The sequence below is a fragment of the Oncorhynchus clarkii genome, chromosome 4, assembly GCF_045791955.1.
Source record: "Oncorhynchus clarkii lewisi isolate Uvic-CL-2024 chromosome 4, UVic_Ocla_1.0, whole genome shotgun sequence".
Classification (NCBI taxonomy): Eukaryota; Metazoa; Chordata; class Actinopteri; order Salmoniformes; family Salmonidae; genus Oncorhynchus; species Oncorhynchus clarkii.
In genome coordinates, this window is record NC_092150.1 from 45,676,262 (window position 1) to 45,803,478 (window position 127,217).

At 43.3% G+C, this 127,217-nt stretch overlaps 4 protein-coding genes and 1 pseudogene across 4 annotated transcripts; 1 reads left to right on the top strand and 4 right to left on the bottom strand.

Moving 5' to 3' along the window:
- The first annotated feature begins 8,593 nt into the window (after positions 1 to 8,593).
- LOC139407993 (chaperone Ric-8A-like) lies at positions 8,594 to 13,187 on the top strand (annotated as a pseudogene).
- A 5,142-nt stretch (positions 13,188 to 18,329) lies between these two features.
- LOC139406874 (proline-rich protein 12-like) lies at positions 18,330 to 69,986 on the bottom strand. Its single transcript, XM_071149997.1, has 16 exons — positions 69,749 to 69,986; positions 61,819 to 61,973; positions 61,396 to 61,557; positions 56,904 to 61,255; positions 55,452 to 55,652; positions 48,511 to 48,585; positions 39,915 to 40,713; positions 39,258 to 39,802; positions 33,489 to 33,605; positions 33,137 to 33,270; positions 32,165 to 32,979; positions 31,803 to 31,922; positions 28,161 to 28,258; positions 27,819 to 27,953; positions 23,607 to 23,702; positions 18,330 to 18,980 (listed from the first exon to the last, which is right to left on the bottom strand). Exons 1-16 carry the CDS (start codon positions 69,829 to 69,831, stop codon positions 18,846 to 18,848), a joined length of 8,022 nt encoding a protein of 2,673 aa, XP_071006098.1. The 5' UTR covers positions 69,832 to 69,986; the 3' UTR covers positions 18,330 to 18,845.
- A 6,244-nt stretch (positions 69,987 to 76,230) lies between these two features.
- LOC139406878 (transmembrane gamma-carboxyglutamic acid protein 2-like) lies at positions 76,231 to 84,908 on the bottom strand. Its single transcript, XM_071150002.1, has 7 exons — positions 84,726 to 84,908; positions 84,156 to 84,260; positions 80,305 to 80,468; positions 80,113 to 80,146; positions 79,804 to 79,930; positions 79,263 to 79,406; positions 76,231 to 77,171 (listed from the first exon to the last, which is right to left on the bottom strand). The coding sequence occupies exons 2-7, from the start codon at positions 84,238 to 84,240 to the stop codon at positions 77,099 to 77,101; spliced, it is 627 nt and encodes a 208-aa protein (XP_071006103.1). The 5' UTR covers positions 84,241 to 84,260; positions 84,726 to 84,908; the 3' UTR covers positions 76,231 to 77,098.
- Positions 84,909 to 92,024: 7,116 nt separating this feature from the next.
- On the bottom strand, positions 92,025 to 113,578 carry LOC139406880 (ras-related protein R-Ras-like). Its single transcript, XM_071150004.1, has 6 exons — positions 112,645 to 113,578; positions 112,380 to 112,467; positions 96,048 to 96,150; positions 93,723 to 93,831; positions 93,344 to 93,462; positions 92,025 to 93,075 (listed from the first exon to the last, which is right to left on the bottom strand). The coding sequence occupies exons 1-6, from the start codon at positions 112,729 to 112,731 to the stop codon at positions 92,988 to 92,990; spliced, it is 594 nt and encodes a 197-aa protein (XP_071006105.1). The 5' UTR covers positions 112,732 to 113,578; the 3' UTR covers positions 92,025 to 92,987.
- Positions 113,579 to 115,067: 1,489 nt separating this feature from the next.
- LOC139406879 (tyrosine-protein phosphatase vhp-1-like) lies at positions 115,068 to 118,129 on the bottom strand. Its single transcript, XM_071150003.1, has 5 exons — positions 117,953 to 118,129; positions 117,521 to 117,637; positions 117,181 to 117,340; positions 116,539 to 116,662; positions 115,068 to 116,403 (listed from the first exon to the last, which is right to left on the bottom strand). The coding sequence occupies exons 2-5, from the start codon at positions 117,620 to 117,622 to the stop codon at positions 115,164 to 115,166; spliced, it is 1,626 nt and encodes a 541-aa protein (XP_071006104.1). The 5' UTR covers positions 117,623 to 117,637; positions 117,953 to 118,129; the 3' UTR covers positions 115,068 to 115,163.
- Between the last annotated feature and the right edge of the window lie 9,088 nt (positions 118,130 to 127,217).

Here is a 127,217-nt window from a genome sequence, read left to right on the forward strand (position 1 = left end):
AACGTTTTCGGTGATAGCCCGACCCAGCACCCCTTGTCCCAGGCTTCCACTCAGAGCTGTACAGCTGGTTACGGCCAACAACAGCCAAGGTGGAGCAACGACATTGCCATCGGTGACCAGGGACCCCTGCGGCACCCTCAGCACGGAGACCTGCCATGGCAACCTGTGCTCTGTCTCCACGGAAACCTGCAATGCCAATCACCACTGCTCTGTGGGGCATGGAGCGCTGGTGCACAGAAAGAGGGATGTCCGGGAAGAGAGGGATGAAGAGGAGGACAAAGAAGAGAAAGAGGAAGATGACCAGGTGGGGAGGAGGGAGGCCCTGAAAGCCCTTTGTAATATAATCTACAACAGTCAGAGGGCGCAAGAGAGGGTCAGCACTCTGAGGTGAGAGAGAGCAACTGTTGGAGTACAGCAAAAACTATTTATAGTATGGCATCACTTCCCTCATCTCTCTCTCTCTCTATCTCTCTCTCTCTCTCTCTCAGGAAGGCTGAAGCAGGGGATCAGTGCCAAAGCTCTTCCAAGTGGGCAGTTTTATGAACTATGGCTGCTCTTCCTGCTGACGGCCCTGAGGCCAAAGCTCAGGGTGCAACTGCAGCAGGTAACAGCCTCGAGGAGGATGGAGTTGTGGTTTCCCTGATAATGGCATATGATTTGGGATGGGTAGGCCTACTGTATGCCCCTCTCTCCTGCCATTTCTCTTTCTTTTCTCTCCATATCCCCCTGTCTCCCTCTGTCAGGAGCGAGGGGTGTCAATGCTGTGTCTGTCTGTGCAGTGGGGGGAAGAGTACAAGATGCTGAGCGAACACAGTGCGCCAACTGTATCTAAGGAGGTGTCACAGAGGGCTGTGGAGATCCTCAAGACCCTGTTCAACATCGCATACAGCTTCCACAGACAGGAGCCAGATGAGGTGGGTGGAGGAGAGTTCCATTGAATTATTGAATCTGTACCTTGTCCGTCTTCTATGGGGCATCGCTGGCTTTTAGTTTGTGAGTAGGCAGGAGTAGGTAGCTAGGAGCTGTCGCCAGTATTTTTAAAGTTAAGAATGGGGGTTAGTTTAAACTGATCCTAGATCTGTGGTCAGGAGGCCTTTTTAACATTTCCTCTTCTCTTTATGTCCCTCTCAGGAGGATCCAGCTCTCTATCGCCGCCTGGCTGCAGTGCTACGACACTTCCTGCTGCTGACCAGTGATGGAGAAGAACTCACTGAGGAGTTACAGGGGTATGTACAAGGGCTTCTGCTGTCTTCTATTCTGTTGTCTATCCATGTATTTGTATTTGCATCTTTCTTTTGAAAGTAATGGTGGCTAGGTGTTGTCTAAATGTTTCCTTTTTCGTGGCAAAGTGGAAAAGATATGTTCTGAACCATTTCGAAATGGGTGCCATTTCACCCTTAACCCTTGACCTTTAACCTGTAACCCCCCATGGTGTGCAGTGGAGGGTTGCGTCTCAATAGAGAATAGCTATGGAAGCATACTGGGTGTGTATAAAGGGTCATAAGCTGACAAAATCCCCAATGAATTTATTATGAAGGGTCAGAAGTTGAAGGAGAAAAGGACTCCAATCCTGAATCTGTGCCAAAAGCACCGCGAGACACGCCACTACCTTAGACAACAGGTACTGTTCTCTCCCGTTGGGCTGAAACTCCAAATGATTATTGTGGCTTTAATACAGAATTAATGTTAGTCTGATGTTCAGTTTACATTGTTGGAGAAGCCTGCTTCGACTTGTGATATTGGGGCCTCTGTCTGTCCCCTCCCTACATGAGTTCTGGATAGCAGCTAACTGGTTGAGCAGGTCTTTGTTCCCACCCAGCACTAACATTTGCCTCTGACTGTCCACCACTACAGATCCTTCCCCCTCTGAGGGACATGGCACTGAGGCCGGAGCAGGGGGCCACAGTGAGGGGACGTGGACACGGACATCAAGCACTGTGCTGCCGAGCTCCTCTTTGTGCTCTGCAAAGAGAACGGTGCCCACATCATATCACACTCCTGTCACTCTTACTAGCTCATTTCAAAGTAACTATTAGTTAGAAGAACCCACTTATTAACCCCTCATAGCACATGTAGTAACTCATCTCTCTCTCTCTCTCTCTCTTTCATCCCCCCTTCATATCTGTTTCAGTTAGTGACTATCCAAGTGTGTGAAATAGATGGATAGATCGAAATAGAGGAATGTTGCCATTTTCTCTTTTCTCTCTCTATCTCTCAGTGAGTTGTTTTGTGAAGTACTCAGGCTATGGTAATCGCAGGGTTCGCTGAGTGGAGGTCAGGTGACCCACGCCTAGTACTCTAGCGACTCAGACTCTGACACAGAGGAATACAGGTGTGTAAAACAACCATTGATAATGTCACAAACACAACACTTTGTAATACTGTATAGGGACACAATGAATCGTTAGGCTTGTGATACATGACTAGGCTTGTGATACATGACTGATAGCATAAATCGGAGCATGCAAAATAAACTATTTTTGATGGTTAGGAGTGGACAGTATTTACAAGGGAGGTGTTTGTAACTGTGTTCCACAGGCAAGCTAAGGGGCGCATCAACCCAGTGACGGAGAGGGTGGAGGAGGAGCAGACAGACCACATGGAGGGAATGACGGAGCACGAGAAAGAGCAGGAGGCACAAAGACTCATCAGCCTGTTTAACAGGCTCTCACGGTGTGTGTGTATTTGTGAGCGTGTATGTGCATGTTGTGTGTGTGTGTGAGTACATACAGTGCCTTGCGAAAGTATTCGGCCCCCTTGAACTTTGCGACCTTTTGCCACATTTCAGGCTTCAAACATAAAGATATAAAACTGTATTTTTTTGTGAAGAATCAACAACAAGTGGGACACAATCATGGTGTGGAACGACATTTATTGGATATTTCAAACTTTTTTAACAAATCAAAAACTGAAAAATTGGGCGTGCAAAATTATTCAGCCCCCTTAAGTTAATACTTTGTAGCGCCACCTTTTGCTGCGATTACAGCTGTAAGTCGCTTGGGGTATGTCTCTATCAGTTTTGCACATCGAGAGACTGAAATTTTTTCCCATTCCTCCTTGCAAAACAGCTCGAGCTCAGTGAGGTTGGATGGAGAGCATTTGTGAACAGCAGTTTTCAGTTCTTTCCACAGATTCTCGATTGGATTCAGGTCTGGACTTTGACTTGGCCATTCTAACACCTGGATATGTTTATTTTTGAACCATTCCATTGTAGATTTTGCTTTATGTTTTGGATCATTGTCTTGTTGGAAGACAAATCTCCGTCCCAGTCTCAGGTCTTTTGCAGACTCCATCAGGTTTTCTTCCAGAATGGTCCTGTATTTGGCTCCATCCATCTTCCCATCAATTTGAACCATCTTCCCTGTCCCTGCTGAAGAAAAGCAGGCCCAACCATGATGCTGCCACCACCATGTTTGACAGTGGGGATGGTGTGTTCAGCTTTGTTGCTTTTACGCCAAACATAACGTTTTGCATTGTTGCCAAAAAGTTCAATTTTGGTTTCATCTGACCAGAGCACCTTCTTCCACATGTTTGGTGTGTCTCCCAGGTGGCTTGTGGCAAACTTTAAACAACACTTTTTATGGATATCTTTAAGAAATGGCTTTCTTCTTGCCACTCTTCCATAAAGGCCAGATTTGTGCAATATACGACTGATTGTTGTCCTATGGAAAGAGTCTCCCACCTCAGCTGTAGATCTCTGCAGTTCATCCAGAGTGATCATGGGCCTCTTGGCTGCATCTCTGATCAGTCTTCTCCTTGTATGAGCTGAAAGTTTAGAGGGACGGCCAGGTCTTGGTAGATTTGCAGTGGTCTGATACTCCTTCCATTTCAATATTATCGCTTGCACAGTGCTCCTTTGGATGTTTAAAGCTTGGGAAATCTTTTTGTATCCAAATCCGGCTTTAAACTTCTTCACAACAGTATGCTCTCTGCGCTTTTAACGGACCTCTGAGACTATCACAGTGCAGGTGCATTTATACGGAGACTTGATTACACACAGGTGGATTGTATTTATCATCATTAGTCATTTAGGTCAACATTGGATCATTCAGAGATCCTCACTGAACTTCTGGAGAGAGTTTGCTGCACTGAAAGTAAAGGGGCTGAATAATTTTGCACGCCCAATTTTTCAGTTTTTGATTTGTTAAAAAAGTTTGAAATATCCAAGAAATGTCGTTCCACTTCATGATTGTATCCCACTTGTTGTTGATTCTTCACAAAAAAATACAGTTTTATATCTTTATGTTTGAAGCCTGAAATGTGGCAAAAGGTCGCAAAGTTCAAGGGGGCCGAATACTTTCGCAAGGCACTGTATAGGTAGAGCTCAGAAAGACTCATTTTGGAAATGGAACAAGGAAGATGGGTTTGTGGAGGGAGAAGGGTGGCAGGGAGAGGGCGGATGCGTGGAGGAAGACAAAGAAGACAAAGAGCTGTTATTTCAGATGAAATAAGGGCTACACTTATAGACCATGTCGTGAACCATGGTCTCTCATTGAGAGAGGCAGGGTTGACGGTGCAACCCAATCTGCAAAGATCCACAGTGGCATCTGTAATGCACATTTTCCATCATGCAAACAGGTGAGAGTTACATCCTTACAGTAAATGACAACATTACAGGAATCTATTTTGTATTGCAATTATGGAATATTTACACAGATATATATTACAGTAAGTTTGACTGTAAAATATATTTTTACAACAGGACCCAAAGGCTGCACCCAACAGGGGGAAGAGGAAAAATATTTTCAGATGCGCAGGAAAATGCTATTGTTGACATGGTTGTTGTCAACAATGCAATAAAACTGCGGGAGATTCAAGATAGAGTGCTGGCTGATAATGATATATTTGAAAATGTTAATTCTGTCAGCAGAACAACTATTGCTTGAGTCCTAAAGAAACACCAAGTTACAATGAAACAGTTATACACTGTACCGTTCGAGAGAAACAGTGAATGGGTAAAAGAGCAAAGATACCAATATGTCCAGGTAAGACATCTGAGGTTACGTACACAGCTATACAAAATATTTACAGTAAAAAAAAACACTAGCATTTCTACAGTAAAACTGTGCACTTACTGTTTTTCAGAGAGTAATGGAGGTGGAAGCACTGGAAAGAACACATTCATTTGTATTTATCAATGAAGCTGGATTTAACCTTGCCAAAACACGGCGCAGAGGAAGGAATGTTATAGGTCAAAGGGCCACTGTGGAGGTTCCAGGCCAAAAGGGGGGAAATATCACCATGTGTGCTGCAATGGCCAATGATGGTTTGCTTCTCAACACACCACTCATTGGCCCATACAACACAGAAAGGCTTTCCTAGAACAGCTCTATGCTCAGCTAGTGCCAGCAGAACAGGGGGAGCCAGTATGAAACCCCCAAGTTTTTGTCATAGTTTGCGATAACGTTGCTTTTCACCACTCTGCAGCTGTCACAGATTGGTTTGCAGCACATCACAGATTTATGGTTTTGTACCTGCCTGCATATTCACCCTTCCTCAACCCAATAGAGGAGTTTTTCTCTGCCTGGAGGTGGAAAGTGTTTGGTCACCACCCACATGACCAAATGTCTCTTTTGGAAGCCATGCGTGCCGGATGTGAGGACACGAGTTCAGAGGACTGCCAGGGATGGATAAGGCACTCCCGAAGGTTCTTCCCGAGGTGCATGGCAAGAGAAAACATTAGATGTGATGTTGAAGAAAACCTGTGACCTGATGCTAGAGAGAGGCAGGATTAGCCCCTCAATTATTTGTTTGAATTACAGTATGTACTTTTAGTTTCTACCTTTTTTTCTCATTACTGTAATTCCGTAAATTACTATAGACTATTGAAGCAAACTGCTAATTTTCATTTACCTTAAAGAATTGTTATGTTCTAAAAAAATATATAAATCATGTGAAAGAATGTCACTCTTTTCTTTGAAGAAAATATTACTTTGTATGAAGTCACTGAAATTGTTCAAACTGTAAAGATGAAAAGTTTGTATTTTCTGTATTGGTGTTTGATGCTAGTGTTTTTACTCTCAGTGTGTTCTGAGTGACAGTGTGTGTTATCTCAGTGAGGGTTGTGCATAGTGTTTGGCTGCACTGAGCATGTTTTGAGCCATGTGTTAAGAGTTGTGTTGCTTGGAATGAGTTTTGCAGGTGATGTGAACTGTTTAGCTCAGGTGACTGTTGGTAGTGCAGACTGTAGTTAGAGTTTTGCACATGTGACTCCAGTTGTGCCCACTGTCGTTTAGCAATCGAAAAAAAACTGTAACTCTCTTAACTTTTTCTTCTCCTCCAATCTTACTCCTCCTCTTTTTTTCACTCTCCTTGCTTCACTCTTTTTACTCCCTTAATTGTTCCTTTTCCTTTCTCTCCAATCTGTATTAATAAATAGCATACTATTAGATCAAATACTTTGGTTAACAGATTCCCATTGCTTGCCTCATTTTTGTATTTTATCTCAAAAACATTGTTTGGAATAATAAATTGGCAGGCTCTGTAACCATATCGTTACCTTTCCTCCTGTCTCCTTCCTATCCAGTCTCCCTCCTCTCCTTCCTCTCCACTGATAATGTTATCCATGAACATTTCTAAATATATTTTCACACTACTTATTATAATGCCAAACCATTAAAATTGTAATCTACAAAAATATTCTCTGAATGAATTGTGCACTCATCTAATATAATAATATTTTCGAAATGTAGACTAACGTTTACTAGCATAACCTATTTTAAATCTAATTGAGCAGATCATCTATCTATATAATAAATTGTGACATTATAACATCACTAGCTAGTATCTCAAACGACCTGGCTTGAAAAGACATTTGTGGTGATGTTGTGGATTCACTTGACCCTTGATAGCTTCTGGCTGAGTTTTCCACAGCAGTTTTCTCTAAAACTAGTGTGAGCAAGTAGTTAGTAGAAGAAGAGTGAATGAAGCTGCTATAGCAAGCAGCCCCCTCTGCTGGCCAAAACAAGCACAACGTGATTTAGACTGCTGCCTGGTCTTTCTTGCCAAGTAAAATATTTCACTTTGCGGTCTAAAAAAAACGGGACATTTCCGGGGACAGCTACAGCCGGGGACAGGCCACCAAAAACGGGGACGTCTGGTCACCCTATTGTAGATGTAGGTAGAATGTGTGCTTCTATTGCATGACTTAAGGTGATAGTATTGAATCTTGTACACTAGGATAAAAAGAAAGTAATGCTTGATCACACTGCTCTGGTTTAGCATTGTAATGGGGTGTGTGTGTGTGTGTGTGTGTGTGTGTGTGTGTGTGTGTGTGTGTGTGTGTGTGTGAAATCATGCATATGGATTTGGAGAGGATCATTCAGTGCATCAAACAAGGAGACCAGGACAGTGTCCAGACACACCTGGACCACTACAACACTCAAGTACTACACTGCCTGTGTTACTATGACAACCACACTACTGTAAACAACTGTCTGTAACAATGACTACCATACCATGGGGCTGTCTGTTTCCATAACTACAATACTCCATGACTGCACCATGTATCCTTGACTGTATTGTTATACTCTCTTCTTCTCTTTACAATTATCTTTATCCCTCCCTCCCACATATCCCCCCATCTTCTCCACAGTATGCTGCTTCTTCAACATTGAGGAGAGGGAAAGAAGAAAGGTGAGGACGAAGAAAAGACTTGAACTATTCTTTATTTCTGTCATTCCTTTGCATCGTTTCGCCGTTGCCTCTCTCTTTCATTCTTCTGTCATCCCTTAATCATTTCTACTTCTTCCTCCCTCAAATAACGTGAATTGAATGTGACATCAACAGAAAAGGTCACCGTGTCATTGAATTTAGCTTCAAAGTTGGGTAAAAGAAAAGACAAAATTCCCTTATGTTGATGACTTCTTGCAGAACCCAATCAGTTTTTCAAGTTGATTCAACGTTATCGCATAGACTTTTTTGTTGTTGAAATGACGTAGGAACAATGTCCAGTGGGATGGTTCTTTTCCACCTCCCTCCCCTACATTCCACCTCCCTCTCATCCCCTCTTCTCCCTCTCGTCTGTCATCCCCTTCACTTCCTCTCTTCTCTCTTTGTCGTATCTCTTCATAATGTTAATGACGTCATTATTCATCATTTCTGTCTTCTTTCTTCCACCTATAATGGCTGTGCAAATGACTGCAGCAAAAAGAGCTGGATGAGGTAAAATGATGAACACCATCAGAAAGAGAAGGAGAAAGAGAGAGAGATACAGAGAGAGAGAGAGAGATTGGAATACAGGAGAGAGAGATACAGAGAGAAAGGAATAGAGAGAAAAAGGAAGAGAGAGAGAGAGACAGAGAGGGAAGGAGAGGAAGGGGGAGGGTGAGAGTTGAGCTGACAGGTCCTTGCACTACATTACACCAATCTCCCTTCAGAGCAGTGTTTCATTAGTGGGTGTGTGCGTGTGTGTGTAAGTGCGTGCCCATGTGTGTGCGCGTGTGTGTGGCCTACGTACGTGTGTGTGTGTGTACTCCAAAGCTAATTGTGTCCTCGATGATGTCAGTTCTATAACCCTGTAAACAGAGCGACACGGAGGTCAGTGGGTGCAGTACGGGCGCTAATGCTAGCTCGTTAGTGGTTAGCAACGTGAATGCTAACGTTTTCGGTGATAGCCCGACCCAGCACCCCTTGTCCCAGGCTTCCACTCAGAGCTGTACAGCTGGTTACGGCCAACAACAGCCAAGGTGGAGCAACGACATTGCCATCGGTGACCAGGGACCCCTGCGGCACCCTCAGCACGGAGACCTGCCATGGCAACCTGTGCTCTGTCTCCACGGAAACCTGCAATGCCAATCACCACTGCTCTGTGGGGCATGGAGCGCTGGTGCACAGAAAGAGGGATGTCCGGGAAGAGAGGGATGAAGAGGAGGACAAAGAAGAGAAAGAGGAAGATGACCAGGTGGGGAGGAGGGAGGCCCTGAAAGCCCTTTGTAATATAATCTACAACAGTCAGAGGGCGCAAGAGAGGGTCAGCACTCTGAGGTGAGAGAGAGCAACTGTTGGAGTACAGCAAAAACTATTTATAGTATGGCATCACTTCCCTCATCTCTCTCTCTCTCTATCTCTCTCTCTCTCTCTCTCAGGAAGGCTGAAGCAGGGGATCAGTGCCAAAGCTCTTCCAAGTGGGCAGTTTTATGAACTATGGCTGCTCTTCCTGCTGACGGCCCTGAGGCCAAAGCTCAGGGTGCAACTGCAGCAGGTAACAGCCTCGAGGAGGATGGAGTTGTGGTTTCCCTGATAATGGCATATGATTTGGGATGGGTAGGCCTACTGTATGCCCCTCTCTCCTGCCATTTCTCTTTCTTTTCTCTCCATATCCCCCTGTCTCCCTCTGTCAGGAGCGAGGGGTGTCAATGCTGTGTCTGTCTGTGCAGTGGGGGGAAGAGTACAAGATGCTGAGCGAACACAGTGCGCCAACTGTATCTAAGGAGGTGTCACAGAGGGCTGTGGAGATCCTCAAGACCCTGTTCAACATCGCATACAGCTTCCACAGACAGGAGCCAGATGAGGTGGGTGGAGGAGAGTTCCATTGAATTATTGAATCTGTACCTTGTCCGTCTTCTATGGGGCATCGCTGGCTTTTAGTTTGTGAGTAGGCAGGAGTAGGTAGCTAGGAGCTGTCGCCAGTATTTTTAAAGTTAAGAATGGGGGTTAGTTTAAACTGATCCTAGATCTGTGGTCAGGAGGCCTTTTTAACATTTCCTCTTCTCTTTATGTCCCTCTCAGGAGGATCCAGCTCTCTATCGCCGCCTGGCTGCAGTGCTACGACACTTCCTGCTGCTGACCAGTGATGGAGAAGAACTCACTGAGGAGTTACAGGGGTATGTACAAGGGCTTCTGCTGTCTTCTATTCTGTTGTCTATCCATGTATTTGTATTTGCATCTTTCTTTTGAAAGTAATGGTGGCTAGGTGTTGTCTAAATGTTTCCTTTTTCGTGGCAAAGTGGAAAAGATATGTTCTGAACCATTTCGAAATGGGTGCCATTTCACCCTTAACCCTTGACCTTTAACCTGTAACCCCCCATGGTGTGCAGTGGAGGGTTGCGTCTCAATAGAGAATAGCTATGGAAGCATACTGGGTGTGTATAAAGGGTCATAAGCTGACAAAATCCCCAATGAATTTATTATGAAGGGTCAGAAGTTGAAGGAGAAAAGGACTCCAATCCTGAATCTGTGCCAAAAGCACCGCGAGACACGCCACTACCTTAGACAACAGGTACTGTTCTCTCCCGTTGGGCTGAAACTCCAAATGATTATTGTGGCTTTAATACAGAATGAATGTTAGTCTGATGTTCAGTTTACATTGTTGGAGAAGCCTGCTTCGACTTGTGATATTGGGGCCTCTGTCTGTCCCCTCCCTACATGAGTTCTGGATAGCAGCTAACTGGTTGAGCAGGTCTTTGTTCCCACCCAGCACTAACATTTGCCTCTGACTGTCCACCACTACAGATCCTTCCCCCTCTGAGGGACATGGCACTGAGGCCGGAGCAGGGGGCCACAGTGAGGGGACGTGGACACGGACATCAAGCACTGTGCTGCCGAGCTCCTCTTTGTGCTCTGCAAAGAGAACGGTGCCCACATCATATCACACTCCTGTCACTCTTACTAGCTCATTTCAAAGTAACTATTAGTTAGAAGAACCCACTTATTAACCCCTCATAGCACATGTAGTAACTCATCTCTCTCTCTCTCTCTCTCTTTCATCCCCCCTTCATATCTGTTTCAGTTAGTGACTATCCAAGTGTGTGAAATAGATGGATAGATCGAAATAGAGGAATGTTGCCATTTTCTCTTTTCTCTCTCTATCTCTCAGTGAGTTGTTTTGTGAAGTACTCAGGCTATGGTAATCGCAGGGTTCGCTGAGTGGAGGTCAGGTGACCCACGCCTAGTACTCTAGCGACTCAGACTCTGACACAGAGGAATACAGGTGTGTAAAACAACCATTGATAATGTCACAAACACAACACTTTGTAATACTGTATAGGGACACAATGAATCGTTAGGCTTGTGATACATGACTAGGCTTGTGATACATGACTGATAGCATAAATCGGAGCATGCAAAATAAACTATTTTTGATGGTTAGGAGTGGACAGTATTTACAAGGGAGGTGTTTGTAACTGTGTTCCACAGGCAAGCTAAGGGGCGCATCAACCCAGTGACGGAGAGGGTGGAGGAGGAGCAGACAGACCACATGGAGGGAATGACGGAGCACGAGAAAGAGCAGGAGGCACAAAGACTCATCAGCCTGTTTAACAGGCTCTCACGGTGTGTGTGTATTTGTGAGCGTGTATGTGCATGTTGTGTGTGTGTGTGAGTACATACAGTGCCTTGCGAAAGTATTCGGCCCCCTTGAACTTTGCGACCTTTTGCCACATTTCAGGCTTCAAACATAAAGATATAAAACTGTATTTTTTTGTGAAGAATCAACAACAAGTGGGACACAATCATGGTGTGGAACGACATTTATTGGATATTTCAAACTTTTTTAACAAATCAAAAACTGAAAAATTGGGCGTGCAAAATTATTCAGCCCCCTTAAGTTAATACTTTGTAGCGCCACCTTTTGCTGCGATTACAGCTGTAAGTCGCTTGGGGTATGTCTCTATCAGTTTTGCACATCGAGAGACTGAAATTTTTTCCCATTCCTCCTTGCAAAACAGCTCGAGCTCAGTGAGGTTGGATGGAGAGCATTTGTGAACAGCAGTTTTCAGTTCTTTCCACAGATTCTCGATTGGATTCAGGTCTGGACTTTGACTTGGCCATTCTAACACCTGGATATGTTTATTTTTGAACCATTCCATTGTAGATTTTGCTTTATGTTTTGGATCATTGTCTTGTTGGAAGACAAATCTCCGTCCCAGTCTCAGGTCTTTTCCAGACTCCATCAGGTTTTCTTCCAGAATGGTCCTGTATTTGGCTCCATCCATCTTCCCATCAATTTTAACCATCTTCCCTGTCCCTGCTGAAGAAAAGCAGGCCCAAACCATGATGCTGCCACCACCATGTTTGACAGTGGGGATGGTGTGTTCAGCTGTGTTGCTTTTACGCCAAACATAATGTTTTGCATTGTTGCTAAAAAGTTCAATTTTGGTTTCATCTGACCAGAGCACCTTCTTCCACATGTTTGGTGTGTCTCCCAGGTGGCTTGTGGCAAACTTTAAATTACACTTTTTATGGATATCTTTAAGAAATGGCTTTCTTCTTGCCACTCTTCCATCAAGGCCAGATTTGTGCAATATACGACTGATTGTTGTCCTATGGACAGAGTCTCCCACCTCAGCTGTAGATCTCTGCAGTTCATCCAGAGTGATCATGGGCCTCTTGGCTACATCTCTGATCAGTCTTCTCCTTGTATGAGCTGAAAGTTTAGAGGGACGGCCAGGTCTTGGTAGATTTGCAGTGGTCTGATACTCCTTCCATTTCAATATTATCGCTTGCACAGTGCTCCTTGGGATGTTTAAAGCTTGGGAAATCTTTTTGTATCCAAATCCGGCTTTAAACTTCTTCACAACAGTATCTCGGACCTGCCTGGTGTGTTCCTTGTTCTTCATGATGCTCTCTGCGCTTTTAACGGACCTCTGAGACTATCACAGTGTAGGTGCATTTATACGGAGACTTGATTACACACAGGTGGATTGTATTTATCATCATTAGTCATTTAGGTCAACATTGGATCATTCAGAGATCCTCACTGAACTTCTGGAGAGAGTTTGCTGCACTGAAAGTAAAGGGGCTGAATAATTTTGCACGCCCAATTTTTCAGTTTTTGATTTGTTAAAAAAGTTTGAAATATCCAATAAATGTCGTTCCACTTCATGATTGTGTCCCACTTGTTGTTGATTCTTCACAAAAAAATACAGTTTTATATCTTTATGTTTGAAGCCTGAAATGTGGCAAAAGGTCGCAAAGTTCAAAGGGGCCGAATACTTTCGCAAGGCACTGTATATGTTTCAGTTAGTGACTATCCAAGTGTGTGAAATAGATGGATGTTGCCATTTTCTCTCTTTCTTCCTGCTTCTCTCAGGGACATGATCATCCAACCAGTGGGAGTGACAATAGGGGAGAGACTGGAGTCCCTGTGTGGTCAGATGAGGGGCAGTACTGTGGAAGAGGTGGAATCAGAGGGAGAGAGAGGAAGAGAAGGAAAAGTAGGGAGGAGAGAAAAGAAAAATGAGATATAGGAGGGTGGAGTAAGAAGATTACAAGAGTTACTGCATAGGATGAAGTTACAGCATATGATGGTGAAGAGAGAGAGAGAGAGAGAGAGAGAGAGAGAGAGAGAGAGAGAGAGAGAGAGAGAGAGAGAGAGTAAGAGAGATAAGAGGTTGGTTTGTATTTATATAGCACAGTGGTGGAAAAAGTATCAAATTGTCATACTTGAGTAAAAGTGACAATACCATAATAGAAAATGCTGCAAGTAAATGTGAAAGTAACCTAGTAAAACCTATTTGGTTTTAAATATACTTAAGTATTAAAAGTAAAAGACAATGCAAAAAATATACACTGCTCAAAAAAATAAAGGGAACACTTAAACAACACAATGTAACTCGAAGTCAATCACACTTCTGTGAAATCAAACTGTCCACTTAGGAAGCAACACTGATTGACAATAAATTTCACATGCTGTTGTGCAAATGGAATAGACAACAGGTGGAAATTATAGGCAATTAGCAAGACACCCACAATAAAGGAGTGGTTCTGCAGGTGGCAACCACAGACCACTTCTCAGTTCCTATGCTTCCTGGCTGATGTTTTGGTCACTTTTGAATGCTGGCGGCGCTTTCACTCTATTGGTAGCATGAGACGGAGTCTACAACCCACACAAGTGGCTCAGGTAGTGCAGCTCATCCAGGATGGCACATCAATGCGAGCTGTGGCAAGAAGGTTTGCTGTGTCTGTCAGCGTAGTGTCCAGATCATGGAGGCGCTACCAGGAGACAGGCCAGTACATCAGGAGATGTGGAGGAGGCCGTAGGAGGGCAACAACCCAGCAGCAGGACCGCTACCTCCGCTTTTGTGCAAGGAGGAGCAGGAGGAGCACTGCCAGAGCCCTGAAAACGGGCCTCCAGCAGGCCACAAATGTGCATGTGTCTGCTCAAACGGTCCGAAACAGACTCCATGAGGGTGGTATGAGGGCCCGACGTCCACAGGTGGGGGTTGTGCTTTACAGCCCAACACCGTGCAGGACGTTTGGCATTTGCCAGAGAACACCAAGATTGGCAAATTCGCACTGGCGCCCTGTGCTCTTCATAGATGAAAGCAGGTTCACACTGAGCACGTGACAGACGTGACAGAGTCGGGAGACGCCGTGGAGAACGTTCTGCTGCCTGCAACATCCTCCAGCATGACCGGTTTGGCGGTGGGTCAGTTATGGTGTGGGGTGGCATTTATTTGGGGGGCCGCACAGCCCTCCATGTGCTCGCCAGAGGTAGCCTGACTGCCATTAGGTACCGAGATGAGATCCTCAGACCCCTTGTGAGACCATATGCTGGTGCGGTTGGCCCTGGGTTCCTCCTAATGCAAGACAATGCTAGACCTCATGTGGCTGGAGTGTGTCAGCAGTTCCTGCAAGAGGAAGGCATTGATGCTATTAACTGGCCCGCCCGTTCCCCAGACCTGAATCTAATTGAGCACATCTGGGACATCATGTCTCGCTCCATCCACCAACGCCACGTTGCACCACAGACTGTCCAGGAGTTAGCGGATGCTTTAGTCCAGGTCTGGGAGGAGATCCCTCAGGAGACCATCCGCCACCTCATCAGGAGCATGCCCAGGCGTTGTAGGGAGGTCATACAGGCACGCGGAGGCCACACACACTACTGAGCCTCATTTTGACTTGTTTAAGGACATTACATCAAAGTTGGATCAGCCTGTAGTGTGGTTTTCCACTTTAATTTTGAGTGTGACTCCAAATCCAGACCTCCATGGGTTGATAAATTTGATTTCCATTGATAATTTTTGTGTGATTTTGTTGTCAGCACATTCAACTATGTAAAGAAAAAAGTATTTAATAAGAATATTTTATTCATCTAGGATGTGTTATTTTAGTGTTCCCTTTATTTTTTTTATTTTTTTTAGCAGTGTACTTAAGTATCAAACTTAAAAGTAAATGCTATAAATCCTTTCAAATTCCTTATTTTAAGCAAACCATTCAGAACAACTTATTAGATTTTTATTTATTTATGGATTGCCAGGGGCACACTCCAACATCATTCACAAACAAAGCATTTGTGTTTAGTGAGTCCGCCAGATCAGAAGCTGTAGGGATGACCACGTGTTTTCTTGATAAGTTTGTGAATTAAACACATTTCATGTCCTGTTAAGCATTCAACATGTAACAAGTACTTTTGGGTGTCAGAGAAAAAAAAACTACATATTTTATTTAGGAATGTAGCGGAGTAAAAGTAAAAGTTGTACAAAATATAAATAATAAAGTAAAGATCCCCCCCCCCCCAAATACTTTAGTACATCAAAGTATTTTTACTTTCATCCATTTACCTGAAAGAACTTTACTTTTCAGCGTGTGTCTGTACCCCACCTCATCTGTCACTATGTGTAGCACTAGTTTGAATGTACTGCATACGGTAGCATCACCCACCAAAACACCACTCTTAGAATCACTGTAGCCAGGTACATTAATCGAGAGAGAAAAACACCGCAAGAGAAAGGACCAGGAGCAGAGAATAGAGTCCTCAGATTTCTTGCCAATCGTAGTGTTGTTATGCTTCCATATCCTTTACTTTCCACTCTGGTTCCTCTCCTGGAGATACCCCCACTTATATTCAAGGGTGCAATGCCATTCGCTTGTAACAGGGGATAGATCTGGTTGAGTGTGTTCCTGTACTTGTACACTCCACCCAGCCAAGGAGCCAATCCACTCTGAGGACATTATCCCGATGTGGAACAGATATCACAATTGGACTGGAGAGGGAATAACAGGTCCATGATGATTGTAATCAATGATGTGGGAGCAGTTATTGTGCAGGTGTCTGTCCCTGTCATGTGGTGGTGAAAGGGAATCATTACATTTGAGTAACATGCTTTTTCCTCGTCCAACATGTTGTCATTCTTTCCTCTGCGTATATACTTCCTTTCCCCTCCAACATTTGCTGTAGTGTAAAGTGCATATGGTTTCTCAGGTGGAAATATAAATAAACAATTCCTGCTGTACTGTGCTGTCACAGTGTCTGACTTGGATAGGAAAATAATCAATAGGGGTAAAATCCTCTGAAACTCTTCTGGGGCTGTCAGAGAAACCATGTTTTGTCAGCATTTTCACACCCAAGAAATGATTAACTTGACTGGATCAGAAACTTCACAGACCCAGACTTTTAACTGATGTAACAGATGACCTAGCAAACCAGGAACATTCCCAGAACATTAGCTAAGATTCCAATTAAGTTCTAGTTAAGTTTTTATCTAACATTAGGATGATAACATCCCAAAAGCATTCAAATAATGTTTTTGATAAATTATTTTTGTCTTCCAGAAAATGTTTTAAATTAAATATCCTTGGAATGTTCTCATTCACTAAAATGTTGTGCACAACAATTCCAGTTAATGTAATAACACGATGTACCCGTTATATTTTTAGAACATACTGCCACAACTAAATGTGAAAGGGAACGTTCTTGAACATCAGGGGAATGTTTTCTACAAACATTGTATAATCATCCACACAACTTGACTGTTTCTGATGAGATTTGCCTCAATCTAACAAATGTTCTGGGAACTTTCAAGAACCAACTTTGGTTTGCTGGGGGCTCAGGGCTCTGTGCAGGCCAGTCAAGTTCTTCCATACCGATCTCAACAAACCATTTCTGTATGGACCTCACTTTGTGCACGTCTGCATTGTCATGCTGAAACAGGAAAGGGGCTTCCCCAAACTGTTGCCACAAAGTTGGAAGCACAGAATCATCTAGAATGTCGTTGTATGCTGTAGAGTTAAGATTTCCCTTCACTGGAACCAAGGGGCTTAGCCTGAACTATGAAAAACAGCCCGAGACCATTATTCCTCCTCCACCATGCACATTGGGCATGGTAATCTTAGGATTGTGTGCGGCTGCTTGGCCACGGAAACCCATTTCATGAAGCTCCCGACTAATAGTTATTGTGCTGACTTTGCTTCCAGAGGCAGTTTGGAGCTCGTTAGTGAGTGTTGCAAACGAGGACAGATCATTTTTAATGAGCTATGCGCTTCAGCACTCGGCGGTTCCGTTCTTTGAGGTTATGTGGCCTACCACTGTGTGGCTGAGCCGTTGTTGCTCCTAGACGTTTCCACTTCACAATAACAGCCTGTCAGCAACAAGTAGGGCTGAAATAGCCGAATCCACTCATTTGAAGGGGTGTTCACATACTTTTGTATACATAGTGTACTTTACTAACAATAGTACATGTGGTTCAGGGTTGGGAAAATCCTATTTCCAGCCAAATCAAAAGGACACCAAATTCCAATTCCAAACTGTTCCTCATTGGAATTGCAATTTTTGTGTACAATTTTAATTGACTGGAATTTAAATGGATTTGAACCCAACCCTGATATGTGGTCAACCACACACCTAATTCATTATCTTATAAAGTTTTAGGAGGAAAAACAAAATTACAGCTAAAGTTGTTTTTCCCTGTCATGTTCATCAATTTCAATTTTTTATTTGCTTTTGTCAAATACAGGAATAGCATGTACAGAAGAGGAACTGGGCTTTAGAGACTGAAGTAACTGTACAATATTTACAGATAAGAGAGCTTGAACAAATAGGTAAACCTCCAAAATAATAATTATCATAAACAACAAACAGATCAAATAAAAACAGTCAACACAGATTTTATACGCTTTTTAACAGTTACACCTCCCTAAAACCACAGAGCTTTCTTTTAGAAAGCGAACAGATATTTATTTTAATTTATTAACTTCAGGTGTAAACTCTGCTCCTCTCATTGTCTTTTGAAGAACAAACATAAAGAGCACAGTTTGATTAGTTTTTAAATGCATCTTTCCCCCTCACAATGTATTTAAGCAGACAGAAAAAAGGGAACATCACACACTCCTCCCTCCCTTCACCTCAGTTTTGCTCCCCTCCACTCCTTTTTCCCCTTCAGCAGTAAAAGGGGGGACTGAGCAAAGGATTTTGCGTAGGCCATTTCATGTTACCCTAATAAAACATGATTATTTAAAATAACAACAGCAAACAATCCCAGCTAGGGAGGGTAATTTCCTTGTATAAATAATACAAATCATAACTATTAATACATATACGTATATATATATATATATATACGTATATATATATATATATATATATATATATATATATATATAGTGTTTGTATGTTGGTGTGTGTGCCCGTGCATGTTTGGATGTAGATTCACCGTGGTCCCCTGCTTTTCCTGTTCAGGTCAAGTGGCAGAAGTCATACCCTTTCACACATTCACTATTTTCAACCCGCCTCCTCTGCTCTCCTCCGTCCTTCTTTTTTCTTCAGTCAAGAGATATTTTGTGATAGAAAAACTAAACAAAAGCGCTAAAAACAGTTCATTGTAGCATCCATTTTAAGTTAAAACTCAACCGTACTCACAGACCGAACATTGACTGTTCTTTCTTTCTCGCTGGGAAAGAACTAGAATGGTAGGGTCTGAAACCCCCCTCTCTCTCCATCTTGGTACGGTCCAGTGTTCTCCACTCCAACTCTCTTGCTTTGTCTCCCAAATACTGTATACCTCCCCCCTCCCCTCCCTTCTCCAACCCACATTCTGCTTTCCAAATGGCACCCTATTCTCCATATAGGCCCTATGGCCCTGTCCAATTGTAGTGCACTATTTCAGACTGTGTCCCCTCCTCCCGCATCAGGCTTTGGTGCTGAGGGTTAGAAGGTCGATGAAGGAGTTGAAGAGGGTCTCCAGCCAGCCCTGGTTAGCCATACACTGCTGCACCACCTCCTCCTGACCAGGGTCTTCCGCTGCCTGCTCTATACTGTCCGTCTGGGAGGGGGGGAAAGAGAATAGAATAGTTTATTTTCCTCCAAGGAAGACATTTGATTATTTTGCTATTGAAATTCACTTGCTTATTTACAGTAATATATACAAAAAGTATGTGGATCTTCAAGTTAGTGGATTTGGCTATTTCAGCCACACCCGTTGCTGATGGGTGTATAAAATCGTGCACACAGTCAGGCAATCTCCATAGACAAACATGGCTTTACTGAAGAGCTCAGTGACTTTCAATGTGGCACCGTCATAGGATGCCACCTTTCCAACAAATCAGTTTGTTAAATGTCTGCCCTGCTAGAGCTGCCCCGGTCAACTCTAAGTGCTGTTATTGTGAAGTGGAAAGGAGCAACAACTGCTCAGCGGTACAGTGGTTGCTCCACTAAAAGTTTTGCGATTAGGCTGCGGGACTTAGAGGTCATTTGTGGTTTAGTACGGTACCCTGCGCCACACTTCATTGCTCCAGACCAGTGTATGGGGTAGTTAACTAATTATGCTTTTGGGTTCTACTGTGTCACTAACAGACAATGAATGGGCGACATAAACCTAAATAGAAACTGATAATTGTCCACGACTTCAGTGGTACTTACTAAAACTGTTGATACACTAAGGTTTATGTATATATTTTTTGTTAGGATTATTTTGGTCTTACTGTAGTACTGTAGGCCACTCCCGATCGGTCACATTATACAGTGCCTAAGTGGCACAACAGTCTAAGACACTCCATAGCAGTGCAAGCTGTGTTGCTACAGATGCTGGTTAAATACCTGTGCCGCCCTCGACTGGGAGACCCATGAGATGATTGTAGGTTTTTGGTATCTCTCCTTCTAAAAACAGAATTAAATAAAATAACAAACTGGCTTTATTTACAAATTAGTAACAATGTCTCACCCCATGTTCAATAATGGCCTTTTTCCTCACTCATTTTACGTTATTTGAAAAAAAAATATTCTTATTTTTTTAAACAAAGAGATTATTATTATTAATTTAAAATGATATAAAAGCCTGTTGGATATTCTCTCGGATATATTATTAACCCTGTTATTAGCAGGACAATATATATTGGTCATATTGGTCATGGCTCCCGAGTGGTGCACAATGGGATTGCCTAGCAGTTCTCCAGCTGTATCCACTGAAAGCGCGTGAGGTTCAAGGCACGAGGGCAGGGGGCACGGGATGGGCCGCAGAGCCGCGCACAAAAGTCCGACCTAGACCATGGGGAAGGGAGGAGGAGGAGGAAGGACCACTACCCCGCCACACTGGCAACACTTTAAGGGGCATTGCACGAATAATGACGCTGACTAGCGAAACGTTCCCTCTGTTCTGTTCTTAGTGCCAGTCTGCATGTTCAAACTAATACAATGCAACTAATAACAGCAAGTCAGTTAAGAACAAAGACAGCCTACTCCTTCCTCCCAGTTGGGGAATTAAACCCTGGTCTCCAGCGTGCCATCACGACACAGGGATTATTTAGCTAAATAGCCCGGTACTGTACTCCCGACCATCACGTTTTACAGTGCCATATTTTCCGTTCCGTCCTAACGGAAACCCAGAGGGTTTTTCTTAGAATAGAAACGCCATAATATTAATCAAATTAATCCCAAACTCTAAAAGTAATTGGAAAGGTAGATACAAATTATTTGTAACGTGGTTACAATAAAGAATGTAGACAAGATGTAAACAAGATGCTGTGTTTTTATTTACAGTAGTGATGGACAGCTGGTGGCATTTTGAAAACAGGTTTTCAAACACTTGGTGCCAATTAGCAGGACAAAAAAATACTCTTTGTAGCCCGGCTACTATAGGTGTGAACATCCCCCTACCTGCAATTTATTCGATGCTTAAGTACTCTGAAGTGTTACATTGCTAACTCAAAACAGTACAGTATTTCTTCATCAACATCTTTATGCTTTTGTTAATAAAATAACTAGAAAGTTACCATTCAAAAACGAGCTGTTTATCTAAAAAAAAAATGACATTGCGACCAAAGAGAAAAGATGAAATGGACATCATTTTCATCTTCTTTCTATGGTGCTACCTGTTCAAGGGTTTGAACTACCACGAGGACTTGAAAATGAGCCGGAGCTGAAAGGATCACTAAAACTAAAGTTATTTTGGTTTCAGTGCATTTTCTTTAAAAAATGTATATAGCCTATCAATGTGAAGGCATACCATGTAATAAAATTGGTAATGAAATAAAGGTTCAATTAAATATATATATATAGAAATGATTGTGTGCTAAAAACATGAATGTGTTTTTGCAGCGCATACAAACATGCCGACAACCATCCGTGGAGATCAGTGGACAAAGGGCGGGACAACGGGCCGCACCAAAAAAACGCATTGTTGCCAAGAAAGCGGTTAGTTTTGCCAGATTCCTAAAATATGTACACAGCATTTGTGTGTTGGAGTCACTTTGAATTCTTAATTGATCTACCGTTTCTATCATAGGCCACTGTAATTGATGGGGGCTCAGTGCGGTACCATTCTGCTCATCTGATGAAGGTGCACGTGGATCAGATTCAAACTTTGAAGACCGAGATCAAGTCATTGAAGGCAGATCTGCAGAAGAGAAACATTATTGGAGGGCAGAGATACGGGCGACAGCTGATGCATTGGTCCAGAGCCAGGTGGCAGTCACCGCATCGCATTGTAAAATGCGTTGCTACAGATACCCGTGCCGCCGCCACCGGGAGACCCATGAGACGGCTTTTGGTTTTAATTTAGAATCCTCCAATCCTCTATATGTAATTATTGGCGGAGAGTCACGTCATATTTGTCGATGTACTGTAGGCCTACCGTAGGCGACATGAGTCTCAATAGAGTTGAGTAATGGGCTTTTAAAAGTGGTGTAGGTCTTATTTATTTAAAGAGCATATTAAAGTTAGTTGTGGGCTATTACTTCAAATCCAATTGCTTCTATTTTAGTATAATTTCGCGGCGCTCTGAGACAAGCATGGGGACTGTTCTTGATATGGAGATTTTTATTTTCACTGAATCTCCGTTTGGGTATTGGTTAGACTAGAATTAGAAAATGAGATTGTAGAAATGTTATGCTCTCAGTGTAACCTTTATTTAACTAGGCAAGTCAGTTAATAACCTCTTTGGGATAGGGGGCAGTATTATCACGCCCGGATGAAAAGCGTGCCCAAAGTAAACTGCCTGATACGCAGGCCCAGAAGCTAGGATATGCATATGGAAGTATTGGATAGAAAATACTCTAAAGTTGCTAAAACTGTTCAAATAATGTCTGTGAGTATAACAGAACTGATTTTGCAAGCGAAACCCAGAGCACAATTTTTTGAGATCATTGTGCTTTCCAATGTTTTTCCTTGGGAAACCTGATTTATTTGGGCCCAGATTGCAGTTCCTATGGCTTCCAGTAGAAGTCAACAGTCTTTAGAAATTGTTCGGTGTTGTTCTTTTGTAAAGTGTCCCTCAGATGGACTCTAGTCTTTTGGTGCACGTGAAGAAGGAGTGCGCTCCTTGTTGTTTTTCTCCGGTATTGGAGGTATTATTCCGTCTCAAATTTGATCGATTATTTACATTTTAGGGTACCTGAGGTTGGATTAGAAACGTTGTCTGAAATGTTTGGACCAAGTTTACAGGTAACTTATTAGATACTTTGTAGTTATGTTGGGCAAGTTGGTGTATTTCTGAATCAAACGCCCCAAATAAATGGACATTTTGGGGATATAAAGAAGGAATTTATCGAACAAAATGACCATTCATTGTGTCACTGAGAAATGCGTTCTCTGGAATGATGAATCACGTTTCACCATTTGGCAATCCGACGGACAAATCTGGGTGTGGCAGATGCCAGGAGAACGCTACCTGCCCCAATGCATAGGGTCAACTGTAAAGTTTGGTGGATGAGGAATAATAACCAGGGGCTGTTTTTCATGGTTCGGGCTAGGCCCCTTAGTTCCAGTGAAGAGAAATCTTAATGCTACAGCATACAATGACATTCTAGACGATTCTGTGCTTCCAACTTTGTGGCAACAGTTTGGGGAAGGCTCTATCCTGTTTCAGCATGACAATAGCACTGTGAGATCCATACAGAAATGGTTTGTCAAGATGGATGTGGAAGAACTTGACTGGCTTGCACAGAGCCCTGACCTCAACCCCATCGAACAACTTTGGGGTGAATTGGAACGCCGACTGCAAGTCAGGCCTAATCGCCCAACATCAGTGCCCAACCTCACTAATGCTCTTGAATGGAAGCAAATTCCCGCAGTTATATTCCAACATCTAGTGAAAAGCCTTCCCAGAAAAGTGTAGGCTTTTATAGAAGCAAAGGAGGGACCAACTCCATATTAATGCCCATGAGTATAGACATGTTGCATATAGATCTAACATGAATTGATATTATGCAATTCAAATATCCACTCTAGGATGGATAATACATAAAGTGATTATTATATAAGCACAACACAACCACCCACAAATGATAGCCAACCTTTCACAACAAAAGGACTAACTACACAGTGCTCCATTTGAATTATTCTTACCACAATGGAAACAGAGAGAGAGAGGAGGGGAAAGAGAGAGAATCAGGAAGAAAGTAGAGAAGAACAACAATGTTGTGTTGTGAAAAGCGATTGTGATGCTGAGTCTTACCTCCTTCTTGCAGTCCAGAAAGGTGTGATACTTGTAGTGATGGAGAGAATGATAAAGGCTATAGACACGACACGTCTCTGTGGACAGCTTGAGGTCCTGAGAGTCACAGAGAGAGAGAGGAAAAAGAGAAGGAGGGAAAGGAGAGAGGAATCATTTATTAGGGAATCTCTCCAGTTCTCTTGGACTGAGGAATAGGGAATAGGGAAAAGGCCTAGTCTACTTTATATTCACAACTTCAAATCAAATTGTATTAGTCACATGGGCCAAATACAACAGTGAAAAGCTTACTTACGAGCCCCTAACCAACAATGCTGCTAAAAAACAAAATCAAAAATACAAATAAGAACAAGAAATAAAAAGTAACAAGTAATTAAAGAGCAGCAGTAAAAAAACAATAGCGAGACTATATACAGGAAGGTACCGGTAAAGAGAAAATGCGCGGGGACACCGGTTAGTTGAGGTAATATGTACATGTAGGTAGAGTTATTAAAGTGACTGCATAGATGATAACAACAGAGAGTAGCAGCAATGTAAAAAGGGGGGGGGGGGGGATGCAAGTAGTCTGGGTAGCCATTTGATTAGATGTTCAGGAGTCTTATGGCTTGGGGGTAGAAGCTGTTTAGAAACCTCTTGGACCTAGACTTGGCGCTCCGGTACTGCTTGCCGTGCGGTAGCCGATAGGACAGTCTATGACTAGGGTGGTTGGAGTCTTTGACAACTTTTAGGGCCTTCCTCTGATACCGCCTGGTACAGAGGTCCTGGATGGCAGGAAGCTTGGCGCCAGTGATGTACTGGGCTGTACGCACTACCCTCTGTAGCGCCTTGCGGTCGGAGGCCGAGCAGTTGCCATACCAGGAAGTGATGCAACTAGTCAGGATGCTCTCGAAGGTGCAGCTGTAAAACCTTTCGAGGATCTGAGGACCCGTGCCAAATCTATTCAGTCTCCTGAGGGGAATATGTTTTGTCATGCCCTCTTAACAACTGTCTTGGTGTGCTTGGACCATGTTAGTTTGTTGGTGATGTGGACACCAAGGAACTTGAAGCTCTCAACCTGCTTCACTACAGCTATGTTCGATGAGAATGGCAGTGTGCTTGGTCCTCTTTTTCCTGTAGTCCACAATCATCTTCTTTGTCTTGATCACGTTGAGGGAGAGGTTGTTGTCCTGGCATGACATGGCCAGGTCTCTGACCTCCTCCCTAGAGGCTGTATCGTTGTTGTCGGTGATCAGGCCTACCACTGTTGTGTCATCGGCAAACTTAATGATGGTGTTGGAGTCGTGCCTGGCTGTGCAGTCATGAGTGAACAGGGAGTACGGAGGGGACTGAGCACGCACCCCTGAGGGGCCCCTGTGTTAAGGATCAGCGTGGTGGACGTGTTGTTACCTTCCCTTACCACCTAGGGGCGTCCCGTCAGGAAGTCCAGGATCCAGCTGCAGAGGTTAAGTGTTAAGTCCCAGGGTCCTTAGCTTATTGATGAGCTTTGATGGCACTATGCTGTTGAATGCTGAGCTGTAGTCAATGAATAGCATTTTCACATAGGTGTTCCTTTTCTCCAGGTAGGAAAAGGCAGTATGGAGTGCAATAGAGATTGCATCATCTGGATCTGTTCGGGAGGTATGCAAATTGGAATGGGTCTAGGGTTTCTGGGATAATGGTGTTAATGTGAGCCATGACCAGCCTTTCAAAGCACTTCATGGCTACAGATGTGAGTGCTACGGGTCGGTAGTCATTTAGGCAGGTTACCTTAGTGTTCTTGGGCACAGGGTCTATGGTGGTCTGCTTAAACCATGTTGGTATTACAGACCCGGACAGGGAGAGGTTGAAAATGTCAGTGAAGACACTTGCCAGTTGGTCAGAGCATGCTCGCAGTACACGTCCTGGTAATTCGTCTGTCCCTGCGGCCTTGTGAATGTTGACCTGTTTAAAGGTCTTACTCACATCGGCTGCGGAGAGCTTCTGGAACAGCTGGTGCTCTCATGCATGTTTCAGTGTTATTTGCCTCAAAGCGAGCTTAGAAGTAGTATAGCTCATCTGGTAGGCTCGTGTCACTGTCACTCGGTTGTGCTTCCCTTTGTAGTCTGTAATGGTTTACAAGCCCTGCCACATCTCACGAACATCAGAGCCGGTGTAGTACGATTCGATCTAAGTACTGTATTGACGCTTTGCCTGTTTGATGGTTTGTCGGAGGGCATAGCAGGATTTCTTATAAGCTTCCGGGTTAGAGTCCCGCTCCTTGAAAGTGGCAGCTCTAGCCTTTAGCTCAGCGTGGATGTTGCCTGTAAGCCTGTAGTCTTCTGGTTGGGGTATGTGTGTACGGTCACTGTGGGGATGACGTCATCGATGCACTTATTGGTGAAGCCAATGACTGATGTGTGGTACTCCTCAAAGCCATCGGAGGAATTCCAGAACATATTCCAGTCTGTGCTAGCAAAACAGTCTTGTAGTTTAGCATCTGCTTTATCTGACCACTTTTTTATTGATCGAGTCACTGGTGCTTCCTGCTTTAATTTTTGCTTGTAAGCAGGAATCAGGATGATAGAATTATGGGCAGATTTGCCAAATGGAGGGCGAGGGAGAGCTTTGTATGCATCTCTGTGTGTGGATTAAAGGTGGGCCAGAGTTTTTTCCCCTCTGGTTGCACATTTAACATGCTGACAGAAATTTGTTGAGACGGATTTAAGTTTCCCTGCATTAAGGTCCCCGGGCCACTAGGAACACCTCCTCTGGGTGAGCGTTTTCCTGTTTGCTTATGGCGGAATACAGCTCATTGACTGCGGTCTTAGTGCCAGCTTCAACCTGTGGTGGTATGTAGACAGCTACGAATAAATACAGATGAAAACTCTCTAGGTAGATAGTGTGGTTTCCAGCTTATCATGAGATACTCTACCTCAGGTGAGCAAAACCTCAAGACTTATACATAGTCTGCCGCCCCTTGTCTTACCAGACGCCGCTGTTCTATCCTGCCGATACAGCGTATAACCAACCAGCTGTATGATGATAAGTCGTTTAGCCATGACTCCGTGAAGCATAAGTTATTACCGTTTTGAATGTCCAGTTGGTAGTTTAATCTTCCGTTTAGGTCATCAATTTTATTTTCCAATGATTGCACGTTTGCTAGCAGAATGGAAGGCAGTGGGGGTTTATTCAATTGCCTACAAATTCTCAGAAGGCAGCCAGCCCTCCGGCCCCTTTTTTTACTCCTTCTCTTCACACAAATGACGGGGATCTGGGCCTGTTCCCGGGAAAGCAGTATGTCATTCACATCGGGCTCGTCGGACTCATTAAAGGAAAAAAATGATTCTGCCAGTTGGTGGTGAGTAATCGCAGTTCTGATGTCCAGAATATCTTTTTGGTTATAAGAGACGGTAGCAGCAGCATTATGTACAAAATAAGTTAAAAACAACGCAAAGAAACACAATCGGTTAGGGGACACATAAAACGTCAGCCTTCTTCTCCGATGCCATCTTCACATACTTTCAGAGGACCACTAAAAATACAAATACACTTGATCAACGCTAAAAGAAGAAACATAGCCTCGTCGAGAACCAGGTTTCCCTGATTGGAAAGCCTGGTGAAGTCTATGGCCGAAAGTGGCTAAAAAGGGGTGGAGAGCCGGTGTAAATCAGTGACGCCTTGCAACACGTCAAACCGATCAAATGCATTGCTTGGGCGGAGCTTAACACGCAGCGCCAATCAAACACAATCAAACACATCAAATCAATCAAATGCTTTGCTTGGGCATCGCTTAACACGCAGCACTCCTTCAACGGACATGTGGGGGGAGGGTTCTTGAAATGTAAAATACCTAAAAATGTAGCCGCTGGAAGCCAGTGGACCATTCAAACCGTTTCCAAAGGACGTGACAACAAAGTTTTTGGAGGTATGGCTACGTGAGACTAGAAGAAACAAGACAACGCAAGTGTAAATAAGGACAGTGTCATGGTTTTGCTTTGTTAGCACATGGGTAAACACCTTCCGAACCGAGTTAAAACCACCGAGATACAAGTTTATGTACAAAGCAAAGTGGAAACAAGTCCGGACTTTATTACTCCAGTTCTTGTGAGACTGAATTGTCTCTTCTGCTCGGCTTCTACAACACCTAGACACAATTTTCAAGGCCAGGGTTAGCCACAGTGCAGCGGATTGGATACATTGGTGTCAGTGGTTGGATACTAAAGTCAAGGAGTTCATGACTGGATGTGGGTCACTCACCTGCTGTTTGGGCGTGGTGCTCTTCTTGATGCGGTTGAGGGTTTTACGGCTGTAGCACTCGCCGCCGAGGTGCACTTTGACCGCTCCAGAGTCCAGGGGGTCCGCCGTCATTTTGGGGAACATATGCAGAGTCTCCTAAAGAAGAAAAATATAAAGATGGAGGGGGACAGGGAGAAGAGGTCATTTCAACTGTTTTAAAGCTTTCACTTTTCTTTATGATAGTGAGAAAGTTGGATGGAGATTGGAAGGAGATATGGTAAAACTCCAGACACAACAGGTACTTTTCATAGGTAGGTATCACATCTGGCATCAGCATTTTTACAACTAAACAGACAGACGTACCTGGTGTTGGCCACTCATGTTGACTCTCCTTAACAGTCTCCTCTTTTGTTCATTGAGTAGGCTGTCAATCTTCCTCATGGGCGGGAGGTACAACTCGTCTGGGGGCCAGAGTGGGAGGGACATAGAGTCTGTATGACTTATCTCATGACATCTTTCTTCCTAAATCCTACTCTCACTTACTTTTGATCAATACTCTCTTTACTCACTCCCAGGGGTGGGGTAAATTCCCTTTGAATTCAGTCAATTCAGGAAGTAAACTGAAAATCTAATTCCAAATTATCATAGAGGAGCATTGCGAATAATGTAATTTCAGTATATTGACTGAATGGACTAGAGGTCGACCGATTATGATTTTTCAACGCTGATACCGATTATTGGAGGACCAAAAAAAAGCTGATACCGATTAATCGGACGATTTATTTTATTTATTTGTAATACTGACTTATTTTTAACTTAATATAATACATCAATAAAATCAATTTAGCCTCAAATAAATAATGAAACATGTTCAATTTGGATTAAATAATGCAAAAACAAAGTGTTGGAGAAGAAAGTAAAAGTGAAATATGTGCCATGTAAGAAAGCTAACGTTTAAGTTCCTTGCTCAGAACATGAGAACATATGAAAGCTGGTGGTTCCTTTTAACATGAGTCTTCAATATTCCCAGGTAAGAAGTTTTAGGTTGTAGTTATTATATGAATTATAGGACTATTTCTCTCTATACCATTTGTATTTCATATACCTTTGACTATTGGATGTTCTTATAGGCACTTTAGTATTGCCAGTGTAACAGTATAGCTTCCATCCCTCTCCTCGCCCCTACCTGGCCTCAGCGTTACCCATGCAGAGCAAGGGGAATAACTACTCCAAGTCTCAGAGCGAGTGACGTTTGAAACGCTATTAGCGCTCACCCCGCTAACCCGCTAGCCATTTCACATGGTTACACCAGCCTAATCTCGGGAGTTGATAGGCTTGAAGTCATAAACAGCGCAATGCTTGAAGCACAGCAAAGAGCTGCTGGCAAAACGCAGGAAAGTGCTGTTTGAATGAATGCTTACGAGCCTGCTGGTGCCTACCATCGCTCAGTCAGACTGCTCTATCAAATCATAGACTTAATTATAACATAATAACACACAGAAATACGAGCCATAGGTCATTAATATGGTCGAATCCGGAAACTATCATCTTGAAAACAAGACGGTTATTCTTTCAGTGAAATATGGAACCGTTCTATATTTTATCTAACGGGTGGCATCCATAAGTCTAAATATTCCTGTTACATCGCACAACCTTCAATGTTATGTAATAATTATGTAAAATTCTGGCAAATTAGGCAGCCCAAACTGTTGCATATACCCTGACTCTGCGTGCAATGAACGCAAGAGAAGTGACACAATTTCACCTGGTTAATATTGGCTGCTAACCTGGATTTCTTTTAGCTAAATATGCAGGTTTAAAAATACAGTGCCTTGCGAAAGTATTCGGCCCCCTTGAACTTTGCGACCTTTTGCCACATTTCAGGCTTCAAACATAAAGATATAAAACTCTATTTTTTTGTGAAGAATCAACAACAAGTGGGACACAATCATGAAGTGGAACGACATTTATTGGATATTTCAAACTTTTTTAACAAATCAAAAACTGAAAAATTGGGCGTGCAAAATTATTCAGCCCCCTTAAGTTAATACTTTGTATCGCCGCCTTTTGCTGCGATTACAGCTGTAAGTCGCTTGGGGTATGTCTCTATCAGTTTTGCACATCGAGAGACTGAAATTTTTTCCCATTCCTCCTTCCTCATTCCTCGAGCTCAGTGAGGTTGGATGGAAAGCATTTGTGAACAGCAGTTTTCAGTTCTTTCCACAGATTCTCGATTGGATTCAGGTCTGGACTATGACTTGGCCATTCTAACACCTGGATATGTTTATTTTTGAACCATTCCATTGTAGATTTTGCTTTATGTTTTGGATCATTGTCTTGTTGGAAGACAAATCTCTGTCCCAGTCTCAGGTCTTTTGCAGACTCCATAAGGTTTTCTTCCAGAATGGTCCTGTATTTGGCTCCATCCATCTTCCCATCAATTTTAACCATCTTCCCTGTCCCTGCTGAAGAAAAGCAGGCCCAAACCATGATGCTGCCACCACCATGTTTGACAGTGGGGATGGTGTGTTCAGCTGTGTTGCTTTTACGCCAAACATAACATTTTGCATTGTTGCCAAAAAGTTAAATTTTGGTTTCATCTGACCAGAGCACCTTCTTCCACATGTTTTGTGTGTCTCCCAGGTGGCTTGTGGCAAACTTTAAACAACACTTTTTATGGATATCTTTAAGAAATGGCTTTCTTCTTGCCACTCTTCCATAAAGGCCAGATTTGTGCAATATACGACTGATTGTTGTCCTATGGACAGAGTCTCCCACCTCAGCTGTAGATCTCTGCAGTTCATCCAGAGTGATCATGGGCCTCTTGGCTGCATCTCTGATCAGTCTTCTCCTTGTATGAGCTGAAAGTTTAGAGGGACGGCCAGGTCTTGGTAGATTTGCAGTGGTCTGATACTCCTTCCATTTCAATATTATCGCTTGCACAGTGCCCCTTGGGATGTTTAAAGCTTGGGAAATATTTTTGTATCCAAATCCGGCTTTAAACTTCTTCACAACAGTATGCTCTCTGCGCTTTTAACGGACCTCTGAGACTATCACAGTGCAGGTGCATTTATACGGAGACTTGATTACACACAGGTGGATTGTATTTATCATCATTAGTCATTTAGGTCAACATTGGATCATTCAGAGATCCTCACTGAACTTCTGGAGAGAGTTTGCTGCACTGAAAGTAAAGGGGCTGAATAATTTTGCACGCCCAATTTTTCAGTTTTTGATTTGTTAAAAAAGTTTGAAATATCCAATAAATGTCGTTCCACTTCATGATTGTGTCCCACTTGTTGTTGATTCTTCACAAAAAAATACAGTTTTATATCTTTATGTTTGAAGCCTGAAATGTGGATAAAGGTCGCAAAGTTCAAGGGGGCCGAATACTTTCGCAAGGCACTGTATATACTTCTGTGTATTGATTTTATGAAAGGCATTGATGTTAATGGTTAGGTACACATTGGAGCAAGGACAGTCCTATTTCGCGAATACGCACCGCATCGATTATATGCAAAGCAGGACACGCTAGATAAACTAGTAATATCATCAACCATGTGTAGTTAATTAGTGATTATGATTGATTGATTGATTGTTTTTTACAAGATAAGTTTAATGCTAGCTAGCAACTTACCTTGGCTTACTGCATTTGCGTAACAGGCAGTATCCTCGTGGAGTGCAATGAGAGGCAGGTGGTTAGAGCGTTGGACTAGTTAACTGTACCGTTGCAAGATTGAATCCCTGAGCTGACAAGGTAAAAATCTGTTGTTCTGCGCCTGAACAAGGCAGTTAACCCACCATTCCTAGGCCGCCATTGAAAATAAGAATGTGTTCTTAACTGACTTGCCTAGTTAAATAAAAGTTAAATAATTTTAAATCGGCCAAATCGGTGTCCAAAAATACCGATTTCCGATTGTTATGAAAACTTGAAATCGGCCGACCTCTAGAATGAACATTGAATTTACCCCAAACCTGATCACATCATCACCCCATCCCTCTCACCGTCTGTGTCCTCCAGGGCTTGAATCATGTCGGGGTCAAGTGCTGTACTGACCAGCATCTCTATGTAACTCCTGAACATCTCCCTCATGGCTCGACTGTTCATCCCCCCTCTCACTGGGGCTACAGGGGAGACACACAGAGAGAGAGACAGAGAGACAGAGAGAGAGAGAGAGAGAGAGAGAGAGAGAGAGAGAGAGAGAGAGAGTGAGAAAATATGTCACTGAGTGGGTTTGAACCTGGGGCTCCAGTGTGTTACAAGACTTAACTCCCTGAGTTTTTGCCAAGCCATTACACATAAATATACATACCAAAATTGCATTAACACACAGTTACACACACACAAACAAAAAATAATCCCTCACCTTGGTCTTCGCTGGGCCCATCGAGGGAGGAGTCTGAGTCAGAGGGGACTTCCTTCAGCCACTTCTTCCTCTTCTTGGGTGGAGGCTCCACCTTCACTAGCCTGGCCCTTGATGGGCGCTCTGTCTTCTTCTCTCCTCCTCCTCTCTTCTCCTCCCCCACTCTCTTTCGGTCCACTTCACTGCTTCTTCTCTCCACCTTCTCCTCAGGTGGTGAATGCCTCTTCTCTTTTTCTTCTCTCTCCTCCTTCTCTCGCTCCCTCTCTCGCTGTTTATCTTTTTCCCTCTCCCACTCTCGCTCCTTTTCTTTTTCCCTCCTCTCTCGCTCCTTCTGCTCCCTCTCCTTCTCTTTCTGCTCTCTTGCTTTGTTGTTTTGCTCCCTCTCTTTCTGCGCTCTTGCTTTCTCCTTTTGCTCCTTCTCTTTATCCTTTTGCTCTCTCGCTTTCTCATTTTGCTCCCTCTCTTTCTCTTTTTGCTCCCTCTCTTTCTGCTCTTTCGCTTTTTCCTTTTGTTTCCTCTCTTTCTCTCTATCTTTCTCCTTTTGATCTCTAGCTTTCTCCTTTTGTTCCCTCTCTTTCTCTTTCTGCTCCTTCTCTTTTCCCGTTTGCTTCCTCTCTTTTTGCTCCCTCTCTTTTTGCTCCCTCTCTTTCTGCTCCCTCTCTTTCTGCTCCCTCTCTTTCTGCTCCCTCTCTTTCTGCTCCCTCTCTTTCTGCTCCTTCTCCTTCTCCTTCCGCTCCCTCTCATCTCGCTCCATTCGGGGTGGAGTTTGACCGATGGCAGGGGGAGGTGGCTTGGGGAGCGATGGGAGTGATTGACGCCTGTCAAGGTACAAAAAAATGAGTATTTTTGCAGGATATTGCTTACAGTTACACATGCATGGAGGTAGGGGCTACGGTTCTACATGGGGTTGGGCACATATGAATCAAGACCCAGAGGAGTACGGCAAACACGCAGGGACAAACAGCGCAAACCTACCTCAACATGAGTCTAGGTCTGTGCCAGGGTTTACGTGAGCACACACGGACATAATCCTTTTTATTGAAATTCTCCAGGAACTTGACATAGAGGCGTTGGTACCGCATCTTGGCATCGCCAAAGTAGCCCAGATACTGAGAGAGAGAGAGAGAGAGAATGGGAGGGAAATATTTATAGAGAGATAATCATTTTAGTTATTATAAACAAACTATGTGTAGCTTCAAAATATTTGTACAACTATCATGACGATCTCATGCTGGATTGTAAATCCTTGCATCCATCGCTGGATTGTACTTTAAGATGAAAGAGAAGGAGAGAGTCTCCTGTCTGAAAGGGGATGTGAGTAACTCACGTTACTGGTGGCACAGAACTGCCTCTGTCCGTCTTTGATCTCGGGGCTGAACTTCTGCAGCAGGGCTTTCTGCACTCTCCAGATGGGTGGTGGCTCACGGCCGGTCTGCAGGGCCATCTTGAGAGACAAAGAGAGTGTGTACAGTACCTTCAGAAAGTATTCATAACCCTTGACTTTTGTTGTGTTACAGACTGAATTCAAAATAGCTTATATATATTATTCTTCTCACCCATCTACATACAGCATCCAATAATGACAAAGTGAAAATATGATTTTAGAAATGTTTGCAAATGTACTGAAAATTAAATACAGAAATATCCCATTTACATGTCTGGTTAGTGCCACGTTCTGACCTCTATTTCCTTTGTTTTTGTATTTATTTAGTATGGTCAGGGCGTGAGTTGGGTGGGCAGTCTATGTTTGTTTTTCTATGTTTTGGGTCAGTTCTATGTTTTCGGCCTGGTATGGTTCTCAATCAGAGGCAGGTGTCATTAGTTGTCTCTGATTGAGAATCATACTTAGGTAGCCTGGGTTTCACTGTTTGTTTGTGGGTGATTGTTCCTGTCACTGTGTTTGGTGTCACAGGATAGGACTGTTTTGCGTTTTCACATTTCTTGTTTTTGTTAGTTTGTTCATGTGTAGCGATTTATTAAAACATGAATAACCACCACGCTGCGCTTTGGTCCGCTTCTCTTCCTCCTACAGACGAACGCCGTTACAGAATCACCCACCACAACAGGACCAAGCGGTGTGGTAATGGGCAAAGGAGAAAGCAGCAGCAGGAGCAGCGCGAGGAGGATTGGACATGGGAGGACGAATTAGACGGTAAAGGACCTTGGGCTCAGCCAGGAGAATATCGCCGCCCCAAGGAAGAACGGGAGGCGGCGAAAGCGGAGAGGCGCTGGTATGAGGAGGCAGCGCGGCGTCGTGGATGGAAGCCCGGGAGTCAGCCCCAAAAATTTCTTGGGGGGGGGCTAACAGGGAGTATGGCTACGCCAGGTAGGAGACCTGAGCCAACTTCCTGTGGTTACCGGGGGGCTAGAGAGACCGGGCAGGCACCGTGTTATGCTGTGGAGCGCACGGTGTCCCCAGTGCGGGTGCACAGCCCGGTGCGGTACATTCCAGCTCCGTGTATCGGCCGGGCTAGAGTGGGCATCGAGCCAAGTGCCATGAAGCCGGCTCTACGCATCTGGTCTCCAGTGCGTCTCCTTGGGCCGGCTTACATGGCACCAGCCTTGCGCACGGTGTCCCCGGTTCGCCTGCATAGCCCAGTGCGGGCTATTCCACCTCGCCGCACTGGCAGGGCGACCGGGACCATTCAACCGGGTAAGGTTGGGCAGGCTCGGTGCTCAAGAGCTCCAGTGCGCCTGCACGGCCCGGTCTATCCGTCACCACCTCCACACCCCAGCCCTCCGGTGGCAGCTCCCCGTACCAGGCTGTCTCTCCGGCCCATCCGTCCAGAGCCTTCCTCCTCTCCAGCGCTGCCGGAGTCTCCCGCCTCTCCGGCGCTACCAGAGCCTTCCTCTCCAGCGCTGCCGGAGTCTCCCGCCTGTCCGGCGCCTCTGCAGGAGCCTCCCGCCTGTCCGGCGCCTCTGCCGGAGCCTCCCGCCTGTCCGGCGCCTCTGCCGGAGCCTCCCGCCTGTCCGGCGCCTCTGCCGGAGCCTCCCGCCTGTCCGGCGCCTCTGCCGGAGCCTCGCGCCTGTCCGGCGCCTCTGCCGGAGCCTCCCGCCTGTCCGGCGCCTCTGCCGGAGCCTCCCGCCTGTCCGGCGCCTCTGCCGGAGCCTCCCGCCTGTCCGGCGCCTCTGCCGGAGCCTCCCGCCTGTCCGGCGTCTCTGCCGGAGCCTCCCGTCTGCCCAGCGCCGCCCGTCTGCCCAGCGCCGCCAGTGCCGCCCGTCAGCCAGGGGCCGCCAGTGCCGCCCGTCAGCCAGGGGCCGCCAGTGCCGCCCGTCAGCCAGGGGCCGCCAGTGCCGCCCGTCAGCCAGGGGCCGCCAGTGCCGCCAGTCAGCCAGGGGCCGCCAGTGCCGCCAGTCAGCCAGGGGCCGCCAGTGCCGCCAGTCAGCCAGGGGCCGCCAGTGCCGCCAGTCAACCAGGGGCCGCCAGTCAGCCAGGGGCCGCCAGTGCCGCCAGTCAGCCAGGGGCCGCTAGAGCCCCTCTGTCCCGAGCAGCTGCCCCTCTGTCCCGAGCAGCTGCCCCTCTGTCCCGAGCAGCTGCCCCTCTGTCCCGAGCAGCTGTCCCTCTGTCCCGAGCAGCTGTCCCTCTGTCCCGAGCAGCTGCTTCACCTCTGTCCCGAGCTGCCCCTCTGTCCCAAGCAGCCCCTCTGTCCAGTGGGGTCATTGAGAGGGGTGGGCATGGTGAGTAAGCCACGGAGGCGGACAATAAGGCGGACTGAGACAATGGTGAAGTGGGGTCCGCGTCCCGCGCCAGAGCCGCCACCGCGGACAGACGCCCACCCAGACCCTCCCCTATAGGTCAAGGTTTTGCGGCCGGAGTCCGCACCTTTGGGGGGGGGGTACTGTCACGTTCTGACCTCTATTTCCTTTGTTTTTGTATTTATTTAGTATGGTCAGGGCGTGAGTTGGTAGGGCAGTCTATGTTTGTTTTTCTATGTTTTGGGTCAGTTCTATGTTTTCGGCCTGGTATGGTTCTCAATCAGAGGCAGGTGTCATTAGTTGTCTCTGATTGAGAATCATACTTAGGTAGCCTGGGTTTCACTGTTTGTTTGTGGGTGATTGTTCCTGTCACTGTGTTTGGTGTCACAGGATAGGACTGTTTTGCGTTTTCACATTTCTTGTTTTTGTTAGTTTGTTCATGTGTAGCGATTTATTAAAACATGAATAACCACCACGCTGCGCTTTGGTCCGCTTCTCTTCCTCCTACAGACGAACGCCGTTACAGTTAGACTATAAACTCTCCTTCCAGACCCACATTAAACATCTCCAATCCAAAGTTAAATCTAGAATTGGCTTCCTATTTCGCAAACAAAGCATCCTTCACTCATGCTGCCAAACATACCCTTGTAAAACTGACCATCCTACCAATCCTCGACTTCGGCGATGTCATTTACAAAATAGCCCCCAATACCCTACTCAACAAATTGGATGCAGTCTATCACAGTGCCATCCGTTTTGTCACCAAAGCCCCATATACTACCCACCATTGCAACCTGTACGCTCTCGTTGGCTGGCCCTCGCTTCATACTCGTCGCCAAACCCACTGGCTCCATGTCATCCACAAGACCCCGCTAGGTAAAGTCCCCCCTTATCTCAGTTCGCTGGTCACCATAGCATCACCCACCTGTAGCACGCGCTCCAGCAGGTATATCTCTCTGGTCACCCCCAAAACCAATTCTTTCTTTGGCCGCCTCTCCTTCCAGTTCTCTGCTGCCAATGACTGGAACGAACTACAAAAATCTCTGAAACTGGAAACACTTATCTCCCTCACTAGCTTTAAGCACCAGCTGTCAGAGCAGCTCACAGATTACTGCACCTGTACATAGCCCACCTATAATTTAGCCCAAACAACTACCTCTTTCCCTACTGTATTTATTTAATTTAATTTATTTTGCTCCTTTGCACCCCATTATTTTTTATTCTACTTTGCACATTCTTCCACTGCAAATCTACCATTCCAGTGTTTTACTTGCTATATTGTATTTACTTTGCCACCATGGCCTTTTTTTGCCTTTACCTCCCTTATCTCACCTCATTTGCTCAGATCGTATATAGACTTGTTTCTACTGTATTATTGACTGTATGTTTGTTTTACTCCATGTGTAACTCTGTGTCGTTGTATGTGTCAAACTGCTTTGCTTTATCTTGGCCAGGTCGCAATTGTAAATGAGAACTTGTTCTCAACTTGCCTATCTGGTTAAATAAAGGTGAAATAAAAACATTTACACCCCTGCTAGAATCACTTTTGGCAGCGATTACAGCTGTGAGTTTTTCAGGGTAAATCTCTAAGAGCTTTGCACACCTGGATTGTACAATATTTGCACATTATTATTTTTAAAAGTCTTCAAGCTCTGTCAAGTTGGTTGTTGCTCATTGCTAGACAGGCATTTTTAAGTTTTGCCATAAATTTTCAAGACGATTTAAGTCAAAACTGTAACTAGGCCTCTCAGGAACATTCAATGTCGTCTTGGTAAGCAACTCCAGTGTATATTTGGCCTTGTGTTTTAGGTTATTGTCCAGCTGAAAGGTGAATTTGTCTCCCAGTGTCTGTTGGAAAGAAGACTGAACCAGGTTTTCCCTGTGCTTAGCACTATTGTGTTTATTTTTATCCCCCAAAAAACTCCCCAGTCCTTGCCAATGACAAGCATACCCATAACATGATGCAGTCGCCACCACCATGCTTTGCTTGAAAATATAAAGAGTGGTACTCAGTGATGTTTTGTGTTTGCCCCAAACATAATGCTTTGTATTCAGTACAGTAAATTAATTTCTTTCCCAATTTTTTTTGCAGTTTTACTTTAGTGCCTTATTACAAACAGGATGCATGTTTTGTAATATTTGTATTCTGTACAGGCTTCTTTCTTTTCACTCACTTAGCTTAGTATTGTTAACCTCTACAGAATCGGTGCCTCCGCCCGCGGGATGGTTGAGCTAACGAAGGTTAATGTGATTAGCATGAGGATGCAAGTAACAAGAACATTTCCCAGGACATAGACATATCTGATGGGCAGATATGTCTATGGGCAGAAAGCTTAAATTCTTGTTAATCTAACTGCACTGTGCAATTTACAGTAGACACTACAGTGAAAGAATACCATTCTATTGTTTGAGGAGACTGTGCAGTTATGAACTTGAAAATGGATAAATAAAATGTCAACAAATATCTAAGATAAGATAAGAAAGCTCAGGAAATATTTTCGTTATACATTTTTTTTAACCCCTTATTTTTGTTGTCACATAACCACCTCCATACATTTGTATGGGTTACCTTCAGACGAGTGGGGGTCAGAGCAAAACGGATATTAGTTTGTAGCCCAAAAGGTTCAGCAATTGGCACGTTACCGATTTCAGACAACTCCCGTAACACTTGTGGGGCTCGTAGAGCTGTTCAGATGCTACAGACGTTTTCGTGAGAAGACCGATTTTCAGGATGTCTCATGGTCTGACAAACACAGCTGTAGGTCTGCCACCTTCCACCGCAGATGCGGAAGGCCGACATAGGCGGATGCAGTGGATTGATACCTCTAGTTTAAACTGACGGATTATGATGGGGATTTTTTAATTATGTTACTTAGACTGACGCATGGGCGTGTCTCTTATTAAGGATTAATAACTTCCCCATACTCAAAGGGATATTCAATGTTTTTTTTTTACCCATCTACCAATAGGTGCACTTATTTGTAAGGCATTGGAAAACCTCCCTGGTCTTTGTGGTTGAATCTGCGTTTGAAATGTACTGCTCGACTGAGGGACCTTACAGATAATATGTGCGTGGTATAGAGATGAGTTAGTCCTTTAAAATCATGTTAAACACTATTATTGCACACAGAGGGAGCCCATGCAACTCATGGTGTGACTTGAACTTATTTAGGCTTGCCATAACTAAGGGGTTGAATACTTATTGACTCAAGACATTTCAGCTTTTCATTTTTTATTAATTTGTAAAAACATGATCCCACTTTGATATTATGGGGTATTGTGTGTAGGCCCGTAAGTGTGTGTGTGTGTGTGTGTGTGTGTGTGTGTGTGTGTGTGTGTGTGTGTATGAGTGAGAAGACAAGACATACCACCTCCCATAGTGAATGCCAGAAGCCCTCACCTTGAGCGTGCCAATGTCCTCAGTCCGCACCACAAACTCGTCCCTCTCCCGGAAGATGCCCTCGCCGCCACTCTCGCTGTCCTCCTCCTCGCTCTCTCCAGCAATGGCCGCATTGTCCTGCTTTTTGGCCAGGTGCAGAGAGGTGATCTTGGAGGCTGGAGCATCCTCAGGGGTGGGGGGTGAGGGTGGGGAAGAGGAGGGCAAGGAGGAAGGCTGGGCCAGCTCTGTAGCATCCGAAAGGGGAGGGGAGGAGGAGGGAGGGGGGGTAGTGGAGGGGGGCATTGCAGGGGAAGGGGAGGGTGGAGAGGGCAGGGCCAGGGGCGAGGAGCTGGGGGGAGGAGAGGTGGAGGGGTTGTGGTGGGGGTGGTGGGTTTGTTGGGGGGACGGCTGCTGCTGCTGCTCCTCTTCATCGTCCTCATGCTGGAAGGGCAGAGGGGAGGGTGGGGAGAGTGGTGGGGGAGGTAGGGGGGAGGGGGAGGAAGAAGTGAGAGTGGACGGGGAGAGGGATGGGAGAAAGGGGGGTAGGGGAGGCCGGGATGGAGAATCTGTGTGTGTGTGTGTGGGGGGGGGGGGGGGGGTCAGAGTATATTACATCTTTGGAAATGAACAACTGTTTGTCAGACCATTCCAGAATATCTGAGATAGTAGGCTACTCACCTTCCACTTTAGGAGCATCCAGCATCTCAAACTCAGGCTCTCTCTCCTCCTCTTCTCTCTCCTCTACTTCTTCCTCCACACCCCTAGACTCTAAATTCAGTTCTTCCTTTACCCTCTTCTTCTCCATCTCCTTCTCTTCCTCCTCTTTCTCCATTTCCTCTTGTCGTTCATCCACTCTGTCCATCCCACTCAGTCCTTCCTGTTCTGGGGATGGTGTATTTGGCTGTGTGTTGGCTTGTGTGTTGTGAAGTTGCATGTTTGTCTCTACTTCATTGTCCTGCTCCTCCAGATCGGCTACGTCCTCCTGCATTTGGACCACGGGCAGCGGCGTTGGTGGCAGCGATGGGCTCTGAGACGGAGATGGGCTGGGTGGGGGCAGAGCCACGGCTGCAGCCAGTGAATGGGGAGTGTCGTAAAGGGCAGATATGGCCGAGGAGATGCTCTTCTGCAGGTCCTGGTTCTTACTGACAGAGTCCTCCTCCTCGTCGGAGGAGAAGGACGGCAGTGTCTCCAGGTTCCTCTTCAGCTCGTCGTCCAGACGCTTACAGGGACTCAGCCCATCCTCGCCCTCGCTACTGTCCCCAAACGGAGGGGGTGGAGGAGGGGGCGGTGGAGGGGGAGACGGGGACAGGATCCTACCCTTCAGGGAGGAAGAGTCTGTGGTTTCAGCTCCTTCCACTTGCCCTCCTAGGTCTTGTGGTCCACCAGGTCCAGATTCAGGCTGCTTCTTCCCCGTTTTGAGGAAGTCCAGGAAGGAGGCCATGAAATTAGACTTCAGCTCCGGGGGCTTGTCCTCTGTCTAAGAGGGAGGAGGGGGGGGGGGGAAGAGAGGAGATGAGGAGAGGAGAAAAGAGAGGGAAGAGGAAAGGTGAGGTGCAGACAAGACAGGGGAGGAAGAAATAAGAAATATAATGGCAGGAGAAATAATGAGAAAAAGGTGTGAATGGGAAAATAAAAAAAATAGTATATAGGAGGGAGAATTTTATATATTATTATAATTAAACTTGGACAGAAACAAATGGTAATAAATCCCTAAATGCCATATAATCATATTTTTCCATGCTTCGTGTTGGGTGTACCTTTACAAACCTTTCTCTTCCTCTGAATAGAGGTAGTTCACCTTACCAACAGCAGGGGAGGGGGGGGGGGGGGGTGTCTGAGGGTGGTAAGAAAATATAATTGGGTAACCGTGGCAACAGCAACCCTGGCAACAGCCTTCTCTCTCCTCTCTCCCTTACTCTCTGATTTATTGTCAGTCAGAGGCTGGCTGTCAATCACCTCAGACTCATGTCTCTGCTTCGCCCTCTATAGGCTGCCGATATGCGCGCACACACACAGCCTTACACACAGCCTCACACACACAGCTCTATGTAGATGCACAAACACAGCCTCACATACACACAGCCTTACATACACACACCTCTAATGCATCTTCAAAGCACAGCCAAATGGTGAGGTCATTTGTTTCGGCTGTCCTGACACTTTCAGATGTAAGTGGTATCCCTCTGGGCACACTGCGTCATTTCAACGTGGATAATTGGCTAATTTCTGGTTGAGACGTTGATCAATGAGATTACAACCTATATTCACCCACTCAAAAAAACAGGCAAAAGTTAGTTGAATTTCCAATGTGTTATCACTATGCTTTCAACCATTTAAAAGCACAACCAAATTCCAAAATAAAAACAATGTCTGATAAAACAATGTCTGATTTTTGGGGAAAATACAGTTATATAGCATTTAGGGATTTCTTACCATTTGTTTCAGTCCAAGCTTTATTATAATGACATGTAAAAATCTCCCTCCTATATACTCTTTTTTTTCTCTTCTCCATTCACACCTTTTTCTCATTATTTCTCTATCACTACACTTTCAACCATATAAATTCACAGCAAAGTTGAAATTGGAATACAAAGTCAGATATTTAGTTCATTTATACAAATATTGGTATTGGTACAAATTCAACATATTTCAACATATTTCAACATAAGGCTTGTCTATGTTAAAATTTGGTAACCTTGATGACATAATCCTGTCGTTGACAACCTCAAAACAATAGCGGATAACTTTTTTCAAATCCAATGTATTTTCCATGTAGATTCTACATCACAATACGTTGACGAATTACGCTGAAACAACGTTGATTCAACCAGTTTGTACCCAGTGGGATATTTTCAAAACTCAAAGTACAAAACTAAACTGATAACACTTGTATCTTATGCTCAGAACATTTGATTGTTCATGCATTGGAGTTTCACACATATTTCACCCATGAGTCACTCATACAAAATCCAATTATTTTGTGAAATACCAGGAGAATATTTATTTAGTCACCAATACATCAGATAATGACGATAGGCTCCGCTTTTAGTCAAGTTAACTACTATTCAATCCAATAGCAAAAAATTCAACATACACATTTTAACACAGTTCTTTTTGAAGTGCTGAATAGAAAGAATAGTAGATGGTAAATATAATTTTCCATACAGTATTTGGCTATAGCTTGACATGCACAGATTTTCTTTCTGATTTGTATCAATTGACAGGTTTTGAGCACGTTGAGATATACACTACATATACAAAAATATATACTCCCTTTCAAATGAGTGGATTCAGCTATTTCAGCCACACACGTTGCTGACAGGTGTATAAAATCGAGCACACCGCCATGCAATCTCCATAGACAAACACTGCCAGTAGAATGGCCTTACTAAAGAGCTCAGTGACTTTCAACATGGCACCGTCATAGGGTGCCACCTTTCCAACAAGGCAGTTCGTAAAATTTCTACCCTGCTAGAGCTACCACGGTCAACTGCAAGTGTTGTTATTGTGAAGTGGAAACGTCTATGAGCAACAAAGGCTCATTGGCAAAGTGGTAGGCCACACAAGCTCACAGAACGGGACCGCCGAAGCGTATAAAAAGTGTAGAAGAACTTCACTGGCCTGTACAGAGCCCTGACCTCAACTCCATCAAACACATTTGGGATGAATTGGAACGCAGACTGCGAGTCAGACTAATCGGCCAACATCAGTGCCCGACCTCACGAATGCTCTTGTGGCTGAATGGTAGAAAGTCCCCGTAGCAATGTTTCAACATTTAGTGGAAAGCCTTCCCAGAAGAGTGGAGACTGTTACGGCAGCAAAGGGGATACTCCATATTAATGCCCATGATTTTTGAATGAGATGTTTGACGAGCAGTAGACGAGTATCCACATACTTTTGGTCATGTAGTGCATGTCAGCCTTACAGTTTCATTATCCTTATACAGTACATATGTTTTGGCTCTGTACTAAAGCACTTTGGATTGTAAGTGATACAATGACTATGAGGTTAAAGTGCAGACTGTCAGCTTAAATTTGAGGGTATTTTGTGCCCAATAGAAATAAATGGTAAATAATGTATTCTGTCATTTTGGAGTCACTTTTATTGTAAATAAGAATTGAATACGTTTCTCAACACTTCTACATTAACGTTTGTTGCTACCATGGTTACGGATAGTCCTGAATGAAATGTGAATAATGATGAGTGAGAAAGTTAGACACACAAATATCATACCCCCTAAAACTGTTAACCTCCCCTGTTATTGTAATGGTGAGAGGTTAGCATGTCTTGGGGGTATAATATTTGTGCGTCTGTTATCTCACTTACCATTACTCACAATTCATTCAGCACTATCTGTAATCATGGTAGCATCCATATTAATGTAGAATTTTTTAGAAACATATTATATTCTTACTGTATTTACAATAAAAATTACACAATGCTTTATTTACCATAAATTTCTATTGGGCACAAAACAATTTGACACACAACCAAAACAAACAGCAAATGCATCCAACAAGTTTGTAGCATCACAAGCTTGATGTAAACATTGCATGCTAGGAATATGGGCCCAAATACTAATCTTTTGACTACTTTAATACACATACAGTGGGGAGAACAAGTATTTGATACACTGCCGATTTTGCAGGTTTTCCTACTTACAAAGCATGTAGAGGTCTGTAATTTTTATCATAGGTACACTTCAACTGTGAAAGACGGAATCTAAAACAAAAATCCAGAAAATCACATTGCATGATTGTTAAGTAATTAATTTGAATTTTATTGCATGACATAAGTATTTGATACATCAGAAAAGCAGAACTTAACCTTTGTTTGCAATTACAGAGATCATACATTTCCTGTAGTTCTTGACCAGGTTTGCACACACTGCAGAAGGGATTTTGGCCCACTCCTCCATACAGACCTTCTCCAGATCCTTCAGGTTTCGGGGCTGTCGCTGGGCAATACGGACTTTCAGCTCCCTCCAAATATTTTCTATTGGGTTCAGGTCTGGAGACTGGCTAGGCCACTCCAGGACCTTGAGATGCTTCTTATGGAGCCACTCCTTAGTTGCCCCGGCTGTGTGTTTTGGGTCGTTGTCATGCTGGAAGACCCAGCCACGACCCATCTTCAATGCTCTTACTGAGGGAAGGAGGTTGTTGGCCAAGATCTCGCGATACATGGCCCCATCCATCCTCCCCTTAATACGGTGCAGTCGTCCTGTCCCCTTTGCAGAAAAGCATCCCCAATGTGTTTCCACCTCCATGCTTCACGGTTGGGATGGTGTTCTTGGGGTTGTACTCATCCTTCTTCCTCCAAACACGGCGAGTGGAGTTTAGACCAAAAAGCTCTATTTTTGTCTCATCAGACCACATGACCTTCTCCCATTCCTCCTCTGGATCATCCAGATGGTCATTGGCAAACTTCAGTTGGGCCTGGACATGCGCTGGCTTGAGCAGGGGGACCTTGCGTGTGTTACTAGTGTGTTACTAATGGTTTTCTTTGAGACTGTGGTCCCAGCTCTCTTCAGGTCATTGACCAGGTCCTGCCGTGTAGTTCTGGGCTGATCCCTCACCTTCCATCATGATCATTGATGCCCCACGAAGTGAGATCTTGCATGGAGCCCCAGACCGAGGGTGATTGACCGTCATCTTGAACTTCTTCCATTTTCTAATAATTGCGCCAACAGTTGTTGCCTTCTCACCAAGCTGCTTGCCTATTGTCCCGTAGCCCATCCCAGCCCTGCGCAGGTCTACAATTTTAGCCCTGCTGTCTCTGGTCTTGGCCATTGTGGAGAGGTTGGAGTCTGTTTGATTGAGTGTGTGGACAGGTGTCTTTTATACAGGTAACGAGTTCAAACAGGTGCAGTTAATACAGGTAATGAGTGGAGAACAGGAGGGCTTCTTAAAGAAAAACTAACAGGTCTGTGAGAGACGGAATTCTTACTGGTTGGTAGGTGATCAAATACCCATGTCATGCAATAAAATGCAAATGAATTACTTAAAAATCATACAATATGATTTTCTGGATTTTTGTTTTAGATTCCGTCTCTCACAGTTGAAGTGATAAAAATGATAAAAATTACAGACCTCTACATGCTTTGTAAGTAGGAAAACCTGCAAAATCGGCAGTGTATCAAATACTTGTGCTCCCCACTGTAAGGGAATTTGTCCCAATACTTTTAGTCCCCTAAAAGTCAAAGATTCCTCCTTATTCAAATTCCTTATATTAAGCAAACCAGACGGCACCATTTTCTTGTTTTTTTAGATGTATGGATAGCCAGGGGCACACTCCAACACTCAGAAACCATTTACAAATAAAGCATGTATGTTTAATGAGTCCGCCAGGTCAGAGGCAGTAGCGATGACCAGGGGTGTTATCTTGATAAGGACTTGACCATTTCCTGTCCTGCTAAGCATTCAAAATGTAACTAATACTGTTGAGTGTCAGGAAAAATGTATGGAGTAAAAAGTACATTATTTTCTTTAGGAATGAATGTAGTGAAGTAAAAGTTGTCAAAAATATGAATAGTAAAGTAAAGTACAGATACCAATACTTTCAAGTATTTTTACTTAAGTACTTTACACCACTGCCTAAAATGGGGGCGCTGTAAATTCTAAACAGTTCACCCGATATGGATGAATATCCTCAAATTAAAGCTGATTGTGTGCACTTCATAGTCTCATTTTCATTGTATAATTTCAAATCCAAAGTGCTGGAGTACAGAGTCAAAATAACAAAAAATGTATCACTGTCCCAATACTTTTGGAGCTCACTGTATATTGTTATATACAACCAAGGTATTTCAGCAGAGCATTGTACACTACACCATACCAAATGGTAGCACATAGAGTGACTCTTTCTACTTTGTCCTATTGAAGCACACTGGCTGATGGAGTTTGATGATGTAGTATTTACAGCCACATCCATATACAGTGGGGCAAAAAAGTATTTAGTCAGCCACCAATTGTGCAAGTTCTCCCACTTAAAAAGATGAGAGAGGTCTGTAATTTTCATCATAGGTACACTTCAACTATGACAGACAAAATGAGAAGAAAAAAATCCAGAAAATCACATTGTAGGATTTTTTATGAATTTACTTGCAAATTCTGGTGGAAAATAAGTATTTGGTCACCTACAAACAAGCAAGATTTCTGGCTCTCACAGACCTGTAACTTCTTCTTTAAGAGGCTCCTCTGTCCTCCACTCGTTACCTGTATTAATTGCACCTGTTTGAACTTGTTATCAGTATAAAGACACCTGTCCACAACTTCAAACAGTCACACTCCAAACTCCACTATGGCCAAGACCAAAGAGCTGTCAAAGGACACCAGAAACAAAATTGTAGACCTGTACCAGGCAGGGAAGACTGAATCTGCAATAGGTAAGCAGCTTGGTTTGAAGAAATCAACTGTGGGAGCAATTATTAGGAAATGGAAGACATACAAGACCACTGATAATCTCCCTCGATCTGGGGCTCCAGGCAAGATCTCATCCCATGGGGTCAAAATGATCACAAGAACGGTGAGCAAAAATCCCAGAACCACACGGGGGGACCTAGTGAATGACCTGCAGAGAGCTGGGACCAAAGTAACAAAGCCTACCATCAGAAACACACTATGCCGCCAGGGACTCAAATCCTGCAGTGCCAGACGTGTCCCCCCTGCTTAAGTCAGTACATGTCCAGGCCCGTCTGAAGTTTGCTAGAGAGCATTTGGATGATCCAGAAGAAGATTGGGAGAATATCATATGGTCAGATGAAACCAAAATAGAACTTTTGGGTAAAAACTCAACTCGTCATGTTTGGAGGACAAAGAATGCTGAGTTGCATCCAAAGAACACCATACCTACTGTGAAGCATGGGGGTGGAAACATCATGCTTTGGGGCTGTTTTTCTGCAAAGGGACCAGGACGACTGATCCGTGTAAAGGAAAGAATGAATGGGGCCATGTATCGTGAGATTTTGAGTGAAACCCTCTTTCCATCAGCAAGGGCATTGAAGATGAAACGTGGCTGGGTCTTTCAGCATGACAATGATCCCAAACACACCACCCGGGCAACGAAGGAGTGGCTTCGTAATAAGCATTTCAAGGTCCTGAAGTGGCCTAGCCAGTCTCCAGATCTCAACCCCATAGAAAGTCTTTGGAGGGAGTTGAAAGTCCGTGTTGCCCAGCAACAGCCCCAAAACGTCACTGCTCTAGAGGAGATCTGCATGGAGGAATGGGCCAAAATACCAGCAACAGTATGTGAAAACCTTGTGAAGACTTACAGAAAACATTTGACCTCTGTCATTGCCAACAAAGGGTATATAACAAAGTATTGAGATAAACTTTTGTTATTGACCAAATACTTATTTTCCACCATAATTTGCAAATAAATTTATTAAAAATCCAATGTGATTTTCAGGATTTTTTTTTCTCATTTTGTCTGTCATAGTTGAAGTGTACCTATGATGAAAATTACAGGCCTCTCTCAACTTTTTAAGTGGGAGAACTTGCACAATTGGTGGCTGACTAAATACTTTTTTGCCCCACTGTATATGATTTGGTTTTACCTTCCAACCTAAATTTATGTCAATTTGATACATTTATGAGGGAAAAATATAGAAATGTAGTGTTCAGAAGTTATCAAACTATGTAAGCTACAGTAACGAGGCATGAGTATACTTTTGGTTCAGTAGTTATCAGTTTGGAGCACTTTGATTAATTAAGAGATAGTTGTGTTGTTAAAAAAATGACAAGAACATAATATCTAAAGGCAAGTGAATATTGCATTTTGAAAACCAGATACTTAGATTGAATATTTGTCCAAATTGACAGAGTATTTTGGTAAAGTTCTTTGTTGTATGTACTCACTCAATCGAAAATAGAGTTGTGAAAATGACCCACATACTTGTGGGTACTTAAAAATTGCACCTTAAATGTTTTTTAAAAACTTACACACACCAATGTGTGGTTCTCTTTTGTCTTTCCCCAACTTTACTCTGAAGCTTGAAATATCACTTGTGGAGCCCTATGCCCCTCTATCTTTATGCTCCACTAACCACAAGATCTAACTACACACATAAACTCTCCTCTGAATGTTTGTGTTCCAGTCAACGTTAGCCCACCACTGTTGTGACTGAGGTAGAGCCTTCCCTGCAGCCTTCTTGCCTGGCGAGTTTCCCAGCGCTGAAGGGATCTCTGAGTTATATGACTTGTGAAATATGAGTAATGAATTATAGATGATACTGTGAGATATTAGGTGTAGCTAGGGACGGATTGAGGTTTCTCACCGTGTTGGAGAGCTTCTGCATGGCAGCCCAAGCCTCTGGGGTCAGCTGCTCATCCATGTCCCTCTCCCACGTCATCTGTGGAGGCCACAAAGAAAAGACATTAATTAATCATATGTTCAAAAAACTAAACCCATATTCAATTAAAGGCAGTGTCCGGCCAGCTTGTTTCATGGGGTAACATTTACATTGTTGGCATATCGGCACTGCTGTGTGCTACAAGAGAGGTTTAATTAATGATTCAATTGATGATTGGTGAATTGACTGATTGACTTTGCATTGTTGTCTAGTTGAGGTTATATTCCATTTTCTATAGAGTGACGTGAGGAAACCGGTCGCCACTGTTTTGACTGTTCAACCCGCTTCAAATCATATAATATGGACATCTGAGCACACTTGATTAAGACTCAACAACAGTCTTTGTTGCACCACTGTGAAAATGTTGTATCATCTCATCAATTAAACTTACTGCATTATGTTAAAAAGGCATTACAGTCAATTGACACCAGTATATTTTTATAATTGCAACCGCAATTGCAACCGCAATTCCACTCGACTCCACTCCTCTCCCCTTTACCCCTGCAAATCGCACAGAAATGTACACTGTTCATTTCATTGGCCACTTTCCTGAGTCCACACTCTCCCTGTTGCTGAGGCAACAGCCGCCATTTTACTTTTACCATGACCAACCAGCAGACATCAACAGATGGAATCCAGAACATCAAACTCACGCAAAAAAGAATCCATCTTATCGATCTCTGGCCCAACATAAGAAATACATTCAAAAGCCCTATTATCATACATGGCTGGCTGCTGCTACACTGTAACACTCAGACTACAATCACATATTGATAGAGGATGCGGTGACTCGAAGTGCTTTGAGCACCTGGAAAAGGGCCATGTAGAGGTTAGGAAAATGTTGTATTATATGTACCATCTTAATGACTTCCTATGAGATTCCGACCATTATTATACAAATACCGAATATAAATATACAGTGCCTTCAGGAAGTATTCACACCCCTTGACTTTTTCCACATTTTGTTGCGTTAACATTCTGAATTTAAAATTGACTCAATTGAGATTTTGTGTCACTGGCTTACACACAATAACCCATAATGTCAAAGTGGCATTGTGTTTTTAGAAATATTTAGAAATGTATTCAAAATGAAAATCTGAAATGTCTTCAGTCAATAAGTATTTAATCTCTTTGTTATGGCAAGCCTAAATACTGCAAGTTCAGGACTACAAATGTGCTTAAACAGTCACATAAGAAGTTGCATTTACTCACTGAAATAATAGTGTTTAACATGATTTGGAATGACTACCTCATCTCTGTGCCCCACACAGAGCGGCAGGTAGCCTAGTGGTTAGAGCGTTGGATTAGTAACCGAAAGGTTGCAAGATTGAATCCCTTAGCTGACAAGGTAAAAAATTGGTCGTTCTGCCCCTGAACAAGGCAGTTAGCCCACTGTTCCTAGGCCGTCATTGAAAATAAGAATTTGTTCTTAAGTGACTTGCCTATCTACACTGGAGTTACTTACCAAGATGACACTGAGTGGCCTAGTTACAGTTTTGACTTAAATCGGCTTGAAAATATATGACAATTCTTGAAAATGGCTGTCTAACAACGAGCAACAAACAACTTGACAGAGCTTGAAGAATTTAAAAAATAATCATGTGCAAATATTGTACAATCCAGGTGTTCAAAGCTCTTAGAGACTTTCCCAGAACGACTCACCGCTGTAATTATTGCCAAAGGTGATTCTAACTATAAGGACAGACGCTGGGTACAGGGAGTGAACATTTAATAAACACGGACATGAAACAGAACACGGACAGCGTCTGGACAGGGAAAACAAAACGACAATAATGCTGACACGGGGAACAAACGGAGGAACAGACAGATATAGAAGGGGCAATCAACAAAGTGAAGGAGTCCAGGTGAGTCAATATTGAGCACAATATTGTGCTGATGCGTGTAATGATGGTGACAGGTGTGCGTAATGATGGGCAGCCTGGTGCCCTCGAGCACCAGGGAGGGGGTACGGGAGCAGGCATGACAGTACATGACAGTTCATTTTCAATACATTTGCAAACATTTCTAAAAACATGTTTTCACTTTGTCATTATGGGGCATTGTGTGTAGATGGGTGAGATTTTTAAAAAAAAGACTTAATCCATTCTGATTTCAGGCTGTAACACAACAAAATGTGGTATAAGTCAAGGGGCATGAATACTTTCTGAAGGCACTGTAAATATTGTATACTATATATCCTGAATTTAAATATATAAAGTCAGATGTAGATTAAACACATACTCGTTATCACATCTAGTAGATGTCCAAGTTCTTTTTTTGGACTAGTTGTTCATATCAGAAATATTTCAGTTTTCTATGCAAAAGGTTTGTCAGTTTAAATGTCCTCCCTCCCAAGCTGGTGTGTATAATGTGACAAGAAAGAGGAGAAAACTCTCAGGTTTGGTCACACACCACAGAGCGTCAAAATCCCCAAAAATGTGCATTGTAAATGATTACTGATTTGACGTGACCCAAACCCCCAACCCTTTTCATAAGTAAAAAATTACAATTCCTACACTATGTGCATGAGAGACAGATTTACACTTCAAATAACTTTGTCGTTCTCACTTTGTAATGAGAAGCTCTGACGAACATGAATAATTAGAAACATATATCAGGTACACCCACTAATGAGAAGAAATCTCTTTCAAAACCTCCGATACTGTAGCTACAGTGCATAACAACAAATCAACAGTGAAGTACTGACCAGCGAGTTCGGTAGAAAAATAGAAAAATAAACATCATTGCTGATGAAATATTCAAAAATGTTATCTTTGTTTTTTTAAAATCATATGCATCACTACGGATTCTCTGAAACTATCTCTTAGTGTCCAATAGAGAGAGGCCTCCCTATCACCCTTGCCCAAGGATATACATGTAGTGGTAAATAAGTTGGGATAAAGCTGAACACTGGTCAAAATGACAGATGGTGAGTGAAGTAAACATTAACGCAAACAATAATAACGTAATAGGTACTATTTACAAAATAAAAAGGTGAATAAACAGTATTCACTAGCAATGCACGATATATCGGTGAACTTATCGGAATCGGCAGAAATTAGCTAAAAATGCCAAAAATGCCAACATCGGTATCGGCCCGATGTCTAGTTTAAGGCCGATGTGAAAAACCAATGTCAAAGCTGACGTGCATATCTATATTATGTACGTACATGACGTAATGACGCCACGGGAAATTTTGCGCTGCACCTGCAACACAGCATTCCTAACCCAGCCCACAATGTCTGCCGTGTGGATCGAGCAGTCAACAAGTCGAGCAGTCATTTGAAAGAGTAAAAACATTTCAGCGAGACAACTCAAATGCGTAATCCATTAACACCAAGATAATGGAATTCATTGCCCTTGACAATCAACCCTTCTCTGTCGTGGGTGATGTTAGCTTTTGCAACTGATCGAGCACCAGTGCACACTAATGTTACCAAGTGCGCTATTGTTCAGATGTTGCCCTACCGGAGTTACATAGTAATAGCATCACTGCAATTAGCTTCACGACATACTATGGAACGCCGTTTGGGTCTTTGCGTGTCAAAAAAGAAACACGTCAAATAGCACAATTTGACAATAACACTATTTGACACATTAAATAAACGCTTCATTTGACATGTCAAATAACACAGTTCTATTATAGAATGTTGTGTGTTCTGAATTTGCAGGTGCAAGCCAAGCGCCACCACTACTATCAGTAGCACTGTCGAAGCTGTACAAAAAAGTCTGCAAACAAGCAAACACTTGCCACGAACGATGTGTTTACAATACCGTGTTGGTAATAAAGCATTATTTGTTCGACCCCAACTTCTGGGGTAGAAAGCTAGCTTTAGCTTGGTACCTAGCTAGCACCAATACAACCTGCCTGAAAACAATGACCAGGAGAAACTGCAGTCATTTTCAGTATTCTTAGCAATGATTTAGGAATCCTTGTGAGTAAGTATTAGCTAGCCACAATAAGGATTAGCACACAATAGTGGAATTTGCGTTTTGCCCTCAAAATAAAAGTACCTCTTTGAAAGTGATGCAGAAGGTTACAATTGGTGGAATCATGCCATGTTTAGACTAGATAATGGTAAACAAGGTTGGAATGTGAAGCAATGTAATGGGGTATCAGTCTACTCGGTGACACCCACAGAACACAACTGTGAAGAGTTTACACAAATATTAGCGTTGTAGCTCTTATCGCGGGACTGTGTGGGACTGTGACCTCTACAGTCAGCCTACTGTGTGTATTGACATTCATATTGCACTGTACAACTTTACCTAAGGATTGGGGATCAATGAAATGGGGTATCTGTCTACTCAATACCCAAGATATTTTTTCCCAACATCCTCCTCAGAGTTATCAGACTCCAAAACATCCACGCAGTATTGCTTTTTTTCTGGAATAGTGTTCAATACACATAGGTTGACAATAAATGTGTCTCAATTCACAGTTGTTTCAGAGTCCCACAATAAGAGCTACACTGCTAATGTTCTCTGGGTGTCACTGAGTAGACTGATACCACATGTCATTGATCCACAATCCATAGGTAAGGCAGTACAGTGAAATAAGTATGCCGCCAATGCAATCCTAAAGTATAATACATCCAGTGTGATTTCAACAGATTTTTGTCAAATTAACAAATTGATTTTATATAACAACATTCCAACCTCGTTTAGCATGACCTATTCAATTATGGCATAATTCTACTATTTTTAAGCATTTGCATCACTGTCAATTACATACTTTTATTTTGAAGGCTAACCGCAATGTCCACTATTGTGGCTAATCCTTTTTGTGGATAGCTTCACATTTGATGGGTCCAACCACCAGTAATCAAATAAGAACTGTCTTATAAATTAGGGTTAAATGAACAACGAAACAGCACAGCAAGTAAGTGAAAGAAATAGGTTTTGATTATGTTTTACTGGTAATGGGGACATACGTAAAGGCCAACAAAATTACCTTTTGATCAGTGGTGTGTGTGTGTGTGTGTGTGTGTGTGTGTGTGTGTGTGTGTGTGTGTGTGTAACCTTTATTTAACTAGGCAAGTCAGTTAATATCAAATTATTATTTTAAATGATGGCCAACCCGGACGATGCTGGGCCTAATGGGCGCTGCCCTATGGGACCAATCACGTCCGGAGGTGATACAGCCTGGATTCGGTATCGGACAAAAATGTCATATCGGTGCATCACTAGTATTCAAGCAACTCCCTGCCCTTTCCCTTTAAAATAGTTCCTGATGTACGAAGAGGGAGACACAATGGACCCAAACTGCTACAGACCTATATCCATCCTGCCCTGCCTATCTAAGGTCTTCGAAAGCCTAGTCAACAAACAGATCACTGACCATTTCGAATCCCACCGTACCTTTTCCGCTGTGCAATCTGGTTTCCGAGCCGGTCACGGGTGCACCTCAGCCACGCTCAAGGTACTAAACGATATCATAACCGCCATCGATAAAAGACAGTACTGGGCAGCCGTCTTCATCGACCTGGCCAAGGCTTTCGACTCTGTCAATCACCATATTCTTATCGGCAACCTTGCCTGGTTCACCAACTACTTTGCAGACAGAGTTCAGTGTGTCAAATCGGAGGGCATGTTGTCCGGTCCTCTGGCAGTCTCTATGGGGGTGCCACAGGGTTCAATTCTCGGGCAAACTCTTTTCTCTGTATATATCAATGATGTTGCTCTTGCTGCAGGCAATTCCCTGATCCACCTCTACGCAGACGACACCATTCTGTATACTTCCGGCCCTTCCTTGGACACTGTGCTATCTAACCTCCAAACGAGCTTCAATGCCATACAACACTCCTTCCGTGGCCTCCAACTGCTCTTAAACGCTAGTAAAAACCAAATGCATGCTTTTCAACCGTTCGCTGCCTGCACCCGCACGCCCGACTAGCATCCCCTCCCTGGATGGTTCCGACCTAGAATATGTGGACATCTATAAGTACCTAGGTGTCTGGCTAGACTGTAAACTCTCCTTCCAGACTCATATCAACCATCTCCAATCTAAAATCAAATCTAGAGTCGGCTTTCTATTCCGCAACAAAGCCTCCTTCACTCACGCCGCCAAACTTACCCTAGTAAAACTGACTATCCTACAGATCCTCGACTTCGGCGATGTCATCTACAAAATAGCTTCCAATACTCTACTCAGCAAACTGGATGCAGTTTATCACAGTGCCATCCGTTTTGTTACTAAAGCACCTTATACCACCCACCACTGCGACCTGTATGCTCTAGTCAGCTGGTCCTCGCTACATATTCGTCGCCAGACCCACTGGCTCCAGGTCATCTACAAGTCCATGCTAGGTAAAGCTCCGCCTTATCTCAGTTCACTGGTCACGATGGCAAGACTTTTATCTCCCTCACCAACTTTAAACATCTGCTATCTGAGCAGCTAACCGATCGCTGCAGCTGTACATAGTCCATTAGTAAATAGCCCACCCAATTTACCTACCTCATCCCCATACTGTTTTTATTTATTTACTTTTCTGCTCTTTTGCACACCAGTATCTCTACTTGCACATGACCATTTGATCCTTTATCACTCCAGTGTTAATCTGCTAAATTGTAATTATTCTCCTACCTCCTCATGCCTTTTGCACACAATGTATATAGACTCTCTTTTTTTCTTTTTTCTTCTGTGTTATTGACTTGTTTATTGTTTATTCCATGTGTAACTTTGTGTTGTTGTCTGATCACACTGCTATGCTTTATCTTGGCCAGGTCGCAGTTGTAAATGAGAACTTGTTCTCAACTAGCCTACCTGGTTAAATAAAGGTGAAATAAAAATAAAAAAAGGTTAACGGAAAAAGGCATCTAAACAGCAGGTAGAATCCAAAAAAGACAAAGGCAGATGCACTCACCTCCTGGGCTTGAGCTTTCTGCTTCATCTTCTCCTGGCTCCTGGTCATGTTCATGTCCATCCCAGCAGTGGGTCCAGGACTCAGGCCCAGGGAGGGAGCCGAGCCTACTGACCCGTCAGAGAGAACCGGGTCGGTGCTGGACAGGGAGTCTGTCCTTAGCAAGGAGTCAGAGGGAGAAACAGAGGGAATAGGCAGCTTGATCTGAGAGATGTAAAGAAGGGATGGAGAAGAGTGATGGGTGTAGGGAAAAGAGGAAAAGAGACAGAAGGAGGAATGAGGGTATTTGGGGAATGGCGAGGGGAAAAGAAAGGGATAGTTGAAGTGAGGGGTATAGGGATAGAGGAAGAGAAAATGCAGAGAGAAAGAGAGTTAGTGGGGTAAGAGAGGAAATAACACAACTGATTTTTTACAGTGCCTTCAGAAAGGATTCACCCCCCTTGACTTTTTCAACATTTTGTTGAGTTACAGGCTGAATTTAAAATGGATTAAATTGAGATGTTGTGTCACTGGCACAATAACACAATAGCCCATAATGTCCAAGTGGAATTAATTAGTTTACATATTAATAAAAAATTAAAAGCTGAAATGTCTTGAGTCAATAAATATTCAATCCCTTTGTTATGGCAAGCCTAAATAAGTTCAGGAGTAAAAATGTGCTTAACAAGTCTCACAAGTCACATAATAAGTTGCATGGACACAACACATCACTGAGTACCAGTCTGCATATTTTCAAGCATGGTGGTGGTTGCATTATGTTATGGGTATGTTTGTCATCAGCAAGGACTAGGAGTTTTTTGGGGGATAAAAAAAGCACAGAGGAAAACCTGGTTCAGTCTGCTTTTCAACAGACACTGGGAAACAAATTCACCTTTCAGCAGGACAAAAACCTAAAACACAAGGCCAAATATTCCCTGGAGTTGCTTACCAAGACGACATTGAATGTTCCTGAGTGGCCTAGTTACAGTTTTGACTTAAATAGGCTTGAAAATCTTTGGCAAGACTTGAAAATGGCTGTCTAGAAATGATCAACAACCAACTTGACAGAACTTGAAGAATTTTAAAAAGAATAATGTGCAAATATTGTACAATCCAGGTGTGCAAAGCTCTTAGACTTTCCCAGAAAGACTCACAGCTGTAATCGTTGCCAAATAAGTTTCTAACATGTATTTACTCAGGGGTGTGAACACCTATGTCTGTATTCATGTCTGTATTTCATTAACAATACATTTGCTAAGATTTCTAAAAACACGTTTTCAGTTTGTCATAATAGGGTGTTGTCTGTAGATGGGTGAGAAAAAAAAAATATTTAATACATTTTGAATTCAGGCTATAACACAACAAAATGTGGAATAAGTCAGGGGTATGAATACTTTCTGAAGGCACTGTAAGCTTTACGGAGTCCATACAACTCGCTATCTAAACATGATATCACTCTGCTCATGTCTCCCTTACCTTGATAGGCTTGAAAGTTTTATGGTGCTGTGGATGCTGTGCTTGTTGTTGTTGATGAAGGTGTTGTAGGTGCTGCTGCTGTTGCTGCTGTTGATGTTGAGGTTGTAGATTTTGCTGCGGTTGGAGGTGATGGTGTTGGTGCTGCTGTTGTTGAAAGTGCTGTTGTTGGTGGAACTGCTGTTGTTGTTGCTGATATTGGAGGTTGGGTACTTTGTTCATGTCTCGGTGCATCTCTATCATCCCTTCCTCCTTCCTGCCACGCCCCCTACCCCGCCCACGACCCCTGCGGGTCTCCCCGCCTACATTTCCCATCAGCCCCCTACAGTAGGGCGGCTCCGGGAGCGGGCGGATGCGAGGGCGCCCTCTGGGCCGAGGTGGCCCTTCACGTTTGGGTTTGGTTGGTTTCCTGCCCCTCTTCTTGGGCCCGTCGTGGGGTAGGAGATGTGGAGGGGGGCCAAGAGAGGGGTAGCCGGACGGGTGGCAGAAGTCCAGGTCACCCATCAGAGGGCTGAGGGAGCCCATCCCCGAGGCCCCTCCTCCTCCAGCCTTCCTGCAGCTGGACACCAGGTCGGGGAGGAGGTCAGGGAGCCGCCGGCTGTTCAGGCGGATGTCAGCGGGAACATCAGCCTTGTCCTCGTCGCCCTCGAACTCGTACTCCTGGGCGTAGTTCTTCTTGGCCTGTGGCTGCGGGTCGCGGCGCTGCTTCAGCAAGTGGAAGGAGCTGGTCTTCAGCAGCTTCTTGGGTCGGGAGGAGCAGAAGATAGGCGACGTCAGCCCGGCCAGACCAGAACCCCCACCCACGCCCGTACCCCCAATCATCTTGTTGGCGGAGCTGTCCCCAGGAACTCCCTCTGGACCCCCCAAGCCAGTCTGGGACTGGATGAGGCCGAGCTGCTCTGTGTTCACAGTGGAGGGGAGCTCATGGGTTTTCAGGGAGTCCAGGTCCAGATGCATGGTGCTGTTTTCTGTTTCCGTGAGGCCGTGGCAGTACCCGTAACCATGGTCGCCATGGTGACCCATCACATCATACACACCTCCTCCATCACTGGTCTTGACGTCCTCCATGCTGTCTGGTCCCTGTCCACGTGCCTCAGACATACCTTCCTGGACCCCTTGGCCTGCCCCAGGACCCCCGGCGCAGCTCGACTTGGAGTAGTCGTCAGAGCAGAACATATCCTCCATGCCGGGGAAGAAGGAGCGATCCTCATCCTGTAAGAGGGAGTCTGGGAAACAGATGGAGGTCAGAGGCACAAACCTGTGCTGCTGCTGCTGACCTTGGTTCTGGCCCGCTTTCCCCACGGGGCTCACAGTGTCAAACTGATGCTCTTTGAGCTGGTCCAACTGGGATTGGCAGAGCTGGGGCTCCTGGTCCCTCTGATGGGGCGGAGGCTGCTGCTGGGGCCCTGCGTTGGTCTCCAGGTGGTGGGAGTGGTGGTGGGCATGGGTGTGCGGGAGGTGCGGGTGGGTCTGCTGTTGGTGATGGACGTGGGGGTGGTGTGGGTTGAGGTGGTGCAGGTGGGAGGGTGTGGTTATGCCCAGGTCTGGCTCGGAGAGGAAGTTGTGAAGCTTGGAGGCAGTTTGTTGGGAGTGGTGATGAGACGGCAGCCTGTGCTGCTGCTGTTGTTGTCTGTGTCCGTCACTACTGCCCCCATCTCCTCCCCCCACCCCACTTCTATCCGCAGCCCCTCCACTGTCTCTGCTGTTGGCCCGAGACAGGGTGCGCTCCAGCATGTCCAGAGGAGAAACCGAGTTCTGGCTGGCTTGGTTCTGGCCGTAGTGGGCCTCCATAGCCTGTGACTGGAGTTGGAGCTGCAGCTGGGATTGAGCCTGGGGCTGGGGATCCACCCCCACTTGTCCCCCAGGCTCTGCCTCTCCACCTGCCCCCATCATGGCCTGCTGACTCATGGAGTGCTGCTGCTGCTGAGAAGCAGCTTGCTGGGTGTCCATCTTGTTGCGGGTAGTGTGGGACAGAACAGACTGGAGCATGTGGGCAGAGGGAGGCTGCTGGGGCTGGTTTGGGGGGGAGTCCATGAGGGAAAGGGAGGATTGGGGCTGTCGGGGCTGCTGCTGCAGTTCGGGTGTCTTCCGCAGGTATGGCAGCTCGGACGGGTCGGGAGGCTTTTTGAGCTCCATGTGAGGGTGGATGTGGGAGTGGGGGTGGGCATGTTGAGAGTGCTGGGTGTGTTGGGGATGTGAGGGGACCTGCGAGGGATGGTGGGGGTGCTGGGAGTGAGGGTGTTGGGAATAAGGGTCGCCCCTGCCGTATTGAACAACTGAGCCGAGGGAGTCGTGTTGCTGCGGATAGGGGACGTGAGGGTTGGGATGTGAGAGGGAGTCTGCCCCCCCTCTCCCTCCGCTGGCCCCTGCTCCAGACAGCCCTAGTTCGTTCTTGGCCTGCTGCTGCTGCTGTTTCTTCAGAGACATCTCCAGCTGGCTCTCCAGGCCACCTCCGCTGACGTTACCTGCAGTACCGGGAACCATGCTGTTGGTGGCGCTGTTGGTGCGGATGACGCTCTGGAGGTGGTAGCGCTCCTCAGAGGCCTTGTTCAGGTCGTAGGCCAGACCTTTGCCCCCATCCCTGGCCTGAGTGATGGACTGGGGCGGCTGCTGCTGGGGGTGGTGCTGGGACGGGTGGGACGCAGGGCTCTGGGCATGCAGCAAGTGCTGGATCAGGAAGTCCTCGTCATCTTCCTCGTCTTGGGAGCGCTCTACTCCCAGCATGTCAGTGTCTGGCTTGGGCTTGGGGGGCGTGGGGTGGTAGGACTGAGGCTGGGCGCCTCGGGTGTCGGGGTAGCCCTGCGGAGACGACAGGAAGGCAGGGGAGAGGACGGAGGAGAGGTATTTGTTTCCCCCGGGGGACTGGGCAGGACGGGCGGGAGCAGGAGAGTGCAGCCCAGGTCGAATGATGCTGGAGGGAGAAGGGCTGGAGTCAGGGAGGTGGTATGAGCTGCTACCACCTGATCCTGATCCTGCACCCCCAACTCCTGATCCACCTCCACCAGCCCCGGACCCTGCCCCGCTGCCGGCTGACCCTCCACCCCCTCCAGACCCCAGGAGGGCAGGGGAGTGCCTTGGGCCACTGTATCCCAACGAGGGACTGCCTGCTCCCCCAAGGGAGGTAGGCAGCGAGCCGTATCCTGAGTCCGTCCCGTAGACCACCTCGGCAGAGAAGGAGCGGCCTCCTGGCCCTAGTCCTCCATACCCTTTCCCAGAACTCCCAGGGCCAGAGGTCAGGTCCTGGGGGGAGCTGAAGCCCCCATAGGGCTGGTGGGAGGGGAGGTGTGAGGGAGGGGGCTGGCTGGGTGAGTATGACTGCTGCTGGGGAGGTGTCTGTCCAGGGAGGCCTGTGGTGGGCTTGATGGGGGCCACAGGGGAGCCATATGCTGACAAGCAGGGTTTAGGAGGAGGCTGCTGGGCTGGGGCGGATGAGACTGGGGGGGGAGGGGGCGCCGACTGAGTTGGGGGCTGCTGTCTGGAGGGGGCAGACGAAGAGCTGGAGGAAGGGTTAGAGTTGGGGTTTGAGGAGGACGAGGAGGTGGAGGAGGCTGAGGGTGGGGTGTGGGGAGTTCGGGACGACGAGGAGCCCGAGGAGGAGTAGCCACTACTGGAACTGGAGTTCTTAGCCCCTTTCCCTAGACCTCCACCTGACCCTGACGAGGAGGCGGCGGAGGAGGTGTACGGGGTCTGGATGATGGGGCGGTACACTTGGTCTGAACGGGGGGAGGGTTTGGGGTCTGCTGAAGGGCTCTGCTCCCCCAGCGGACTGCAGGACACCCCTCCATGCCGGTGGTGGGAAATCTGCTGGTACCCCGATGCCCCACAGCTGAGGTAGTGCTGCAGGGGATGGGGGGCTGAGGAGGAGAGCTGCGACTGAGCCGGAGAGGAGCGCTGGTAGTGCTTGATCACGCTGTCCTGCCGTGGGATGGCCCTTTCCTGGGGTGGCGGGGGGCCTGGTGCCGATGAGAACACAGAGGCGTTGTACAACTGGGAGGACTGGTCCTGGAGCTGGGAGGACAGCAGGTTAAACTGGGGAGGGGGTAGGTGGCGGCCTGACGAGGAGGAGGTTTGCGGCGGGCCTGTGGGGTCCTGCGACCCTCGGTAGGCGGCGCCCTGCGAGGAGAGTAGGCGGTCGAAGCCCAGGCTGGACTGGGAGGGTGTCTTGATGTGCAGCAGGGGGTCGTGGGGGGACAGGAGGCCGTTGGATGTGGGGCTGAAGGTGGGGGAGTCCTGGAGGGACAGCGAGGAGCCAGGGAAGGACCGCCCGGAAAAGGAGGCTGGGTGCTGGTAGGCCGAGAGGGAGGAGGAGGGGAAGGAGCCAGACCCGATGAAGAGCTCTGGCTGAGTGTGCATCGCTATGGAAAATGGAGATAGAGAAAAAGACAAGTAACAGAGATTATTAGAAATGTGCTGCTGTCCTTCATAACACTTAGAAAATGATGAACACGACTCGAGTTGTACTTGAGCATTACTCATGACTGGCTCCTGCACTCACCAGTCTGCCAGGAGGGTGTTCGGAACTGGGAGAGGAGAGAGGAGGCTGAGGGGGGTGGCTGCCGACCCTGGGACTCTAGTGCTGAAATCAAGTTCATGACAGATGGGTCTGGACCAGAGGGACTGGCATGGTGTAGCCCAGTATCAAACAGCCCAGATAAGCCTAGAGGACATAGACACAAAAGCATTTACTCAACCACCCACATTTTTCTGTTTAAAGTGACTCATCTAAACAAAAGTCTAATCTAAACAAAAACACTTTGATAGAGAGAAAAATGTACATTCTCCCTGACTGTGTATAGGATAGGACAATATTGTACTGTAATAACAGGTATACTAACATTCTATATGACAACCTTTTGGCATCATGCAGAGACCTCAATTTTACATTTGAATCAAGGTTCATATTAGCCCGGCCCCTTACCTAGACTCCGCCCAGCCCCCCATGCCCCGCCCTGTCCAGAGCTACCAGGATGGTGATTGGTTGCGTAGCCCTGCAGAGGGTGGGGTGTGCCATAAGCCTGGCGATGGAGCAGCTCTGAGTCCGGATGGGAGGACCTAGAACTCCCATACACCAGGCTGAGGAAAGAAGGGAGAAAGGGGAGAAAAATGAATCATCATGAAAAGATGCATTATTCTTCTATATCGGGGTTATCTAAATCCTGGTATCGAGATCTGCAGTACAGCTGTTTTTCTTTTCTCTTTGGTAGATAATTGATTGATTAATGTAGCCTAATTGATTGGCCAGAGAGTCCACTCACTTAGTGTCTCAGGTCGGAATCAATCTCTGATTATAGGGTGAATGTATGTAATGTTGTCTCATAGTTCTTCAATCAATCAATCATGAAAACCAGAAGCGCTGCAGGCTTGATACATCCGAATTGGGATACTCGTATTGTTTACCAGGGCTATTGAAATCTTACTCTACGAAGTCCAGAGTACTGCTGGGTTTTTTTTCAACCTGATTCCCCCGACCTGATGTCCCAGGTCTAACTCAGTCCCTGATTACTAGAAGAACAAAAAAAAGCAGTAAAACTGACTTTGAGGTCAAGATCTGAATTTGAGGGTTGCATACGAATAGTGAGACAAGAGAAGTATTGTGCGTACAGGATATTACTGATAACCCATCATCATCAATTAGGCCTAGATACGGCTACTTTTTTGAAAGCTTACAGCATTTTCCATAACTGTTTCCACCTCCTGTTATCAAATAACAAATAAATAGTTAATTTCCCAACCAAATAACTGTAAACATCCAACAAAAATGGTGATGGCATGGCAAATGGAAAAATGTCTAAAGTGTCCTTTAGTAGTAGTGTGAAGGAATCAGCAAATGCAAGGCTCTGCACCGACTTTAGATAAAATCCTGTTCTAACCACAAAGCCTCAACAACAACAATGCATTCTGGTCCCGGCTGACAGTCTCCCAGGCTTTGGTGATGGATTACCTTTCTAATCTACCTATACTCTCTTGTAGAGTTGTTTACTTGGGTATACTCCATACTGTATACAGGCAATATCGCCCTTTCCAGCCCACACCATATAAAATCTGAGCCTTGCACTTTACACAGGGTAACCTAACACTCAAAATAAGGTATTGTTCATCAATATCAGCCTCTGAATAGAACTGGGAGCAACATTCAAATGAAAGTCTGAATGAAAAGAAAGATTTTTAACAATCACCCCCACTTCCAATCACTTACTTGCACAGAGGAGAAAAACAACACCCAAACATAGAGACAGTGTTCTAAATGGCCTGGTCAAAAGTATGGCGCTATGTAGGAATAGGGTGCCATTTGGGATGCAATAGGGTGCCATGTGGGATGCAACCAGAGTCTCAGAGAACAGAAAATCTCCACAGAGTCAAGAAATCAAAGGTTGGGCATGGTCATGAGATCACCACACTACAGTGCAGTGTAGTCTCTACATTTAAATTATATTCTTTCCTTCATTCATTAATGTGGAATACACTCAAAACTATTATGCATAAAGAAAGTATTATTAACTGTTAACTTTTAAAGTCCTGTGGTTCTATTTTTGAACTGCCCGATAACCATGGCCTTTTATCAATTAGATTTGCTCGCCTCCTGCGTCCTCTCTCCTCTGTCCTCTCTCGCCTCCTTTTGAAAAAGGTCAAAGGTAATTGAGGAGAGGCAGCGAGGAGTGGGAAAATGGATGAAAATGGCTGGTATGAAATGAGACTCTCCTTCTCCAATCACGCGTCATCAGGCAAATTAAGTTTACAGGGTGGAATCCCAAATTAAATGTATAAACTGATGAAAACGATTAAGCCAGTGCAAGACCTTTTATAGATAAAAGGATAAGTAGCATATTGTTTTTACATGTTTGCATGCTTTTCTCCATCGATAAAACAATAGCTGATTCAAAGGGGGGGTGATTTCAAAACTCTTCCGTGAAGGATTCAGGTAGGATACACTTCTCAAGTTACTATATGCTTCCTCGCCAAAATGAGGCCATCAAATCAAATACCTATTTATTGGTCACATACATATGCTTAGCAGATGTTATTGCGAGTATAGCGAAATGCTTATGGGGGGAGGACTGTCTTCTGTTTGCCTGCAAGCGAATTTACACACTCGTCGACCACTCATCGGTTTCCGGGTCACGGAGGAGAGAGGACGGAGGATGGTATTTTGCTCAAACGAGAAAACCGCTGTATCACCCTTTGGTTCTCTTCAGTGTAATGTGATGTTGATTGGCCACCAATCAACCAATTGTGTGACTCTGTGGCTAACCACCTTAGCTGATTGGAAATTCTGTTCCCCAGACATGCATAGACAGCTAGCAGCAGAGAAGAGTGGTTATGGCTGGACAACAAAGTGGTGAGGCAAGACCCATAGTGGTTTTATTGATAAACGTGTGGTGACTGTCTGAGTGTGTCGGATGCTGACTCCTCCTCCTCGCTAAGTTTAACCACGGCTTGGTTAGCGTACGCCACTCTCTGACTCAGGAATCAAAGTGTGTGTGTGTGTGGGGGGTTTAATCATTCTCTGAATATGACCCATCAGTGTGTTCAGTATTCTTGAGTTTGACACGTCCATATATTCTATTGAAATCTTCATAATATGTTAACAAATAGAAATAATTATGGCTAAATGCTAAAATATCGAACTGAACCCTAATCCCTAAATGTGGATTTCTATGTTTAAGAAACTGGTTCCATTGAAATTAATAGTTCTGGATAGTGTAACGATTTTCCTCCTCTTCTGACGAGGAGTATGAAGGATCGGACCAATGTGCAGCGTGGTAAGTGTTCATGTTATTTTAATAACTCAGAACACGAGAAAATACCAAAAGAACATAGTGCAAGAAAGAAATGATAATCGAAACAGTCCTGTAAGGTGCAGCAACACAAAACAGAAAACAACTACCCACAAAACCCATGTGGGCAAGAGCTACCTAAGTATTGTTCTCAATCAGAGACAACGACAGACAGCTGTCCCTGATTGAGAACCATAGGCCAAAAAACAAAGAAATACAAAAACATAGAAAAAAGAACATAGAACGCCCACCCTAGCCTAACCAAAATAGAGAATAAAAAGCCTCTCTATGGCCAGGGCGTGACAGATAGAGGTCGACCGATTAATCGGATTTGCTGATTAGAGGTAGATTTCAAGTTTTCATAACAATCGGAAATCAATATTTTTGGACACCTTTATTTAATCTTTATTCAACTCGGCACGTCAGTTAAGAACACATTCTTATTTTCAATGACGGCCTAGGAACAGTGGGTTAACTGCCTCGTTCAGGGGCAGAACGACAGATTTTCACCTTGTCAGCTCGGGGGATCCAATCTTGCAACCTTCCAGTTAACTAGTCCAACGCAATAACGACCTGCCTTCTCGTTGCACTCCACAAGGAGATTGCCTGTTACGCGAATGCAGTAAGCCAAGGTAATTTGCTAGCTAGCATTAAACTTATCTTATAAAAAACAATCAATCAATCATTATCACTAGTTAACTACACATGGTTGATGATATTATTAGATATTATCTAGCGTGTCCTGCGTTGCATATAATCTGACTGAGCGTACAAGCATACAAGTATCTAAGTATCTGACTGAGCGGTGGTAGGCAGAAGCAGGCGCTTAAGCATTCATTCAAACAGCACTTTTGTGCGTTTTGCCAGCAGCTCTTTGTTGTGCGTCAAGCATTGCGCTGTTTATGACTTCAAGCATATCAACTCCCGAGATGAGGCTGGTGTAACCGAAGTGAAATGGCTAGCTAGTAATAGCGTTTCAAACATCACTCGCTCTGAGCCTTGGAGTGGTTGTTCCCCTTGCTCTGCATGGGTAACGCTGCTTCGAGGGTGGCTGTTGTGTTCCTGGTTCGAGCCCAGGGAGGAGCGAAGAGAGGGACGGAAGCTATACTGTTACACTGGCAATACTAAAGTGCCTATAAGAACATCCAATAGTCAAAGGTTAATGAAATACAAATGGTATAGAGGGAAATAGTCCTATAATTCCTATAATAACTACAACCTAAAACTTCTTACCTGGAAATATTGAAGACTCATGTTAAAAGGAACCACCAGCTTTCATATGTTCTCATGTTCTGAGCAAGGAACTTAAACGTTAGCTTTCTTACATGGCACATATTTCACTTTTACTTTATTCTCCAACGCTTTGTTTTTGCATTATTTAAACCAAATTGAACATGTTTCGTTATTTATTTGGGGCTAAATTGATTTTATTGATGTATTATATTAAGTTAAAATAAGTGTTCATTCAGTATTGTTGTAATTGTCATTATTACAAATAAAAAAATCGGCCAATTAATCAGTATCGTCTTTTTTGATCCTCCAATAATCGGTATCGGCGTTGAAAAATCATAATCGGTCGGCCTCTAGTCCTGGAACTAGACACTATATACTAGAACCAGATGCAGTACTTCGACTTTCCCAGAACATATGTAAATTGAGAATTCAATGGGCAGAGCAAATGAATCAATAGTATGTATTTAGTTGAGTGGTTGTACTGCTCAGATGCATTTTTCAAATGAGCGCACAACCTCTCCACCTCTTCCCAATCTTTTCTCTCCCCTTCTACAGACTACTCTTACGACTGCTCAACTCACCTTCCTATCCTTATCACTCTTCTTCTCTCTCCATCATCTCCTCTCCTTCTTCAACCGGTCATCTTCTCTCCACTCCTCCCTACATCTCCTCCCCTCTCTTCCAAATTCAACCATTGCTTCTTTCTTTTCTCCTCTCCTCCACCCTCACTACGTCTCTTCTCCCACACCCTCCCCTTCTCTGTCAGGCCGTATAACCATGATGGAGTGAGCTGCAGTCCTCAAGATTGTGAAAGAGGGGATAAATAAAGGAGGGGGAGCTATTCATCCTTCATTAAGACTGCTTTCGCAATCAACCACAGTTCATTTCACCCAGCCGTTCCGTCCGGGCGGTTGTATGATGATAATAGGCTCACTAGTTTAATACACTAGATATTTGTATTCTACAGACATGTCTGGTACTAGTAAGAGCAGGTAAGAGCTTGGTATGGAGATTCTGAGCTAAACAAATGTATTCTACTAGTATTATTGCTATGGTTAGTTGACTGCAGCAGAGGGCATTGTTTTGGAACTCTGCTGTAGTTACAATACAATATCATTCAGACTACCAATGGGCCAGACTACCAACATGTTGTCAAGGCTACCTGCAAGCATGTACATGTATGATACCACAATAGGTGTAACCAACCCATCTCATACAATCAATTAACTGATTAAATTACTCATACAAGTAATTAACATATTCAAAAATGTATTGCACATCAAAATAAAGGTTTATATAAATGTATTCACTTCAATCAATATGGCTGAAGAGAAAATATTTTGTAACTGTCATCCAATGTTGGTTAGGTTCATTACCCTAGAACAGTAAGAGAACAGTAAAGTAGTACTAGTTTCTGTTCCTTAACTTTTTGCAAAAAAGGCAGCCAGCCAATCCCACATTAGGGAGCATGAGGTCATCATAAGAACACCAGGACTACATCAATCTGCATGTGGGCTTGCAGATGCCCTTGACTCTGGGATTCAGCCATAAAAAAACAGCTGGCTAGGCTAGAACAGCTGACCAGTGTTTTAAATATATATATAATCATGTCATATATAAATCATGTATATGATTTTTATGCAGGGGCCTAAATACTCCTTTGGTTCATCAAAGATACAACATTGTATGTAGCCTACTGCATTTTATGTATCTCAACACTGTCAGTTACCAAGGTTACATACAGTCGTCTATTCTGCATAAGCAATTACTATAGATTTTAATTTGTTTGTGCAGTGATTTAATAATTTACATCTGTGAGGAACCAATGCGTATTCAGGCCCAAAATAAAAAACATGGTAAAACTTCATAAGGACTATATAATATATGGCACTACCAGTGAATGACACTGTAATAGAGGGCACGATTTAGGGCTTTATGACTTCCAGCAATTGAGCAATTACTCCATGCACACGCTCAGTCAGAATGCAACATTTGCCTGTGGGACTAATACTTGAGAGGTATGTCCCTTACTACCATTATGCAATGGTATTGTGCTCATATTACATTTTATCGCCAACCTGGAATTTCACAGTATCTGCGTTTGAAAAATAAATTATCAAAATAAACCGGGTGTTTACTGCGAGCTACACTGTTGCTACATGAAACGTACGTTCTGTAGCAAGATTGATTTGGTTGTCCCGGCGACGAATGGTAATGTGCGTAGCCTTTGACATGTAAGTAGGCCCCAATTCATTAAAACACAGAGACTATGCATTTTAAGAAACAAAATGTGAAACATTGTAACATTTCGTTCTATTAATGTTCTTACTGTATGTCATTCCCGTTTTAATTCATGCGGTTAACGGAAATGAAAGATTATTGAGATATCTTACCAGTACGCTCGTAAGCTTAGCTAACGCGTTAATGTTAGCTAGCTAACGTTCGGTGATTAGAGTTAGCCAACTTGTCTCTCAATACCGTATAACATGATTTAGCTAGACGGGTAGCGAGTTCTAGCAAACATCACACAAGCCATCGTTTTAGCTAATGGCGTATGTTGGTGTTTATGATCGATTCCTGTGTTTTTACTTTGTTGCCAAAGACCTGCAGCATTGAGTCAATATGCCGAATCATTTAACTTGAAATGAACAACTAACGTTAGCTAGCTAGCAAAGACAACAGTTACCTGTACCTTTAAGCTAGCTAACTTTACCCCAAAATGGCTAGCTAGTAGGTTTTTCTCACATTAATCAAAATGCAGTTGGTGCCAAAAAAAGGGAATACACCTATCATTCATTGCATCTGTTAATAATACGCCTATCACGTAAACTTGAGAGTGAAGTTATAGAGTTATTATACACGGTGTACCGTTACCAACTTATCGAAGTTTCCATCAATACAATTGCGAGGCTTAAAGCTATCTAGGGGTTATCCCAACAGCAAAAGATTTGCACTAATATCCATGCTGCAACTGCTGCTGCTTTAATAATGGGATGTAATGTACTCGTGCTTACAGAGTGAGTTAATTAAAATACCTTAGAATCCACTGGTATAGTAGCTGTCACTAGATGATCACTGATATTAGCTAAGTTATGGAAAGTGTTTATTCAATTGTTTGATGATAGCTGCATATCGTGATTTGATTTAGCCTTCACTCATCCTAAAGTGTATTGCCGAGAATGTGAGACGGGGAAGCAACCCTGCAGCACCACCATTTCTAGCATAAAGGCCATTTCATTTGTAGACAGTGTGCTAGCTACAGTAAATTGCCGACAGTAGCCTTGCTACAAACATTGCATGTTGCATCGTCAAATACATTGGGTTTGTATAGTTAATTAGCACCAACCGTTGCTTTGTAAACATATTACGCAATCAATGCATTAGTAAAGACAACCCAGTATGCATTCATATAATTATGGCATATTGTGAAAAATGCAAATGCTCTCTGCAAATATCATTACATTATGTTTGTTCCATTTCTGATTATACACTAGCCAGCTAAAGCTAGCTATATCCTCCCAAGTCCAACCCATCCCCCCTCTTTTCGCCCCTCTCCCCCCTCGTTTTTTATGTCTCGGTCTACCTTCCGTATCACGCATTAACTCTCAATTGCGTTCCTTGCATTTTCAAGACCCCCCACCCATCTTGCTAATGACAATACTGATAGCCTTGCTATAGCCTACCTGGCGCTTGCAAACAATGTAATCTATATATATGAACGGAACGATAGAGGGAGCACGGATTGCATTGCCTCTATCGGCATGGGCATTGTTACAGCAAGCCAAGCATATGTATGCATCCTATGTATGAGGGCGCACATGTACGGGTACAAATGCTTACCTTGCCTTGGCCGATCTCTCGTAACTCCATCCCGTACCAGCGCCCAAATCACCGAACCCTGTACCAGGATAATTTCTTTCCATTAAAGAAAAGACGAGGGATGAAGATGGAGAGATAGTGAGGGGTAGGGGAGGGAGGAGATGTCTTAAATTCTCGCACGCTATCTCTCCCTGTATCCTTTTTCCCCTCTGCTCAGTGTCTGTTTATTTCTCCCGATTCACTAGCAAGTCCTCAAGACTGCAACCAGCACGGAGGGGGAGAGGAATGGAGGGGAGGAGAAGGAGGAGGGGGATATGGAGGATAAAAGAGAGGGGAGGAGGGGGTGGATGGGGGGTCACACCAACCACCACCACCACAAAAATCCGGTTTCTTCCTTCCCTCCCCTCTTCAGCCCGCTATATATATTTCAATGTCTATTGTCCTTCTAGGCACAACCAGCGATTCAGCTGATGCTAGCGCGTAGTCTAAACCAGTCTGTGCAAATCAAAATATTTGGTGCCCATTTATCACTCTAGACTGAAGCACGCTCTCTTACCATCCCCGGTCCCCTACGTTGTGGAAGTATTGCATTTCTAAAAAATAAATAAAAGGGGGCGATTCAATTATAGCAACAGTGTCTATTGTTTATATTTTGGCTTGCCAGTTCCCTCTCCAAAATGCATTTACACACACCCCCTCCCCAATATTGGTAGCCTAGGCAGCCGATAGTGGGCGCTAGATCTGCACTATTGTCTATGATTGATGTTCCCAGACGGTAATACACTCGTATCCCGCGTGGTTGCCTGACGAATCAAACTGAATTACTTGGCTGCTCTATGTTCGCTACATACTTCAGTCGGAGACTGCCAGGGGTGTTGTACAAAACAAAGTAATCAGCGATTGGATAATCTCTAACCGGCTCAGAAGGCCCGACCAATCAGATGAGGGAGTGTGACGACCAAATATCTAAATGCACAACATCACTCAAATTCATAACATTGAGAAAGGACAAAAGTTTTGGGCAAAAGGGTCAATTGGCCTTTTTAAATGTATTTTAATTCTCATCTCAAATGAGCTAGCTAGCAAGCATAAAGTATTCCATTCCAAACACAGATAAGTTATTCTATTATTATTTTATTTTTTAAATTTAACTAGGCAAATTCTTATTTACAGTGAAGGCCTACCCAGGGCCAAACCCGCTGGGCCAATTGTGCGCAGTCCTGTGGGACTCCCAATCATGGCCGTTTGTGATACAGCCTGGATCACAACCGATTTGATGGAGCAATGTTGTTAGTTTCCCTACAAAGCTTTCATTCTAATATTAATATATCATATTATTGACCTTCAACAGATGCACAGCCTTTGGCAGGGAAAAAACTCAGTTGGGAGAGTAAAAGTCTCCCAACTTGAAGTTGTGAGCACAAAGACGTATGAATGCCACCAGGGGAAAGACAGACAAACAAACGCAAAAGATAAATATGCTGCTGAAATGAACATGAAAGCAGTCATTTCAAAGACCGATCACTGTAATTTATACCATACACTTTTACATCATTCATTTAATTTGAATCATGTTAAAGTACCAACCAACATTGGAATGTACCTCAATAAAATGTAAGATGGGGCTTTAAATGCATGTCCTATGGCCCTTATTACGAGAGTATGTAATATGTATATAAAACTGTATTCCTATCGTACAGTATATGGAAGAAAATATGTAAAATTAATATACAAGAAAACAAGGTTACTTTTGTCCTCCAAAGAGGGGGGTGGATGGGCCAATAAAATTAATAAAGAGTATGTACAGTGCCTTTAGAAAGTATTCACTCCTCTTGACTTTTCCACATTTTGTTGTGTTACAGACTGAATTGAAAGTGGTTTAAATGTAGATGTGTACAGTGCCTTTAGAAAGTATTCACTCCTCTTGACTTTTCCACATTTTGTTGTGTTACAGACTGCATTGAAAGTGGTTTAAATGTAGATGTTGTGTCACTGGCCTACACACAATACCTCATAATGTCAACGTGGAATTATGATTTTTTTTAAACAATTTATTTGACCAATTAATTAATAATGAAAAGCCGAAATGTCTTGAGTCAATAACTATTCAACCCCTTTATTATGGCAAGCCTAAATAAGCTGAGGAGTGAAAATGTGCCTAACAAGTCACGTAATAAGTTGCATGGGCTCACGCTGTATGCAATAATAGTGTTTAGCATCATTTTTGAATGACTACCTCATCTCTGTACCACACACATACAATTATCTGTAAGGTCACTCTGTCGAGCAGTGAATTTCAAACACAAATTCAACCAAAGACCAGGGATGTTTTCCAAAGCTTCGCAAAGAAGGGCACCTGTTAGTAGATGGGTAAAAATAATAGTCAAGGGGTATTAATACTTTCTGAAGGCAATGTAAGTGGGGTTAGGGTCGTAAGTTTCCCCTTACACTGTAAAGAGCTTTGGATGTCTAAAAAAGTGCCATGTACAGTGGGAAGAAAAAGTATGTGAACCCTTTAGAGTTACCAGTAACTGAAAGGTTGCTAGATCGAATCCCTGAGCTGACAAGGTACAAATTTGTTGTTCTGCCCCTGAACAAGGCAGCTAACCCACTATTCCTAGGCTGTCATTGTAAATAATAATTTGTTCTTAACTGACTTGCCTAGTTAAATTTAAAAAATACCTGATTTCTGCATAAATTGGTCATAACAATAGACAAACACAATCTGCTTAAAACTAATAAGACACAAACAATTATAATTGTTCATGTCTTTATTGAACACACAGTGCAAGTTGGAAAAAGTATGTGAACCCTTGGATTTAGTAACAGGTTGACCCTCCTTTGGCAGCAATAACCTCAAATGTGGTAGGCTTGATTACCAACAACGACGAGACGGCCTACAGGGAGGAGGTGAGGGCCCTCGGAGTGTGGTTACAGGAAAATAACCTCACACTCAATGTCAACTAAACAAAGGAGATGATCGTGGACTTCAGGAAACAGCAGAGGGAGCAGCCCCCTATCCACATCGACGGGACAGTAGTGGAGAGGGTGGAAAGTTAAGTTCCTCGGCGTACACATCACGGACAAACTGAAATGGTCCACCCACACAGACACCGTGGTGAAGAAGGCGCAATAGCGCCTCTTCAACCTCAGGAGGCTGAAGAAATTTGGCTTGTCACCAAAAATACTCTAACTTCTACAGATGCACAATCGAGAGCATCCTGTCGGGCTGTATCACCGCCTGGTACGGCAACTGCTCTGCCCATAACCGTAAGGCTCTCCAGAGGTCTGCACAACGCATCACCGGGGGCAAAACTACCTGCCCTCCAGGACACCTACACCACCCGATGTCACAGGAAGGCCAAAAAGATCATCAAGGACAACAACCACCCGAGCCACTGCCTGTTCACCCCGCTATCACCCAGAAGGCGAGGTCAGTACAGGTGCATCCAAGCGGGGACCGAGAGGCTGAAAAACAGCTTCTATCTCAAGGCCATCAGACTGTTAAACAGCCATCACTAACATTGAGTGGCTGCTGCCAACATATTGACTCAACTCACTCACTTTAATAATGGAGAAATTGATGTAATAAATGTATCGCTAGCCACTTTAAACAATGCCACTTTATATAATGTTTACATACCCTACATTACTCATCTCATATGTATATACTGTACTATATACCATCTCCTGCATCTTGCCATCTTGATGTGATAAATGTATCACTAGCCACTTTAAACAATGCCACTTTATATAATGTTTACATACCCTACATTACTTATCTCATATGTATATACTGTACTGTATACCATCTACTGCATCTTGCCTATGCCGTTCGGCCATCACTCATTCATATATTTTTATGTGCATATTCTTATTCATTCCTTTACACTTGTGTGTATAAGGTAGTTGTTGTGAAATTGTTAGGTTAGATTACTTGTTAGATATTACTGCATGTTCGGAACTAGAAGCACAAGCATTTCGCTACACTCGCATTACCATCTGCTAACCATGTGTATGTGACAAATACATTTGATTTGAAATGTTTTCTGTAGTTGTGGATCAGACCTGCACAACGGTCAAGAGGAATTTTGGACCATCCCTCTTTACAAAACTGTTTCAGTTCCACAATATTCTTGGGATGTCTGGTGTGAACCGCTCTCAAGGCATCTCAATCGGCTTGAGGTCAGAACTGACTGGGCCACTCCAGAAGGCGTATTTTCTTCTGTTCAAGCCATTTTGTTGTTGATTTACTTCTGTCTTTTGGGTTGTTGTCCTGTTCCATCACCTAACTTCTGTTTAGCTTCAATTGGCGGACAGATAGACTTACATTCTCCTGCAAAATGTCTTGATAAACTTGGGAAATCATTTTTCTGTCGATGATAGCAAGCAAGCTGTCCAGGCCCTGAGGCAGCAAAGCAGCCCCAAACCATGATGCTCCCACTACAATAGTTGGGATGAGGTTTTGATGTTAATGTTGGTGTGCTGTTCCTTTTTTTCTCCACACATAGTGTTGTGTGTTCCTTCCAAACAACACAACTTTAGTTTAATCTGTCCACAGAATATTTTGTTGCCAGTAGCGCTGTGGAACATCCAGGTGCTCTGTTGCGAACCTTAGACGGGCAGCAATGTTGTTTTTTTTGGACAGCAGTAGCTTCTTCCATGGTGTCCTCCCATGAACACCATTCTTGTTTAGTGTTTTACGTATTGTAGACTCATCAACAGAGATGTTAGCATCTTCCAGAGATTTCTATAATCTTTTGCTGACACTCTAGGATTCTTCTTAACCTCATTAAGCATTCTGTGATGTGCTCTTGCAGTCATCTTTGCACTCCTAGGAAGAGTAGCAACAGTGCTGAAATTTCTCCATTTATAAACAATGTGTTTTTTATGGGGCGGGGCAGCTATTATCAAAATCTCACACTGTGAATGTATAAATGATGTATTCAATATAGACAAAAAAAGACAATAATTTGTGCGTTTTTAGTTAAGCTGACGGTGTTTGTCTACTGTTGTGACAGATGAAGATCAGATTAAATTTAGTCAAATTTATGCAGAAATCCAGGTAATTCCAAAGGGTTCACATACTTTTTTTGCCACTGTAAGTCCAATTAATCATAATTATTATTAAATGTTTTGCCACCTTCCATAACTTGAAGAGCCTTTGTACTGAAACGGGTACAAAATACCAAATAGGTGTACTGTTAAGTTAAATAAACAACTATAGTAAGTTCATAGATGCCAAATAAAATAACACATTTAAAATAAAAACAATTCTGTGAACATTTCTATGAAATTACGTTTTACTTTTGGATTTTGAAAATAAAATGTAAAATCAAGGTGTCAATTTGTCAACATGCCATTTTAAAAACAATGCAGATATTGGAGTAAACCTATTTTGGGTTAAGACAAGTAACTGAGTTTGAAAAATACATCCAATTACCAGTTTGCATTTAGAACGGTTGGTTTTATTATAGCTAATAAATAAAGAAACCATTGATGGATAACTTGATCAAATGGTGCTCTGTTCAATTACTAGTCGGAACTAGGAAACTCTGAAATTTCCGACTTGATGATTCGTTGAACGCGGGACGTGTATAATTTACAACCAGTTAGCAAGTCGGAAATGTCAGTTTCCTAGTTCCGACTACTACATGAACGCGGCATAAATGCATCTCTCTCGTCTGCCCCTGCAAGCCGGTCAGCATACGCGTCATCACACTCCCTAATCTGATTGGTCTTTTCCCACGAATAGTAAACCGGCATACGCGTTCATCACACTCCCTCATCTGATTGGTCAAGTAGGCGGGCCTTCTTACTTCGACGACTACAATATTCGTACCGCACATCAAAATATATTGTAGTAGTGCTCGCGTTCTTTTGTAAAACCAATCATAAATAGACCAGATAGAATTGAAGAGTGGTTTCGCGGCCGTACTAGAATCTTGATGTCAGGGTTTCACGTATTTTTCTTCTGAAGACGCCATTTTTGAGAGCGGCTGGTTGGATCGCACGTTAGCACACTCCCTCGCTCCCCCCACTCACTCACTTTTTCTCCCTCTCCAGTGCGCGCACACACACGTAGTCGGTCTGCTACTCCGACTCTTGTTTAAAAACCGTTTATGCTTGATCATGAGTGTGGTCGGAGGTTTCGTATGGCGGGTGTGAAGCAATTGCGAAGCAATAAGAGGAATGCAGAGGCCAAATCAAGCTCTGAATCGCATCACCGTGCGCCTCAAATTGTGAAACAAAGCAGAGGACTCTGTATTGCTCCGCATTGACATGATTGGTTGACGGTATGTGGGGGCGGGAGGTCCTGTACCAACTCAACTTTCTTGACAAATTCCTCCACGATAGTTCAGCTAAACAAGATGTCTGCGCAGTAAATGCTTTACAGCCACCTCAGATGCAGATTGACCATGTAAAGCCTTTAGTCATATACACAGATACCATTCTCTAGCACAGGCCAATTCTCAACCAGGGAGAAAAAGGGTACATTTGGGAGCAATGCAAGATACATTTATTTTTGATGAGTGCAGATATATGCAGGGTGGGCAGATTACTTAAAAAATGCAATCCGTTACTGATTGCAGTTATATAAAAAATTAAGTAATCAGTAACGGAAACTTTTGGATTATGCAAAAGTAGTAACATAATCCGATTACTTTTGGATGACATTCACTTCTAACACCCGGGCATATTTTAAAACCTTGAAAACGTGCATCTATGGAGTCTTGATGACTGATTGACCAGTGAGCCAGGGGTGCAAAACATTTTATAAAAATATTTTTAACAAGAAATGTGTATAAATATAAACAAGTTCAGAGTGGTCTGTCATGTAACAATTCAGATAGAAACAACTGAGATAAGACAAACATTAGGCAACATGTTGACCTAAATACAGTACCAGCTGCTAGTTTATACATATTAAAGGAAATTCCACCCCAAAACGATTTGTTTCATTAGTCCATTGTTGACATAAGCAAAACATTTGGTGACTGTCAGCAATCAAGTTTTCAAGATATGTAACTTTCAAGGGATTGCTTCTCTTTCTCACAGGTAACCTTAATTTCTCTATCTATAACATCCTTCAGCCTTGCCCCCATGAACTCCCCTCTTCCCCTGAATAAAAAAAAAGTCCTAAAAACTAGAACTGTGTCAATTACATCCCAATTTCAATCAGTACAGGGATTGAAATGCTCGCCTATTATATGGACATATACCATGTCTATTTCAACAACTCACAGGAATTGAAATGGAAATGTTCACAGCTGTGCTCACTTATAACTGTCCAGATCTCCAACTGAAGAAGCTTGTAACACACACACACACTTCCTGAATGCCCCTTTTTAAAATGTCCATCCCTCCTTTTCACTCAGTGTCCTCAGTATTAGCAATAATCCCAGTATTGTCAACTGGGTCAGGAGGTTCTGATGGCGCCCCCCTGTGTAAAAAAAGAGAGAGAAAAATAATGACATGAATGAAACATGCACAGACAGACCAGTGATGTAAAGTACTTAAGTAAAAATACTTTAAATGACTACTTAAGTAGTGTTTTGGGGTATCTGTACTTTACTATTTATATTTTTGGCAACTTTTACTTCACTACATTCCTAATGAAAATAATGTACTTTTTACTCCATACATTTCCCTGAAACCCAAATTGTACTCATTACATTTTAATAGGAAATGGTCCACTTATCAAGAGAACATCCCAGGTCATCCCTACTGCCTCTGACCTGGCAGACTCACTAAACACACATGCTTAGTTTGTAAATTATGTCTGAGTGTTGTAGTGTGTCCCTGGCTATCTGTCAATAAAAAAAATGTAAATGATGCAGTCTGGTTTGCTTAATATAAGGAATTTGAAATGATTTATACTTTCACTTTTGATACTTAAGTACATTTTAGCAATTCCATATACTTTTGATACTTTAGTATATTCAACAGACTTTTAGACTTTTATGAAAGTAGTATTTTACTGGGTGACTTTCTTTACTTTTTTGAAAGTATGATATTTTAGTACTTTTTCCACCACTGAGACAGACAGACACACACAGTGGACGGACATGCATATTACAACTAGTACAGAAAGCTGGAATACATTTACGCACAGTACACATTCGTCAACTGTATGTTCCACCATAGTTTAAGTCGGAAGTTTACATACACCTTAGCCAAATACATTTAAACTCAATTTTTCACAATTGCTGACATTTAATCCTAGTAAACATTCCCTGTCTTAGGTCAGTTAGGATCACCACTTTATTTTAAGAATGTTAAGTGTCAGAATAATTAAGAGAGGATGATTTATTTAAGCTTTTATTTCTTTCATCACATTCCCAGTGGGTCAGATGTTTTGGAAGTATGCTTGGGTTCATTGTCCATTTGGAAGACCCATTTGCAACCAAGCTTTAACTTCCTGACTGATGTCTTGAGATGTTGCTTCAATGTATCCACATAATTTGTGTTCCTCATGATGCCATCTACATTGTGAATTGCATCAGTCCCTCCTGCAGCAAATCACTCCCACAACATGATGCTGCCACCCCCGTGCTTCACGGTTGGGATGGTGTTCTTCGGCTTGCAAGCCTCCCCCTTTTCCTCCTAAAGTAATGATGGTCATTATGGCCAAACAGTTCTAATTTCGTTTCATCAGACCAGAGGACAGTTCTCCAAAAAGTACGATGTTTTTCCCAATGTGCAGTTGCAAACCATAGTCTGGCTTTTTTTATGGCGGTTTTGGAGCAGTGGCTTCTTCCTTGCTGAGAGGCCTTTCAGGTTATATAGGACTCGTTTTACACTGGATATAGATACTTTTGTACCTGTTTCCTTCGGCATCTTCACAAGGTCCTTTGCTGTTTTTCTGGGGTTGATTTCCACTTTTCGCACCAAAGTACGTTCATCTCTAGGAGACAGAACTCGTCTCCTTCTTGAGCGGTTTGTAGGCTGCGTGGTCCCATGGTGTTTATACTTGCGTACTATTGTTTGTACAGATGAACGTGGTACCTTCAGCCATTTGGAAATTGTTCCCAAGGATGAACCAGACTTGTGGAGGTCTACAATTGTTTTTCCTGAGGTCTTGGCTCATTTTTTGGATTTTCCCATGATGTCAAGCAAAGAGGCACTGAGTTTGAAGGTAGGCCTTGAAATACATCCACAGGTACACCTCCAATTGACTCAAATTTGGTCAATTACTTGTGTCATGCACAAAGTAGATGTCCTAACCGACTTGCCAAAACTATAGTTTGTTAACAAGAAATGTGTGGAGTGGTTGAAAAAACAAGTTTTAATGACTCCAACCTAAGTGTATGTAAACTTCTGACTTCAACTGTACATACACACCAGTGGAGGCTGCTGAGGGGAGGATGGCTCAATAATGGCTGGAACGGAGTAAATGGAATGGCATCAAACACATAGGAACCATGTGTTTGATACCATTCAACTCATTCTGTTCCATCCATTACCACGAGCCCATCCTCCCCAATTAAGGTGCCACTAACCTCCTGTGATACACACACACACACACGCCTACCCAGAGTAAGGTGGCGGGGGTGCGTCATGCTGCCCACTGCGGTTCAGGGCTTCGCCATAGGAGGGCAGTCCTGGGGCGATGATCCCAGCGAGAGGCACTGTCTCTGGGGCAGGCTGGCCATCCAAAACCATCCTCACTGGACCACTGAAACAGATGACATAAAAGTAATACTAGGTTAGGCTACACACAAGTAATGTTGGCCACACACAAGACAAAATATGGGAAGACTCAGGGTCCATTGCTTATTTCTGAAATAATGTTGCTGCTAGGTAGGGCTATCCGGGATTACATAGACCTATGTTATCATGTTGCTAATACCTCATGTAGGCTACTGTAATTAAAAAATAATAAGACAATGTACTTTACAATATGTTGCTACTATGTAGGGATACCAGGGATTACATAGGCCTACTTTATAATTTTAAATTTGCTGACAGGTAGGGCAACCAGGCAGTAGATGCTTTAGGCTATACTGTACATACTTAAACTCTAAGATCGACACACTAACATACATAGACACAACACACACACTCAATCTTACCTGCCTGCCGTTCTACCAGCCTTGTTTTTGTAACAGTAGCAGCCCAGCACCGTGGCTATGACAGCAGACACTAGAATAGCCAAGATCCCTGCCACTAGACCCGACACATCCACTCTGGGCGCCGTGTCTAAAAAACCAACACAATAAATATATTTGCAATGTACATTATATTAAGATTACAGCCTGTGTGATTATAATCCACAACACTAGCATCATCCATAGAGAAACATGAGGACAGTTGTGAGAAAGTAAATGTCAATATTGACTTAGTATAGATTTACTAAATACCCCCCCAAAAAAAGGTCTTACTGTGACTGCTGGTATATGTGTCCCAAAATACATTCTGGGGATAATAGAAAATTAATTCCAAGTAAATTTCTAGTATCCAATTAGTCAATTAATTGAACAAGCTTACAGTATTCTTAATGTGTGTAAATAATCCATCATTTCCAACAGACTTTCATGAAAGGTACCACCACATTCACTGCCCCCTTCCCTCACCGTTTTGGTTGTGTCCTCAAACACCTCCCTGGCCTCCTCGTAGGTGCACACCTCCTCCATGCACTCCCTCTCAAGGCTGCCTGGCGTCACCAGCTCCAGGTCCCATTTGTTCCAGAGCAGCGAGCGAGACAGGTACGAGGACGCAGACTGTTGTCCCAGGAACACTGGACCCAGAAAATGAGAAACAGAGAGACAGACAGCATGCGAGAGACAGAGAGGGAATAAGACAGACAGACCGAGAGAGAGAGAGGATATTGGTGGTCATGAGAATGAGGTTGATATAATCAGAGATAGAGAAGGAGCCTCTTTCACACACACACACACACACACACACACACACACTAGCAATCATTGATCATAAGTCTGACTTCGACAGACAAAAGTCAGTATTGAATGGATAACCTCACAATCAGATATAAATAGAAAAAGTGAAGCAAAAGAACAATTGCCCGACACAGTGGTTCCCAAACTTTTTCACTCAGTCCCCTTTCTATCTTTGGGGACACCCCTCCCCTACACTGTCCATGACACAAACTGGTCACACCCCTCTTGGAGGAGAGAATTTTGCAAGTTTCAAACTTACTTCCTGCAATTCTATAAACTTTCCCATGGGGTGGTGATTTTTTAAAACAGCAATTCTTCACATTTTGCCATGTGGTGGAGAACACATTTTGCCATTTCAAAGCAGATTTCCTGCAATTCTACATAGTTTGCCATGTCTTGTCTGTTCATGTGATAATTGAGTGACTAAAACATTACAACAAAATCAACACGCTAAAAAAAAATTCTGACAAGTTATAAATAGCTCTCTAAAGGTCTGCAATGACAAGAGGAAAACTGATTCACTATCCAATTGCACATTGTGCATTCTACTATTACAACTTTCAAGAGTAAGTTAAAAGCCCAACTGAGTTCTTTGGGCTGAGATCCTGCTAACGGGATCGATATGACAACAGCCAGTGAAAGTGCAGGGCGCCAAATTCCAAACAACAGAAATCCCATAATTAAAATTCCTCAAACATAGAAGTATTTTACACCATTTTAAAGATACACTTCTTGTTAATCCCACTACAGTCTCAGATTTCAAAAAGGCTTTACAGCGAAGGCAAACCAAACGATTATGTTAGGTCAGAGCCAAGTCACAGAAAAACACAGCCTTTTTTCCAGCCAAAGAGAGGAGTCACAAAAAGCAGAAATATTGATAAAATTAATCACTAACCATTGATGATCTTCATCAGATGACACTCATAGGACTTCATGTTACACAATACATGTATGCTTTGTTCGATAAAGTTCATATTTATATAAAAAAATCTCAGTTTACATTGGCGCGTTACGTTCAGTAGTTCCAAAACATCCGGTGATTTTGCAGAGAGCCACATCAATTTACAGAAATACTCATAATAAACATTGATAAAAGATACAACAATTATGCACGGAATTATAGATACACGTCTCCTTAATGCAACCGCTGTGTCAGATTTTTTTTAAACTTTATGGAAAAAGCACATCATGCAATAATCTGAGTACGGCGCTCAGAGACCAAAACAACCCAAACAGATATCCGCCATGTTGGAGTCAACAGAAGTCAGAAATAGCATTATAAATATTCACTTACCTTACCTTACCATTCATCAGAATGTACTCCCAGGAATCCCAGTTCGATAATGTCCATCATTTATGTCCAAATACCTCCTTTTGTTAGCGCGTTCAGTTCACAAATCAAAATTCAAAATTCATGACGCGTGTTCACTAGCAGCAGATGAAAAGTCAAAAAGTTCCTTTACAGTCCGTAGAAACATGTCAAATGATGTATATAATCAATATTTAGGATGTTTTTAACATAAATCTTCAATAATGTTCCAACCTGAGAATTCCTTTGTCTGTAGAAATGCAATGGAACAGATCTCGCTCTCATGTGAACAAGCGTGGTCAGCTCATGGCACTCTGCCAGAGCCCTGACTCATTCCCCTCTCATTTGCCCCCATTTCACAGTAGAAGCATCAAACAAGGTTCTAAAGACTGTTGACATCTAGTGGAAGCCTTAGGAAGTGCAATATGACCAATATCCCACTGTGTATTCGATAGGCCAAGAGTTGAAAACCTACAAACCTCAGATTTCCCACTTCCTGGTTGGATTTTTTTCCTCAGGTTTTTGCCTGCCATATGAGTTCTGTTATACTCACAGACATCATTCAAACAGTTTTAGAAACTTCAGTGTTTTCTATCCAAATATACTGATATAAATATACAAATATGCATATTATATATCTAGCTTCTGGGACTGAGTAGCAGGCTGTTTACTCTGGGCACCTTATTCATCCAAGCTACTCAATACTGCCCCCAGCCATAAGAAGTTAATGCCTCACAGTTTGGGAACCACTGGCCCAATATGACCGTACATGAAGTAGGGTGAAAAAGGAGGGGGTAAACCTGCCTCCAAAACAAGTTGAACTGAATTATCTCCCTCTCAGTGCTAGTGAGCACACTTGTGGGTGTTAAGGACAAACAGATGCAGTGGCATGTATTCATGGATGCCAAGAGAAGCCAGGCCCCCCCCCCCCAAAATGGAAAAAAAATAAAATAACATTAAATAGTTTATCTTTAGTCTCTCTGTGTTTCATAATTTTCCTTCAATTTGCAAGAAGAGGCTGAATGTATGTCATCGGAGAAAGCATCCAAGACAGCACCCCGTTGTCTCTGTATCTATCTGATTCTGTCTGGTCAAAAAGAGTAAGACATTGTTGCCGCTCATAGCACTGAATGCATGGGAAGCCATGCAAGGGAAGCGAACATTTGGCCACCCTTGAAAAAAAAAAAGTATAAAATAATAGCAGATCAGCGTTGAGCTAAACTGAGTGAGCCCTACTGTGAATGGTCCTGGCGCACAAAAAGAAAAGTGTCAAGGGAAGCCAGTTTGGATTTGGCTTCACACCAATCACTGACAGCTAATTGCACCTTTCCTAAATTACTCATGGATGGAGATTGGGATTTAGACTTGTGGTTTCACTTAATTCTCCGTACTGGCCAATGATTATAACAAAGATTCTGATCCAACCAGAAATTCATACATTGTGCCCCTGGCCTGAGAGGATGGAAGTTCAATATGTAGCTAGATGTAGTAGGCTAATGTTAATTAGCTGGCTCATCGTTGCCCATGAAAGGAAGTTAGCGAGCAAACATTTTAGCCAGGTAGCCTAGGACAACAAAAACTAAAAGTGTGTACTGTATGACAGTTATAGACAGTTTTGTCAGCATCAAAGAGAGGAGGATAGCATTTCTCAACAAGTAGGGTGATTCAACATGTTTTTTCTACAGCCAGCCAGACAGACAGACAGATCATATTTAGCATACGTTGATTGAACTAAATCGTTTTTGTTATATTTTAGTTTTCACTGTATTAGACTAAGCATAGGTGATTTGATGATGTTGAACTGTTGAAGTTGAAATAGTGCTGGAATAGTGAAGGCAGCTCCTGTTTTCTTTGCAACTTGCGGTAACTGTCCGTGGTTCTAAATCAATAGCTGTTTAGTAGTAACTTGCTTGACAATGATGTAGGTCATGTAACTGTTTGTTACATGCAATATGCTTTGTGGACTTCATCAGACAGAGGTTGCTCTCCGGGTTTGTGATGAAACAAAGGTGTGGTTGAATTTATTCTGCCACTGTGTCTGTCTCCTTGTCTCGGCCTTGGGCCTATATATTACAGTGGCAAGCATATGAACTAACAGGTTATAGAGCAAACAACACAATTATCACAACACATAGGTAGTAATATGGCTTTTTCTTCCCTGGCTTGGCTTCTCCAGTGATTTTACCAACACACCACGACTGAACAGATGTGTGTTTACCTTCATTGTGGTTGTAGACAACTCTGGCCCGAGCCAGGGGGACCAGCGACAGCATGCCAATACATATCTCTGCCAAACCTGGCATTTCTCAAGCAGGAGACACAACTGCAACAAAATGTATTTATTCATTATTTCTCTAATTAAATACGCCATACTCAAAACATTATTCAGTGATTTTCTCATGTAAAAAAAGCACCCACACATAAAAAAAACGACGGTTTCGCCCTCTTGAGGCGGAGGTTGAAACGAAACAAAAGCTACTTTTAGAATGTTTCGACATGTAACAAAATTTAATCACATAGGAACAAATACCTACATTGTAGCGTATCGTAGGCCTACTGTCTTATAAATAATAAGGAAAATAAAGAAATACATTTACATTTTTATTTTTCTATCTTAAACAAAATATTTGTTCGGTTGCATTGAGAAAAGAGAAAGCACAATTAACAATAATTAATTATCATAGCTATAGTTATATCGATAATAAACAATTGGTCAGTGATGCCTGCCCAATGATTTTGGTCGAAAATAATTGATCGTAATTCGTTAACGAGAAAATATTATCCTTACCTTGTGTCTTCGGTGTTTTCGCTTCGAAACGAATATTTAAATCCTCTATTTTCAACTCGCTCACCCAGGCTTTCCTTAATTTAGACCATTACTAGGCTAATTTACGACAGATACAATATCTACACAAATGTACCTGTTAGACAAACACCCTGCCTATAACGTCACATGACATACCCGTTTTACAACATACCCTATGGTCATGGGGGTGTGAGGGCAGAAAGGGGGAGTTTCCTGAAATTGTGTGTGAAAGAGAGGAAGAGAGATCAACAAGGATATTCATTTCCATATCCAAACAGTTGCTGTCACGTTTACTTTAACGTTTTAATTGACAGAAAATAAGTAGAGATTTGTTATGTTTACTACTATAACGACATTCGATACTATGCTATAGCCACAGAGTGGGGGGCCAAAGTGAGGAATCTGTGAACCTTGGTCAGTGGCGGTTCTAGCTTGTATGGCTCCCTGGGCGAACCCCTCCTTAAGCGCCCCCCCTCCCAACAACAAAAAAAGCACCATTCTGCACTACCTGTAATTTTTATTCAGTCATTTGGAACAACACAAATAAATAGTCCTAACATTTAAAACTATATAAATATAAATATATATACAAAAATAAGACAAAAAAAGAAGTAACAAAGACAAATAGAAACAAATGTGTTTCCATCCCCCAACACTGTCAACTAAACTAAGTCAATACTAAACCAATTCACCTTGGTGGTGTGCAGACTGGTTTCATATTATTCTTAACGATTCCGTGTAACTTTAGACCGTCCCCTCGCCCATACCCGGGCGCGAACCAGTGACCCACGAAGCATCGTTACCCATCGCTCCACAAAAGCCGAGCAAGGGGAACCACTACTTCAAGGTCTCAGAGCAAGTAACGTCACCGATTGAAACGCTATTTAGCGCGCACCACCGCTAACTACGCTTGCCGTTTCACATCCGTTACATTTCGCACAAACCAGAAATGTCTGTGAAACTATATATTCACAGTATTATGAATGAAGTGTGGTTTATTTGGTAGCATTTCGTAGTGTGACTGATTTTACTAATTGCATTAGTCCTCTACCAAGTTAGAGGTGCGCTATTTCATAGCCCCTTACCTCAGGCTTCCAGTGGGGAGACCTGCCCCCTCCCCATCTCATACTTCTGAGTGGGAGACCTGCCTAGGCAGTAGCTCACAAACTAGAATCAGGGCGCCCACTCCGACAAGGTTAGTTGACCCACAGTCCCACACGTTGACATGATATCATTGACGTGACGTGGAAATGAGTGATAGAAAACCGATCGCGCAAATGTCACCATTCCAATTTTTTGGGTTGCCCATGTCGCCTATAACTAAATTTGAAACAGGAGTCTTATCATCCATTCATAGGTATGATGGGAAAAGAGATAACCCTTAGGGCAGTGGAATTTGGTATTGTTCTGCCCTCATGTGGCGGTCCCCCAACCCCAGGTAGACCTCTATGCAGAATATTTTTTAATCCTTGTGGTGTTCATGTTTTTGTATTCACCCAATGTTCACGGGTCAGATAGACCCACAACATTATTGGGTTTTTAAATCAATACAGCCATAACAATTTACATAACAATACTTAATACTTAGATGTTGACACATCAATTACAAACAATATAGACAGCATACATGGTTAATATTTGCCATTTACCTCTGCTCACATTTACCTCAGATCACATTGCTTGTAATTGTAAACAAAACTCACTTATAATCAAGACATGGGTGGACAAACATCGCATCGCTTCTTCTTGTTGCTACCAGCTGCAATCTAGAATGATGAAATCACTTAAGTTCAGGAATTTTACAAACATCACTCACTCACTCACTCAAATGTATTTATATAGCCCTTCGTACATCAGCTGATATCTCAAAGTGCTGTACAGAAACCCAGCCTAAAACCCCAAACAGCAAGCAATGCAGGTGTATAAGCACGGTGGCTAGGAAAAACTCCCTAGAAAAGGCCAAAACCTAGGAAGAAACCTAGAGAGGAACCAGGCTATGTGGGGTGGCCAGTCCTCTTCTGGCTGTGCCGGGTGGAGATTATAACAGAACATGGCCAAGATGTTCAAATGTTCATAAATGACCAGCATGGTCCAATAATAATAAGGCAGAACAGTTGAAACTGGAGCAGCAGCACGGCCAGGTGGACTGGGGAGAGCAAGGAGTCATCATGTCAGGTAGTCCTGAGGCATGGTCCTAGGGCTCAGGTCCTCCGAGAGAGAGAAAGAGAGAAAGAGAGAATTAGAGAGAGCACACTTAAATTCACACAGGACACCGAATAGGACAGGAGAAGTACTCCAGATATAACAAACTGACCCTAGCCCCCCGACACAAACTACTGCAGCATAAATACTGGAGGCTGAGACAGGAGGGGTCAGGAGACACTGTGGCCCTATCCGAGGACACCCCCGGACAGGGCCAAACAGGAAGGATATAACCCCACCCACTTTGCCAAAGCACAGCCCCCACACCACTAGAGGGATATCTTCAACCAACAACTTACCATCCTGAGACAAGGCTGAGTATAGCCCACAAAGATCTCCGCCACGGCACAACCCAAGGGGGGGGGGGGGGGGGCAACCCAGACAGGATGACCACATCAGTGACTCAACCCACTCCGGTGACGCACCCCTCCCAGGGACGGTATGAGAGAGCCCCAGTAAGGCAGTGACTCAGCCCCTGTAATAGGGTTAGAGGCAGAGAATCCCAGTGGAAAGAGGGGAACCGGCCAGGCAGAGACAGCAAGGGCGGTTCGTTGCTCCAGAGCCTTTCCGTTCACCTTCCCACTCCTGGGCCAGACTACACTCAATCATATGACCCACTGAAGAGATGAGTCTTCAGTAAAGACTTAAAGGTTGAGACCGAGTTTGCGTCTCTGACATCGGTAGGCAGACCGTTCCATAAAAATTTAGCTCTATAGGAGAAAGCCCTGCCTCCAGCTGTTTACTTAGAAATTCTAGGGACAATTAGGAGGCCTGCATCTTGTGACCGTAGCGTACGTGTAGGTATGTACGGCAGGACCAAATCAGAGAGATAGGTAGGAGCAAGCCCATGTAATGCTTTGTAGGTTAGCAGTAAAAACCTTGAAATCAGCCCTTGCTTTGACAGGAAGCCAGTGTAGGGAGGCTAGCACTGGAGTAATATGATCAATTTTTTTGGTTCTAGTCAGGATTCTAGCAGCCGTATTTTGCACTAACTGAAGTTTATTTAGTGCTTTATCCGGGTAGCCGGAAAGTAGAGCATTGCAATAGTCTAACCTAGAAGTGACAAAAGCATGGATTAATTTTTCTGCATCATTTTTGGACAGAAAGTTTCTGATTTTTGCAATGTTACGTAGATGGAAAAAAAGCTGTCCTTGAAATGGTCTTGATATGTTCTTCAAAAGAGAGATCAGGGTCCAGAGTAACGCCGAGGTCCTTCACAGTTTTATTTGAGACGACTGTACAACCATTAAGATTAATTGTCAGATTCAACAGAAGATCTCTTTGTTTCTTGGGACCTAGAACAAGCATCTCTGTTTTGTCCGAGTTTAAAAGTTTCAGAGTTTTCACTCACTCAGATATTTACAGCAGGCCAAGGTAGGAGAGTCAGACACACACAACATCAGTCACACTTACTTCCGGTATTGAAGTTGTTGGTTCTGTGGGTCGGGCAGATGGTGCACCAGCATCCTCCCCCTGAATCCTCCTCACAATGACTGCAGAAGCTGTGGTCCTTGGGATATGTTGCCTCCTATGGATGTGAGGTCTTGTCCAGCTCCTCGAGAAAGACCCTTCTCCTCTGGAGCTTCCCTCTGTTCCAATCTGGGTTCAACGCCATCCAGATGACAAACGCGTCGTATGCCGAGATGTTGAAGAATATGAGAAGTGGCCAGCGTAGGGTTCTTCTTTTGCAGCTGTGGCCAGTCACCAGCTTGTCTAAATGGTCCCTCCGTACTTTTGTGGCATTGTAATCAGTTAACATTTCTGATGTTTCTGGCTATAGATTCTCCCATCCCTATGCAGGGTACTCATGAGTACCACATTTTTGCCTTTCTTTGGCAAGTAGGACACTAGGGAAGTGTCAGCCGTGAACACAAACTTAGAGGAATTGATAGGCCTGTTCCATGTATTCAAGAGCTGAGGTGGGAGCTCTGGGTTATTTTTGCGTACTGTTCCTCCCATCGTCAGATTCCTCTTGAGGAGCTCCTGTCCCAGATTGTGCGAAGTAAAAAAGTTATTGCATGTGATGTTGTGGTCACAGTTGTGGTCACAGAGCCTGTGTCATGTCCAGGACAACCCTTGGTTCTTCTCAGGGGCTCCTCCACCTGGCCTCCCCGTATGGGGTTAAGACGGTATGTACTGCCTAACGTTTGGCACATGGTTGTAAAACAGGGGAAGGTGGTACACCCACTTGTCCCACACTGACCTGATTACAGCTGGCTTGTCTCTCTGCCGCCAAGCTGGTCTGGTGTCTCAGTTATCGAAGCGGATAATCCTGGAAATAATGTGGAAGTCTTCAAGAGACATTGTTGCACGGAAAAGTTATCTGCCAGTTTCTGCATCCCACAGGGATTCCCCATTTGATCTGAAAACACCAGCAAGAATAAGAACCCCAAAGTATGCATGTAAATGGTCCCTCTCCTTCCATCTCTCTCCAAAAATCCACTTTTCCCTCCAAATTAGTGCAGTCCAGTATGATTTTCTGGATGGTGTCTGGAATGAACAGTTCAAAGTAAGACTATGTGTCCTGCAGTAACCGCCATCCACGTTGGCCCTGGTTGCATCCTTATCACATTGGCAGCCATGCGGGTGGCTCATTCCTCGGCCAAGAAGACCATTCAATTTCACAATTTTTTAACATACATATTTCTCCTCCTGCAGGCTGATGAGCTGGTTGCTGATGGGCTGGTCCTGGGGGCTGAGGGTCAATCTCATCCTCTCCTTCCAACTCACTGTCAGACTCTGAATAGACAAAAAACATGATCCTCATATTTCGGAAAACTCCTTCCACACTAGCTTCTCTCTCTGCAAAAATAATTTTAAGGGCCCTCTGAGCAGAGATCATTCTTGCCATACTGATCGATTGTGACAAGGAGCTACACATGCAAAGCTATTTGTTGTGTCCCTCCTCCAATTTGCACCTGGTTGGGGTAGAGTGTGGGAAATACTTAATTTTTTACAATGTATCAAAATAATGTAATGTAATAACATTGTTCAGGTTCCCGCAAGACATTGTGTAGTTTTACACTCTACAAAAGGGTAAAGAGTGCAAGACAGCAGGAGACAGGTTCTTGGTGCTCTGTTGAAACAGCAGGCTCAGGAAGGAGCAAGGCAGAGTGAAGGCACACAGCAAACCTTGTTTAAGTATTACTTGTTTTCACCTACACACATACACTTGTATTACCCTCGGGTCCAGTGGACTCAAACACCACATATGTAATATAAATGTGCAGGGGGGGGGGGGTGCAGTGCATGACAGACTCAATGAAAATGTGTTCTTTTACATGTTCACAGAAAATGAGCCAAGTCCAATGAGTCTCAGGTTGAAAAAATCATTAATTGTATAATTTGTCTTTTAGTAAACATTGAAAATGTGTTCCACAGACCTGAACACTACACTAGGGTTAAAGGTATTTTTTTAAACTTTATATATTTTTGAGCTTTTATTGAAGCGATAGAACAGTGTTGGAAAGACGGGGAGGGCGAATCAAAAGGCAGTGAGACGGATTTTAACCCATGCAGGCTATAACCACACAGGCTACCTACCATACATAATATTTTTGGGAATGAACATCAGATAAGTGCATGCTTGAGTACATTGAATTGTCACAATCCCAATTCAAAACAGTCCTTTTTATTTATCTGTACATTTACATGCTCCTTTTCTCATTGCATTCATCAGAAGTTCTATTTTTTTTAATCAAATTTGACCTCGGCCAAACTGAGATTTGCTACTTCTTTCCTATCACTAAGTGTTCACCAATGCTGTTGAAGAGAAATAGTAAAGTAGAAAAAAAGTTGGGGTTATCCAGATAAACCAGCTGCCCTATTTCATTCTGAGCAAAATATCTAGATTTAGGTAATAACATATAAAAAGTGTAATGTGTAAAAAAAAGTATTTGGTTTATTTCAGTACAAAATACACATGGCAGATACCGGCAGATTACAGGGTGCAAGTTATATATAGTTTGAGATTCATTAGTATACGAATACAAACGGCTCTTTGCTGTTAAAAATTATTACAAAGAACAGACTTAAGTACAATTGTATGTTGTGGCTTATTACACTACAGTAATAAACACAGAGTCAACGCATTATTTTAGAATTAGGTAAAGAACAAATGGGGGACAAATGTTGATCCTACATCATCAACAGGGTTCTATTTCACAAATAAAATAAGATTGCCAGTTTTGAGATGTCAAATTATTCATCAAAACATCTCAAATATTTTTAGGGTCACAGAATTGAGTCTGAATCAACTCACAAATATGGAACATATTCAGAATCTTTCAGAAATTTAGATGGCTATCCTGCTTTGTGTGAAATATCACCCAGGGGAAAAGTAGGCTAACTGTTAATTACATCTATATGAAGGTTTTCAGGACTAGTGCTACACATCCTCTCTAAACAAACAAGTTACTTCATGACAAATGTAGTTTACGGAAGTTCAATCAGGAAGGCTGGTCTGAATGCTTGGTTAACTTGAAGCATAACATAATTATATGGGCATAGTGGGAATGAATACGAACGTATTATCATCAGCATAGCGGCCTTCTCTTTCCTATTAGCCACGTCCGGAATGTAATTCATTATTTACCTTATATCCCATAAGCACGGCACAATAATGCACATTCCTCATGCCTGCTGTTCAGCTTATGAGCTCACACTTATAATTAGCACCGTCCTCTCTCGCAGCCAATGGGCAATCTTACGATGTATTTATATGTCAACTTACCCATGTTCTCGCACTTTCTCATCAACAGTTGTCGACAACCATCCCCTCCCCCAGTTATAATAATGGGCAGCGGAGTTGGTTTCCGATGCCAGCTGCCCAGTGTAGGGCTACCCGTCATCAGCATCTGGCTCTGAGGAGCAATCCCCGGAGACGAGGCCATACCGCAAATTTAAGAAAATTCCATATTACATTCAGTCTCTGTTGTTAATTCAGTTAACCCTGTATACTATTGAACTTTACATAACACCAACATTATAAATACACTGCATTTGTTGTCATTGTTGGACCCACAAGTATTTTGGTTGATAGGAATGATGCCTTGTCTGCAGCTTTTCAACGGATCTTCATTAGCTTTGACTCATTCATTTAATACAGTTCAAAAACGAACTCCTTGATGTACATGGCTGGTAAGCAGTGTGACAAAAAATTTGCAAACAGCATTACAATAAAAATGACTTAAAAAGCAGGCCTACACTTGTATGCACAGACAAAAAGTACCTGGACAGCCTAAACTTCCACCCAATCATTTTAAAATAAACAATAGTACTTTAGTGTCAAACTACTTTTGCCTACCAGTCCATAAGTTGAAGTTGTGCAAAAAATATATTATGTGGTCATGGATACTACACCGTGAAAAAATACCAGTGTTTCAAACATTTGTTTCCACTCTCATTCTGCTTCTTCTTTATCTCACTCGATTCCATGCAGTTTTTCAAAAATCCAATTTGTCTAGTCAGTTTAACTGGGCTCCCTTTATTTTCTGTTGTAGGTATGAATAACAGCACCCTCTAGTTTCTAAATGATCCCATTCCTTCCAGCAACGTCAAACCAGTGACTTACATCAGGTTGACCCAATGTAGGAGGCCACCTAAAACACAGTATCTGTGAGATCTCCCCCTTACCATCCCTCCTCTCTCACTCTTTCTTCAGGCTGTGGACTCATCTCTTGCTCTCTTCTCATCTAGCTCAAGGCCTCCCTTTACATCCTTATTCAATAATGAAATAACAAAACCGTAAATACAAAAAGTATAGGAAAAAAAAGTTTGAAGATGCTAATTTCTATGTGTGAATGAAACCATAAAAATGTAACACCACTTTGCCCACCATTGACGTAAGCAAGCTCTCCCACACACATCCCTGCCCCATTGACCAAACAGTTTTTTTTGCATTTCCAAGTGTATATCCCCCCCCCCCCCCCTTGCCCAATTTTCCCATTTCCCTCCAGGTAAGTCAGATAAGACTTGCATCAGTGGTGAGGTGAGGAGGTTTTGGTCTCTGTGACAACAGTGCTATGCCAGGGGAGGGGACAGTTAAAGGAGGGTGCAGGGGCAGCCACCGCTCTTCCGTTTTCCTGTGTGGTTTGCAGGTAGAGGGGGACTCTCAGTCTCCTGAAACTTTCTGTGTTTAAAAAAAAAAGAGAATGAAAGAGAGAGAGAGAGAGACAGAGAGAGAGTGAGGGAAAGAGCATTGGATGCTTCGACTCAGGAGCAGGCTATAATGGACACCACAACATCTGTCCCTCAACTTTGCCTCTAGTCACCAACTCTTCTAATCATCTAGCTATAAACATGATGACCTATTATAAAGTACCTTACAGCTTTCTGCAACATAATAAAATATTTAAAACAGCCTACCTTGCAGCTAGCTGTTAACGTTGTGACATTACCTTATAGCTCGCACCACCTCCAGGAAGGCTTCGTCTACGTTGTAGCGGTTCTTAGCCGAGGCCTCCATGTAATGGATCCTGTTCTCTCTGGCAAATCCCTGGGCCTCCTCTCTGGAGATCTACAGGCAGTACAGAGAGAGAGAGGTACATGCACTCAGGTTAAAAGCGAGCTGCTCGCCAGGCGAGTTTCATTTCCTCATTCCATTAAACTGTGTAAGATTAGGAAGTTGCTATTAGATCTAGCCAAAGAAACACTTGTAGCCACTCGCCACCTGTTGGCAACTCAAACGTATTTTCAAGGCCTGAGATTTTGAACCGGTAGGATCTAAATTGGCATTAAAGCTAGCAGAAGATCTCTTTTAACAATGAAGACCAGTACCACTCTCGACTGGTCCAGGTCAGCCTTGTTCCCCACCAGCACCATGGGGAAGTCATCCCGGTCCTTCACTCTCAGTATCTGGGTGTGGAACTTGTGGATCTCATTGTAACTGAAAAAAGGGAAGGAAAGTGGTCGAAACGAGAACACATTAGGAACTGATCACAAGTGCTTTATGTCCAGGTGCAATCCATTCATTCAATTTACTGTAAAAAACAACAAGTGTACATACCCCCTAAAACAGTGGCATATTCATTTGCATAAATCCAACTTCTTTTTTGTTTGTTGAATTGTATACTCTTATTTTAAAATGTACAAAGACGACAGCACAGTGACAACAAACATGACAACAAACACTAGAAGTGGGAGGGGTAGCCTGTGTCCTACCAGGACACAAAGGACATCTATCGAACCCTGCCAAATCAAGCCAGGCATCCTGTGTGACCTGGCAGGAGTCAAGTCTGGGGGGAAAGGTACAGTTCATAAATAAATACAGACAATTGTTATATTAGGCTAAGCTCTACATATGTTCTTAGAATGTTGTGTTTGTACTTAGACTCGTCGCCGCATGGGGACAGAACTTCTGCAGTGCACCTTTAAGACCCATTCTACAGCTCATAAGAGGGCAAGGGCTTGTTGCAATTCATAGGAGCTTCACAACTAATCTAAACTAACGGCACACATGAACTCTGTTAAGGTGCAATTGCACCCATCCACCTTTCAATTCAGAGAGAACTACTACAGCAGCTCATTACGCTGCCTGTATTTGACACCATGTCATGAATGCGACACTTATGAGAGGTGAACGCCTATAACAAGTCTCACTTCCCCTAGTTACTGTAGCACTCTTTGATTAGTGTTGCACGGCCGAAACCAGACTAAGTATAGACTAAGTGTAATACTGACCATGGCTTGAATGCCTCAACACCTCAAGGAATGAATAAATGATCATGAGTGTGCTGCGTTTGCGTCGCAAATAGGGATGTTAACGGTTAACAGTTAAATCGGTTAGCAGCCAAAAATGTATTTGACTAGTCATGCTTATTGGTCTCTACAGGGATCATCAACTAGATTCAGCCGCTGGCCAATTGTTCTTGAACAGACGGTCGGGGGGACAGAACATCATTTAAAAAAGTTTGACTGTAAATTGTACGACAAGAACAGATATACATTTTGACTAAAATAATAATTTCAAACCTTGATTACATTTGGGAACATTGCCCTGCGTAGGGTGCCGTCTTTTGGATGGGACGTTAAACGCGTGTCCTGACTCTGTGGTTATTCAAAATCCCTTGGCGCTTATTGTAAGAGTAGGGGTGTTCACCCCGTTGTCATGGCAAAATGTTCTACCTGGCCACATTCCATCATGGCCACTTAATCATCCCCTTCATTCCTAATCGCATACATCACTCCTCACCTCTCCACCTGATGTGTAGTGGTCGCTGTGCATCTCTGAGGTGTGTGAGGGGAGTCTTCCCCTGACTATATAAAAGTGCTTTGAGTACCTCAGCTGGTAGAAAAGTGCAATATAAATCAAATCAATTATTTGTAATGATTATTATTTGAATATGATCACATCTCTATAATGCATGGGAATATATTTCCAAAATAAAAAAACTCACTTGGAGCTGATTTCCTGGTGTCTTATGTCCAACAATGAATATTCAAATGTATTTATTGCTCAGAAAACTGGGGGGTGGGGGAGGGGGGGCAAATAAAACCACCCACAGGCCAGATTCGGGCCGCAAGTTTTGGGGAACCTGGGTCTATATTTTACTTTGCATAATTTTTTGACATTAAAATTGCCGCATGTGTATTTTCAATAGTCGTCATAAATCAAATGTATCACATGTGCACAGCACAGAGAGCCTAGTTTGCGGAGAGGAATAGCCTACCAGACAGTGCGAGAGTAGCTCCTCAAAAAGCCTGTAGGCTAATGGAGTGAAACCTGCTTTTGTAAGCCCAGTCATTGCACAACAAACAACAATTCTAAATGCAACCGCGTGTTAAAACCTTGTGGCATTGACTAAAAAGGAGCTATTTTTATTTCTCAATCTCAACTCGTAAAGCGAGCCTCCCATTTTTTACCCTTCGTTGGACTGGTTAATGAGGGTCAGTTAGTTGGCAGCTAAATTTACCAAAATTTGCATCCCTAATTGCATACAGTGACGTTGCCTTCCTGAAACCTTGAGTACCGTAGCCCTGACAAATGCTTTAGCTCTGAGGACTATGTTGTTTAGTTGGGAATACTGTTTTGAATCTCCAATCTACAGCTTGCCTATGACTCGAGATTGTCTGGGTGGATGCATTCACCCAGACGATTCTTACCTGCCAGTGTCATTCAGAGCGAACACCAGCAAGAAGCCTTCTCCTGAGCGCATGTACTGCTCCCTCATTGCCCCAAACTCCTCTTGACCTGCTGTGTCCAAGACTGACAGACACACACACACACACACACACACACACACACACAGAGAGAGATTCAGATGTACATACACAGGGATAAATATGTATAGTGACATACAGTACATTCGGACAGTATTCAGACCCCTTGACCTTTTCCACATTTTGTTATGGTACAGCCTAAAATTAAACTCCCCCCACACACACACACACCAATCTACAAACAATACCCCATAATGACAAAGCATTATACGCCAGTCAGAAGTCCTGAGTCGGTTTCAATCAAGGATCTCTGTATTTTGCTCCATTCATATTCCCCTCGATCCTGACTAGTCTCCCAGTCTCTACCGCTGATAAACATCCCCACAGCATAATGCTGCCCCCCCCCCCCCCCCCATGATTCACCGTAGGGATGGTGCCAAGTATCCTCCAGATGTGATGGCATTCAGGCCAAAGAGTTCAATATTGGTTTCATCAAACCAAAGAACCGTATTTCTTATGGTCTGAGGGTCCTTTAGGTGCCTTTTGGCAAACTCCAAATGGTGAGAATAGACAGCCAGGAGTGGCTTCTGACTGGCCACTACAATAAAAGGCCTGATTGGTGGAGTGCTGCACCGATGGTTGTCCTTCTGGAAGGTTATCCCATCTCACAAAGGAACTCTGGAACTCTGTCAGTGACCATTGTGTTCTTGGTCACCTCCCTGACCAAGGCCCTTCACCCCCAGTTGCTCAGTTTGGCCGGGAAGAGTCTTGGTGGTTCCGAATTTCTTCGATTTAAGAATGATGGAGGCCACTGTATTCATGGGGACCTTCAATGCTGCAGAGATTTTTTGGTACTCTTACCCAGACCTGTGCCTCAACACAATCCTGTCTCGGAGCTCTCTAAAATTCCTTCAACCTCATGGCTTGGTTTCTGCTCTGACATGCACTGTCAACTGTGGGACCTTAAATAGACAGGTGTGTGCCTCACCAAATCATGTCCAATCAACTGAATTTACCACAGGTAGACTCCAAAACAAGTTGAAGAAACATCTCAAGGATGACCAATGGAAACAGGATGCACCGGCTATCAATCTTGAGTCTCATAGCAAAGGGTCTGAATACTTATGTAAATAAGCTTTAATTTTTTATTATGCAATTGAAAAAATTGCTAAAACCTCTTTTTGCTTTGTCATTATGGGGTATTGTGTTTTAGCCCAAAGAACTACCTCTTCCCCTACTGTATTTATTTCTCCTTTGCACCCCATTATTTTTATTTGTACGTTGCACATTCTTCCACTGCAAATCTACCATTCCAGTGTTTTACTTGCTATATTGTATATTTACTTTGCCACCATGGCCTTTTTGTTGCCTTTACCTCCCTTATCTCACCTCATTTACTCACATCGTATATAAACTGATTTTTCTACTGTATTATTGACTGTATGTTTGTTTTACTCCATGTGTAACTGTGTTGTTGTATGTGTCGAACTGCTTTGCTTTATCTTGGCCAGGACGCAATTGTAAATGAGAACTTGTTCTCAACTTGCCTACCTGGTTAAATAAAGGTGAAAGTAAAAAAATAAAAATTAAAGATGAGAAAAAATAATTGAATGTATTTTAGAACAAGGCTTTAATAACAAAATGTGGAAAAAGTCAGGTGATCTGAATACTTTCCGAATGCACTGTAGATGCAACATAGTAACAAATGCAGGAGGGGTGCAAGGAAGGCTCACTGACAAGCGCAACACCCTCCTTTTGTGTCAGTAGGAATTACGCTTCAGCTCAGATTTTCACTTTAAAATGTATGCAAAACAAAAAACATTGATTTAAAAGTTCAAACCATACAACTCTATGCACAATCTACATAGAACATTTCACAAAAACACATTTACTGATAGAACTGAGCAGATGCAAAGTTTCTAAAAAATAATTATGATAAAATCAGTTTATGCGACCACGTTTTCCAAAAACGGTTAAATATCTGCTCCGAATTAAGATTCAAAGATGTCTGCTGAAAGAATGGGGTGTCAGTTATGACAGGACACCTTGAGTTTAAAATAAGGTATTTTGGTCATTGAATAACAGTAGGTGAAGTGGATTTACATCCCTGATCTGTACTATACAGGAATGCATATAATTAAGGATATGAATTTCATTCTCTTCATGGTGATGTATCCTGAACCATCCAGAGGTGTGGGGGACAAATATAGAACAAAGAGGATAAAATGACAGAAGAGGACAGAGACAAAAGACAAAGAACAGCTTAAAAGAGGAAGAGCTTGCGTGCAGTGGTGGAAAAAGTACCCAATTGTTATACTTGAGTAAAAGTAAAGATACTTGAGTCATTTTCTATTAAGGTAAAAGTCACCCAGTAAAATACTACTTGAGTAAAAATCTAAAAGTATTTGGTTTTAAATATACTTAAGTATAAAAAGTGAAAGAATAAATCATTTCAAATTCCTTAAGCAAACCAGACAGCACAATTTTTTAAAAGTACTTGTTACATTTTGAATGCTTAGCAGGAAAGGAGGAATGTTCAAATTCACGCACTTATCATGAGAACACCCTTGGTCATCCCTACTGCCTCTGATCTGGCAGATTCACTAAACATGAATGCCTCGTTTGTAAATTATGTCAGAGGGTTGGACATAATTTACAAACGAGGCATTCATGTTTTGTGAATCTGCCAGATTTGGATAGAAAACACTCTAAAGTTTCTAAAACCGTTAAACTTATGACTGTGAATGTAACAGAACTGATATGGCAGTCCACAAACCCCCCCCCCAAAAAAAATTCAGCCTACCATTATTTTCAATGGCTATCACTTTTATTATAAGGCCAAGTCCTCCCAGATTGCAGTTCCAAGGGCTTCCACTAGATGTCAACAGTCTTTAGAAAGAGTTTCATGCTGGTTTTTGGAAGAATGAGCCAGAAATTGTAGTTTTTCTAGGTGGCTCCCATTCTGGCTGTAGTGTTTCCAAGCGTGTGGAAGAGAGTGCGTTCTTTGGTATTATTCTCCGGTAAAGACAATATCGATTCTCCGTCTTAAATTGTATTGTTTATTTACGTATTAGGGTACCTACGGTTTGATTATAAATGTTGTTTGATTTGTTTGGAAAAGTTTATTAGTAACGTTTGGGATTAATTTTGTATGCATTTTGATGGAGAGAAACTGGGTGGATTATTGACTGAAGCGCGCCAGCTAAACTGAGTTATGGATATAAAGAGGACATTCTTGAACAAAAATACCATTTGTGATGTAACTGGGACCGTTTGGAGTGCCAACAGAAGAAGATCAAAGGTAAGGCATTTTATATATCACTATTTCTGACTTTCGTGTTGCACCTGCCTGGTTGAAATATGTTTTTCATGTGTTTGTAGGCGGGAAGCTGTCCTCAGATAATCACATGGTTTGCTTAAAACGCCGTAAAGCGTGTTTGAAATCTGACAACGGCTGGATTAACAAGAAGTTAAGCTTTATTTTGATGTATTACACTTGTGGTTTTATGAAAGTTAAATATTTATAATACTGTAGTTTGAATTTTGCTCTCTGCAATTTCACCGGATGTTGGCCAGGTGGGAAGCTACCGTCCCACCTGCCCATAAGAAGTACTTTACACTACTGCTTGCGTAAGTGATTCAAATAATAGAGGCCTATCTCTGCTATCATTCAATTAGGTCAGCAGTAAGAGAACTATGGGCCCCAGAGCAGTGGGCAGGGATGCTGGCCCCCTACTTTCTGGGTGTGTACAGGCTGCGTATTTCAACCTGGATCCTGCAGATGCAGAGAACTAAGAAACTAAAAGCCAAAATCTTATCCCGGTGCTGTCTGAATCCACAGGCCAAGCGTTTCCACGAGTTGACCTTCGATAGCAACGAGTCAGCAAGAGCCCAAATGTATCAACTAATATGGCTGACCAGGGGTTGGAGAGAGACAGTGTTTCTGGTGCCCACTGAGCCTTCCTCCGGTTCAAGGGGTGCACATCCATGTAATCTATCCCCGCAGTGTTGGACCGCGGAGGGAGCCCCGGTATTAAAAGTCCAAGGAGAGGATGCAGAAGCGATGTAAGATTACCCTAGTTCGGTCACACTTAGTACAGGAGGGAGATTTATGTCAGGAACAGATGTCAGTCTCCTGTATCCATGGCGACACAGTGGTGCAGGTTACGTTAGTTACTCCACAAGGCAAGTGCACTATGAAGGTGGGGGTGGTGAACCAATTATCAGTACTGCTAGGGAGAGACTAATTTGTTTGAGAGTTTGTGGCGGATTAAACAGAGCAGCCCCAAGACTGCACCAGTGCGTGTAAGCAATGCAAAGCAGTCACTGGCACACTCAGAGAAAACACATCCCCAAAAGGCACGTAACCGATATGCCCCACTAGCACTCCAGGGAGAAGTCACCCAGATCAAGAGCAGGGGAGGAAGAAAATGAAATTCAAGATCAGAGGCACAGGCAGCTGTTTCAAGAAAAGACCGGAGGATACATGCTTAGGTATCAAAACGGAGAGCGGAAGAGACCAAGGGCCCGCACGGGCCCCGGTGTGAATAGACAGCCAAGACGTTAATTTATCTGATGAGTTGACAGGACAGTTTAGCACCACACAGCTGCAGGACCCAGACCTGGTCTCGGCGCAACACAGAGTGAAGGTGATGGATGGGAAGCACATGGAGAACGTCAATCCCCCCTTATTAACCCCCCCTTATTACTGCATAAAGGGCTTACAGTACTGGTGGTTAAGAGAAGGGGCCTAGAGCATAAAGAGACATGGTACGGTACCTGGCGCAGACAAAACTAGACAAAACTAAAAAGCACACCATGAGTAGATTCTACTGGCCCCACATTACAAGTGATAGTAGAGAAGTACTGCAAGTCAAGTGACAAGTGCCAAAAATAATGCCTCTGCAGCAAATTACAGAAACCAACTGGCCCCTCCCCATCATTGAAACACCCTTTGAATAGATAGCCATGGATCTGGTAGGTCCTATTCCCAAATCAGCCCGGGAGCACGAATATACAGTGCCTTGCACCACCATCCCCCTTGGTGGTTTTCCTATTTTGTTGCATTACAACCTGTAATTTAAATTTATTTAGATTTCATGTAATGGACATACAAAATATTCAAAATTGTTGAAGTGAAATGAAAAAAATGCATGTTTCCAAGATTTAAAAAAAATATATATATTTTTTTTTAATTTTTTAAGTGGTGCGTGCATATGTATTCACCCCCTTTGCTATGAAGCCCCTAAATAAGATCTGGTGCAACCAATTACCTTCAGAAGTCACATAATTAGTTAAATAAAATTAACCTGTGTGCAATCTAAGTGTCACATGATCTCATACACACCTGTTCTGAAAGGCCCCAGAGTCTGCAACACCACTAAGCAAGGGGCACCACACCTAATCAAGGGGCACCATGAAGACCAATGAGCTCTCCAAACAGGTCAGGGACAAAGTTGGAGAAGTACAGATCAGGGTTGAGTTGTAAAACTATATCAGAAACGTTGAACATCCACGGAGCACCATTAAATCCATTATTTTAAATTGAAAGAATATGGCACCACAACAAACCTGCCAAGAGAGGGCCGCCCGCTAAAACTCACGGACCAGGCAAGGAGGCCATTAATCAGAGGCAACAAAGAGACCAAAGATGACCCTGAAGGAGCTGCAAAGCTCCACAGCGGAGATTGGAGTATCTGTCCACAGGACCACTTTAAGCCATACACTCCACAGAGCTGGGCTTTGCGGAAGAGTGGCCAGAAAAAAGCCATTGCTTAAAGAAAAAAACAAGCAAAGACGTTTGGTGTTCGCCAAAAGGCATGTGGGAGACTCCCCAAACATATGGAAGATGGTACTCTGGTCAGATGAGACTAAATGTAGCTTTCTGGCAATCAAGGAAAACCCTAAGTCTGGCGCAAACCTAACACCTCATCACCCCGAGAACACCATGCCCACAGTGAAGCATGGTGGTGGCAGCATCATGCTGTGGGGATGTTTTTCCATCGGCAGGGACTGGGAAACTGGTCAGAATTGAAGGATGGCGCTAAATACAGGGTAATTCTTGAGAGAACCTGTTTGTCTTCCAAAGATTTGAGACTGGGACAGAGGTTCATCTTCCAGCTGGACAATGACCCTAAGCATACTGCTAAAGCAACACTCGAGTGGTTTAAGGGGAAACATTTAAATGTCTTGGAATGGCCTAGTCAAAGCCCAGACCTCAATCCAATTGAGAATCTGTGGTATGACAAAGATTGCTGTACACCATTGGAACCCACCCAACTTGAAGGAGCTGGAGCAGTTTTGCCTTGAAGAATGGGCAAAAAATCCCAGTGGCTAGATGTGCCAAGCTTATAGAGACATACCCCAAGAGACTTGCAGCTGTAATTGTTGCAAAAGGTGGGGGGGGAATAGTTATGTACGTTCAAGTTTTCAAATTGTTTTTGGTCTTATTTCTTGTTTGTTACACAATAAAAAATATTTTTCTGCATCTTCAAAGTGGTAGGCATTTTGTGTAAATAAAATGATGCAAACCACCCAAAAATCTAATTTAATTCCAGGTTGTAAGGCAACAAAATAGGAAAAATGCCAAGGGGGGTGAATACTTTCGCAAGCCACTGTATACCGGTGGTAATTGATTTTTCCACATGCTACGCCAAAGCCATACCACTGCGTAATATGTCCACTAAAAGGTATTGCTAAAGAGTTGTTTCAGATATTCTCCCGAGTTGGCAGGGACCCCGTTTATGTCCCGCATAATGAAAGACTTGTGTGCCTTGTAACAGGTTAAACAGATACACTCAAGCATATTTCATCCTCAGATGGTTCATGAGAACACTTGAATAAAACTGTAAAGTCGATGATAAAAGGTGGTTGTGGAATGGGACAGGAGGAACTGGGACATGGTATTACTTCACTTATTGTTTGCTATTAGGGAGATACCCCAGTTGCCAATGGACTTCTCCCTGTTTTAACTGTTAAATGGGAGGCCGTGCCGAGGGATCCTGGAACATTTGTAGGAGATAAGGTACATTGGATCTTAGCGCAATGGAAGTAATGGCAAGAGTATCCCCTGTAAACTACAGAGTTAGGCAGCCAGGTAGGAGAAAACCTGAACAGCTATACCACATCAACCTTATGAAGGAGTACCATGAGAGAAATTAAGATATTAGGTTCTGCTCCCAACCCGCAGCCCAACAAGATCAACCCCAACTAGAGGTGCAGGTCGTGAAGTCACTGACACACCAGCAAGAGCAGGACCTACATGCCCTAGTGGTCCGACGCCAGGAGGTATTCTCTTCCCTCAAAGGGAATATAAATCTCATCCAGCATCATATATACACAGAGCCAGGCAAAATAGTGAACTTAAGGCCTTACAGAATCCATTCTGCGGGACAAAGAAATAGTCAGAGAAATGCTGGGTTGGGGAGTTAGAAGCGTCTCAGTGCATGGTCTGTTAGTTCTCGTTCCGAAGCCAAACGTAACGGTGATATTCTATTACGACTTCTGAAGCCTGAACGACATCTCCAAATTTGAACCCAATGCCCAGTGTAGATGAGCTGATAGAGCGATTGGGAAAGGCGAGCTACATAACTACGCTAGATCTCACGAAAGGCTATATGCAGGTGCCTCTGGCGGCCTTTTCCATTACGTGAAATTACCGTTGGGTTTCACAGCGAGACCGCCACGTCACAGCTGTTAATGGACAGCTACTCAGACCCCACCGAGCCTACATGGCCACTTACATCGACAACGTGATGATCCATAGCGAAGACTGGGAGACGCACCTACAACAGGTATGGGCCGTGCTGGGAAGCCTAAGGAGAGCGGGCTTGACAGCTAAGAAATGCAGGCTCGGGTTAAGTGAGGCAGAATATGTGGGGTACACTATTGGATGTGGTGTCATACGCCCCCAGACAAAGAGAGTGGAGGCTATCCAAGAGTGGCCAAGGCATAAAAATCAGGTGTGATCCTTCTTAGGGCTCACAAGTTACTACTGGTGCTTTATACCAAATTATGTCTCTATAGCCGCTCCATTGTCCGACCTGACCAAGAAAGACCTCCCCACACATGTGAGATGGACTCAAGCAGCAAAGATGGCTTCCTTTAACTTTTAGAAAGCTCTGTGCGCAAAACCAGTGCTAAGAGCACCAGACTTTGACAGGGACTTAAAAAATATATATATATTTCACCTTTATTTAACCCGGTAGGCCAGTTGAGAACAAGTTTTCATTTACAACTGCGACCTGGCCAAGATAAAGCAAAGCAGTGTGACAAAAACAACAAAACAGAGTTACACATGGAATAAACAAATGTACGGTCAATAACAATAGAAAGATCTGTATACAGTGGGTGCAAATTGAGGTAAGGCAATAAATAGGCCAATAGTGGCGAAGTAATTACAATTTAGCAATTTACACTGGAGTGATATATGTGCAAGTAAAAATACTGGTGTGCAAAAGAGTAGAAAGACAAAAACGGGGATGAGGAAGGTAGTTGGTTGGATGGGCTATTTACAGATGGGATGTGTACAGCTGCAGCGATCGGTAAGCTGCTCTGACAGTTGACACAACATTAGCGAGGGAGATATAAGTCTCCAACTTCAATGATTTTTGCAATTCGTTCCAGTCATTGGCAGCAGAGAACTGGAAGGAAAGGCGGACAAACGAGGTGTTGGCTTTGGTGATGACCAGTTAAATATACCTGCTGGAGCGCGTGCTACGGGTGGCCGTTGTTATGGTGACCAGTGAGCTGAGATAAGGTGGAGCTATACCTAGCAAAGACTTATAGATGACCTGGAGCCAGTAGGTTTGATGATGAATATGTAGCGAGGACCAGCCAACGAGAGGATACAGGTCGCAGTGGTGGGTAGTATATGGGGTTTTGGTAACAAAACGGATAGCACTGTGATAGCAAATTGGATGTAGCCTGAGTAGTGTTGGAAGCTATTTTGTAAATGACATCGCTGAAGTCAAGGATCGGTAGGATAATCCGTTTTACGAGGGTAAGTTTGGCAGCATGAGTGAAGGAGGCTTTGTTGCAAAATAGGAAGCCGATTCTAGATTGAACTTTGGATTGAAAATTCTTAATGTGAGTCTGGAAGGAGAGTTTACAGTCTAGCCAGACACCTAGGTATTTATAGTTGTCCACATATTCTAAGTCATAACCGTCCAGAGTAGTGATGCTAGTTGGGCGGGCAGCTATCGGTTGAAGAGCATGTATTTAGTTTTACTAGCATTTAAGAGCAGTTGGAGGCCATGGAAGGAGTCTTGTATGGTGTTGAAGCTTGTTTGGAGGTTTGTTAACAGTGTCCAAAGAAGGGCCAGATGTATACAGAATGGTGTCGTCTGCATAGAGGTGGATCAAATAATCACCCGCAGCAAGAGCAACATCATTGATACAGTGCCTTGCGAAAGTATTCGGCCCCCTTGAACTTCATGTTTGAAGCCACATTTCAGGCTTCAAACATAAAGATATAAAACTGTATTTTTTTGTGAAGAATCAACAAGTGGGACACAATCATGAAGTGGAACGACATTTATTGGATATTTCAAACTTTTTTAACAAATCAAAAACTGAAAAATTGGGCGTGCAAAATTTTTCAGCCCCCTTAAGTTAATACTTTGTAGCGCCACCTTTTGCTGCGATTACATCTGTAAGTCGCTTGGGGTATGTCTCTATCAGTTTTGCACATCGAGAGACTGAATTTTTTTCCCATTCCTCCTTGCAAAACAGCTCGAGCTCAGTGAGGTTGGATGGAGAGCATTTGTGAACAGCAGTTTTCAGTTCTTTCCACAGATTCTCGATTGGATTCAGGTCTGGACTTTGACTTGGCCATTCTAACACCTGGATATGTTTATTTTTGAACCATTCCATTGTAGATTTTGCTTTATGTTTTGGATCATTGTCTTGTTGGAAGACAAATCTCCGTCCCAGTCTCAGGTCTTTTGCAGACTCCATCAGGTTTTCTTCCAGAATGGTCCTGTATTTGGCTCCATCCATCTTCCCATCAATTTTAACCATCTTCCCTGTCCCTGCTGAAGAAAAGCAGGCCCAAACCATGATGCTGCCACCACCATGTTTGACAGTGGGGATGGTGTGTTCAGCTGTGTTGCTTTTACGCCAAACATAACATTTTGCATTGTTGCCAAAAAGTTAAATTTTGGTTTCATCTGACCAGAGCACCTTCTTCCACATGTTTTGTGTGTCTCCCAGGTGGCTTGTGGCAAACTTTAAACAACACTTTTTATGGATATCTTTAAGAAATGGCTTTCTTCTTGCCACTCTTCCATAAAGGCCAGATTTGTGCAATATACGACTGATTGTTGTCCTATGGACAGAGTCTCCCACCTCAGCTGTAGATCTCTGCAGTTCATCCAGAGTGATCATGGGCCTCTTGGCTGCATCTCTGATCAGTCTTCTCCTTGTATGAGCTGAAAGTTTAGAGGGACGGCCAGGTCTTGGTAGATTTGCAGTGGTCTGATACTCCTTCCATTTCAATATTATCGCTTGCACAGTGCCCCTTGGGATGTTTAAAGCTTGGGAAATATTTTTGTATCCAAATCCGGCTTTAAACTTCTTCACAACAGTATGCTCTCTGCGCTTTTAACGGACCTCTGAGACTATCACAGTGCAGGTGCATTTATACGGAGACTTGATTACACACAGGTGGATTGTATTTATCATCATTAGTCATTTAGGTCAACATTGGATCATTCAGAGATCCTCACTGAACTTCTGGAGAGAGTTTGCTGCACTGAAAGTAAAGGGGCTGAATAATTTTGCACGCCCAATTTTTCAGTTTTTGATTTGTTAAAAAAGTTTGAAATATCCAATAAATGTCGTTCCACTTCATGATTGTGTCCCACTTGTTGTTGATTCTTCACAAAAAAATGCAGTTTTATATCTTTATGTTTGAAGCCTGAAATGTGGCAAAAGGTCGCAAAGTTCAAGGGGGCCGAATACTTTCGCAAGGCACTGTATATACAGAGAAGAGTCGGACTCAGAATTTAACCCTGTGGTCCGGACAACAGGCCCTCCGACGTGACACACTGAACTCAATCTGAGAAGTTCATAGTCCATAGTCGGTATCGGAGCGGTCCTCTCCCAGGGAGTGGGAAAGGTTGAACACCCCATAGCCTACATCAGCAGTAAGCTCTCAGGGAGGGAAATAAAACATGCCACGGTTGACCGAGAGGGGCTGGCTATAAAATTGTTACTCAACTACCTCAGATATTATCTGCTGGGAATAAAATTCCCCCTCGTGACTGATAATGCGCACTCACCTGGATGGCGAGAAAAAAAGAGAATAACAGGAGGGTATGTAGATGGTTATTGTGCTTGCAACTCTAACTTGAAAGAGCTGCAAAATCTGGACCCCTACAAATCAGCCGGGCTAGACAATCTGGACCCTTCCTTTCTAAAATTATCTGCCAAAAATGTTGCCACCCCTATTACTAGCCTGTTCAATCTCTTGTGTCGTCTGAGATTCCCAAAGATTGGAAAGCAGCTGCGGTCATCCCCCTCTTCAAAGGGGGGGACACTCTTGACCCAAACTGCTACAGACCTACAGTGGGGCAAAAAAGTATTTAGTCAGCCACCAATTGTGCATGTTCTTCCACTTAAAAATATGAGAGGCCTGTAATTTTCATCATAGGCACACTTCAATTATGACAGACAAAATGAAAAAAAAAATCCAGAAAAATCACATTGTAGGATTTTTTATGAATTTATTTGCAAATTAAGGTGGAAAATAAGTATTTGGTCACCTACAAACAAGCAAGATTTCTGGCTCTCACAGACCTGTAACTTCTTCTTTAAGAGGCTCCTCTGTCCTCCACTCGTTACCTGTATTAATGGCACCTGTTTGAACTTGTTATCAGTATAAAAGACTCCTGTCCACAACCTCAAACAGTCACACTCCAAACTCCACTATGGCCAAGACCAAAGAGCTGTCAAAGGACACCAGAAACAAAATTGTAGACCTGCACCAGGCAGGGAAGACTGAATCTGCAATAGGTAAGCAGCTTGGTTTGAAGAAATAAACATGTCCAGGCCCGTCTGAAGTTTGCTAGAGAGCATTTGGATGATCCAGAAGAAGATTGGGAGAATGTCATATGGTCAGATGAAACCAAAATATAACTTTTTGGTAAAAACTCAACTCGTTGTGTTTGGAGGACAAAGAACGCTGAGTTGCATCCAAAGAACACCATACCTACTGTGAAGCATGGGGGTAGAAACATCATGCTTTGGGGCTGTTTTTCTGCAAAAGGGCCATGTATCGTGAGATTTTGAGTGAAAACCTCCTTCCATCAGCAAGGGCATTGAAGATGAAACGTGGCTGGGTCTTTCAGCATGACAATGATCCCAAACACACCGCCCGGGCAACGAAGGAGTGGCTTCGTAAGAAGCATTTCAAGGTCCTGGAGTGGCCTAGCCAGCCTCCAGATCTCAACCCCATAGAAAATCTTTGGAGGGAGTTGAAAGTCCATGTTGCCCAGCAACAGCCCCAAAACATCACTGCTCTAGAGGAGATCTGCATGGAGGAATGGGCCAAAATACCAGCAACAGTGTGTGAAAACCTTGTGAAGACTTACAGAAAACGTTTGACCTCTGTCATTGCCAACAAAGGGTATATAACAAAGTACTGAGATAAACTTTTGTTATTGACCAAATACTTATTTTCCACCATTATTTGCAAATAAATTCATTAAAAATCCTACAATGTGATTTTCTGGATTTTTTTTTCTCATTTTGTCTGTCATAGTTGAAGTCCATAATGAAAATTACAGGCCTCTCATCTTTTTAAGTGGGAGAACTTGCACAATTGGTGGCTGACTAAATACTTTTTTGCCCCACTGTATATCTATCCTACTCTGCCTTTCTAAGGTCTTCGAAAGCCAAGTCAACAAACAGATTACCGACCATTTCGAATCCCACCATATCTTCTCCGCTATGCAATCTGGTTTCAGGGTGCACCTCAGTCACGCTCAAGGACCTAAACGATATCTTGACCACCATCAATAAGAAACAACACTGTGCAGCCGTATTCATTGACCTGGCCAAGGCTTTCGACTCTCTCAATCACCACATCCTCATCGGCAGACTCGACAGCCTTGGTTTCTCAAATGATTGCCTCGCCTGGTTCACCAACTACTTCTCTGATAGAGTTCAGTGTGTCAAATCGGAGGGTCTGTTGTCCGGGCCTCTGGTAATCTCTATGGGTGTGCCACAGGGTTCAATTCTTGGACTGACTCTCTTCTCTGTTTACATCAATGATGTCGCTCTTACTACTGGCGAGTCTTTGATCCACCTCTACGCAGATGACACCATTCTGTATACTTCTGGCCCTTCTTTGGACACTGTTAACAACCCTCCAGGCGAGCTTCAATGCCATACAACTCTCCTTCCGTGGCCTCCAATTGCTCTTGAATATAAGTAAAACTAAATACATGCTCTTCAACCGATCGCTGCCTGCACCTGCCCAACATCACTACTCTGGACGGCTCTGACTTAGAATATGTGGACAACTACAAATACCTAGGTGTCTGGTTAGACTGTAAACTCTCCTTCCAGACTCACATCAAACATCTCCAATCCAAAGTTACATCTGGAATTGGCTTCCTATTTCGCAACAAAGCATCCTTCACTCATGCTGCCAAACACACCCTTGTAAAATTGACTATCCTACCAATCCTCGACTTCGGCGATGTCATTTCCAAAATAGCCTCCAATACCCTACTCAATAAATTGGATGCAGTCTATCACAGTGCCATCCGTTTTTTCACCAAAGCCCCATATACTACCCACCACTGCGACCTGTACGCTCTCGTTGGCTGGCCCTTGCTACATATTCATCATCAAACCCAATTCTCCCTTTGGCCGCCTCTCCTTCCAGTTCTCTGCTGCCAATGACTGGAACGAACTACAAAAATCTCTGAAACTGGAAACACTTATCTCTCTCACTAGCTTTAAGCACCAGCTGTCAGAGCAGCTCACAGATTACTGCACCTGTACATAGCCCATCTATAATTTAGCCTAAACAACTACCTCTTTCCCTACTGTATTTATTTTGCTCCTTTGCACCCCATTATTTCTCTCTACTTTGCACATTCTTCCACTGCAAATCAATCATTCCAGTGTTTTACTTGCTATATTGTATTTACTTCGCCACCATGGCCTTTTTTTGCCTTTACCTCCCTTATCTCACCTCACTTGCTCACATTGTATATAGACTTATTTTTCTACTGTATTATTGACTGTTTTTGTTTACTCCATGTGTAACTCTGTTGTTGTATGTGTCGAACTGCTTTGCTTTATCTTTGCCAGGTCGCAATTGTAAATGAGAACTTGTTCTCAACTTGCCTACCTGGTTAAATAAAGGTGAAATAAAAATAAATAAAAAACTTCATCATCCACAGATCCGGGGTCCATCACAGAAATACAGACGCACTATCCCGCTGCGACGCACTGAATTTTGTTTCCACTTCTTGAACCGGCCGAGTGCAATTCGATGAACATTAAATATATTGTTTCGATTTTTGCAACTTACAAAGCCAACTCGTCATCTGTTTACACCACTCCTCGCTACCGCATAGATCGGAACTCCTCTGGACCGATACCAGTACACAAAAGCTAGAAATATGCAATATCCTTCTTTTGCATATTTGGGTATTATTCTAATGAGCTCTGCCTCCAAAGAAGACCAGTTTTGGTTGGTCCGGACCAGACCAAATCTGAACAAATCATAGATGTCTGTGTTTCTCAAGTTTGGACATTACAATACAGCACAGTAGAGTACAGTTCAGTACAGTAGATATTGGGCGGATTGACCAAATTTCAATTACTTTTCAACATCCATGGAGGTCCGTTGTCGGTTGGTGCTCAGTGGTTGAGGATGCTTGTTATAGTAAATGGAAAGAGGGTAGGTGGTTAGGTGTCATGGTAGGTATCAGTAAGAGTTGGGAGAGGTGACATTAACTGGAGAGAGATTAAAAGAAGAGAGCGGCAGAAAGGAGAGAAAGAAAAAAGAAAGAAAGAGAAAAAGAGAGAGCGTTGTCGAGACCGTTTTCACAGTCTTGCTTTGACCACCAGACGACAGAAAGAGAAAGAAAACAGTTATGAGCAGAAGATAACAGTATGCCAGTTGAAGGGAGGACAGTAGCAGGTGACCCACATTGGACCCAAATGTTCCGTGTAGAGCATGGCGCTTGCAATGCCAGGGTTGTGGGTTTGATACCAGTATGGGAAAAAGTACCAAAATGTATTCACTCACTACTGTAAGTCAATCTGGGTAAGAGCGTGTGACAAGTTGACTCAAATGTAAATGGTTTGTGACTACTATGACTTCCCATTTTAGCCAATTCAATCGCAGTAATTCCGTTACTGATTGTTCGGTAATTCCATTACGGATTTGGTAACAGAATTACAAGTTTTAATCACTTAATAATTCATAAACAAACTTGATATCAGTAAAACCCCTATAACGAATTATGAGGTCTACCTTTGCTTGTTACTTATGTGAACTTTCATTATCCTCCTTAGAAAATATTTTAGATGTGTGTGTTTCTGGTAACAGAATGCACAAGACAAGGCAATGTTTCTTAAACTTACAGAAGGCAAATCATTTCTCTGTAACTAAATATAAGTGTTCATATTAGTTGGCAGGGGTCTTTACTTCAACATTGTGTTTTGATGTATTTATAATACCTTAAAACAATTATCTGGTAGATGTTGTCTAAGACCCCTTTTCCATCAGTACAACCAGAATTCGAAGCCTTTGATTATTCCTCATTTTTAGGATGGAAATGGTTAAAAACACATATACATATACACATATATATATATACATACATATATATATACATACATACATACATACATACATACATATGTCTTAATTTAAAAAAATAATAATATAGACTTCGCTTTCATTTGACATGCTCCTATGAACTTCACGTTGGTCCTCATGGGTCCTTTTAGACGTAAATGTCCAGGGTTAACCGACTCGACAGGGGCCAACAGGCCATAGTGCACTTACATATTGTTATCTTCCTTGAATATGAACACAGACGGACAGAAACACTTTTGTTACGGCATAGTGAAAAGACTACACCTTGGCTTAGAGCATCAACATCTGCCAACTGCAAGTCATTACAGAGCAGATGTTGGTGAATCATACAGACAGATTTGGCCTTGCTCACTCACCGACTCAAGTAGTTTACGCTTTCCCTCTATTCTTGGAGCAAAGAACGTCAGTAAACTCACAGTATGACTTACTGTCTAATCGTGTCTCTTTCCCATCCACTGTGCATATTTTGGTGTAGGAGTCCTCGATGGTTGGGTCATAATCCGATACAAAGTATGACTGCGAAAAAGATAGGAGAGCATGGGTCAAGACTGTGCGGGTTGGCCTATATGGGTTAATATGCACAAGTTCAATGACCACCACAACATACTAGTCACATCAGAAGATGTGACAAGTTCAAGACAAACAAAACAACACACAGTTGACAATGTCCAAACAGTTGGGGGATTCTCTCACCTGAATGAATTGTATGGTCAAGGCACTTTTCCCCACACCGCCCCCGCCCACTACGACCAGCTTGAATCTCTCCTCCTCAGCAGACATGATTCGTTTCGTAAAATACTTTCAACAATTGTCTAAAAACGAAATGATAAAACTGACTAGCTGATAGGATCTATTGACTAAGTGTCATTTAGTAATCCGCAGGGTAGATGAGGGGGAAAAATGAAAGTCCACTTCTCCCACGATTGAGCGAACCACTTTTATCAAGGTAACGTTAGCTCATAGAGGTAGCTGAGTTGGGCTTTTACCTCGGTATTACGCCAATATATTTAACTTGAATTACCTACGATAGGTTATCAATATCTCAAATATAAAATGTATAGTTCGTTTTTTGATACTATTTCATAACATTGAAAAGTTTAGTTTTAGTCTGGCCCAGTGTTGTAAACGATCCACAAAAGTCGCCTCTAACCCCAATAGTTTCGTATTACTGCCCCTAAAATTCATAGGTCGCTACATAACCCGGTAAAAAAAACAAATCAAGTATTATTCTTAAAATCTAACGGTTTATCGGCCTCTCTCACATAATTTTTGTCAGGTGAAAAGCCTTCCGCACCCGCCTTAAGTAAATTAGGCTACCGATGCCAACTTTGTGACTCCAGAAGAAAGAAAAATATGAGCTTGATTATCAACTACCTCGTCAAACTTCAACGCACTTGCCTAATTTGCATTATCTCGAGATTGATCCGTCTACATATCTCTGCAGACGCATTATATACAAACGTTTGTGATGTCTAAGTTACAGGGTTTTTCTTGGCGATGTGTTCATTTTTCCCTCGTCTTCACGGACTTATTTTTTCATCGCTCCAAGGCAACTTTTGTTTCTCAACCAAGAAGGGTTTCTCGAAATCTCATGCATATGTAAAACCAGGCGTGTCTTACCGACACTGTTTCCTCATTGTATAAATTCTCATGCTTCTCCCTCTTTTCATGAATCAGCAAAGGCTCTATTAGAATGAGATACATTCTAAAAATGTTTATTTAATTAACACTGACCGTTTATTCGTGAAACTGAAACAATACGGTTAAACCAGATTTTAAATGAGTTAACTATAGTATTCACACATTATGTGTACTACATTACGTTTACTACCTTATTTGGCCGTTGAGCCCAGTTGTATGAAGGTCTAGTCATTCATCTGTTTAATGAGGAATTTTACAGCAGAGTGTAGGGCAGGGGAGTATACCTATAAAGCTGCTTTTGCAACATATGGGGGGGGTGTATTGATCCCTGGCACATGGAATGTTTTATAACCCCTTTATTTATTTTTTTGTTTTGGGTTTAGTACTTTAGCCAATGCTTTTGAGAGTATTGTATGATTACCATCAAAGGACTAAGGCCAACCTGTTGAGAATATGAGGAGATATGGGAGGGAAAACTCGTAGCATACAGTATTTTATACTAATAGTTCTTGCCAAGTAAAGCATTCTTGTCTTCCTTTCCCTCCCTGATTTGCCCATCCCCTCAACCGGATGTGACTCATTTACATGGGCATGTTGCTCATTTTTACCACACCCACAGTGGTTAGAGCATTGGGCCAGTAACCAAAAGGTTGCTGGATCAAATATGTTGTTCTACCCCTGAGCAAGGCAGTTAACCCACTGTTCCCTGGGCGCGGTGGATGTCGATTAAGGCAGCCCTTGCACCTCTTTGATTCAGAGGGGTTGGGTTAAATGCGGGAGACACATTTCAGTTGAAGGCATTCAGATGTACAACTGACTAGGTTTCACCCTCAACTCCTCCTTATTAACCCAAGTAATTTGTTGACGTTTAAGGGTGGATTTGTCTAAAAGTGAATATTATCCAACCTTTATTTTGTATTCTTGTAATATTTTATAAAATAAGTGAATAACCATATCAGATTTTTTCCTCATAGGCCTAAATGATTGTACATTTATGGTGAAATACATGGGGGATGAGTCAGAATTGAAGAACCAGGAGAGAACAGGAGTAAAATATGTCATCTCTAATGAACACTGTGATCCCATTACAAACAACAGTGCCAATATACCATCCTCAAAATATTAATTTTATAAATAACAACAATAAACTGATCACTTAATTCACATCAATCAATAAATAAAAATCAACATAATCAAGCCTTAATCCATGAGCATTGTGTTGGAGGCATAAACTGCCCTATTTGTAATATACATAGTGCTTTTGAAGGAAGTCAACAATAAATGAGCATTTATAGGACAAAGCATTCACTCAGAGGACTGTGAACTTGGTATGGGCAGACAAATATTATACATGGAGTTCAGTTCTCTGTTCTCACACACACACACACACACACACACACACACACACACACACACACACACACACACACACACACACACACACACACACACACACACACACACACACACACACACACACACACACACACACACACACACACACACACACAAATCAATCTCCTGGCATTTATCAGCCCTCTCTCTGTCCTCGCCAACGGTCTCTTACTGCATCAGCACCTATAGGGCAGAATAGCCGGTTCCACTTTGATCCGGGGGCCAAACAGCACCCCCAGCAGCATCTTCTCCCCCCAGCCCAGCAGCTTGTTGACAGTCAGGTTGAGAGGAAACAGGAGGCCCTGTTCGGCATCCACTCTTTCCTCAGACCTCACTGCAGATGCAGACAGCTTAGCTGCTGGCGACACCTGCTGGTCAACTACGATACTGTCCTGGCTCAAAACAGAACTGCTGCTCAGGCTCCCTGTTAGTGTCTCCCTCTCTGCTCTTCCCTTGCTGTGGTCCTTCCCTGTCTTTGGAGTCAATTTAGGCCTCCCCTTCTTCACGCTCTGACAGTGGCTGGGCTCTCTTTTAGGCTGGCCTCTTCCCTCTCTCTCTACCTTTGCCTGGGTTTGGGAGGAGTAGCGATTGGGCCAACCTGCTGCTTTGACACAGGATGTGCTCCTCTCTCTCTGTTGTACATCTGTCTGTGAGGAGGAAAGGGCCATCGTTGAAGGCTTTCTACCGTGCCTTTTTGAACCACTGGTGCCTTCTGACTCCCTCTTGTGGATGGTGTTAGAAACGCTGGACTGCGTTGGCTTGTGGCTAATGCTGTGCCTGTTGCTGCTTTCTGGCTCATTCTGGTGGGGAGTTGGTGGAATTGCACCAACGCGAGACAGGGAGAGGGTGAGGCTCTTGCGCTTCTCAGAGTGAGATGCAATGCCTGTTGGGATTTGTGGTGTGTTGGACTTTGGTGTCGGTGTCGCTGGTTCGTTGGGGCTTGGAGTCATTGCTCCACATGGGCTCTGGGCCTCCCTCTGGTTCCGGTTATGGTTCAGGTTGAGAGTGAGCGTTTTGTGTTTTCTGGAGAGAGACAGCGTCAGTTGTGACGGCACGCTCCTCTGGTCTTGCTGTGGCTTCTCTGATAGACTCTGAGTTTCACCTGAATATGAGGACCTTTGCTTTATATTCTCTGTGTTACAAGTGGAATTCTCATTGTACATATTATGCACTTTAGCAACCTCTAAAAAGTCCTTAGCAACATAGCCATTGACCTGAATATTCCCCACCAGGGGGACAGAGGAACCGCCGCTAATGTTTTCATTGCTTGGCTGCAGACATGTGTCCAGTGATCTGATTGGCTGGATAGTGGGGTTGCCATTAGATGTTTTCTGAGTGAGGGTTCCTTGGAAGTGTTGTAGCTGACCCAGAAAATTGAAGTTTGGGGAGATTGAAGGCCTGCGCTCTTTCACAAACCTGAAAGTGAGGAACAGACAAGATCAGATGTGGATAGTTTACACACACACACACACACACACACACACACACACACGCACACGCACACGCACACGCACACACATTATAATACACATACAGCACAGACAAACACACCTGTAGGCATGGTCAAGGTCCATCCCCAGGTTGTACATAATGTAGGCCACAGCCAGGGCAGGGGAGCGAGAGATTCCTGCAGCACAATGAACTACCACAGATCCACCTGATGACATAGCCCCATCTGAGAGAGAGAGAAGAGATAAGACATTTTATTTTATTTGAAATCATCCATACTATATTGCATGACATCACTTCAGCCAGACTGTAAACTGTGCAAAGCACACAGTTTACGTCAACTGTCATGAATGGGCTTCCTGCAACAGTAGGCTTGTATCAATTGTCCGTGGTACTGAATGGGATGTAACAACATTCAATATTTCTGAAACCATAGGAGCATATCTGGCCTACATGAAACCCTGATCAATAACTGCTCATCACTTGAACTGGGTCATCTGTGTTTCTTCCAGACAGACAGTCGCCAGTGTGTAATGCATACATGATGATGCAGACTATAGCATAATGATGACATGCAGAAATGTCCTACTACCTAATCTGCAGGATTTGCGTCGTCAAATCTCCAATGATGCCTATATTACCCTTATACTGAACTAGCTCTATCTTTGCACTTTTGCACTATATGGGGAATAGGGTTGCCATCCATTTCACACCAAACTAACCCAATCTCATCATTATTCTCACCGATAAAACGCAGTGCCTCCGGGATATGGGGCAGCAGGTCGTCTCGGAGAGAGTCCTCGATTGGGATGCGAAGGTACTGGGAACGGGGAAGGAAAGTAGGCTGCGGGCTGAAGCGGCTCACGCTTAGCACGTATGAGATCCCGCGGGCGTCGAGGCAATCCTGCAGCCGAGTAGGGAGTGCACGGGGACAAGCGAGACAGGGAACACGAAATATGAATACATTCTAGTCTTCTGGAAGAGGTACATTTTCGGTGCATTGTGAAAATACAAAACTTTGGCCAGTGACGAGAGCTAGGCTATCAATTCTATAGACTGACCTACTGAATGAAAACATTATTACCTGCGTAACGTCCGTCTCTGCACCCAGGTAAAGATGCGGTAGGATGAGAGACAGCGGTGGACGCTCGCGTGTCCGGTTCTCTCTCTCCCTGTAGAACACCATCTCTGTCCTTTGTGTCTGGAACCGAAACATGAGAGAAAACGGTGTTCATTTCAATATCAAGGGATTACAATTATGTATTAGGCATCGAAAAAAGACTGCATGGAACTTTGACAATCATTTTAACAGTTGCATGAAATATATTAGCATTATTATTGCTATGAATGTTAATTAAGAAAACATTAATTTGTTCTATTGCTGCTAGAGAATGATGTTCTCTTTGCATTACGTCATGGATTTTGCAAGTTTGCATTCATTAGATGATCATAGGAGAATATAAAACCAGACATAAATGATGCAAGCAAAATGCAAGAAATATTACATTGTACTTACAGCGACGATTTTCACTCCAAACGAAGATACTGGAAATATCGCACAAATCAACTTGCACACCAAATAACTCGATCTAATCAACCCGAATGGTCTCAAAGAAAATGGATTAAGAATGCAAAAATATATGTTATGCTTAATTAATAATAAGTAGAGTATAGAGCTCGCTCTCTCTTTCTTGACTTCTACTCTCGTCCTGTTCCTTGTCCTGTCTGCGACTGTAACATTATTTGTTGTTGTATGGCTATACCTGCGCGAGGGGGAAAGGATGAGGTAATGCTGTTTCTACAAGCTAAGAATAGTACAATTGTATGTGATGTCATTTTCAACCAATCCGCCGCCCATGCCGGACTCATTTGTTAATCATCATCAATTCGCCTGAAGACCCTTTGCTTTTTATTGTGACGAATCGTACCTTTTCTGACGCTATTGTTGCAGAGGCGTTTTTAAAAAAAACATGCAGCTGCAATACGTCGTGGCGAAAAGCATTTATTTGTGAAAAACCCTATAATCTCTTCCAGTGGCGATTTTAGCATGTAAATCTTGGCGGGGCAAAAAAAAAGAAAGAGTGGGATGCATGCCAGCAAAGCCACAACACAACGCTAAACAATACATTAATTGTACCATAACGGTGACAAACGGTGCCCATAAACTGTTAGAGCCTACATAAACCTGTCCCAACAGCAGAGTCCCAACACTTTACCACTGCTACACCTGGTCTGGCAGCGAAACAGTTCATTCAGGCTCATTTACTGCCATTAAAAAACCCATAACTGATATGGCTGACTTCCTTAAACAAATGTGGTTTCTGCTGACAATTGAGATGTACAAACTACGGCATAAGGGGACGACAAGCGGATAAGAGGCTATCCGTAATTCCGATTAAGACATGAGCGAGCTAGGATGGACGCAGTCAATATAACTATTTGTTCAGTGTTTTTGAAATGTACAGCAACAGAATCCAAAACATGGTCCGTTCTTACAGTGTTCTCCCTGTACACAAAGTCAGAACTGTAGGATAAATAAAGGAGGCATATAAGCAGACAAGGAAAGCTCTTACAATATTTGATGATTACATTTATCACGACTCAGGATATGACCCAGATGCAGACAGAGGACCCGGATAGTACAGTTCTCAATAATTTATTATAACACTGGGCAAAGGGCAGGTCGAGGAAAGGCATAGGTTTGTAATCAGGTAAGAGTCAGGCAGGTACAGGACTGCAGGCAGGCTCGGAGTCAGGGCAGGCAGAATGGTCAGAACTGGGAAAACTAGGAAACAACCAATTGACAAAAATGGAAAAATTCCAAATTTAAAATGATAAACATTCAACATTGGCCTTGCTGTCAATGATGCATGATTTGTGCCGCGCTCAAAACAACTGTTAACTCGGAACTGCGAAAACTTGACTTCAGTGAGTTCAAGACAACTGGGAAGTCGAGAATAAACGAGCTCTGACTGGGTAAAAACCCTTTTGAACCGTCATCCACTTGAAATTGTAAATCCGACCTCTTTCTAGAGCTACGACCTGAAGATCAACGACATCAATATGATTCAACCTTGCTTTTTCAGAGTTCCCAGTTGTTTTGAAAGCACGATAAATCCAGAGAATGCCAGACTGGAATGCCAGAAAGGGATGTTAAGATGGCGCCGAATACGATGGCTGACGCTTTACATGACCAACTGTGCTATTTTGTTAATTTTTTTTGCATTGTTTGTAACTTATTTTTTAACTTATTTTGTACATAATGTTGCTGCTACTGTCTCTTATGACCGAAATTAACTCAGAAAAAACGGAGGAGAAGGGGGCTGCCTTCTGAGAATCCTTAGGCGAGTGAGTAAACTCCCACCGCCATCCGTTCTACTGGCTAACGTGCAATCATTGGAAAATAAAATGGATGACCTACGATTACGATTATCCTACCAACAGGACATAAAAAAATGTAATATCTCATGTTTCACCGAGTTGTGGCTGAACGACGACACGGATAATATAGACCTGGTGAGATTTTCCATGCTCTGGCAGAACAGAGAAGAAGCTACGTCTGGTAAGACGAGGGGTGGGGGTGTGTGTCTATTTGTCAATAACAGCTGGTGTGCGATGTCTAATATTAAAGAAGTCTCGAGGTATTGCTCTACCTTATGATAAGCTGCAGACCACACTATCTACCAAGAGAGTTCTCATCTATATTATTCGTAGCCATCTATTTACCACCACAGACCGATTCTGGCACTAAGACCGCATTCAAACAACTCTATAAGGCCATAAGCAAACAAGAAAATGCTCATCCAGAAGCGACGCTCCTAGTTGCCAGGGACTTTAATGCAGGCAAACTTAAATTAGTTAAACCAAATATTTACCAGTATGTGTCACCAGAGGAAACTAGAGGGAGAAAAAAAAAACTCTAGACCACCTTTATTCCACACACAGAGATGCATACAAAGCTCTACCTCGCCCTCCATTTGGTAAATCTGACCATAATTATATCCTATTGATTCCTGCTTACAAGCAAAAACTAAAGCAGGAAGTACCAGTGACTCCATCAATAAGGAAGTGTTCAGATGACACGGATGCTACGCTGCAGGACTGTTTTGCTTGCACAGACTGGAAAATGTTCCGGGATTCATCCAATGGCATTGAGTATACGACCTCAGTCCTCAGCTTCATCAATAAGTGCATTGACGACGTCATCTCCACAGTGACCGTACGAACATATCCCAATCAGAAGCCATGGATTACAGGCAACATCCGCATCGAGCTAAAAGCTAGAGCTGCCGCTTTCAAGGAGCGGGACACTAATCCAGATGCTTATAATAAATCCCGCTATGCCCTCAGACGAACCATCAAACAAGCAAAGCGTCAATACATGATTAAGACTGAATCCTACTACACCGTCTCTGATGCTCATTGGATGTGGCAGGGCTTGAAAACTATAACGGACTACAAATGGAAAGCCAGACGCGAGCTAACCAGTGACGCGAGCCTACCAGACGAGCTAAATGCCTTTTATGCTTTTTTCAAGGCAAGCAACACTGAAGCATGCATGAGAGCACCAGCTGTTCTGGATGACTGTGTGATAACGCTCTCAGTAGCCGATGTGAGCAAGACCTTTAAACAGGTCAACATTCACAAAGCCGCGGGGCATGTACTCAAAGCATGTGCGGACCAACTGGCAAGTGTCTTCACTGATATTTTCAACCTCTCCCTGACCGAGTCTGTAATATCTACATGTGTCAAGCAGACCACCATAGTCCCTGTGCCCAAGGAAGCAAAGGTCATCTGCCTAAAGTATTACCGTCCGTAGCACTGACGTCGGTAGCCATGAAGTGCTTTGAAAGGCTGGTCATGTCTCACATCAACAGCATCCTCCCAGATACCCTAGACCCACTCCAATTCGCATACTGCTCCAACAGATCCACAGATGACACAATCTCAATCGCACTCCACACTGCCCTTTCCCACCTGGGCAAAAGAAACATCTATGTGAAAATGCTGTTCATTGACTACAGCTCAGTGTTCAACACCATAGTGCTCGCAAAGCTCATCATTAAGCTAAGGACCCTGTGACTAAACACCTCCCTCTGCAACTGGATCCTGGACTTCCTGATCCTCAACACTGGGGCCCCTCAGGGGTGTGTACTTAGTCCCCTCCTGTACTCCCTGTTCACCCACAACTGCGTAGCCAAACACGACTCCAACACCATCATTAAGTTTGCTGACGACACAGCAGCGGTAGGCCTGATCACCGACAACAATGAGACAGCCTATAGGATGGAGGTCAGAGAACTGGCAGTGTGGTGCCAGGACAGCTGATCGTGGACTACAGGAAAAGGCGTGCCAAACAGGCCCCCATTACCATCGACGGGGCTGTAGTTGAGCGGGTCGAGAGTTTCAAGTTCCTTGGTATCCACATCACCAACAAACTATTATGGTCCAAACACACCAACACAGTCATGAAGAGGGCATGACAAAACCTTTCCTCCTCAGGAGACTGAAAAGATTTGGCATGGGTCGTACTGCCCAGTATATTGCGTACGTCCCAGTACATCACTGGGGCCAAGCTTCCTGCCATCCAGGACCTATATAATAGGCGGTGTGAGAGGAAAGCCCATAAAACTGTCAGAGACTCCAGTCACTCAAGTCATAGACTATTTTCTCTGCTCTGCTATCGCACAGCAAGTGGTACTGGAGCTCCAAGTCTAAGACCAAAAGGCTCCTTAACAGCTTCTACCCCCAAGCCATAAGACTGCTGAACAATGAATCAAATGGCCACCGGACTATTTACATTGAGCCCCCCTTTTGTTTTGTACACTGCTGCTACTCGCTGTTTATTATCTGTGCATAGTCACTTCACCCCTACCTATATGTACAAATGACCTCAACTAACCTGTATCCCCACACACTGGCTCGGTACCGGTATCCCGTATATATCCTCGTTAGTGTTATTTTATTGTGTTACTTTGAATTTTTTACTTTCGTTTATTTGGTAAATATTTTCTTAACTCTTCTTTAACTGCACTGTTGGTTAAGGGCTTGTAAGTAAGAATTTCACAGTAAGGTCTACACTTTTGTTGTATTCTGCGCATGTGACAAATAAAGTTTGATTTGATTTTTATTGGACTTTGATGAGAAAATTTGCCCACAAAGGACCGCCATGCCACCTTCCTGTTCAAGTGAGCTCAGCACAACAAGGTGAGTCCAAAAATGTATTGTATGCTGTTGCATAAATTATGTAATATGCCAAGGAGATACTGTAGATACTGTAGCTAAGAAAGTAATACTAAGTGTATGTTGTGTAGTAAGATGTTAGTACCCCATGTGCCTCACCCTAATCATTTCGCCTACTGTAGCCTATAACCTGTTTTAGAGAAATGTAATCATCGAATATTGTAAGAGCTTTCATTGTCTGCTTATATGCCCCCTTTATTTATCCTACAGTTCTGACTTGGTGTACAAGGAAAACACTAAGAATGGCTAATGTTCTGAATTTTGTTGCTGTACATTTCAAAAGTGCTAAACAAATAGTTATATTGACTACGTCCATCCTAGCTCGCTCATTGTCTAAATCGAAATTACGGATGGCCTCTTATCCGCTTGTCGTCCCCTTATGCCATAGTTTGTACATCTCTTTTGTCATTAGAAACCACATTTTTAAGCCAGTCAGCCATGTTTTAAAAAAAAAAGGAAGTAAATGAGGCCGAATGAAATGTTTTGCTGCCAGACAAGGCTCCGCTGATAGACAGGTGAGGCAGTGGTAAGATGTTGGGACTGCTGTTGGGACAGCTTTATGTAGGCCCTAACAGTTTGTAGGCACCATTTGACACCGTTATAGTGCAATTAATGTATTGTTTAATGTTGTGTCGTGGCTTTGCTGGCATGCATCCCACTTGGTATTTTTATTTGTTGCCCCACCAAGATTTACATGCTAAAATCGCCACTGCTGCTAGAGCTGCCCTGGTCAACTGTAAGTGCTGTTATTGTGAAGTGGAAACGTCTAGGAGCAACAACATCTCAGCTGCGAAGTGGTAGGCCACACAAGCTCAAGGTCACAGAACTGAAATGCTTGATAATGTTTGTGATATCAACAGAGACAGAATTGTGTCAAGGCACAGATCTGGGGAAAGGTACCAAAACATTTCTGCAGCATTGAAGGTCCCCAAGGACACAGTGGCCTCGCTCATTCTAAAATGGAAGAAGTTTGAACCACCAAGACTATTCCTAGAGCTGGCCGCATGGCCAAACTGAGCAATCGGGGGAGAAGGGCCTTGGTCAAGGAGGTGACTAGAAACGTGATGGTCAGTCTGACAGAGCTCCAGTTTAAAAAACAGATACAAATACACCTTATGGAACAGTGGGGATTGTGAAGAGACACACACACATGCACAGACAAAAACTTACACAATAAGACACACACTCTACAAACACATTTTGCATCGTAGATATGTGGTAGAGTAGTTGCCTGAATGTACACACTTAATGTAATGTAATATTTTAAATTGTATATAACTGCCTTAATGTTGCTGTACCCCAGAAGAACAGCACCTGCATTGGATCCTAATAAATACAAATAATGTAATCATTCGATCATAGCCTATATATAGTGACCCACAGATGCAAGAGGGGGAGAAAACTCACATAACATTGCACAACTCAAGATAAAATGGGTTAACATGAGAAGTACATAGATAATTTATATTAAGATCATGTTTTATTTCTGCATCAAGGCTGCTCTGTGCTTTGCACGGGGCACACGTTTGCATGTTCACTGTAGCCTAGGAGACGGCCTAGTTCGTCCCATTGGTGCATCATGACGAGTTACTCCTCTTGCTGAAGCCCTATATTCCCAATAGGTCAAATTAAGAATAAGAAAGAATGAATCTAATCTGATCTCAATCCAGTTCTGCGTTTACCCCTGTTAACAGTTCAGGTTTATGACTGGGGGAAGATTTGCTGATCCTAAACCTGTGCTTGAGGGCCATTTTAACCTGGTGTTGAATTAGGAAAATAGAAATATGACTCTAGAACTTGTCTGTTGTCGTTTTGATTATTGAGGGATAAAAACACATGCAGATGCCGCTTTCTTCAGTGGAAGCTCGTAATAGATGTGATCAGCACAACAAAGGACACCGGGAACAGGTGAATAAGGGGTTTGGGTCACTTTCACTCCCCCTCTGACCTGTTCATAGAGGATGTAATACCAAATCAGGAGTTCCTTTCTGATTAATCAGGAAAAATCTAATCTCACACCAGAAGACATACATTTAATTTATATGTGGATTGAGGGTCAGTTTCCCAAACATCTCCATTGATCATGCTTTTTAGTCCAGGAAAAGGGCTCTATTATGTCAAGATAACAGTGAGGATGGAATCTGTTATCTTTGCACACTTGAGCTGCATTTACACAGGCAGCCCAATTGTGAATTGGGCAAAAGATCTGATCCGATTGGTCAAAATACCAAGAATTGGACAAAACATCAGAATTGGGCTGCCTGTGTAAACACTGCCTAAATGATCTGTAAAGGCCCACTCAGTGATCTGTTAAGGCCCACTGTGACACTCCATACCCCTTTCATCCTCAGCCATTAGGTTAGAGGTACAGGTTGGTAACATGCAGTGTTAGAGAAGCTACTCTGAAAATATAGTTAACCAAGCTACCAATTACTTCACACTGTAAGTTAAGCTACACTAATTCTACCCTCAAGAAAATATAGTTCACTTGACTAAAGTTACTTTGAAGTAGTAGTTCACTACATCCAAACTAGTTCATGAAAAAGCATCATATGTAAATCCGATATGTCAGACTACAAATCTCAAGAAAAGATCACTTCGGGGTCATATGTTAACATAATGTGGAATTTAGCCTATTAAACAGCATTTCAAGTGAGAGTTAGGCAAGTATGATGCAGAAAAAGGAACTTATTGCCTACTTCACCCAAATTTTATTTTAGCAAAATCAGTAGTGTCTAGTTCCAGTAGTTAACTACACTGCTACATGGCAAAACAATCTTCATTTAAAGAGCAAAATCACATTACATCTACTACTTAGTCAATGTGGTGAGTTCTTATTGATTGGACTATGTGATACATCCAACTACGGTTCTGGAGAGCTGCTGGGTGTTCAGGCTTTTGTTCAAGCCCAGCACTAACACGTCAGTTTTTTGTTGTGGACGTGGAACTGTGGTGAGCTTTGGAAAGAAATTCCTCTTCACACATCATCACACACAGACACACTTTCCCACCAAGAAACATAGAGCCAGTGGTAGAGTATATGGCATAGTTTTACTTTCACATTATTCAGTACAGAGTAAATCTTAAATCTAACACAGGTATCTCACAGGTTTAACACCGATACACAGGGCTGCATTAGCTAGCGGATACTGCACACACACAAAATTATTCTACAGTTTCCACTACAATGATCAGACTGTCCCACTAATGTTGCATGGGTTAGACATATAAGTGACTCTTGATGAAACTAATATGACCATGTCTCAAAGATAATTTAGGATATTTTTATCATGTGGTACACCAACACACACGCGATGCCCACCCCTGATGATTAGATCCTGGTAGTTGTGATTGACAATTGGTCCGAGTTCTCTCCTCCCTCTCATCTCTAAGAATGGACATGTTGGTGCGTGTGTCTGAAATGTGAGTTTACAGATAAGTGCTGTCCTGTGTCTTTGTGGTTGGTTGTGTTTTCAAAGATTATAATCAATCTATTTGCAGATTGCTATCTTCTCCCAATTAATACCATAAGGTAAGTATTTGTGACGTGTGTGTACGTGCGTGGACAAGCCTGTGCGTGTTTAGAGATCAAGTTCTGAGGTACTCCTCTTTTTTCAGTCAATCACGGTGTCAAGCAGCACTCTACTCTCCAATCCCATCCCTCTTTTCAGCATGAAAAAATGAAAATAAGGAATACTAGGCCTCTGCTCTGCCGCTTCACTCTTCATGTGAACACGGACTGGCCCACTGCCCTCTTAACTCCTTCCAACTACCACCTGAACTCCCATCAATGGGACTTGCTCAATGCTTGCTTATGCACGACAAACATTTCATAAACTGTCGTAAAACAGCCCATGTCAGTTCTCAACCAATGTTCCCTGCCTCAAGTGTCAAAAAACATTGCTAATCTGAAATAAACAGTTAATTACAATGGTGGTAAGTAGGCTTTATGACAGGTTTAAGTCAAGTGTCAACCTCACCGCTGTCTGATTAACACTGTAAACAAGACCAGCTACCCTGCTACTCTCTCCCTCAATCTCCTTCGAGCTGACCCCTCTACCCTATTCGCAGGGTACACACGGCTAGCCCTACTCTCGCTCTCACGCTCTCACACACACACGACAAACACTTCAATAACTCCACTACTAATAAAAGTAAAGATGACAAAAAAGATAAAGTAATTACATTCTTAAAAATATATATATATATATATATATATATATATATATATATATATTTAGATATATTTCAAAAAAAGAATATATATATATATATATATATATTCCATGAACAGGTACATAATCATTTGAGTTTATGTATAAAGTATGGTTACACGCCAGAAAGACAGGGGAAGTGGGAGAGGGGTGGTGTGTGTATGTGTTTGAGGGGTATTGAAGGACTGAGGTCTCTTAGAACCACCTAAAGTGCACTGGCCATTTCCACTGGAATAGAGCTGGAACTGTAGACTTGGGAATGTGCCGGAGATTTTTTTATGGAATATTATATCTCAGGGATTATACTGATAGAGGCCCTTGGAA

What these genes read in the sequence shown, in the direction of transcription:
- LOC139406874 (XM_071149997.1), bottom strand. Translation starts at nt 69,831, where the DNA reads ATGGAAAGAAATTATCCTGGTACAGGGTTCGGTGATTTGGGCGCTGGT. An exon ending in AGGACATTGGCACGCTCAAG is followed by an intron (nt 33,606 to 39,257) that starts GTGAGGGCTTCT and finishes TTGTCTCTCAAG; the next exon opens with ATGGCCCTGCAGACCGGCCG. An exon ending in AGTTCTGTGCCACCAGTAAC is followed by an intron (nt 33,271 to 33,488) that starts GTGAGTTACTCA and finishes TCTCTCTCTCAG; the next exon opens with TATCTGGGCTACTTTGGCGA.
- LOC139406878 (XM_071150002.1), bottom strand. Translation starts at nt 84,240, where the DNA reads ATGCCAGGTTTGGCAGAGATATGTATTGGCATGCTGTCGCTGGTCCCC. An exon ending in TGTCTACAACCACAATGAAG is followed by an intron (nt 80,469 to 84,155) that starts GTAAACACACAT and finishes TTCTGGGTCCAG; the next exon opens with TGTTCCTGGGACAACAGTCT. An exon ending in TTGAGGACACAACCAAAACG is followed by an intron (nt 80,147 to 80,304) that starts GTGAGGGAAGGG and finishes TATTATCCCCAG; the next exon opens with AATGTATTTTGGGACACATA.
- LOC139406880 (XM_071150004.1), bottom strand. Translation starts at nt 112,731, where the DNA reads ATGTCTGCTGAGGAGGAGAGATTCAAGCTGGTCGTAGTGGGCGGGGGC. An exon ending in GCTCTGAATGACACTGGCAG is followed by an intron (nt 93,832 to 96,047) that starts GTAAGAATCGTC and finishes CCCTTTTTTCAG; the next exon opens with TTACAATGAGATCCACAAGT. An exon ending in ACCTGGACCAGTCGAGAGTG is followed by an intron (nt 93,463 to 93,722) that starts GTACTGGTCTTC and finishes TACTGCCTGTAG; the next exon opens with ATCTCCAGAGAGGAGGCCCA.
- LOC139406879 (XM_071150003.1), bottom strand. Translation starts at nt 117,622, where the DNA reads ATGGTGTTCTACAGGGAGAGAGAGAACCGGACACGCGAGCGTCCACCG. An exon ending in CAGAGACGGACGTTACGCAG is followed by an intron (nt 117,341 to 117,520) that starts GTAATAATGTTT and finishes ACTCGGCTGCAG; the next exon opens with GATTGCCTCGACGCCCGCGG. An exon ending in GGAGGCACTGCGTTTTATCG is followed by an intron (nt 116,663 to 117,180) that starts GTGAGAATAATG and finishes TCTCTCTCTCAG; the next exon opens with ATGGGGCTATGTCATCAGGT.